The sequence below is a fragment of the Cetorhinus maximus genome, chromosome 10 (assembly GCF_964194155.1).
Source record: "Cetorhinus maximus chromosome 10, sCetMax3.hap1.1, whole genome shotgun sequence".
NCBI classification, from domain to species: domain Eukaryota; kingdom Metazoa; phylum Chordata; class Chondrichthyes; order Lamniformes; family Cetorhinidae; genus Cetorhinus; species Cetorhinus maximus.
In genome coordinates, this window is record NC_135888.1 from 66,803,520 (window position 1) to 66,947,698 (window position 144,179).

General features: G+C 44.0%; 3 protein-coding genes across 3 annotated transcripts in view; 2 read left to right on the forward strand and 1 right to left on the reverse strand.

The window, feature by feature from the left end:
• The first annotated feature begins 30,864 nt into the window (after positions 1 to 30,864).
• Positions 30,865 to 42,760, forward strand: LOC144685742 (grpE protein homolog 2, mitochondrial-like). Its single transcript, XM_078550571.1, has 4 exons — positions 30,865 to 30,984; positions 37,208 to 37,403; positions 40,371 to 40,452; positions 41,048 to 42,760. The coding sequence occupies exons 1-4, from the start codon at positions 30,908 to 30,910 to the stop codon at positions 41,413 to 41,415; spliced, it is 723 nt and encodes a 240-aa protein (XP_078406697.1). The 5' UTR covers positions 30,865 to 30,907; the 3' UTR covers positions 41,416 to 42,760.
• Positions 42,761 to 66,049: 23,289 nt separating this feature from the next.
• On the forward strand, positions 66,050 to 113,438 carry pcyox1l (prenylcysteine oxidase 1 like). The gene is made up of 6 exons (XM_078550585.1): positions 66,050 to 66,302; positions 73,064 to 73,270; positions 81,030 to 81,204; positions 82,469 to 82,680; positions 99,435 to 99,575; positions 112,650 to 113,438. Exons 1-6 carry the CDS (start codon positions 66,212 to 66,214, stop codon positions 113,306 to 113,308), a joined length of 1,485 nt encoding a protein of 494 aa, XP_078406711.1. The 5' UTR covers positions 66,050 to 66,211; the 3' UTR covers positions 113,309 to 113,438.
• Positions 113,439 to 136,611: 23,173 nt separating this feature from the next.
• The window catches only part of LOC144686094 (interleukin-17B-like), an 11,362-nt gene continuing 3,794 nt past the window's right edge, over positions 136,612 to 144,179 (reverse strand). Inside the window, 4 exon segments of the mRNA XM_078551246.1 lie at positions 136,612 to 136,642; positions 136,644 to 136,824; positions 138,777 to 138,802; positions 139,110 to 139,223. Of these exon segments, the coding sequence (XP_078407372.1) occupies positions 136,612 to 136,642; positions 136,644 to 136,824; positions 138,777 to 138,802; positions 139,110 to 139,223 (352 nt within the window).

Consider the following 144,179-nt stretch of genomic DNA (forward strand, 5'->3'; position numbering starts at 1 on the left):
AGTCTGGGGACAACCTGCAGGAGATGCAGCTGGGCGCATACTCAGGACTCCAACACATGTCCTATACACAGTGATGAGATTGTGGAAGGGGAGCCTCAAGGTGTCGTGGCTGAGAGCCATCTGCTGCCCTCGACGCCGCACGTAGTTGCGCCTCCTTGCGATGGGAGCTAAGACCCTGTGTTTCCTAAAGTGATGGACGCAGAATGTGTCCAATGTGGCTGTTGGGGGGGGGTTGGGTGCAGGCGTACTATCTTTGTGTGAGTGATCAGCAGAAGCGGGGAGAGGAGGCACTGGAGGCCTGATATGGGCCACTGTGGTTGGGGTGCGGTGTGCGCGTGCAGAGTCCATGTGCGATTAGCCACAATGAATGGTTCTCTGTTTTTCAGGAGAAGAATGCTCATAATGTGTCTGAGCATTTGCGGACTGGAGGCGGCCAGGCTCACCTGATGATTTTAAGCCACTTAGAACAGAAGGCCCTGGAGCTTGAGAGGCGCCACACGCCCAGGTCAACTACTGTCGGTGAGGCTGGGGTGGTACGGCCAGGTATTTGAGGTCAACAGTGATTTCCGCTATGTCCTCCCAACATCCATAGCACAGATGATTGTTTGATTAGTTATTGTTACAACATTGCTCGGTCAAAGAGTGTTAGAGTCAGAGGTGTGGATCATAGAAAAAGGCCCTTCAGCCCTTCGAGGATACGCACATCAAACACTTTCCTAAGTCTCCTAATCCCATTTCCCAGCACTATGCCCATGGCCTTGTATGTCATGGCATCGCAATTGCACATCCAAATACTTATTGCAGGGATTCTGCGTCCACCACCCTTTCAGGCAGTATGTTCCACATTCCCAACACACTGTGTGCAAAAGTTGCTCATCACATCCCCTGTCAACCTCATGCCCCTTACCTTAAATCTATGCCATCTGGTTACTCATCCCTCCGCCAAAGGGAGTAGTTCCTTTCTGTTGACCCTATCTATGCCCCTCATAATTTTAAAAACCTCAATCATGTCACCCCTCAATCTCCTCTGCTCCAGGGGAAATATCCCCAGTCTATGATATGTCTCCTCATAAGTCAAACCCTCCAGCCCAGCCAGCATCCTAATCAATGACCTCTGCACTCTCTCCACTCCAGTCACACCCCTCCCGTGAAGCGCATTTCACAACTACACGCAGGACTATAGCTGTGGCCTAGGCAGTGTTTTCTGCACTTGGAACATGACCTCCTTGCTCCTATATTCTGTTCCTCAGCTAATAAAGGCAAGTATGGCATTGACCTTCTTAAACACCTTATTTACCTATCCTGCTACCTTAATGGTCCTGTCGGCATGCACAGCAAGGTCCCTTTGATCCTTCTTACTTTCCACGATCCTACCATTCATCGTGTATTCCCGTGCCTAGTTTGTCCTGCCCAAGTGCATCACCTCACACTGATCCACAATCCATTCCATTTGGCTTTCATTAGCCCATCTGACCAGCCCGTCTATATCTGCCTGTAATGTAAGGCTTTCCTCCTCACTATTTGCCACCCCACCAACGTTCGTGTCCATAGATCCTGGAAGGTTGAGCACATAATGAGCCAGGGGGAAAGGGATGAAGTGTGTCACTGTACACACTAACTGACCCACTGTCCTTGTTGTTCACTTCAGCATCATCAGAGCCTGTCGACCAGGAGGAACTGCAGATGCCCCCTCTCGCATCTGAGGGCCTTCAAGTGTCACCTGTGTCACACCATTTCTGCGAGGCAGGTACCAGCGCAGATACTAACACTTCGGTGGGAATTGGAACATCGGCTAGTGTCCCGGGGCACAGCGGTGAGGGCACTTCACAATCGCTGGAGGAGCTGACTGCAGGGGGCCAGGCACATGTTCAGTCAGTACACAATGATGTGCCTCTAGAGTTGTCCGCGACACAGCAGCTGCAGGAAATGCGGCCGGGTGTGCGGGAGCATCTGGGAGTGATACATGAGACTGTGCTTCGCTTGGTGTCTGTGGTGGAGGAGTCCACGTGGAGCATCACTGATGCAATGAGCCTCATGGCAGAGCGTCATACTTCCTCCGTGGAGAGAGTGGTGACTCTCATGGAGAGGCGCATCCAGGAGAACAATCCTGGGGTTACGTTCAGACCTGCAAGCCCTCACAGCGCTAGTGGCCACAGCTGGTCAGTGCCAATGTAGGAGATGGTGTGAACTTCAAGCTTCCCAGCTCGTTGCCCATCCATCAACTGTGAGCAGGGAGGTCCGGGGCACAGCAGCTGCCTGTCGTATCTGCGGGCTCCTCTCACGGCGCTCCAGATGAGGGCACCAGCTGTTCCGCCCCTCTCCCAGTGACCACTTCATCCGGTGAGGCTGTGATGGCTGGGGAGATGCCAGCTGTGGAATTGGCAGATCCCTCCCAGGTGGGGCCCGCACAGGCTCCACGGGCCAGAGGACGACCACCAAGGTCATCGAGGCCAACAGGACAGCAGAGTCAGCAGGCTGGCTCAGATGCCACTCCGAGCGATGGGGCAGCACCAAGACGTAGCACCAGGAAACGTAAGCACCACGGGTTTCTCACTGGTGCTTTTGTGTTGGCCCGAGATAAGGTACTTATAATTTTTTTCTGCTTGATTAACGTTTTGTTTTGGATTTGTGAGATCTTCTGATGGTTAAATTAAAACCAGATTTGTTACCATGGCTGAGGGTGGCTCCTTTGTTCTGCATTTGTATGTTTAAGATACATGTCATGAGTGCTTGTTTCAACATTCAAGTTTATGTCCAAAGCCCTTAGTTGCAGCTGATGACCTGGCAGATGTAGCACTTAAGTGCTGAGAATGGAAGCGCCAGGCAAGGCTGGTCCTCCTGATCCATTTGTGGAGCTAGCTGAAGGTTCGTTGGATTAAAGTCTCCCGGGTGTCCCTGCCTTCTTGGTGTAGTCCCGGGCCAGCGTTTAGCCCCTCAGCATTCCTCTGTGTTTCCTCATCCTCAGAATCAGTGCTGGACTCATCGTGTGCAGCCGCATCCACTGCGTCAACATCTTCATCGTCCACTGTGTCCCCCCTTTCCAGCGCAAGATTATGGAGAGCGCAGCATGCAACCACTATCACTGACACACGATCTGGGGGGTACTGGAGTGCGCCCCCTGAGCGGTCCAGGCATCGGAAGCGCATCTTGAGAAGACCGATGGCTCTCTCCACCACAGCCCTTGTGGTGCCGTGGCTCCTATTGTATCACTGTTCAGCATCTGTTCTTGGATGGCGGAGAGGCGTCATGAGCCACCTTCTGAGGGGATAGCCCTTGTCACCCACCAGCCAACCATCCAGCCAAGCCAGAGCACTGAAGAGCCCCAGCAACTGGGAGTGTCTGAGGATGTAGGCATCATGGGAGCTGCCTGAGTACCTTGCACAAACTTGTAGAATCAGCATCCTGTGATCACACACTATCCGCATATTCATGGAGTGGAAGCCCTTCCTGTTGATGAAGGCACCGGGCTCACCTGCTGGCGCCTTGATGGCCACATGTGTGCAGTCTATTGCACCCTGGACGCTGGGGAAGCCAGCAATGGCCGCGAAGCATCTGGCTCGCAGTGCCTGACTTGCCTGGTCCCAGCGGAAGTGGATGAAGGTCAATGCCCGTCTGAACAGAGCGTCTGTGACCTGCTTGACACAAGTGTGGACAGCTGATTGGGAGACACCGCAATGATCACCCACCGAGCCCTGGAAGGAGCCAGAGGCATAGAGGTTGAGGGCAACTCTGACCTCCAGAGTCGCTGGCATGGGGTGTCCACCCACACAGTTAGGAGAGATCTCAGGGCCAATCATCTGACAGATGTAGTTGACTGTCTCCCTTAAGAGTCAGAGCCTCCTTTGGCACTGCACCTCAGTCATATTGAGGTAGCTGCTTCGCCGCCTGTATACCCTGGCAGCAGGATAGTGGCGTCTTCTGCGGCCCCTTCCAGCTTGGACTACCTCTTGGCCCTGCGTCCCTTGCGCCTGTGCCTGTACTCCCAAAGGTGGCTCCCCTGGAGGCTGAATGTGCACTCCTGGCCTCCTTCTCATTCTAGCCCTCCCTTCCTCCTCAGAGGAGCTGCCTCCAGTGGACATGTCAGAACCCATACCCAGGCTAAAGGGTGGCCTCCGAAAAGCTGCAGGCCCGTTAAAGATTACTGACTGCAGAGTGCTGACATGAAGGTTCAAAGTACAGAGAAAGCTGCTGGAATTCATTCTGAACTGCTTCAGATCACACAGGCAAGTTTAAAAAACTTTCTGCAATAAATACTTCACAGACCAAATTCACCACCCAACTGAGCCCTCTTATCCCGCCTGTGGATGAGTTTCATTAAAAAGTCTGTTACCCGCCCGCCCGTTGCACCCGTGCGCTGACCCAAACATCATGTGGGCGCCTGAAAATCACCATCCATTGACGAATTAAGGGCCTTAACTAGCCCATTAATTAATGGCTGGCGTGTGTCGAACTTCATCGCCCGCCCGGCGCAATATCGCAATGGTGCGTGGTGACTTCGGGACGCTGGCCCAACGTCACAGTGCATTGTTTTAAGCGCTGACGTGTGGGGCCTGCTGCCTGCACGTCAAGCAGAAAATTCTGCCCTAAGGATTCTTGGAAGATTACTGCCAGTGCATCCGCTATCTCTGTAGCTACTTGCTTTAATATCCTAGGAAGCAACCTATCAAGTCCAGGCGCACTCATTGGCCTGTAGCCCCATTAGTTTCCCTAGAACTTTTTCTCTTGTGATAGTTATTGTATTTATTTCCTCCCCTTCTTGTGCCCCTTGATTATTTAGTAATGGAATGCTATTACTGTCTTCTACCGTGAAGACTGAAGAAAAGTATTTATTCAACTCAAAAACAGAACTACCTGGAAAAACTCAGCAGGTCTGGCAGCATCGGCGAAGAAGAACAAAGTTTCGAGTCCTCATGACCCTTCAACAGAACTGAGTAATATTAGGAGAGGGGTGAAATATAAGCTGGTTTAAGGTGGGGGGAGAGATGTGGGGGGTGGGGTGGTGTGGTTGTACGGACAAGCAAGCAGTGATAGGAGCAGATAATCAAAAGATGTCACAGACAAAAGGACAAAGAGGTGTTGAAGGTGGTGATATTTTCTAAGAGAATGTGCTAATTAAGAATGGATGGCAGGACACACAGGGTACAGCTCTAGTGGGGGTGGGGTGAAATAAGACTAACAAGGCATAAAAGGTATAGATTTAAAAATAATGGAAATAGGTGGGAAAAGAAAAATCTATATAAATTATTGGAAAAAACAAAAGGGAGGGGGAAGAAACGGAAAGGGGGTGGGGATGGAGGAGGGAGTTCAAGATCTAAAGTTGTTGAATTCAATATTCAGTCCGGAAGGCTGTAAAGTGCCTAGTCGGAAGATGAGGTGCTGTTCCTCCAGTTTGCGTTGGGCTTCACTGGAACAATGCAGCAAGCCAAGGACAGACATGTGGGCAAGAGAGCAGGGTGGATTGTTAAAATGGCAAGCGACAGGGAGGTTTGGGTCATTCTTGCGGACAGACCGCAGGTGTTCTGCAAAGCGGTTGCCCAGTTTGCGTTTGGTCTCTCCAATGTAGAGGAGACCGCATTGGGAGCAACGAATGCAGTAGACTAAGTTGGGGGAAATTCAAGTGAAATGCTGCTTCACTTGAAAGGAGTGTTTGGGCCATTGGATGGTGAGGAGAGAGGAAGTGAAGAGGCAGGTGTTGCATCTTTTGCGTATGCATGGGGAGGTGCCGTAGGTGGGGGTTGAGGAGTAGGGGGTGATGGAGGAGTGGACCAGGGTGTCCCGAAGGGAACAATCCCTACCGAATGCCGCCAGGGGGGGTGAAGGGAAGATGTGTTTGGCGGTGGCATCATGCTGGAGTTGGCGGAAATGTCGGAGGATGATCCTTTGAATGCGGAGGCTGGTGGGGTGATAAGTGAGGACAAGGGGGACCCTATCATGTTTCTGGGAGGGAGGAGAAGGCGTGAGGGCGGATGCGCAGGAGATGGGCCGGACATGGTTGAGGGCCCTGTCAACGACCGTGGGTGGAAAACCTCGGTTAAGGAAGAAGGAGGACATGTCAGAGGAACCATTTTTGAAGGTAGCATCATCAGAACAGATGCGACGGAGGCAAAAGAACTGAGAGAATGGGATAGAGTCCTTACAGGAAGCGGGGTGTGAGGAGCTGTAGTCGAGGTAGCTGTGAGAGTCGGTAGGCTTGTAATGGATATTGGTGGACAGTCTATCACCAGAAATTGAGACAGAGAGGTCAAGGAAGGGAAGGGAAGTGTCAGAGATGGACCATGTGAAAATGATGGAGGGGTGGAGATTGGAAGCAAAATTAATAAATTTTTCCAGGTCCCGACGAGAGCATGAAGCAGCACCGAAGTAATCATCGATGTACCGGAGAAAGAGTTGTGGGAGGGGGCCGGAGTAGGACTGGAACAAGGAATGTTCCACATACCCCATAAAGAGACAGGCATAGCTGGGGCCCATGCGGGTACCCATAGCCACACCTTTTATTTGGAGGAAGTGAGAGGAGTTAAAGGAGAAATTGTTCAGTGTGAGAACAAGTTCAGCCAGACTGAGATTAGTGGTGGATGGGGATTGTTCAGGCCTCTGTTCGAGGAAGAAGCTAAGGACCCTCAGACCATCCTGGTGGGGGATGGAGGTGTAGAGGGATTGGACGTCCATGGTGAAGAGGAGGCGGTTGGGGCCAGGGAACTGGAAATTGTCTCCTCTGGAGATCTTCCTCCCACAGCTTCCTACCTGATAGTCGCCCAACCTCAGACGGCCCGCTTCTACCTCCTACCCAAAATCCACAAACAGGACTGTCCCAGCAGACCGATCGTGTCAGCCTGTTCCTGCCCCACGGAACTCATTTCTCGTTATCTTGACTCCATTATCTCTCCCCTTGTCCAGTCCCTTCCCACCTACATCCGTGATTCCTCTGCCACCTTACATCACATCAACAATTTCCAGTTCCCTGGCCCCAACCTTATTTCACCCCACCCCCACTAGAGCTGTACCTTGTGTGTCCTGCCATCCATTCTTAATTAGCACATTCTCTTAGAAAATATCACCACCTTCAACACCTCTTTGTTCTTTTGTCTGTGACATCTTTTGATTATCTGCTCCTATCACTGCTTGCTTGTCCCTACAACCACACCACCCCTCCACTTCTCTCCCCACCCCCCCCCCCCACCCCCCACCCCCGACCCACCCCACCTTAAACCAGCTTATATTTCACCCCTCTCCTAATTTTACTCAGTTCTGTTGAAGGGTCATGAGGACTCGAAACGTCAACTTTGTTCTTCTCCGCCGATGCTGCCAGACCTGCTGAGCTTTTCCAGGTAATTCTGTTTTTGTTTTGGATTTCCAGCATCCGCAGTTTTCTGTTTTTATATTTATTCAACTCCTCTGCCATTTCCTGGTTCCCCATTATTATTTCCCATTATATTATTATTAATTATTTTGAGCCTAATGGCTTGGTCCACACCCACCTGAATAACAATCTGTCTGAATGCCTGTGAATGGTTCAGATGGACCATTTAAATTGTCTCTGGTAGGCTCCTTCCAGACAGCCCGGCTCCTTTCTGACGGCTTTGTAATTTGCAAGGTGAAGTTATGTGAATGTTCGGCCATCTTAAGAGCTGCTTATTAGGTCACTTGGAGAACGCTATTGCTGATCTTTTTAAACTTATCCTGATGGTTTCAGCCCACTCAATAAAAAAAGTAATTTTTGATATAAAGCATGGTTTTAAAACAGTTCAAACAGTGTCCTTGAATACTGTAGGACTGCCATTCTCACCTAGGAGCCACCTTGAGACTTGTTTTCGTGGGTCAAACATTAGAAAAGTGGTGAATTCAAATAAAGGCATTATGACAGCAGCTTGAACAAAAAGCATTAACCTGTACAATCTAATAATTATACTTGCAAATAAGATGAACATTCAGAGAGTGAAATCATCATAGCTTTGTGCAATAAAGTGTGTCCTGTCAATGTCTGAACCTTCAAGAATCCTGCATCTGTAAAATTACACATCTGTCTGGTGACCGTAAGGAAGTAGATGAAGTTTCTTGCTCAAAGAGATAGAACATTGGTCATTTGTTTTGTACACCTGCATACAAGCCATTGGCTTGTGTTTTATGTCCACAGTGTTTACCCTGGAGCTGCAGCATAAAAGGTAATGGCATTATTGATCTTGACACAACCACTGTCAATGCCATGGTCATAGATGGGTTTTGGCTGCATGTCAGCTTAGAGCATGCAGTACAATACTGACCTGTTCTCCATTGTAGATCAAACTCGGCAGGCAATGACCTTCAGTGGGATTGGCTTTATCTAGGATTGCTAAATAAAAAGGAACGCTACAGGGATGAGTGTCCTCTCCTGTAAAGCTTATGCATTAGGAGTGTAACTGTGCATGGTCTGAATGTTAACAAGTGGAAGTTCCACAGGGATTTTTCAGTGAGAGATTGGAAGAACCCAAGAGAAATGTTTTAAAGGGCAAAAAGCAGCTGTCTGCCATTTTGCTCAAGATTCTACACAACAGCCACTTGGTGGAGCCTGGATGCCTTAAATTTTATTCTAAAATCAGTCATTCGTATCTGGACACTTGGCTGTCTGAAAGTATGGAAATAGCTTGAGATGGAATTAAACTCAGTTATAAAACATAAACACAGGCAAAATAATAAGTCGCCTATTCATCAGCAAAGCTTATCAACTGAGCCTTCAATTAAGCTTAGCAACCTGTAACTTTGAAATTCACAGATGATACAAAATTGGAAGAGGAAACTTGGAAATTATAGAATGAGCAGTGCAAGACATGGAAACAAGCATTACTGTTTTCAGTGCTTACTTCCTAAGAACTAGGTTGCATTGACCATTATTGCCTGACTTGTTGCCTCTGTTAGTCCAAGACTGGAACCCAGTGTGAAAACAAGTCAGTTTTTTAACCATTTCACTTTTGGAAGAACAGAAGATCTGAAGTCTGACTACTTGAAGCACTGCAAACCAACCATGAAGTGGGACTAGCCATGACAATAGAAAAGGGTTAAGACTCAAACCATTGAGTTTCCTTGTATAGAGGATTCATATAGTCTGCAGAAGAGCTTAAAACATCTCTTAACTTTAAGTTTTTATTTGAACTTTTTGGACCAGGTAGCTATGCCTGCTGATGTTCCATTTATTCTCTTTGGGTGTTACAAATAAAGATGTTGCCTCAGGGAAAGCTGAACGCATTCCGTCACCTATAATCTAAAACCAGCATTGTTCACTTCAGCACTGTGGCCCAGCATGATAATTTGCAAGCCTGAACTGATATTTGATCAGCTACAGCTGTTCTCACACCTATGATGACAGGATTTCATGCATGGCATCTACATCGCTCATTTGTCACGGAGCAGTGAAGCTCTGACATATATATTCTCTTCAACTTAAATTAAGAAAAAATCACTCTGAAGAAAAAGAACTTCTGAGAAAAATGGCTTCATAAGGACTATTTAAAATGGTTAAAATATCTTCTGTCCTGAGAGGTGTTCCTCATTGTTCAAGCCCAAAAGCAGACTGATGGAGTCAAGCATTTCAGTTCAGGTAGCTAGAATAAAAACAGTTTGTGTGGGGACATCAGACCATGATGATGAGAACATCTACACAACATGCGCTATGACCCCTTTAACCTAGAAAAACACCAAGGTTCTTCAGACAGCCATAATCAAAAAACAGCCACAGATCTAGAACGGGATGTAAAAAGGCATGAAAGAGGTAGACTTTAAAGAGCATCTTAGAAATAGGAGAGGGAGGTGGAGAAGCAGAAAAGGCCAAAGGTACCACTCCCAATGGTGAGGATTCACAAAAAAGCTGGAATCAGAAAAATAGTGAGGAGTATGACCATGAAGTGATTTTAACACAAGGATGAGAATTTGAATTCTGGGACACCAAGAGACCAGGAGCTAATGTGGGTCAGCAAGGATGAAAGAGATGGACGAGCTGAAATTTATGGATAATGGAAGATAGAAGGTCTGCTAAAGAGGTGACAAAGGCAAATGGGAAGAGGTGGAAATAAGCAGTATTTGTAATTCAGAGAAAATGGGGCAGAAAGAATAGAACCCTGAGATTAGGAACAAACTGGATCAGTTCAAACTGGTTGGGGAGGGGATGGAATGGATGACCACAAACTCCATATCCTTTTTAATGTCAATACCTTTGATGTTGCCTAATTGAACTAAATTGAACCTCATCCAATACTACTTATTAGACAGTTTGACAACACAGAGGCAAAAGAAACATTAAGGCAGGTAATGGAGAGGTAGAGTTGCGTGTTTGCAGCTTAACTATGGAAGCTGATTCCTACAGCTATACATAATGTCAGCAAAGAACAGGGTTTAGGCGGGGAGGAGGAGGGAGCCAAGTTTTACACTGAGGACTCCAGAGACAGGGATTATAAAATTAAGCAATTGCTTCAAAATCCTTGAGTCATTTCCAAGCCTCGAGTGTTTTCCAGCAGTTTTCTGTTTTTATCTTAAAAGTATAGATTTTAAATAGAATCAGTGCTCATCTTCCAATTATATTTATTTTGAATACAACTTTTAATTGAATATACAATTTTTTTGCATAACCTATAACATTTGCACACAAAAGATTTTATAGCAATGACGAATGGAATATTTACAATTTTGAAATAAAACCATGCCCCTCCCTTTAAATGGGGGAAAAAAAGTGGACTGATCGAGTCACGTACCTCACGTAGTTTATGCTGTATCTCTAATCATTTATCAACATACCTTCAAAATATCCCATCAACGTGCCAAATTCTTTGGCTTCCAGCTTGGAACAGTGAAGCAATAGGAACGGCGATAGCAGAAACATATGCTAAACGAATCTTCTGTTTGTGTTTCCTCTACTGTTATCACCTCTCAGCACAGGCTTATTTGTTTATAGCTACGATTGCCATTAACTCATGCTTTTAAGCTTTATATTTATTAGCACTTTTATTAACGTCCATTCTAATCCATTCAGTTTATAAATCTGCCATAAATCACAGCTAACGCCTCTGCGCTGGTGAATTAGTAATGAGAAAATAACGTGTCAAGTACGAAGAAATTAAATAAAGCTCACCCCTCACTGAATATACCGAAAAAAAGGATTCTCCGTAGCAGTGATAATGGATTGATTTGGTAAGGGTAATGGATCCAACCAGGTAAATAGGAAGCAGTTTATTTTTTTCGTGAATTCTTCCAACTGGGCTTTGGTTAGCCCTGTAGGTCATGCTGCAATATGTAACAAAAACAAAAATTGCTGGAAAAACTCAGCAGGTCTGACAGCATCTGTGGAGAGGAAGACAGAGCCCTTATGACTCTTCATCAGAAATGCCGCAATATGTTACTATGGAATCTTGAGTTGAGTTCTGTTGAAGAGTCATACGGACTCGAAACGTTAACTGTGTTCCTCTCCGCAGATGCTGCCAGACCTGCTGAGTTTTTCCAGGTATTTTTATTTTTATTTTTGTTTAGGATTTCCAGCATCCGCAGTTTTTTGCTTTTATCTTATGTATATGGCAGATGTCTTTCAATGTTACTGAACAAAATGGCCCAGATCGTCTGGTCTCCAGATAGTCGCCAAACCCCGCAACCCAACCTCACCTACCCTAACCCTTACCCACTCTAACCACTTATCCACCTTACCTCCTTACCCACATTATCCCCTTACCCACCCTATGCCCTTATCCACTTATGTTTTCCCTGTAGCTTTTCAAAGAAGCTTTGGGACATTTAAACTCTTTACTAAAACTAATGCCATAAAAGGGGGACATGGCTTCTCTGTGGATTCCCTTCAGAAGTTTGGAAGGATTGTCTATCAGAAAATTGCCCAAAAAAATTGGAGGAAGGCAAGTGTGAATTTTTTCATCTGATCAGCATCGGAAATAGGGGTTTCTCTCTAAGGCCTTGGTTCAGCCACATCTATAATACTCTGCCCACTTTTGACCCTTCACACAGCAAAAGATGTGAAGACTAGAAACAGATCACTTGATTAATACCAGGTTTAAAAGTTCTCAGTTATCAGGATAGGCATAGGGAACTGAAGCCTTTTAGTCTGATAAAGGCTTCAAGGGAATATGATTTATCCTTAAAATACAGATGGGATTATATTTGATCTAGAGCCAATTGATTACTTGAGTAAGATAGGCAAGGTAGGCTGAAGGATATCAGTACAAATGATAAATGCATAGATTTAGATTAGGTTTAGGAAGTACTTTCTCAGACTCCAATATAGGCTGCCAGAACGTGTGTGTGTGGATTCTCTGCAGGCATTTAAAAGGGAGTTGGATGTGTTCCTGCAAGTAGAAGAAAGCTTAAGTTAAAGAAGGAAGGTGGAATAATTGGGGCTAGAGATAACAGTCACTATAGTCTCCTAGGGGAGAATTTTCCCCCTGTTGGGGGGGTGGGGTTGTGCGGGAGCAGGCGCAAACCTGATTGGCACCCCCGATCTCCGTGCCGCCATTTTACGTGGGCAGGCCAATCAAGGCCTGCCCAGTGTGACGTGCGCCCAGAAGCGCTGTGCACTCCCTGTGTGGGCAGGCGGGGGCAGTGGGGGGGGTCCCTGAGTCAGGGCCTGCGCTCCTTCATGCATGTGCGCGGAGCTGCCTCAGGGAGATTAATTTAAGGTTTAAAAATATTTAATAAAGAAAATAAAATATTTTAAGACATGTCCCCTCATGTGACAGTGTCACATGAGCTGGGATATGTCAAGGAACATTAATGGAAAAATTTATTTAATTTATAAACCCTTCATGAAACCTCATCCCTCCTGTGGATGAGGTTGCATGAAAAATGCAAAGGCCGCCTGGGCTCTTCACCTGCCGGCCAACCTTAAGGTTGGACGGGCAGCTCAATTAATTACTTTAATTGATATTTAAATGGCCTTACTAGGCCTTTGACAGTTTAGTGGGTGCACAGCTGACTTAGCTGCGAGCCCGCCGAACTGAAAATCTAAATGACGCGCGGTGACATCGGGACACACGCCCGACGTCACCCCACGTCACTTTACAACTTGGCGAGCGGGCCCCCACTCGCGAAGTCGAAAGTTCTGACCCTAGAGGTTGTTTGTTCTCCTTTCAAGGTTGAAGAGAAGTTTCCCAGAGGTTTTCCTAAATTGGCCCTAGGTTGATTTTAAGTGTTTTTGTCTCTCCCCGAAGGTCGAATGTCTGGTGGGTTCATGATGATCTGATTGAAACTTATAGAATACTGAAAGGCCTGGATAGAGTGGACGTGGGGAAGATGTTTCCATTAGTAGGAGAGACTAGGACCCAATGGCACAGCCTCAGAGTAAAGGGAAGACCTTTTAGAACAGAGATAAGGAGAAACTTCTTTAGCCAGAGAGTGGTGAATCTATGGAATTCATTGCCACAGAATGCTGTGGAGGCCAGGTTATTGAGTGTATTTAAGACCGAGATGGATAGATTCTTGATTGGTAAGGGGATCAAAGGTTACGGGGAGAAGGTGAGAGAATGGGGTTGAGAAACTTATCAGCCATGATTGAATGGCAGCGCAGACTCGATGGGCCGAATGGCCTAATTTCTGCTCCTATGTCTTATGGTGCATATAGGTTTTATCGTGTCAGGATGAGACAGGTTTGTTGAATCAGTTGAGCCCCCATTTTAACTCTGGGCTGAAATTTGGTGATTGGCGGGTCTGCAGCAACATCTTATCCAGAGTATGACAGCATAAGGCTTGGGCGATCTTAATGCCATTTTTCCAGTCAGTTACCAACGCACAACCAGTGGAAAGTGGCAGGTGGCCAGCGGGCAGGAGCACAAGGTTTGTTGGCAGGTGGCCATCACCGGGAACCAAAGGAACAGTCCTCAGCACTCTGGTAAATCATAGGGATGGAGTTCTGAAGGGCTTTGCAAGAGGGAAAGGAGCCTGGGACAGGGAAGGCCAAAACATTCCATATGGGGCCTCAAGGAGCTCAACTGCTCCTCCCAGTCCCATTTAAAAAAAAGAAAAAAAGAGCGATAAACCTCTGGACCTCTTGTGGACTCAACTCATCGTCCGATGAGGTTAGCCTAGTGGGAACACCACAGCCATTTCCCACTAAAGCCCACAGTTAAAATGGCAGTCAAATCCTGATGGTGCTGTTGGTATAAATGTGTGCATTTAACAGGCCCAACCAATTTCCCGGTGTCCTTCTCCCCATGCTTAGAAGAACCAGTTAAGATGATAGCCTGCAGGGTCAGTACAGCATCTTGGCAGTTGAGTCCCATGAATGGATCTAACTGCCAGTTTGCCTGGTTTCTGCCTTTTCCTGTCTTTTGCCAGATGTTTGCATGTAAACATGCTGTCACGATGCAAATTAAAAATTTGGCATTGCTATGATGGAATGGTCACTGAAGAAGTCTTGCAATACCGGAAATTCCAAATTACTGAAGCAAACTGCTGGTCTGTCTACACAGCTGAGAAGTGCGCCCACACATGCTCTGATCTAAAATGTTGACCAACTTAAAATGCGACAAAGATAAATAGCTGTCACTGGCATCTCCTTTCAATCAGGATTTAGGCACCAGGTTATTTATTATACAGATTTGATCTGATTAGCCCCATCTAGAAGGAAAACATTGGAATGCAGATAGTGCCTAAAACAATGCTGAGTGCGCAAACTACTTTACATACCATTCTTTTTAAAACTGAATTTAACTGTTGTAGAAACTGCCTCCTAGGAGACCCCTGGGCAGCCTCAACTTTAGGAATTATAAATACCGCAAAATATTTTCAGGAAGCAACTCTGAAATGTAAATAAGTATTATTTTTTCTTTCCCTGCCCATTTTGCTCAGTCGTCATTACATCATCCAAACAATACTAGTTTTGGTGACTTTGTTTTTGTGAATTCATTAGTTGACCACATCATCCTCCTCCAATGCCTCTCCTCCATCACCCAGTGGTACTGGTTCCGTTCTTATCTATCCAGTCATAGCCAGAGAATTACCAGCAGTGGCATCTGTTCCTGCTTCTGTACCACTACCTCTGAAACTCCACAAGGATCTACCCTTGACCGTTCCACATATACACTGAGGATACCCGGCTCTATCACATCTCCAGCTCTCCCAACCCTTCCACTGATTTGTCACAATAGTTCTCTGACATCTTATGCTGGATGAGCAGAAATTCCCTCCAGCTAAACAATCGGAAGGCTGAAGTCATTGCCTTCAGTCCCTATCACAAACTTCATTTCCTAGCCACTGACTCCATCGCTCTTCATGGTAACTGGTTGAATCAGACCATTTGCAACTTTGATCTCATATTTGACACCGGGGTGAACTTTCAATCACATCACTAAGACCACATATTCCCACCTCCATAACATTACCCAACTGGAGCCCTGCCTCAATCTACTCCCAAAAGCCTCATCCATGCCTTTCTTGCCTGTGAAGTGCCTTGGGATGTTTGACTACATTAAAGGCACTATATAAATGCAAATAGTTTTTGTTGTGTTTCAAGAGCTTGTCCATGTCAATCTATATCGGTACTTTTCTTTTTCTTTTGTCAGTTTCTCTCCCTTACCTTCCTCATCTGATGACGCTACTAGTTGACTACACATCCTTGAACAAGCAGAGCAACCCAACTTTTGTCTTTTACTGAACCAATAATTTGCAATTTATGAAATATAGGCCAGGATTTTCCGGTGGTCGGGCGGGTTCAGCGGGCAGGCCCGGGAGCGGTCAGGAAGCTGACTGCTGCCTACAATCGGGCTCTGACCGCAATTTCACATACAGTGCTCAGCGCCGCTGGAGTGGGAGGAGCACGAGCACTGGAGTTCGCGCATGCGCGCAAGTACGCGCAGTAAAATCTCTGAAGCACAGAACTGCTCAGGGAGCTGGAGATTTTTGAAAATAAAAAATAAAGAATATAAAAATGTTAATAACATATCCCCTCATGTGACTCTGTCACATGAGCAGGGGCATGTTAGAAATTAGTTTGAAAATGTTTTTTTTTTTAACCACTAAAGGAAACCTCATCTCACCCGTGGTTGAGGTTTCGCAAAAAATCCAAAGGCCGTTTGGCCTTTTTGCCTGCCCGCCAACCCTAGGGTTGGACAGGCAGCAAAACATTTCACTTAATTAGAACTTTAATGGCCTTAATAGGCCTGTTAGGGTGCGCTGCCAACTCCCGCGGGTGCCCGCCGGCCAAAATATCGCGCAAGTGCACGATGACATCGGGACGCCCGCCCAACGAGCACAATATTCTGCCCATATAGTACAAGTGTTAAGTTAGCCAATTTTGAGTGCTAGTTCACAATGTTAGTGATTTTACTCAAACGTCACCTAAAGCCATATTTTTGTTTTAAGTGGAGCACTACTTTGGCTTGCAAGATAGAAATGATAGCAGAAAGTACATAGATAACAGTGTGTACCACCTACAAGACGCACTGCAGTGACTCACCAAGGTTCCTTCGACATGGCCTCTACCGTGAAGCAAGACAAGGGCAGCAGCTGCATGGGAACACCACAACCTGCATCTCCCCCTCCAAGTCACTCACCATCCTAACTTGGAACTGTATCGCTGTTACTTCACTGTCACTGAGTCAAAATCCTGGAACTCCCTAACAGCACTGTGGGTGTACCTACACCACATGGACTGTAGCAGTTCAAGAAGGCGGTTCACCATCACCTTCTCAAGGGCAATTAGAGATGGGAAATAAATGCTCGCCTAGCCAGTGACACACACATCCCGTGAAAAAATATATATTTTTAAAATGTGTAATGATGATGGAGTGGGAATAACTACAAGGAAATTCCCTGCTGTCAGATAAAAGGACAATACACTGTTGAACAAAAATAAAGTTGAAAAGAATAGATCATATAAATCAAGAAGTAGTGGTTAGGTAATGGGTTTTAAAAGACAGTAGCTTATAGATTCTATCTTCTCATCCAGATGTATCACTTAGCCTTATACCTTCTTACCAGCATTTCGATTAATTGGGCTGTTGGATTGGCAGCATGTCCCAGATTGATCTTCCAACCCTTTTTTGAGAAGCAGGATTGGGTGGGGTGAGGGTTCTCAAAACCTAATACTATTTTTCTAACTCATTTATTCAAAGGAACTCACCACTACAGTTTACCCAGCCACTCCCTGAATCAACGAATTTACCTGCGATCAGTAAGTTACAATAACTGCTCCAAGAAGTAAAATGTTTGATGCAGGGGTCTAATTAAATGTATTGCTTGAGTCTTAATGTCATTATTATTTTGACCAATCATTCAACTTGGAAATTAGCCACAATTGATGACAGCAGTAATATCAAAGTCCAAACTGATGTCAGACACGAAAAACATCCTCACAACTTTCTTTGCAAAGTGTAGGCGAGGAAAACTAGCATTTCCGAAGGTGTATCAGTGACACACTTTATAAATCTTTTAGGCGTACATATGTGGAAAGCTACTGGAACCAGTGACTCTTCAGATGTTCATGACACATATATTGGCACATGTGTGGCAAGCTCTGGAGCACAAGTCTTCAGTACTATTGCCGGAATATTGTCAGGGCCCATAGCCTTTGCAGTATCCAGTACCTTCAGCCATTTCTTGATATCACGTGGAGTGAATCGAATTGGCTGAAGACTGGCATCTGTGATGCTGGGGATCTCTGGAGGAGGCCGAGATGGATCATCCACTCGGCACTCCTGGCTGAAGATTGTTGCAAATGCTTCAGCCTTATATTTTGCACTGATGTGCTGGGCTCCTCCATCATTGAGGATAGGGATATTTGTAGAGCCTCCTCCTCCAGTCAGTTGTTTAATTGTCCACCACCATTCATGACTGGATGTGACAGGACTGCAAAGCTTGGATCCAATCCGTTGGTTGTGGGACTGCTTAACTCGGTTTATCACTTCCTGTTTATGCTGTTAGGCACGCAAATAGTCCTGTGTCATAACTTCACCAGGTTGACACCTCATTTTTAGGTATGCCTGGTGCTGCTCCTGGCATGCCCTCTTGCACTCTTCACTGAACCAGGGTTGATCCCCCTGGCTTGATGGTAATGGTAGAGTGGGGGATATGCCAGGCCATGGGGTTACAGATTGTGGTTGCGTACAATTCTGCTGCTGCTGATGGCCCACAGCACCTTATGGATGCCCAGCCTGGAGTTACTAGACCTGTTTGAAATCTATCCCATTTAGCTCAGTGGTAGTGCCACACAACACGATGGAGGGTATCCTCAATGTGAAGGTGGGACTTCATCCCCATAACAACTGTGCGGTGGTCACTCCTACCGATACTGTCATGCACAGATGCATCTACAGCAGGCAGGTTGGTGAGGACAAAGTCAAGTATATTTCTCCCCCTTCATTCCCTCACCACCTGCCACAGATCCAGTCTAGCAGCTATGTCATTTAGGACCTGGCCAGCTCGTTCAGTAGTGGTGCTACCGAGCCACTCTTGGTGATGGCAGTGAAGTCCCCCACCCAGAGTACATTCTGCATGCTTGCCACCCTCAGTGCTTCCTCCAAGTGGTGTTCAACATGGGGGAGCACTGATTCATCAGCTGAGGGAGGGCGGTACATGATAATCAGCAGGAGGTTTCCTTGCCCTTGTTTAACCTAATGCCATGAGAATTCACGGGGTCCGGAATTGATGTTGGGGACTCCCAGGGCAACTCCCTCCTGACTGTATATCACTGTGCCGCCATCTTTGTTGGGTCTGTCCTGCCGGTGGGACAGGACATACCCAGGGATGGTGGTGGTGGTGCCTGGGACATGATCTGTAAGATATGTTTCTGTGAGGATGACTATGTCAGGCTCTTGCTTGACTAGTCTGTGAGACAGCTTTCCCAGTTTTGGCACTAGATCCCAGATGTTTGTAAGGTGGACTTTGCAGGGTCGACAGGGCTGCGATTGCCATTGTCATTTCCGGTGCCTAGGTCGATGCCGGGTGGTCCGTCCAGTTTCATTCCTTTTTTGTGACTTTGTAGAGGTTTGATACAGCTGAGTGGCTTGCTAGGCCACTTCAGAAGGCATTTAAGAGTCAACCACATTGCTGTGGGTCTGGAGTCACATGGAGGCCAGACCAGGTAAGGACGACAGATTTCCTTCCCTAAAGGGCATTAGTGAACCAGATGGGTTTTTACAACAATCGACAATGGTTTCATGGTCATCATTAGACTTTTAAATCCAGGTTTTAATTGAATTCAAATTCCACCATCTGCCATGGCGGGATAAGAACCTGGGTCACCAGAGCATTACCCTGGGTCTCTTACTTGTCCAGGCCAAGGAGGGTGCACCTTTCCCACAACAGGAGACCCAAAGAAGACCAGGGGCCTCCAGGTCTTAGCCCTCCAGAGGACGCCCGCCAAAGTCATCATAGACAACAAGGCGTAGCAGTCAGCAGGCTACCTCCACCTCTGCTGCAGATGTCAGGGATGCACTTAGATGTAAGTTAGGGTTAGAAAAATTAAGAAACTTTGATATCACTTCTGGGTCACAGGTGTTCAATCACTGTTAATACTTTGCACCTTTGTAAATACATTTGCTGTTCATGAGAATGGTCTCATCATTTGAAAGCGTCACGCATGTGCATCTATGTGCGCTCTTATTGCGAGGGTGATCCATGCTCCCACTCAGTGATCGCCTTCCTTTGTGAGACTCACATTCATGTGATGTGTAACTGAGTCATGATAGCTACTCAACCCTTGTGCTATGACAGGGAGATGTGTCAAGCACTTTACTGGAAGTGTCTGCAAAATGCATTAGTAACCATACTCCTTACAAAGCAATATGGGGTTGCATCTTCCGGTCGGCGAGCGGAGGGGGTGGGGAGGGGGAGGGGGGAGGGGGAGGGGGGGGGCCCGCTTGCCGATGTGAAAAATCACGCGGGATGATGTCAGGCGTGCGTCCCGACATCACCCCTCGTCATTTAGATTTTCAGTTCGGCGGGTGCGCAACCAAATCAGCTATATGCCCGCCGACCTGTCAACGGCCTATTAAGGCCATTAAAAAAGTAATTAAAATGATTGACGGACCTGCCCATCCAATCTTAAGATTGGCAGGCAGGCAAAGAGCCCTGGCGGCCTTCAGAAAAAACATGAAACCTCATTCATGGGCAGGATGAGGTTTCATGAGGGTATTAAAAATTTTATAAAATGTTTAAATAAAAGAAATTGATATATCCCAGCTCATGTGACAGTGTCACATGAGGGGACATCAGGAAAGTTTTTTCCACCCTTCAAAAAATGTTCATAACTTCCACCGATCTCCCTGAGGCAGCATTTTGCCGCAGGGAGATGAGTGAACTCTTTTGCGCGCATGTGTGAAAGAGCGCACTCCCAGCTCAGAGAATCACTCCCCACCCGCACAGGGAGCGCTCAGCGCTTCCAAGCAGACGTCACATTGGATGGGCTTTAATTGGCCCACCCCGTAAAAAGACGGCGCGCCCCCGATTGGGAACCCGCCCGCCCGCGCCCACTCCCGCACATTTCCCTCGACGGGGGGAAAATGCTGCCCATGGAGTTAGGAATGCTCACTAGACTTGGAGTGGTGGCTGTAATTCTTTCTCCAAATGGGAAGGCTGCCTTCATTGGTACTGCCAAAGCATAAGACCTACAGCCATGATGGTCTCTCCAGCCAAGCGAACATCTCAGTGTCCGCTAAAAGTTTCTGATTAAGATGGTGACGACTGCATCAAGTCTTTTGATGCAGCGTTTGCACTGTTGTGATGGCTTTCACTTCCCAGAGCACACCAATACAGTGTTCACTGCTGACCTTTCTAACGATTGGGGCCTGGTGAATCATGAGGGTTGAAGGTGAAAGTCTGACTGCCGAACTTGCTCTCGTGTTACTGGTTATAAAGGTCTTTCAGTGCACTGGCATGGCACTAAGGGACAGAAGGAATGTCCCATTGCCTACACCTTACTCCACCTGGAATCTTGTGGCATGGGCACACCTTCTACGTCGTGCTTCTTCTATGGCGTTCTCACGTGGAGACCCTTATCTCAGGTTCCTGTCCTTCCTGCTCTTAATCGTCCAAGGAGCTCTCAGCCTCCTCCATATCTCCCCCTGGCAAGGGCTTCCCAACTTTGAAGTGCCGGTTTGTGTAGAGTACAGCAGACCACAATTATGTGGGACACCCTCTGTGGAGAGTACTGTAGAGCCCTACCTAAGTGGTCCAAACATTGGAAGTGCATCTTCAGGATGCCAATGGTTTGCTCAATGATGAATCGTGTCGACCTATGCGCTGCCTTGTATCCCTGCTCCAAGGCACTCTGAGGATAGCTCACGAGTGTCATGAGCCATCATTTAAGCTGGTATCCCTTATTCCCAAGCAGCCAGCCCTGCCATTGCTGAGGCCCTTTCAATAAATGAGGCACCTGGGAGTGACTTAGGATGCATGAGACATGAGAACTCCCAGGGTACCTGGCACAAACATGCATGATGTGCTTCTGATGATCGCACAGGACTGGAACCCTTTCCTGTTAATCAACACCAGGGGCTGCTGCAATGGAGCTCTCAATGCCATGTGTGCAATCAATTGCACCCTGTACTCTAGGGAAGCCTGAGATAGCTGTAAACCCCAGAAATCTAGCAGCCTGGCTAGCTTTATCGAGTGTGAACTTCACATAATGATGAGACTTACTGTAGAGGACATCTGTCACCTCCTTGAAACATCTATGTGCTGAGGACTGTGAGATGCCGCATAGGTCCCCTATGGGTCCCTGGAATGATCCGCAGGCAATAAAATTGAGCTTGGCAGTGACCTTCAGGGGCGTTAGATCCTCCCGCAGAATGTGACAGATATGATCCACCACATCTCTTGATAAGTGCAGATGTACACAGCATTGTCTGTCACTCATCTCCAGATAGAAAAGTCTTCTTCAGCAGACCCTTGGTCATGTAAGTCGCCTCCATGGGATGGGTTTAACCTCATCCTCTGGGTGTTGTTGGCTCTCCCCCGGACAATGGACAAGATGCTGGACCTACACTTGAAGCTGGGCTGGGCATCGTCGGGCCTTTCTCCTCATCAATCAGATCACTGCCATCAAGAAGGCAGCATTGATCACATGCTCCATTATTTAATCCTTCTTCTCCCTGTGGACTGATAAATGCAACAGGTTAATGAACACTTGACAAATATAGTAGACCTCCTACTCGCAAACAGAAAGCCAATGTCATGCCCTGGAACTGTGTCTGTGCTACTAGCTTTTTGCTGATACAGCCTTGCAGCTGAGGGCCACACTCACAGATGTAGGTGACCAAGGTACCAACCCTGATACTTAACATCTCAACCCCACAGGGCTTGGGAGAGGTTTGGACACATTCATGAAATGTGCCACCTTACCAAAGGCACTCCTGCAATCTCTGATCTGGGATACCGATTAAGCTCAGCTTTCACTTCAACAATGACTGGATGCCCTTTGGCCTGTTATCCATGCCAATTGGAGAAAGCATGTTAGAGGCTTTCTTTGATGACCTGGCAGATATGCAGCAGCTGTGCTTCCTTAACCGTTGTCTGCATTTTCCATTCTCACAGACCTCTCTGTTAATACCCAAATGGAGCAACTGTATTGTGAAGCCAATTACTCCTGCAATCTCTCATTAAAGCAATGGCCCCAATTGCACCTTCTCAAGGAAGTCTTCCTCTTTTCTCTCAGCTCTGACTCTATTTCAGTGTTGTGTCTCTAAGCAGTTTGAGGGTGCCCTCTGAAAGGGCCTCTTAGTCCAGCCATGGGCCCCTCCCACATTGCCTCAGACCTCTCCCATGCAGATTCTTTACCAGTTTCGATTTCAAATTGTGCCATAGCTTCGGGGTTTCAAGACGGTGGTGCTGCATTTTTATTTTGAAATCAGCTTTGACCCTCCTTCTGTCAGTATTCAGGACCCTCCAATCTTCCTGGAACCTCACAATGTGTAGGTAAAGCTCCTTCCAGTTAACTGCAACCTCCCCCAGTAACATTGGATCCCAATGTAATTATGGTGGACATTCCAGCCCTCCCCCGAACCCATTACTGTTGATGTCCCCCTGCCCAATGTGTACCTCATCCTTCCCCAACTTGAGGCGTGCATGATCACAGACAGAGGTGAACCCGCCCCGACAGGAGAGCTTCGATTAGTCCCCCTGTATTACCGATTCCTCCTTTACAGGCTGCAGATGCTTCCTCTGACTATGACCATCTCATCTACAGCCCAGTATAGAGCCAGACAAGCCCATAGCCACCGACTGTAAGACTCTGACCATGCTCTGCACACCAAGCTGTGCCTTATCCCAATTGAGCATCCAGGCCTCACCTCTCCTTTGGGACTATGACATGCGTGCTATGCATATCCCTGTAGCATAGCCTGCAGGGCCCCAGGACTGCCTTTAATTTCTCACTCTGACCTCTTGGTTCCAGACCAGGGATTGTGCCTTTCACTAAGCTCTCCCATTCCTTCTTTACTGATGATAACACAGTGTCCCTCCCCAGCACCCAAGAGTCTCTGCGCAATCTGTCCCTCATCTGCAAGCCTTGACCCTCCCCCACCTCTGAGTCCCTGTGCAACCCATCCCTCCTGTGCCACACCAACACAAGCCCCTCCCCTTCTATTCCAGGGTTTGCACCCCCTCCCATTCATACAGTTCAATTCCCATCCACCACCTTCTGTGTCTGTGTTCTAGTCTTTCATGTTGGGCTCCAGCTTCCCCACCTGCAGTCTCCCCTCTACCTGCCATTGTTCCCCCACCCCCACAAACTCCACCAGAGCCCATTGTCCTGTGTCTATATCCTCCTTCCCCCCACCTCTCTCCACCCCCACCATAACATATTGCCTCCCTGTGTCTCTGTCCTCCTTCACCCCCACCCACACCCCGATCGCAATGCTGATCTCTGTTTCAGAGTGCAGCCCTGTCTGAGAGCTGCAGAACACACCTCCTGAAGTATGGAGGAAGCCAGCGAGCAGAGCAACCCTACACCCCCACCAGTGAGGCGTCTCACTGGCATTGGTGAGAACCCAGAGCAGCGCTGCTGCAGGTGGGCTTTGAGTGTTGCACTCACCTCAAATTCACGAGCGGAGGGCGGACAGCTTCATGTCACTCATTTCCAAATGTGATTTAGACCAGTCTAACTTCCTGCTGCCGCGGCACAAGGTTGGGGTGGGGGGAACGTGACTCCGGTGAGCAGTGTTTTTAATGAACATTTATGACATGGTAATGTATGCAAATGCTGTTCCCGAAATGGATCAGCGGGAAACCCAACCCCGCCATGGAAGCGGTGAGGGGAAAGTTACGAACTGATTTCCCGCTGGCGGGAATACGATTTTTGGCCTCACTCAGAATTTTCCGCTCCAGCCTGCCAGCAGGACAGGAAAATTCCGCCCTAAGAATCTGAATTAAACTGCACAAATATTTATTGTTTCTCTGGAGTTTCCACCAATTGTCAGTGGAAATTTTGCCTCCTAGTGTAACAGCAAGAAGATGTGTAATCCAAACAAAGGTGTATGTGCAATTCAACTGGTTTCAAGACCTACACTTATGAACCCCATTTGGGAGAGGCATCTGATGTTGATGGCATTCTCTCCAGTTAAGAATTATTTTAATGTTGTAAACTTTTATGTATTGGGTCTATAAGTTCACCAGTCCAGTAAACTCAAATTGCACGCCTTCATATTCACTTGTTAGTTGATGCTCGCTATCAATAATGGAGAGAGACCCACATAAGAACAAACTGCGATTGTTTATTGCAACAGAAGGCAGAGCGCTAAATCTTTGCACGCTCCCACAACCACCTCCAGCTCTAGATTTACAGTTAACCAGTAGCTTGTGCTGTACATTGATTGGTCAGTACTGTCACATGGTTAGTCCACTTGCATTCTCTTAAAGGTACATGGTACTCCACTTTACCACATAAACTCGGTGAGATAGTAGTGGAAAGGGATTAAAATTTAATGTTCATAAGCAGAGGTTAAAAATGTTTATTTATTAAATGAAAGAATAGATAGAAAACTTAAAACTGGACCACAACTGAGCAGCAAACAACACCAACTTGCATTTATGTAGTGCCTTTAATGTAGCAAAAAACCTTAAGACATCTAACAAAAGCACTATCGATCAAAAACAATATTGACACCAAACACAGAAGACACATCATGACAGACGACCAAAAGCTTGGTCAAAGTAGTAGGTTTTAAAGAACATCTTAAAATAGGAAAGAGGGAATTCAGAACTTAGGACCAAGGTAGCTGAAAGCACAGGTGCTATTGTGGAGTGATTAAACTCAGGGATGCACAAGAGGGCAGATTGGGGGAGTGCAGAGATCTTTAAGTCTTGTAGGGCTGGAGGAGATTAGAGGTAGGAAGGGATAAGGCCAGGAAGGATTTGAAAACAAAGATGAGGATTTTAGAATTGAGCGATTTGGACCTGTAACAAGCACAAGGATAATGGGTAAACAAGACTTAGTACAAGGTAGAATACTGGCAGCTGAGTTTTGCATGGGCACTAGCCTGTGCAGGGTGGAAGATGTAAGACTGGTCTGAAGAGCATTGGAAGTCATATCTAAAGGTAACAAGGCATGGATGAGGGTTTCAGCAGAGATGGGACAAGGCAGGTTTGAAGTGGGGCAATGTTACAGAGGTGAAACTTGGCAGTCTTGGTGATGGAGTGGATATACAAAGGCTCCTTTGTGTTAACATATAAGCTGTGCCTCAAAGGTAAAAATTGAGTCCATTAGCCAATTCACACACTGTAGCCTAGCCATGCTTTGTCTCACTAAATACTTTGGCAACATACATCAAGGTTCATGGAAAAGACTTCAGTGGATTAAAATTTTGTAACATTATAGTGCACCATTCTGCATCTGGCCAGCCTGTTAGAAACAGCACTACATGTCAGCCCTGGACAAATTGGTGCTGTACATATAAAGGTAGCAGGTTCTGGATCCAAACAGTTCACTGATCCAGAAAGTAATTTTGGTGCTGTTTCCTATTACCCTGGGTCCATGGGACCATCTCTTAGATTGGTGGCAGGAATTTTTCCTTTTCTCATTGCAGTTTGAATGTGTGGGGGCCAAAATATATCTGACAATCTCACCCACTTCCTGCATATAATTTTGCGATTGGGTTTACCAACCACTCATGCACATTCTGAAATGTATGTCCTGCAAGCAAATGAAGACTGGAGTAGGTTCAAGAGTTCTTGGTCTTCAGGTGAAACTTCTACCCCGTCATCAGGGTCTTAAAAGGTGAAATGTATATGGAAGGAGGTTCTGAAGAGGACTCAAGCTTTTTGTTAGCTTTATTCTTGTTTGCTTTATTATTTGTATTTTTCTTTATATTTTGTGGGGGGGAAAGGGTTCTGTATTAGTTTTCTTTTTGGCCAGAAGAGTTGGTATTTTCCTATCGTTTTTCATATGTTCATGTTTAAGATCTGATCTAGTTTCAAATATGACGAATTACCACCTGCATGATGCACTGGAAAACTACTGAGCCCTGTTTGACCATGCACCAATTTTACATTTGTATCTTAGATAGGAATTAAGCACACAAACAATTTTGTAACGTATTCTGATTTTTATTTTGTTGTTGTTGGGTTATTGAGGCAGTGAATTTTGCTTTCAGTCTGTTAAATTGAATCAGGTAAGTTTCCAATCATCATTTCAGCCTTTACAACAACTGTTTAATATGCTATTGGCATTTGCATGATTTATAGCAGCAGGAGAAATAAATTCACAAGTACCATTGCCATTAACTTCCACAGGAATTTTCTTGATCATCTCCTATAACATTAGTCAGCAGAATATCAACAGAAACTCTGGAGAGATGGTGTAAATAACATTTATTCTCTTGCCCTGGGGTTTCCTGGGATCTTCTGCCAAAATTACAGTAAAAAATTGGAAGAACCCCTGTTGAAATTCAACCTTATTTTTGTTAGCAGAGAAAAAAATCAATACAACCCTACAAATGGGAGGAATGGAAAAAATACAGTACCAAATTAAACTGAATTGACATCTTTCAAATATCTTGTACAGTACAAGTTGATCGTGGACTGGTGAGTTACTGGGCTTGTGATGGGCAATTTGGCAACTTTTACAAAATTGTCTTGTACGAATGAAGAAAGAAACTGGAAATGCAAAATAAAAACAGAAAATGCTACATTTATACTGCTACTGAAAAGAGAAAGGACAGGTTAGTCTTTTTAGTGTAGGCTTGACTTCCTTGTTCCTACTTATCATCCTGTTGTTCTGTACTTGCTTGCATGTTGTGCAATGGCAGTTCGCAGCTTTCAGAAGCATGTCAATTTTCGACAATTATAGCCGCATCATGCACAATGCTGACACCAATTGGCATCAAAGTTCTAATGTTACAGCAGACCTGTGTTCTGCCAGTATTTTCAGGACAGAATGCTTCTTTGTGCATTTTAGAACAATCCAGTATTGTTCCCTGGCAATGAAATTATAAAAATATACAATAGCAAGGTCAGATTTTTTTTAAGTTACAAATATTAAATTGAACTTAGTGACACCAATAACAAACAGAAAAACATCTTGCATTTACATAGCTCCTCACTTCTCTCAGAAATATTCAAAACACTTCATATACCAGAACAGGTTAAGAACAGTCACTGCTATTTAAATGTACTTGTACAACATTGCACGTGGTTATATAGTAAATGCTAATTAGCTGATGCAAAATTAAATCAACTCTCATAAACCCTTTCAGCTCATGCTCATGAATACAGTAACTCATATTGAGGCACTGTTCCACAGGTATTCTTGTATCTCTTGCGGAATCGCCAGTTTTCATATCTTGAGATGAAACAATAAGCATTAGCAGGCTGTTCAACTATGGGAGTATCAAAATCAAGCCCATCCTGTCTTCACCAGCCATTACCTTCCATATCCATAAGTACATGAGGCCACCAGTGAAGACTGGTAATGGATTTGGCTCTATCTAGGCAGAGATGAGCCCACCTAATTTTGTTGAAACAAATCCTGAAGTTCTGGTGCAAATTTCTGTTTTTTAGAATCTGTCTTGCCTCAAAGACCACTTTTGCAACAGTTTATCCCTTCAGACTCTTAAATATTTGTTGCTTTTGAACATTTTATTATAAGGATTTGACTTTCTCAATAAGGACCGGTGTATGTCCTGCATTGATGGCTCCCATTTGTCTCAAAAGGCATTGATGAAGGTATAACAACTGTTCAGAACAATGTAACTTTCACATGACAACTAACTATTTGTCCTTCTCAAATGGACAGTACACCAGCAATTCAGCTTTTACAAACACTAATAGGTTGCTGAGGGTGTGGGGGGAATCCTTTCAAAAGGTGAAATTCGGTGACAAACTGCATGAATTGTTAACACAAAAGAGGTTTTTTTCCATTGACTTGTTTTACAAGGAATCACAGATAAAACTGCAAAATCTTTTTACGTACAATCTAACATTTCCTAGCTCATACCAAGTCATATTCATCCATCATTCCACTGACCTGCATTAGCTCCCATTAAGTAAGGCCTCAATTTTTAAAATTCTTGAATAAAAACAATTGCTGGAAATACTAAACAGGTCTGACAGCTCTTATATGTTTGTTCTGAAGAAGAGTCATTCAGCTGGAAATGTTAACTCTGTTTCTCTTTCCACAGATGCTGCCAGACAGACCTGCTGAATAATGCCAGCACTTTCTGTTTTTATTTCAGATTTCCAACATATGCAGTAATTTGCTTGTATTTAAATTTCTCATACTTGTTTTCAAATCCCTCTATGGCCTTGCCCCTCCCTCTCTCTGTAATGTCCTTCAGCCCCTAAACCCCTCAAATGTCTGCACAGATCCAATTCTGGCCTTTTGTGCATCCTCAATTATAATCATTCCATCGTTGGCAGCAATGCCTTCAGCTTGAGCCACCTTGCTCCTGAGCTGAGCTGGTTTCATTATACAGAATAATAACAGATTGGTAGAATTGGGAAGATACTGAACTGCGGGTCTATGAGTTGTTTGCTAATGTTAATAAACCAGGTTTTGTTTTGTAAATGCCCGGAACTGTACATGAAATCTCAAACAAAAACAGCAACAATATGAAAATGGTTAGTGGACAATGCGACAACCTGGACATCTATGATTGTTTTGTTACTGCTTTACTTTGCAATCACCTATCCAACCCACCCGTGCTAAGTCCCTTTTTAAATCATAGAAATTAGCTTTTCCCCAGCTAGCACCTTTGATATTTGCTTACATCACTCTCATGTCATGAACAGCTCAGTGAAAGTGTGTCGTTAGCCTACCCTCTGTCAGCTCCCTGTACTTTCAGCCTGCTCCAGCGTAACATCACTGAACCATCTTCCCTAGTTCAGAGTGGGTATACTTACTATTCAGTTGTGGGCTAGTTGAGCAAAAGCAAAGTACTGCAGATGTTGGAACTAAGTAATGAAAAGAGAAAATACTGGAAAGACACAGCAGATCAGGCAGCATTCATGGAGAGAAAAATAATTATGGTCTTGATTTTTAATTTGAGGTCGAGAACCTGATGCCTGGATAATTTCTGGGTCCCAATCTTGAGCCAATCTTCAAATGTAAATGCCCTAATTGGGTTGGAGGTGAGCTTGACATCCAATTAGTGACACCAGCCGTTACCAGAAGATGGGAGCTGCCTGAAGAGTGCGAACAGCAAAAGCAGATGCCAGCCATGATGGGCCACTTCCTTGCAGATGAGAGGAGGCAGCATTTCAGAAGCTAACAGTGTCAACACACACAAAAGTGTAAAACAGCCAAATGAAAGGTACTGTGCACAATTCAGCACAAGATACCCACCTCATGAAATTTTTCAACATAAAAATACCTTTCACTTCGGCTCGAATTGAACTCGACGCTAATGTGCATCAGATTGTTGGATTTGACAATTTTCAAATTGGAGATGAGCAGATTCCCCATTTCACCCCCCTGCCCTCCCTTTGAAAATTATGGTGTGTTCCAGAGACAGTGGGTTTCAGTGACGCTCTCTAGATGATTTTCAAATCAAGCCCGCAGCAATTCCTGCCCCCACTGGTGATTGAAAATCCAGCCTACTGTTTCAAAACTGGAAGAAGTTAGAAGTTTAAGCTTTTAAGCATGCAAGGAAAAAGTAGGGGGTAATGAAGTGAGGAAGAAAAAACAGAAGGCCCGTGATATGTTGGAAGGCAGAAGTGATTAAATAACAAAAGGGATGAGGGAGCAACGCAAAAAAGTGGGTTATAAGTGGACAATCAAGAAGCAAAATAGGGATCCACAGAAGGTGTGAATGGTAACGAGCAACCGCTGTCTGAGAAAAAGGGAATGCTGGTTATCATCATAAGTTGTTAAACTCAATGTTCAATCCAGAGTGCAGTCTCCAACTGAAAGATGAAGTGCTGTTTGTTGAGCTCTTGTATTGTGCTTTATTGGAACAGTGCATGAGGTTGAAGACAGGGAGGTCAGAGCCGGATTGAACAGAAGTGCTCAGCAAAATGATGATCAAATCTGTGTTTGTTCTCTCGAGTACAGTACTATATACTTGATTGAAAGGAGTACAACTGAGTTGCTGTTGTTTCACCTGGAAGGAATGTTTGGGCCTCTGGACCCTGGAAACGAGTATGTGAAAAGGCTAAATTGCTGGGAAAATTCAGCATCTTTTTAAGAGAGAATAAAGACTAGTTCCGGAGGGAGGAGTGTGGTAGGGAGTCTGGGGGTGCTTGTTACCAGGGGAGGGGCCTGTTGCCGAGAGGGGGAGGACTCTTACCGAGAGCGGGGCCTGTTGCTGGGGGCGGGGCTTGTTGCCGGGGGCGGAGCTTGTTGCCGGGGCGGGGCCTGTTTTCCGAGGGCGGGGCCCGTTGCCGGAGCGGGGGGGCCTGTTGCCGGGGGCGGGGCCTGTATCCGGGGGCGGAGTCTGTTGCCGGGGGCGGGGCACGTATCCGGGGGCGGGGCCTGTTGCGGTTTTAAAGTGAGGAGCCGGCGGTTGGGTTGAAAGTAAAGATGGCGGCCATGTGTTTGTGTGTAGTGAGGCGGAGCTGTAAAGAAATGGTGATCTGGGCATCACGGAGGAGCGGGAGGTGAGTTTCCGTGGATCAGTCAGCTGGGCTGAGGGTGGTTAGACCGGATCCCGGCCCTGGCAAAGGGTGGAAGCTGGAGCTGGACCACGGAGTGAACCGCTGCCTCCCTGGGCCGGCTCAGGGCGAACGGCTTCGGGGAAGGAATCAGTTATAGAAAGGCCGTGTGTGTGAGCTTGGAGAGCCTGGGGGTTTGGGGAGGCTTGGGGGAAATGGTTGGAGAGTCCGGGGTTGGGAGGGGGGTGGTCGGTTGGGGGTTGAGGGATGGTGTGAGGGAGGGTGGTCGGGGAGCCGTGGTGGTGTTTGGAGAGTCTGGGTTGGGAGCGGGGTGGTGTGTTTGGAGAGTCTGGGTTGGGAGCGGGGTGGTGTGTTTGGAGAGTCTGGGTTGGGAGCGGGGTGGTGTGTTTGGAGAGTCTGGGTTGGGAGCGGGGTGGTGTGTTTGGAGAGTCTGGGTTGGGAGCGGGGTGGTGTGTTTGGAGAGTCTGGGTTGGGAGCGGGGTGGTGTGTTTGGAGAGTCTGGGTTGGGAGCGGGGTGGTGTGTTTGGAGAGTCTGGGTTGGGAGCGGGGTGGTGTGTTTGGAGAGTCCGGGTTGGGAGCGGGGTGGTGTGTTTGGAGAGTCTGGGTTGGGAGCGGGGTGGTGTGTTTGGAGAGTCTGGGTTGGGAGCGGGGTGGTGTGTTTGGAGAGTCTGGGTTGGGAGCGGGGTGGTGTGTTTGGAGAGTCTGGGTTGGGAGCGGGGTGGTGTGTTTGGAGAGTCTGGGTTGGGAGCGGGGTGGTGTGTTTGGAGAGTCTGGGTTGGGAGCGGGGTGGTGTGTTTGGAGAGTCTGGGTTGGGAGCGGGGTGGTGTGTTTGGAGAGTCTGGGTTGGGAGCGGGGTGGTCGGAGGTGTTTGTGGGGGGGGGGGCGCGCTCTGCGGGGGGCGTGGGTCTGGGTTGGGGGGTGGTGGTCGGAGAGCCCGGGGATTTGTGGTGGGGGGTGTTTCTGTTAGAGGGATGCAGGCTGTGTAGCGGCTGCTTGAGGGTGAGTGTGGGCTCTGAGTCTGGATGGTATTGACAGGCGCCGGGAAGGGGCTGGGTGTTAGTTTCTGAGAATTGAACCTTTGCAAATCCAGTTAAAGTGAGAGTGATATGTTGCCCCGTGTAACGTGGCCACGCTGACTCCACAGCCGCTTCAGTGGGCTTTTGGCAATGATCCTGGAGCAGCTGCTTTTGCTGTCGTGCTGCTCCTCACGTAGGCGCTTCAGGCTCCTCTGAGCCGGAAACACACTTTGAAACCAATAAGTCAAAGTAGAAACCATATTTCCACGAAACCTAACCCTAATTTATTTATTTTTATTGCTGGATCATGGTGTATTTTACAGTTTATTCTCCGGTAACTTTACGAAATGTGCTTCGAAAGTTTGACTAAATTCAAGTTTCCTTTAGCGTTCGAACATTGTGAATGCCATTTACCGAGAAGGAACTAAATGCGTGTTCGTCACGTTAAGGAATCTATTTATGTGGAATATATGGGGCGAGAGACGAAAAAGCTAAGTCAAACCCACAACAGCTCGAAATTCCCTTTGAGTAAGCAGGCGGATGCTTGCGACTTGAAACTCGAATGGGAATTCCCGCAGCTACTTCTGGGGCAAGTGTCACAAACAGGCGAGGGCGCTGGATGGAGGTTGATGTGTTTTTCGTGCGTTGTTGGGCCTTTTTCTGGATTTTAGTTTCCAATAATTTTAAACAGCACCTTGTCGGGTTCTGTGAATACCCCGAAACATTTCAAATTGATGTCTAGTTTTGTTCTGTCGGCAGCTACAGAATGTCATCTCCCAAAGACCTTGATTAATCATTTTGCTTGTTGTCCGGGAACCGTTATTTCAATTTTTGTGACCTTGCAAACAATCTTATGTATAGTGCAAGTTTTCTTTTGTTTGAAAGCTAGGCTGTTCTAGATTAGGGTGATAATTTATCCTCTGCAAATATGGGGGGGAAAAGTATGCTTAAACCTCAAAACCATACTTGAATGGCATCAGAAGTTTGAGGCAGTACAAAGGAGATCCCCATATCTAGATGTTCTGTGATATATGTTTGGGCATCAAGGGAATTGAGAGATAGTAGGAGAAAGTGTAGGTGAGGTGGATAAATCAGCCATAATCTTATTGAATGGCAGAGCAGGCTTGATGAGCCAGCCATGTGACATACTTCAGCTCCTGTTTCTTGGGCTGCATCAATATGATTCTTCATTTACCTGGGTGTTTTGAAGTTTTTAACTTTTTGTGTATGCTTGTGTATCCCCTCCTGAAGGGAATTTGTTCACTTGCAATACTCTGCTGTCATCTTGTTCAAGTGGTTGTTCTGCGTATGTAGCCATGGATAATGACCATGACTGGAGCTGCTTGATCTTTGAGAGCCATTGCAGCCAAGCCTGAGCTAATCCCAATAAAATACATAGACTTCTTTGCACAGAGGTTGGAAGCAGGCAAGTTGGGGGTGTAAGGTGTTCGTTCTCCCACCCCAGGCATCTTGGACACTTGTAGCTAATGCAACTAAGATTGCCAAGTTGAGATGAATTTATTTGATGACAATTCGTATAATGCCTTTAGCATGATTAAAAATCTCCTAAAGTACTTGACAGGTGTTGTAAAGCAAAATTTGACAGAGCAAGGTTAAGGAGAATTGGACGACATGACCAAAAGTTTGATTCTTAAGTTTTTACTTAAACTTGGGAAGAAGAAAAATTTGACTAGGGAATTCCAGAATTTGAGCCTAGGCGGCAGAAGGCATGGCCATCAATGGTGGAGTAATTAAAATCGGGATGCTCAAAGCCATAATTAGAGGAGGGGTGATATGAGGGTTGTGGGGCTGGAGGGATTATAGGGATGAGGAGGGGTCATATCAATGATATCCTGCAAACAGGTGCTGCTATGGGATCTCTTGCATCTATCTAGAAAGGTGAATGGGCATCATTCTGTGCTCTGGTTTGTCTAGGTTATGCACTCAAATCTGAGATGGCTGAGATGGGGGTGGGCGGGGGGGGTGGGGGGGTGGGGGGGTGGGGGGGGTTGGTGGGGAGGTTAAAATCAAGACAAGGGCACTACCAAGCTGTTGTGCACACATGTAGTCGGGTGGAGATTACCCCCCACCTCACCACCATGCTAATTGCATAGAATGTTCCTAGCCTGTAACTTAATTATTCACCCGGATAAACTTGTGAAAGCTTATCAGTGTTGTACTTTTAAGTAAATTTTATCTGATAGTAAGACTGCCAGAATGTGAATTTGGCACTGATTTATCAGTACATTAAAAGCTGAGTGCTATTTGAGCCGAGTCACAACTCAAAATCTAGCCTTTTTAATACTTTATAAGGTATCTGGTGGTATAAAATTACAGGGAGGCAGACATGATGTGTGTACTCTTTTGCACGTAATGTTAATGGCTTTAAAATTCACAGCTGGCAGATGACTCTTAAACTGTTGAAGTTGTCGACATTAAGTTTAAATGCAGGACATCCCAGACAAATTCAGTTCTAACTGATTTTTAGGTATGAACATTAATTGTCTCTTTGTTCTGCTATTCAGATTTTCCTGTACCACCTTGTTTTGAGTATCCACTGCAGCTTTTTAGAACAGCAGCAACGTTTTTCTGAATTGGATCTTTACAGCAATGTCTACCATTTAGGGTGTTCTGCCTGTCTGACTCTTGCTCTCCCCTCTCCCAAAAGCATTCACCCTAATGCCAGCAGGAAGTTGAAATGAACCCTACAAGAACAGAAGTTTCTAATTGGCTTATGGTGAGAAGTCAGAACCTATGCAGAAATTGCTAGAACTCATTGCAATGAGGTGTTGAGCAAGAGTGTAAAGAAGTTCAGGATGTTGAGTTATATCTGGAGATCAATAGCTTCTTCAAATGAAAATTAATTCCCCCCTCCTCACCTTCCAAGGTTCCAAACGCTCCTTTCAAGTGACGCAGCACTTCACTTGCACTTCCCTCAATTTCCTCTACTGCATTCGCTGTTCCCAATGCGGCGCCTCCTCTACATTGGAGAGACCAAACGCAGACTGGGTGACCGCTTTGCGGAACACCTTTGGTCAGTTCGCAAGCATGACCCAGACCTCCCTGTCGCTTGCCATTTCAACGCACCACCCTGCCCTCATGTCCGTCCTTGGCCTGCTGCAATGTTCCAGTGAAGCTCAACGCAAACTGGAGGAACAGCACCTCATCTTCCAATTATGCACTTTACAGCCTTCCGGACTTAACATTGAGTTCAACAACTTCAGATCATGAACTCTCGCCTCCATCCCCACCCCCTTTCCGATCCCCCCTTTTTCTAATATTTATTATAAATTTTTTTATTTTCCCACCTATTTCTGTTTTTAAATTTATTTCCATCCATTCTTTTATTTCCACCTTTTAGCCTATTTTGATCCCTTACCCCCACCCCACCCCCACTAGGGCCACCTGTCACTTGCTCATTCTACCCTTAATGTCACCATTAGCACATCCTTTAGCTAATGTCAACACCCCTTTGTCCTTTTGTCTGACATATTTGGCAATCTCTCCTTTGCCTCCACCCATCACTGGCCCTCTATCCAGCTCCACCTGTCCCACCCCCTCAAACAGCTTATTTCACCTCATTTCTATTTCTCTTCAGTTCTGATGGAGTCATATGGACTCAAAACATTAACTCTGTCTTCCACTCCACAGATGCTGCCAGACCTGCTGAGTTTTCCAGCTATTCTTGTTTTTGTGTGTGAAAATTAATACAGGGTTGCTCTTAACAATTTTTCATTTATCAGCAACTGTTTGTATCTTCATTAAGTAAAGATGAGATGATGCACAAAATCAGTGAAGATGCAGCTGTCTTAAGGCATTTGGCAATCCTAGAAATTAGTGCTATGCCAAGGCTGGGGTTGTTTTCATTAGCATTTACTATTCAAACTGAGCAGCGGACAATACTGGCTGTATTCTGGTGACCCTGAAGGATAGAGGCTGCTTTCAATGTTAATGAGCTTTTGAGGGAACAGATGGGTTGCTGGAAAATATGGCAGTGTTTTTAAAATGACCTCTCCCTTCCTTAACTGCCTGGTATTGTAGGAATGGTGGGTGATTAAAGGATATTAGCTCCCTGTGGTATGTTTCCTTAAGTTTTCCAGAAAGGTAATTCAGTACTTCAGACTTTGAAAGTACCCTGGCTCTTTTTTACTTAAAAGCAGAGGAGGTAAACAGTTTTTCAACTGTTATAATGCATGTTCCCTTTCCTGGAGTGATACTGAATTTTTTAAAGTAAAAATCCTCGGCAAGATGAGCCACCACACTCTTTTAAGTGTGATGTCAAGGTTTTTAAAAATTGCGTCTGATAGCAAAAGCGTGGAATTCCATTGAGCAACTTCTTCAGGCTCCACTTTTGTGAAGCTCAATGCAAGGAGGTAAAAATGCCCTTGTTCTATGTTTTTCCTATATTCTCAGGCTTGAGCACAAATTAGACTTTGACCTTGCAGTACTGAGGAGGCTGGGCTTACTGTCTTGAGGATCAGGTGTTAACTATTGCCTCATCTTCCTGTTCATGGTGCTATCTGAAGAAAAGCAATGTGGTGTTAGTGTCCTTGCCAGCATTCCCCAAAAATGGATTGTCTGATTCCTCTAGCAGAAAGGGAGAACCAATGGGGCTTAATGGTATTGGTTGTACAAAGTCATCTCGATGGGATAAGTTTGGCTGTTTTGTTTCACTGTGGCCTATGGTGAGGATATAAAAGGGGCTGTGTATGTTTTGTTATTCTTTCTGATGGGTGGGGAAGTTATTCACCTAATCTCCATCCACAGGCATTTGTCAGAAATTGGATATTGGCCAATTTTCTCCTTTCTGACTGGGTGTTTTTGTGAGCTAACTAGCACCTCTATAACTTCTGCAGCTAACTTGCAGCTGGTATGAAATCAGAGTCTGTCTGGGTTTGTATAGTCCAGCTACTGACTCTGTTCACAAATTAGTGCTTCAATATATACTACATACATTTTGTGATATTGAAGTTAAGTGTTAAACCATTTTAATTCTGTTTTTTTAACATTAAACTTGATTGTTCTTCGTTTAGACACTCTTAATATGCAATATACAGCAAGCCAGAGTTGGGCAGTAAACTGATAGACTGGTCAAACGGTGCAAGCATCTGTAAAATTTAAGGATGTGAAAGGCATAATAGGTGCACATTATTTCAAAGTCAGTTAAGTGGAATGATATGTTTGAATTCTAGGGGCTTCTTGACTCTCTGTGGTAATCCTATCCAACACAAGACTGAAGACAATCAAGATTCAATGGGTTCTGCCAAGACTCGCAAGTGTACTGCTGAAAATGCAATGCAACACAAGATGCCTTCTAGTTCATGTGCTAGTCAAAAAGTGCTGCAACTCCAAATGAATGAGTTAGTTAAAGAACATCAGACCCTGCAGGCAAGTATCACTTAGATAGTGATTGTGACCAAAATAGAATCTGCAGCCAAGCCTCTATTTGCTACCATGTTTGTCACCTTTGTCCAACAGCATACCCTTTTTAATAGTGCTTAGAAATTGCTTACCTGGTGGAAAATGCAGGGCTCAACAGTAACCTTTATTTATTACAGTTGTGAAACTGATAGTCTGGTGTCAACATGTGTGCAGTTAAACACACATCCTGAAGTTGATTCCCTGCTCCAATAAAGGGTACGCTGTTGGAAAAATCTTCTATCTTCAAAATCACTTGATTTGGCATGAATTTAATTTTTATGCTCTTTCAAGGGCTTTTACAATAAAACTAAAGTTTGATACTTTAGATTCTGCCTTAATCCCATATGTATGTACCAATCTCTTATTTCACTCTAAAATTATCAGGAGTGAAGGATTAATAATTGCTTTTTTTTTAACTACTTTTGAGAATTCTTCAATGTGACTTGGATTCTTAGCCTCTGCGATGCAATCACTGTTGCTGAATGCCAGATATCCCTTTTGTTAACAAGTTAAATTAGCATCAAGAAAGGTGAAACCCATGCCAAAGAGATTGCTAGATCTTTGTAAGCAGCTTCTTTATCACTTGACCACTAACTGCAAAATCCTGGTCAGTATCAAAGGGTGACTGAGCATTGCCTGTATAAGCATCCACTATTTTGTCCACTTAAGTGCAATTTTTAAGTTAATAAAATCAGTGCTAGAAAATTGAACTTTTTCCCCCTTCCACTCAGTGTCAGGGCTGAGCCCTCCAGGATAGATGTTCTGGTCAGAAATGCGAACAAAGAACCCTATGCTCTTCTAAAACGATAGCCGCAGAATGATCCATTTGGGTTTTTCAGTGTGGAATTTTAGCAATTATGGCTATTATAAATGATTGTCAGTTTATTGTCAAATTGTGGTCTGTTTTGCAGTATGGACTTGTAACCCAGCAGTTGCAGATGGACACATCTGGGAAGAGATGATTCCACTAGGTCGCTAGGCACTAAACCGATAATGGTACTGAGACTGTATGGACAAATAATGCAATAATTATAAAATCTGTGCTTTAGAAATACATTAAGGGGGAACAGTTTCTTCCAACAAGCCTAGAAAATGATGAAATTGTTGCTATAGTCATTGCCATTCTCCAAGCAGATTCTGAGAAATAGCTTGTTATAAGCAAGCACTTCTATCAGAGCACTGGTGAAGCTGAAATAAGCAATGCATTGGAAAGCTGGTCAAATATGCGGCACAATTTATTGTCTTATACTTCTCTCTGAGCCTGGAATTTGCAACATTAGTGGTGGCTAGGATGGAACTGGTCAACATTACCACAGAAATTGAATTCCTAGACTGTCTTTGGATGGTAATGTTTGATTTGATCAGATACACATACAAGCAGCCAAGGAGATTGACTGATAGTAGCATTCAGTAAATTTAGCTGCAAATAAAAAATGAAAATGCTGGAAAAACTCAGCAGGTCTGGCAGCATCTGTAGAGAGACAAAAAAAATCAAAGCTTCAAATCCATATGACTGCTTCAGAGCTCAAGAGTCATAAGGACTCTTAACTGTTTCTACCTCCACAGGTGCTGTCAGCATTTTCTGTTTTCATTTCAGATTTCCAGCATCTGCAGTATTTTGCTTTTATCTCAGTTAGCCACAAAGCTGGTTTTAAATCTAACAAATTTTCCTTTGTTTTTGGCCAAAAAGAAAGTGGTCCAGACTTAGCCAAAGTGCACAAAACCTTGCCCTTTTATTGCTATAGTTTTTGATGCATCTTTATTGGCATTCAGTTGCCATGTGATGAATTTTGATATACAGGTCTGAATTTATATTGAGGAACTGAAATGTAAAATTAATTTGGAAATGTGTGTAACCTGTTAACTATTGGCTCCCAAATATAGAAAATGTAGGTGCTTTTTAACACTAGTGTGAGCAAATGTTATTAAAGTGATTTAAGTGTGCTGGATTATAACCTTGCATTCTAATAATTGTATTCCTGAAGCCAAATTTCAGGCCTGTATGGAACATCGGAAGTTTGGATTCTGCACTGGACCATCCGAATGCTCATTGCAGGTGACTTGCAGCATCAAGGTGGATGAGCGAGCAGGGGCTCTGATTCTTGAAGTTGAAGGTGTGTTGTCAGGAGTTTGTTGAGAACAAGCTCTTGATTCTAAACAAAGCAAGCCAACTTCATGTGAAAAATGGTGGCAAACTGGGAATTGGTTGCAATCTTTTACTGAATAATTAAGTTCACCTTTGAATGAGTAGCTTGTATACTACAGCATAAATTTGTCAAAATGCTCATGATAATCAAGTGATAGAATCATTTTGTATATTTTTCCCTGATCTTTCTCTTACGTGCATTTTTAGGTGCTGCTCAGCATCAGCATCTCTTCCATATGGCCACTTGTCATACCTGCACCTAGAATTTAACCATTGGCATTTTGTTTAACTGGTGGAAGCAATGATCCAGTACTGTACTTGCATAACATTCAGCAGGAAGCTGCTGGATCTGGAGCCGGCACCCTGGCTAACCTTTTACCTCTTTAACCCAGGATGCAAAGACTTTATTTGTCCCTACCCTAGCTGTGATCAGCACAGGCGAAGGACTCATACTTCAGATCTTTTTGGTTCTATATTCAGCTACTCACTGGTCACTTGATGGTTCAATAAATTTATCTATTTGGGCTTTTTTAGCAGCAAAGTGATTTTACATTTGGATTATTTGGAGAATATATTGTGCACATTTCCAATTTATTGATTAACATAATAGCAGGATTTTAAAAGATACTCGATAAACAATTCTGTAATGTTTATTATGGGCTTAACACAGATCCTGAATAAAAGTATAATTGTTCTGGAATCCAAATAATTATGCAGTTCTAGTTGTACAAAGATCCTTCTGATTTATTTTCAAAAGTGTCTATTTCACCTCGTGTTTGATTTTACAGGAGAACTATCAGAAAGTTGTAGCCCGGGTTGAAGATGGCAATAGAAGAATGAGAAAGTGTGTTGAAGATGCCAGGCTATATGGTGAGCAGATTTTCTAGTGTAATTGGGGTACAGAGATGAGAATGCAAATAAGGACTACATCATGCAAAAAAAGCTCTAACCTGGATAACTTTTTCAATAGAAAAATTCAATTTCAAACAATCTGAAGAATTTCATTGTATCATACTTGGCAACAAGCAAATTTTTCAACAACATTGCATTTCTTTATCACTTAACCATTTAGTGCAGTACTACCTTGAAGGTTTGATTCTTAGTCTATGTTGGGTGATCTCAGCTGCAGTTGAGTTAAATTATCCACCAGCACCCTTAGTACACAAATTGTATTAGTGTACTCTTGAGCTTCTAAAGCTCAAGGTTGTTTTTCAGCTACTACTTTAACCTTTCATAAATACCCTAATTAAAGGATTTGTGCTCCTGCAGTTGGATTTAATGCATGATTTTTGGGTTGAGTGAGAAATTACTTGTTGGAAATCTGAGCTTGTCACAATTAGGAATTTAATGAATACAAGTCAAAGCATCTTGAGGAAATTTAAATACGGAATGGAACTTCTATTGAATTAACATTTCATGTTTTTCAAATGCATGTTAATAAGCCTTTTTTCTCTCTCTCATCTAGGTATTCATAGTTTTTGCAAAGATGTCTTAGCAGTGGCAGATATCTTAGAGAAGACATCCCAGTGTGTAACAGAGGACGACCTTGCTAATTCCAATCCAACTTTGAAGAACCTCTATGAAGGCCTATGCTTGATTGATGAGAAACTGTGCAAAATATTTTCCAAGCATGGGTTGGAGAAGATGAATTCCATTGGCCTCAAGTACAACTCAGCTGAACATGAAATTGTTTTGCGTGTTCCTTCTGTGGATGCATTACCTGGTACTGTGGTAAAAATAGTGCAAGAGGGGTATAAACTACATGGCAGGATTCTAAGAACAGCACAAGTTGGGCTGGCCATTGAGGCCCAACCACATTTTAAGGAAAGATAGAACTGGATCTTGACATGACAGTCAATGTGCTTTATAATCTTACAAAGCATTCATAAATTATGAATTCTATGTTTAGATATCTTACACCTCCTTTTCATTATGATTTAGATATAATATTTCCAAGCATTAAATGGCTGCTAAGATTTGAATTTGCTGAAAGGGGGAAGAACTGTGGAAATGTGTGAAGTACATTTTCACACATGAGGAAAGCTATTGTAGGTGATATACCTGTTGTACTGAACTCAAAAGGAGACAGATCTGTCTGGCCTAACACTGCCAAAGAACTGCTAGCTGTCCTCATCTGAGTATGAAGAGTGATGAAATAAAATTGAGATGAGTGATCCTCCTATGGCTCCGTCAGTATTTGTGCCATAAAGATTTCTGGCCTGTGCTGAGATACCCAAGTGTTAATAGGGTTGTTACAATTTGCCACAATGCCCCTTTTCTTAAAGTGAAAAATGGCTTGAATGCCCATACCTGACGATTTATCCAGCAACCTCTACTGGAAGTGCCCTTGTGGGGATAGGATTGGACTCCACCAACAGCCAGTTCCACCATGTGGGCATTATATTCAAGGCTCAAACAAGTATTCAATTGAGAATCGTGCTGGAGGTTCTCTATGGAGCTGTAGCTGTTGAGACTGGGGAAAAATACTTAACTTCTCAGTGCCCTTCTGCTTTTTGACATGGATTTCATGGAATCATTTAGTGATCTTCCAGAACTGTTTAAGACAGGGTTGCTGCTTGGAAATTTTGCATGAAATGTGACAGAAACTTTTTTGCTTCTCCAAACAGATTTTTTTTTTTTATTGGGGGCAATGGGCCTATTGTCAAATAAATTCTGCTCTACCATGTAACTCTTTCCTCCATAACCTGTTGGCTTCCTGTGCTGTTGGTCTAATTGAAAGCAGCTTGATCAAAAACTGGGGAAATGTGCCCTGTATATAGCTTCCTGTCACCTTTTGAGAAAATGTTAGACTGAGCTGATTAGTTTGGCAAATACTTCAGTTTGTTTTTTAAATTATTTTGTATGGGCCTATATTGTTTCAGTGGACAAAATAGTATGTTTATTACAGTGTCAAACTGTAAATCTATTTATAACATACCATGACATGCAAGATTTTATTTTTTGTAATGCAGGTATACTAGTGAAAATTGTAATATATTTGCTCCTGTATTCTTTTTTGTTACTCTTGTCCAGACTAAAAATCTAAGTGCCAAAAACCAGTTTTATATCATCAGTGCATTATTGTAAATGAATGGAAGAGCTGGTAAACGGTTTTTGTAAAAGATTGTTGACCAGAAAACATTACTTGGAATAAACACAAGATTCTTTAAAAGTCTAATTCTTAATGTTATTTCTGCAAGCTGCATTTATAGCTTCCTGTCTTTCCTTTTGGACTTTCTGTTTTGAAGACTTGTGCTACCTTTTTGAATATATTGAGTAAGAAAAAAATAGGTACTTTTTTTTACTGTTTCTAGCTAATCTCTTAACACAACCAATCAAGCTGGCATTCATTGCACCAAGAGATGTTTTTTTCCACAACTTAAGAGCAGAATTTGATGCAAGGTGATCTTTTATTGAAAATGCTACTATATTGATTTAATTTTAATCCATTCCATTTGGCTATACCTTAGATTTATCTTCTGATCAGAAAGGTTTTTTAAGATTTAAATTGTCATGTGTTCCTTTGATCAATTATTTATAACTTGGGACTCATGCCCTGAGCACATGTCATTTTGCCAATTGTAACTTGACTTGGGTTTTTGTCCTGCCCAATCCATTATTTGGATTGTGCAAGACTTGCTTGTACAACTGAAAGGATGAGTCATGTTGCTAGATTGGGTACTTGTCCAAAAATAATCATTAGTTTTTAATGAGCATAATATTCCTGATACTCCACTTTGTTGATCATTATTGATAATCATTGTTAGAGCTTCAGGGAGGGGGAGGCAGGGGATGTGGGGGAGACGGCGAGATGATGGCATAGTGATATTGTCACTGCACCGGTAATTTGGAAACCCAGGGGCAATGCTCTGGGGGCCTCTCGGTTCTAATCCCACCACGGCAGATGGTGGAATTTGAATCCAATTTTTTTTTTTTAAATTTGGAACTAAAGTATAGTGATGACTATGAAACCATTGTCGATTGTCATTAAAACTCATCTGGTTCACTAATGTCCATTAGGGAAGGAAATCTGTCATCCTTACCTGGTCTGGCCTACATGTGAGCCCAGACCCACAGCAATGTGGTTGACTCTTTAATTGCCCTTAAGGGCAATTAGAGATGGGCAATAAATACTGGCTGAGCCAGCAACACCCACATCCCATGAATGAATTTAATTTTTTTTAAAAATTATTTCTTTCCCCTGCTGTTCCCAGGGTGGGGTGGAAAACAATGATAATCACTCAACGCAGCACTTAAACTAGCTGTATCAGAATTCTTATTGGCCAGGATTTTCTGTGCCCACCAGCTTTGGGTGTGTTTGATGGCGAGATTGGTTTCACACCATCATGAAACCAATTTGCAATTGTCTGCCCTGGCCATCAATGACAGACTGTGTTTCTTGCCATCGGATGTTGGGATCCTCATTGTAATACACATCTGTGTATCATTATTCGTCCGCCCACATTGGTGGGAAAAACATGCCTGTATAGAACACATTTTGACAAGTGTGATGTGTAAAAGTCAGTCAACTTAGCTGCCAGGGCCTTGCTCACATTGTGGACATCTGTGGTATGCTGGGTGCATTCTGATGGCTATTGCTCTGCTGGGAAGCAGTGCATAGATGTTGGAAAGTCATGATTGATGCTCTCAAAAGATGATGGTCAAGGGGTGGGAGAGACAGGTCTAGGATTAGCTGGGAGATGAGGGGTTGGGGAAGTGAGTGAGGTTGGGAGGAGAGCAGTGTGATGAGGGTGTCCGAGAGTAGGGGAAAGGGTGTTCCTTGGGGGTGGTGGCATCTGATGTAGAAGGGGAGGGATGCGTGGCAGGAGGGGTGTCTGGGGTTGTGGGGAGGAGCAGGAGGGGTGAGGGGGTCAGGGGCATAGTGGGGACGGGTGCCTGGGGGGGGAGGGTGTGAGGAGCTGGGGGTAGGGTGTCCAGGGAAGGGGAGTTGGGAGGGTGTCCATGGGGAGGGAAGCATGCAGGGACTGGGAGGGGAAGTGTGGTGTAGGGTGTCCGGGGGGCGAGAGAGACATCGCGCAGGGAGGAGGGGATGATTGCTGGGAGGGGAAAGTGTCCAGGTTGAGCGGAGAAGTGTGGTGAGAGGTGGGGTGATGGGTGTCCGGGGGGAGGGGAGGAGTGCAGTCGGGGGGGGGGGCGGGGGGAGGGTGTCCAAGGTGAGGGGAGGAATGTGGGGAGGGTGTCTGGGGTGAAGGGGGGGGAATAAAAAGGGATAAAAGCACTGGTAAATGAATAAAAATAAGTGGACAAAAAATAAAAATGAATGTAGAAAAAAGGGGGTGAGGATGGAGGAGAGAATTCATGGCCTGAAGTCATTGAACTCAATGTTAAATTTGGAGGGCTGTAAAGTGCCTAATCAGAAGATGAGGTGCTGTTCCTCCAGTTTACATTGGGCTTCACTGGAACATTGCAGCATGCCAAGGACTGACGTGGGCATGAGAACAGGATGGGGTGTTGAAGTGGCAAGTGACAGGAAAGTCTGGGTCATGCTTGCAGGCAGACTGGAGGAATTCTGCAAAGTGGCCACCCAGACTGCGTTTGGTCACACCGATGTAGAAGAGATCACATTGGGAGCAGCGGATACAGTAGACTAAATTGAAGGAGATGCAAGTGAAGAGCTGCTTCACTTGAAAGGAGTGTTTGGGCCCTTGGACGGTGAGGAGGGAGGTGGTAAAGAGGCAGGTGTTGCACCTTCTGCGATTCCATGGGAAGGTGCCGTGGGAAGAGGATGAGGTGTTGGGGGCGAGGGAGGAGTGGACCAGGGTGTCCCAGAGAGAACGATCCTCGCGGAATGCTGACGCCGGTGGGGGTTGTGTGTGTGAAGGGAAGATGTGTTTGGAAGCAAACGGGCGTATTAGTGAGAGGCAGCATGGTTTTGTGAAGGGGAGGTCGTGTCTCACTAACTTGATCGAGTTTTTCGAGGAAGTGACAAAGATGATCGACGATGGAAGGGTAGTGGATGTTATATACATGGATTTCAGTAAGGCCTTTGACAAGGTCCCTCATGGCAGACTGGTACAGAAGGTAAAGTTGCATGGGATCAGAGGTGAGCTGGCAAGATGGATACAGAATTGGTTTGGTCATAGAAGACAGGGTAGCAGTAGAAGGGTGCTTTTCTGAATGGAGAACTGTGACTAGTGGAGTTCCGCAGGGATCAGTGCTGGGACCTTTGCTGTTTGTAGTATACATAAATGATTTGGAGGAAAATGTAACTGGGCTAATTAGTAAGTTTGCAGACGACATTAAGGTTGGGAGAGTTGCAGATAGTGAAGAGGATTGTCAAAGGATACAATGGGATATAGATCGGTTGGAGACTTGGGCGGAGAAATGGCAGATGGAGTTTAATCCGGACAAATGCGAGGTAATGCATTTTGGAAGGTCTAATACAGGCAGGAATTATACAGTAAATGGCAGAACACTTAAGTGCATTGACGGGCAGGGGGATCTGGGTGTACAGGTCCACAGGTCACTGAAAGTGGCAACGCAGGTGGATAAGGTAGTCAGGAAGGCATATGGCATGCTTGCCTTCATTGGCAGGGGTATTGAGTATAAAAGCTGGGAAGTCATGCTGCAGCTGTATAGAACCTTGGTTAGGCCACACTTGGAATATTGCGTGCAATTCTGGTCACCACATTACCAGAAGGATATGGAGGTGTTGGAGAGAGTGCAGAGGAGATTTACCAGGATGCTGCCTGGTCTGGAGGTTATTAGCTATGAGGAGAGGTTGGAGAAACTCGGATTGTTCTCACTAGAGCGACAGAGATTGAGGGGCGACTTGATAGAAGTTTACAAAATTATGAGTGGCATGGACAGAGTAGATAGTCAGAAGCTTTTTCCCAGGGTGGAAAAGTCAATTACTAGGGGACATAGATTTAAGGTGAGAGGAGATGCGCGGGGCAAGTTTTTTACGCAGAGGGTAGTGAGTGTCTGGAATTCGCTGCCAGAGGAGGTGGTGGAAGCAGGTACGATAGTGGTGTTTAAGAGGCAGCTTGACAAATACATGAATAGGATGGGAATAGAGGGATATGGACCCCGGAAGTGCAAAATGTTTTAGTTGACGGGCAATATGATCGGCGCAGGCTTGGAGGGCCGAAGGGCCTGTTCCTGTGCTGTACTTTTCTTTGTTCTTGTTCTTTGTTGTTTGGTGGTGGCATCATGCTGCAGTTGGTAGAAATGGTGGAGGATGATCCATTGACTGCAGAGGCTGGTGGGGTGATAAGTCAGGATAAGGGGGACCCTATCATGGCCCTGGGAGGGAGGGGAAGGTGTGAGGGCAGAGGTGCAGGAGATGGGTCGAACACAGTTGAGGGCCCTGTCAACCATAGTCGGGGGGGTGGGGAAACCTCGGTTAAGGAAGAAGGAAGACATGTCAGAAGTATCATTTTGGAAAGATGCGACGGAGGCGAAGGAACTGAGAGAATGGGATGGAGTCCTTACAGGAGGCAAGGTGTGAGGAGCTGTAGTTGAGGTAGCTGTGGAAGTCGCTGGGCTTATAATGAATATTGGTGCACAGTTTATCACCAGAAATGGAGACAGGTCAAGGAAGGGAAGGGAAGTGTCGGAGATGGACCATGTGAAGGTGATAGAAGGATGGAGGGTGTCCAGGGGGAAGGAGGGGAAGGGTTTCCAGCGGGGAGGGGACAGGTGCGGGAGGGGGAAGGGTCTGGGAGCAGGGGAGGGGGAGGGTGTTTGGAGGAGTGCAGGATGAGGGAGGATGTCCGGGGGAGCGGAGGAGTACAGGGGGAGGGGGTGGGTGTCCGGGGGAGGGGACGAGTGCAGGAAGGGGAGGAGTGTGGGGAGAGGGTGGTTGTCCAGGGGGAGTGAAGAAGTGAGGGGAGGGGAGGAGTGCAGGGTGGGGGAGGGTGTCCATAGAGAGTGAAGGAGTGAGGGGAGGGGAGGCGTGTGGGGTGGGGGAGGTTGTCCACAGTGAGTGAAGGAGTGCAGGGAGGGGAGGGGGAGAGTGTCCTGGGGGAGGGAAGGAATGAGGGGAGGAGTGCAGGGTGGGAGAGGGTCTCCATAGGGAGTGAAGGATTGAGGGGAGGCATGTGGGATGGGGGAGGTTGACCGGAGTGAGTGAAGGAGTGCAGGGAGGGGAGGAATGCAGGGAGGGTGTCCAGGGGGAGAGGAGTGCAGGGAGGCGGAGGGCGTCCTGAGGAAGGGAAGGACTGTAGGGCGGAGGAGGGAAGGAATGCGGGGAGGGTGTGGGTGTTTGTGGGGATGTGCAGGTGAATGTGCATCAGAGGGACCATACAGGTCCATGTCTGCCTCCTGAGGAGCGAACTGAGGGCGGGCGTGGCATGGTGGAAGGGTGAGAAAGACTAAGGGCAGAGCGAGGCGGTAGAGTGGGAGGGTGAGGTTTTGACGATAATGATAGTAGGGACGGTGAGTGTGGTTGGTGAGGACCTGGAGACAGACACGGACCCCGGGGGTGGGAAAGAGAAGGTTACGGAGGTGAATGTGGACGGCAGTGGGATTTTTAGGAAGGAAGGGGCCGTGCATGTTCACCTAGACATCTCCGAAGGAAAAGGGTTGTAGCTGGCAGGTCACGAAGGGGAGGTGGAAGGTGGTGCCAGGAGGGGTCAACTGTGATGGGGGAAAGGAAATGTGTGAGTGGGGGAGAGGAAAGATAGGGGAGCTGACCTCAGGGGCCCCGGCCTGACTCCTGGAGGGAAAGGAGCACCTGGAGGGACGTCAAGGTTGTCTGTTTCCCTCTCATATTGCGAATGTAGGAACTTATTTTTACTCATTCATGGGATGTGGGTTTCACTGGCTGGGCCAGCGTTTATTGCCCATTCCTAGTTACCCTTGAGAAGGTGGTGGTGAGCTGCCTTCTTGAACCGCTGCAGTCCATGTGATGTAGGTACTGTCACGACTTACTGGGGATAGTGAGCTGTAATATCAAGCCCTACTATTCTATGACAGATGTGAAAAAGTTTGATCAAACCACCAGATTGCCCCAATTCTACCCAACTGTTTAATTTAGGTTAACAGAATACGAGCACCAGGTTTGTAAATGTATTAAGTAAATAACTGTTTATTGAACAAACTATCATTAACCAGTGGCAAAAGAAAGAAATATGAACTGCTAATTTCTGACTCTATAACCAAAACTCTACCACTTCTTAAATCCCTATACCCACACATACGAGGCACATAAGACACACAAAAAATGGATTTTAAGGGTGGGATAAAACAGTTCAATAGCACCAATTCCAGAGTACAGGGTTCGGTGGGTTGATTTTGACTGATGTCTTCCAAATTCCTTTAAGTTCTTGTTGATGACACAAGGTGGTTTTCCAGCACTTTCAGTATTTAGTTCACTGGCTGAGCACTTGCTTTTCAATGTCTCTAGCAGTGATTTTCCCTTTTGCTTCTTGACAGGGGTTTTCAGAGAAAGAGCAGGTTATAGAGATGTGAGAAGAAAAAGCTATTATTGTGGAATTACTGGAATCTTCCACACACAGGAGAGAGAGGTTTTAGGTCTTGTTCCTTTCAGGCTAGGAACTATTCAGCTCTACTGCCCTCACATAAAACCCTGGTCACCTCGTCAGGAGCTAATTAAAATGCTGTTGTCAGGCAGCTCCCTTGGGCCAGGGCTCCTTTCTGGCACCATCCTGTCTTTCATGGCACACTCTATTCCAGGACTGCAACATTGTATATGTCTCTCATCCTGTTCCAGTGGACATGTCTTTCAACCTGCAGCCATTGTAATTATATCCACAATCCAACAGAAAATTAAAAGTTATGTTCTTTACAACAGTCCAACAGAAATAAAAATATATGTTCCTTACAGTACACCCACAATGCTGATAGGAAGGGAGTCCCAGGATTTTGACCCAGTGACAATGAAGGAACGGCAATATATTTCCAAGTCAAGATGGTGAGTGGCTTGGAGGGGAACTCCAGGTGGTGGTGTTCCCATCTATCTGCTGCCCTAGTCCTTCTAGATGGTAGTAGTCATGGGTTTGGAAGGTGCTGCCTAAGGAGCCTTGGTGAATTCCTGCAGTGCAGGAGATTGGTAGATTGGTACCATCTTTTAGATGGTACACTCTGTGTCAGTGGTGGAAGGAGTGAATGTTTGTGGATGTGGTGCCAATCAAGCGGTTTGCTTTGTCCTGGACGGTATCAGGCTTCTTTGGTATTGTGGGAGCTGCATTCATTCAGGCAAGTGGAGAGTATTCCATTGCACTCCGGACTTGTGCCTTATAGATGGTGGACAGGCTTTGGGGAGTCAGGAGGTGAATTACTCATCGCAGGATTCCTAATCTCTGACCTGTTCTTATAGTATTTGTATGGCTAGTCCAGTTCAGTTTCTGGTCAATGGTAATCCCCAGGATGTTGATAGTGGGGGATTCAGTGATGGTAATGCCACTGAATGTCAAGGGGCGATGGTTAGATTCTCTCTTATTGGAGATGGTCATTGCCTGACATTTGTGTGGCACAAATGTCACTTGCTACTTGTCAGCCCAAGCCTGCATATTGTCCAGGTCTTGTTGCATTTGGACATGGACTGCTTCAGTATCTGAGGAGTTGCGAATGGTGCTGAACTTTGTGCAACCATCATCTGTGATGCTGGAGATGTCCGGAGGAGGCCGAGGTGGATCATCCGCTTGGTACTTCTGGCTAAAGATTGTAGTAAATTCACCCATGGCTCCATGATGGAGTGCAGGTCTGCACGCATCTCTGCATTCTGCTAGACCAGGCTCTCTATGATGTCCGCCATCCTCACCATGGAGACCTCCATGCGTGTATATGTGGGCACCATTGCATCAGAGAACAGGCAGATGTACTGCTCCAACTCGCATGCCACTCTATTGAGGGCTTTCAACAGCTCTGCATGATGTTCCCTCGCCTTCTGCTGACTCTCCACGATGAGTTGGAAGGCCAAATCCAGAGGGTTCATCTTCTGGTTCGGACCTCACAGATGCCTCCTCCCCAGCAGTCCTCCAAGTGCCGGGGAGTTCAGCTAAACCTGCCTCCTCCTGCTGCAGAAACATGTTCGTGCGGTGACCACCAGATTGTGAACCCAAGCCTGCTCTAGATCTAGGTCCCACCGAGGTGTGAGTCTCTGTGCTGGTGGAGGGTGTGGGTAAGCACTGTGACGGGTCTTCCAGGCTGCTTATTTTCAGCTCTTCAATGGAGGGGGTTTCCTCTTGGCTGGAGGTGAGCACGTGGATGGAGCTGAGGGAATGGCTGGCTGAGGGTGTCGGTCCCTTGACAGAGTTCCCTATGAACCAACGTGGAGATCATTAGTGCATGGCAGCAGTCAAAAGCAGGTGAGAGTGCACTTACAGTTGCGTTGAGGGAGGGATGATGTGGTGCCAGATCCTCAGGTGGGTGTCCGCCACTGACCTCACTGTCACCGCTGGCAGGGTCCACATCCTCACCAGTCAGTGCAATGGCATGGTCCTCAAAGTGAGTGAAGGGTCTTTGAAAAGCAGGCTTTGATGGGCCTCCCACGTACAATTCTAGTTGTAGTGCCAGTTAAACACAAATGGACTTTATTACTACCATACTTAATTTTAAGAGTTCAAGAATACAATTACATGGTGGGTTTTCATCTAAAGGTTCACTATCAATACTTGCTGTGAGGCCAAACACTTACTAGATGGCCACAATAATTCTGCCAAACTTATTACTACCAAACCTCAAAACTGGAACTCACTAAACTTAACATAAGCAAAACAGTATTTGAGGAAAAAATAATGGCATTAAGAGTGACAGATCCTGAGGACACCAGGGTTTGACGTGAAGTAGGAGAGGGGAAATTCCAGATTCTTTAGCCACAATCTTTCAAAATGCACATCTGTGGTGAGGAAGTTTATGGAATGCCAAATCTTCCACTGGGCTTGGGAAAACACTATTTGTGCACTTTTGTGGTTTGCAATCTGCACACCTTTCCATGTGTGACTTCACATGCCATTTTTGCCTTTTCACACTGGGGTTGGGTTCAAAGTGTAGTTTGCTGGAGTGTGTGAGGAGTGTGGGTATGGGAGCTGACTGGTTAGAAGGCCTTGGTTCTCCATAGTATCCGAGCTCCGATTGGATTTAAAGGCTGTCTAAACCTCATGGCCCCCACAGATCACCCATGCCACTTTTATGCCTCCCCATATATTGTCCATGCTCCCTCAGGTCACCCATATAACCTCTATTCCCCCGTGTATCCTCGCTAGCCACTTACCAAATAAGTACTATGTACAATTCTCTGATTCCTTGTAATATCAATGGAAAATATTTTGCATTCCTTGGGCGAGGAGGTGGGGGGCTGCTGGTTGGGGGAAAGAAGAACCTCTTTGCCATCTAATAAAAGACTCCATATCCATTGCATTCTGTTATGACTTGGTAAATGACGTGTGCCAGGCAGACCAAACGCACAAGGGAAACTTGGTCGTGCTGTCACAACAGTTTTGCAATTTGTATTTTTTACAAAACATGTGCACCGAATTCAGAAGTAATAAGTCCACAAGACCTTTAGAGATTTAAAAAAATGAGATTAACATTTATTAACAAAATAAAACATTTCAAGCAAATATATAAGGAAATAATTACTTAATACTATAACAACTCCTAAAATTCGTTTGTGCTCCACATGGCAAGTAAATGCCAGTGAATGGCTTGAGACTTATTTATGAGGATGTAAAGCTCAGAAAGAATATAATGGGTGGATACCTCTTTGTATCGAGCAGGTTTGTTGTTGGCAGTAGGCAGAGCTTCCTTCCACAGGCGTCGTGATGGAGCGAGAACAATGCTACTTGCACAGAACTCAGCTGAAGTGTGCCTGGATGAGAGAATCATGAGCTTCTCAGGCATGCAGGACTTTGGCTTCAGGCACCAACAGCACTTCAGGATGTTCCTATGCCTTCCCCCACTCCTCCTCTTTCTCAGAGGATGCCAGGCACTCTCCACCTTCCTCTCTGAAATGCCAAATTGTGCATGGCACAGCACACCACTAATATCCACAATGCTGCTGCCAGGCCATATTGAAGGCCACTCCCCAGATCAGTCAAGGCAATGGAATCCCATACTGAACAAGCCAATGGCTTGCATTATTGTGACCCTGGTGGAAAGGTTTCCACGGTTGTACCTCTGTTGTGTCTCTGTGGTGGGCTACCTAGTCGGTGTCAGCTTTCAGGCCTTGAGCAGATAACCCTGGTTCCCCAGGAGCCATTCACTGAGGCTGTCTGGTGGACAGAAGAGCTGTGGAACCTGAGACTGCTGAAGGATGAGTGTGTCATGACAGCTCCCTAGGTACTCAGCTCCCATAAGACCATAAGACATAGGAGCAGAAATTAGGCCATTTGGCCCATCGAGTCTGCGCCGCCATTCAATCATGGCTGATAAGTTTCTCAATCCCATTCTCCCGCCTTCTCCCTGTAACCTTTGATCCCCTTACCAATCAAGAACCTATCTATCTCGGTCTTAAATACACTCAATGACCTGGCCTCCACAGCCTTCTGTGGCAATGAATTCCATAGATTCACCACTCTCTGGCTAAAGAAGTTTCTCCTCATCTCTGTTCTAAAAGGTCTTCCCTTTACTCTGTGGCTGTGCCCTCGGGTCCTAGTCTCTCCTACTAATGGAAACATCTTCCCCACGTCCACTCTATCCAGGCATTTCAGTATTCTGTAAGTTTCAATCAGATCCCCCCTCATCCTTCTAAACTCCATCGAGTATAGACCCAGAGTCCTCAAACGTTCCTCATATGTTAAGCCTTTCAGTCCTGGGATCATTCTCGTGAACCTCCTCTGGACCCTCTCCAGGGCCAGAACATCCTTCCTGAGATACGGGGCCCAAAATTGCTCACAATATTCTAAATGTGGTCTAACCAGAGCCTTATAAAGCCTCAGCAGCACATCCCTGCTTTTATATTCTAGTCCTCTCGAAATAAATGCCAACATTGCATTTGCCTTCCTAACTACCGACTCAACCTGCAAATTAACCTTAAGAGAATCCTAGACTAGGACTCCCAAGTTCCTTTGCACTCTAGATTTCTGAATTCTCTCCCCATTTAGAAAATAGTCAATGCCTCTATTCTTCCTTCCAAAGTGCATGACCTCACACTTCCCCACGTTGTATTCCATCTGCCACTTCTTTGCCCATTCTCCTAACCTGTCCAAATCCTTCTGCAGCCTCCCCACCTCCTCAATACTACCTGTCCCTCCACCTATCTTTGTATCATCTGCAAACTTAGCCAGCATGCCCTCAGTTCCTTCATCTAGATCATTAATGTATAAATTGAAAAGTTGTGGTCCCAACACTGACCCCTGCGGAACTCCACTAGTCACTGGCCGCCATCCTGAGAAGGACCCCCTTATCCTCATTCTCTGCCTCCTGCCAGACAGCCAATCTTCTATCCATGCTAGTACCTTGCCTCTAAAACCATGGGCTCTTATCTTACTGAGCAGACTCCTGTGCGGCACCTTGTCAAAGGCTCCCGCTTGCTGTATCCTCTTCAACACCAGTTGTGCATTGAAGGAGTAGAATCCCTTCTGATTGAAAACATGCACGGCTATTTTGATGGCACCTTAACTGCCACATGGGTAAAGTCTACAATGCTCAGGATCCTTGGAAATCCAGCAACGGAGGCAAAGCTGACAGCTTTTTGGTCTTGACTGGCCCCATCCGTTTCAAAGTTAATGTAACTGGAAGGTCATGCAAGCAACACATCCATAACCTGACTGACGAAGCTGTGTGCTGCAGATCGTGATTCCCTACATATGTCTGTAGCTAATCCCTGGAATGAACCGAATGCAAAGAGACTGAGGGCTGTCGTCAACATGACCACAACAGCTTCAGAAACACTACTGCTCAGAGAGGTTGGGAACACTGATCCTGGGCCTACAGAGCCTGTGTTGAGGGTATTATCACCTTCTAGATGCTGCCCTGTGACTATCCTGTCTCATCCATCCAGTTGCATGTGACTGTGGAGAAGACAGAAGCTGCTGCCCCTCTCACTGTGGCTGCTGAGCTGGAGGATTCTGCACCTCCTCCTCAGTGGTCCAGCCAACTCCTGAATCTCTAGGCCCCATGGCACTCTACAATATCACAGCTGATAAGGTGATTTGCCCTTTGGAAGTGTCCAAGACACTTGAAATAATTGGCACTAAGTTGCTGACCTCACACAAAATCACTGAGTTTAGGATGAAGGAACTGCTCCTGTCAGAATAAGCCTCCATCTGTGACTGATCTCAGGCTTGCTGGTGTAATGTTAAGGGTTAATGTGTATATGCAAATGAGGCAGCTCACATCATCTCGGGGAAGTGATGTATCATGACTATCATGATCGGGTCCTCTCACAGCCTCATGACAAGGATAAAAATCTCATTCTAGATGTAGTTATTCTTTGTTATGTTTCAATAAAGTTGATGTTAAACCCTACCTCAGAAGACTCCAGTAATAGTTATGAACAACATCTTGAACACAAGAATATTGAATGGTGGCAGCAGGTAAATGGACAGCGGGAAAATGAACAGCCAGTGACCAAATAGCACATGGACAAGCAGCAGATTAAAAAAGGAGAATGGAACAGAGAAGTTATTGCCATTACCAGAGTGCTTCGGGCAAGTTGCAGGTCCAAACCAAGCTGAAGCGTGGCTGAACTGCTGCTGAAGGTTTGTAAGATTTGTAAGGACTCGCTACAAAGCTGAGCAAGGAGCAGGTTAGTACACTTCTGTACACAATGGGTGGTTGTGCAGACAATATCCTAATCAGACAAGGGATTGACAAGGAAACTGCTTCATATGACAAAGCAATGAATGCATTCGATACCTACTTCAGTCTCAGGAAAATTACCATTGTTGAACGGACGAAGTTTAATAATCACACCCAGCAACCGGGGGCATGTGTCAATTCCTTTATTAATGATCTATACAGGCTGACAGAAAATTGTGACCTCTTGCAGTTGAGGGATGCCTTAACACTAACCAAGGCCTTCAGTTGACCAGTCAAGCTGAAGTTAGGAAACAGAATCGTTCAGTACTTCAAGGTGATAAGAGACTCATTTGCAAAAAAGCACTGACTTGATGAGTTTGTTAAGTTTCAGAATAGAAACAGCGTGGTACAGAAACAGAGGAAGCACGGAGAGAGCTCAGCAACTGCCACAACCAACTGTTAACGGTGTGATGGGAAAAGGCAGCATTAACGCGGAGATTGTCCTGCCAAAGCTGCGGGGTGCCATTTTTGTAAGAAGATGGGTTAGTTTAAAGCAGTGTGTCAGAGGAAGGAGTTTATATTTCATAAACAAAAAGAAAAACCCCCAAAGGTTAGCAAAATCCAACAAATTGAAGATGTTAATGATCTAGAGGTGCCATTCCTGGGCAAGATTAAAGAGTCAACGGGAAGTTGTTGGAGTGCTGAAATTTTAGTCAATGTACATAAAACATGTTTTAAACTGGACACTGGAGCTGGAGTTTTGATTCTTTCTGACACTGAACTATCTTTGGACCAAGATCTTTTTCAGCCATCCAGCGGACAACTCCATGGACCAGAAGGCAAACAACTTAAAGTCATGGCACAGATGACTGCAACACTTCAATATAATGAGAGGAGCGTCATCAAAATCTTATACATAATCCAGAACCAGGATTGTTCACTTTTAAATAGAAAAGCTTGTACAGATTTACAATTGATCTACAAAGTGGAGGAATTGGAAAACCAAGAGCAGCCTAAAGACTTTAGAGCTGAGCTACCACAATTTTTCAAAGGGCCTGGGAAGCTGAAAACAGCTTTATCACATCGTCTAATGGCCCAAAGCAAAGCCTGGTATGTTTGTTTACACCGAGGAAAGTTCCTCACCCACTTCTGCAGCAGATGAAACAGGAAGTTGACTCAACGTTACTAGAAGGAGTAATCTCACCTGTAACAAAACCTACAAGTTGGTGTTCAAGTATGGTTCCAGTACTGAAATCAAATGTATCACTAAGAATCTGTGTAGATCTCACATAGATGAATAAAGCCATTGAAAGGGAAATGCATCCAATTTCATCTGGCTAAACTGGGAAAAGAGTTAGATTTTCATTAAGCTAGATGTGAATCGTGGCTTCTGGCAATTACCCTTAGATGAGGAATCCAAATTGTATAAACCTTTATTACACCATTTGGGAGATATTGCTTTAACAGATTACCTTTTGGTGTCACATCTACATCTGAGATTTTTCACTGAATGATGACATGTATTCTGGAAGGATTGGAGGGAGTAATTTGCCACATGAATGTATGAAGCCCTAATCCATGGTTCCACCACAAAGTGCTACAACATCTACAAGGAGCAGGACTTAACCTTAATAACAAATGCAAGTTCTTGCAACCATCTATTAAATTCCTAGGGCATATTGTATATGAGTCAGGGGTCAGTGCAGACCCTCAAAAAACTAAAACAATCAAAGAATTTCCACCTCCTTGAAATGTCTTAGAGCTCCAGTGGTTTATGGGAATGGTTAATCAAGTGGGGAAGTTCTTACCCAGCTTAGCAAACGTGAATGAACCAATATGTCAGCTGCTAAGACAGGGCCAGGTTGGTGTTGGGAAGAAGCCCAGATGTTTGAAAGGGTCGAGGAAATGTTAATATCACCGGACATATTGGCTCATTATAATCCAGAACTGCCTACGATTTGTTGTCGCAGATGCATCTTCGACGGGGTTGGGGGTTGCATTTTCCAAGACTCAGAGGGATGGCAAATGTAGATCGGTGTACCACCTGGCTCGTCCTTTGATCGAAACAGGACAAAGGTATGTAGTTATTGAAAAAAAAGCCTTAGTTGCTATTTGGGCATGTGAGAAGTTTGCAGACTATGTCATCAGTCTTCCGTTCTCTCTTCAATTCATTCTTTCTCTCTCCTGAGCTCCCCTCTCTCTCTTTCTCTGTCCTTAAATTCCAACTGCAATTTAAGCTTTTCCAGCTCAAAATTGGCTAGGGGAGGGGATTCGGAGTTATGATTGAGCTCTTCACCTTGGCCAGGATTAGTTGGGGTCCCTTTTGTCCTTTGCAGACATATCGTCTCCATTGACTGGAGCTCTGCCTTAGAAATGTAAAGGGGGTTGGTGCATTTCTTTTCAATTTGATTGTCAGCAGTTACAGAGGGCATTAGCACCTCTTTGAAGATAACAAGGTCCCTGCTAATTTCTGTAGGTTAGAAATTCCTCTGGTATGAGTTATGCCTAGTCAGGGTAAAGCACTGACGGGCAATCTAGGCGAGTGAGTAGGCCGCATGAGTGGATCTCCGTCATCCCAGTGGGCCGCAAGATTGAAATCGGACATATGCCCCAACCATGACCCCCATGAATAAGATTAAATACATTTAATGTATATTTCATAATGAGTTGTAGAAAATGCTTAACCATTCATATAACTGTCAGCAACTTCAAATGGTAAAAACAAAAGAAATGTTTACGCTTACATTACATCGTGCTCAGTGTGACTTCTAGCTGGATCTGTCATCCACAAGCTTTCTTAGATTAGGACTCAGGATGTGAAATTCAACACTGAGATTTCCATCTGTTAGTCTGTTCTGCTTCTTGCATTTGATGTGTCCCATAGCAGAAAAAGTTGCTTGCATGCAGCACTTTGATTGGACGCATAGGGAGCGCACGGCTCTCACAGTCAATGTTGTGTGCAATCAGCACGCACCTCGTTTCATGTGCCCTTGCTTTAAGTGTGTATCACTTTAGTAATACCAGTAGGAAAAAAACTACGCAGACGGAAACCAGTGGAATCTGGCAACCCTGCGCATGGGCAACGGTCAACAAAATGTTTCACAGGTCGCACTCAGAACCCTGATGGCAGGTTGCCCATTACTGGGGTAAAGTCTTGTTCATTTTTGAAATAAAAATAATAATTTCATGGAGTAGCCAGGTTTACATAGGGGAGAATTTTCTCCCTGTCAGATGGGCCAGTCGGGAGCGGGCGCAGAGCCAATCGCCACTTGCAATAGGCTGCAAGCTGCCATTTTACGTGAGTGGGCCAATTGAGGCCCGCCCAGCGTGACGTGCACCCAGTAGCGCTCAAAGCTACCTGTGCTGGTGAAGGGAGGACGGAGAGTTGGGACCTGTGCTCTTTCATGCATTCATGCGAAAGAGCACAGAAATTTAAGTTCAAAATGAATCTTCAATATAAAGAAAGTGAAAAATCATTTACACATGTCTCCTCATGTAACAGTGTCACATGAGCTGGGACATGTTTATGAAATGTTCAAAAAATATTTATTAATTTAATAAACCCTTCATGAAACCTCATTGGATGAGGTTTCATGAAAAATTCGAAGGTTGCTTGGGCTCTTCGTCTGCCCGCCAACCTTAAGGTTGGATGGGCAGCCCTGTCAATTTGTTTAATTGGTTTGTAAATGGCCTTAACAGGCCTTTGACAGTTCGGCGGGTGCGCAGCCGACTCCAGTGCACGCCCGCCGAACGAAAGGTCAGAATGACGTGTGGTGACATTGGGATGCACGCCCAGTGTCACCACGCGGCATTTTACACGCCGAACAGAACATGCCGGCCATTGATATATATATTTTCCTTCCTGTCTTCTGGACAGGACAAGATGATATCCAATTGCAGTGCTACCCATCAGCAGGAGCAGGTAATGGCATCCTCATTTCCGTCCAGACCGTGGGAACATCCTAGGATGGATCATTTTGAGCTCAGAGAGAAAACTTTTTTGATTGTGGTTGACTACTATTCAAGGTGGATAGAGGTAAAATGTTGATTTGGTCATACACCGAAGCTGTCATTGCATCGTTGAGGCTGAAAGGGGAGTGTGGACAGTCCTGGTTTTATTGAAAGAAGAACATTAACTGCTAAGTTATCATTCTACTCTGCTCCAGAATGGTCTGGCTCCATGCACACTTTTAATGTGGTGGAAGCTGAGGACTCAACTTCCACACACACTTATGCCATGTCTCACAGTAGAAAATTTGCACAAGGTGAGGAAGGAAAAGAATGAGCACCATTCCAGTCAAAGGCGGAACTATAATAATTGCTACAGAGTCCACAAGTGCCAGACCTCTGGCCTGGAGATTCAGTGTGGATTCGTGATCAAGCTCATCAAGGCCAAGTTCTTGACAAAACACCACATCCGCCATCCTATCTTGTAGGGACTGAAAACAGTATATTGCGAAGGAACAGGAGTGCACTAGTTTCTGCAAGGAGTTGACCTTCTACAGAGTTGACCAGTTCTTCAGGAGACCTGCAAGATGGCCTGAGTGGTGAACTGGTATCCTCTGACAAATCTCATTCTGGCCAATAGATTGTGAGAGAATTCATGGAGAGCTTGAATTCTTAATCTCCTCCTAGAAAGCTGAGAACACAGTCGGGTAGAACTGGTGAAACCGCCACAATAGTTGTCTCTGTGAATCAGAGATGAAGCCATATACCTGGGGGAAGATTTAGTGTAAAAGTTTAATGTGAGTACGTAAATGTGACAGTTTACATCATCTTGGGGAAGTGGCGTAAAATCACATGACTATCATGATCGGGTTCTCTCCTGCAGCCTTGTGGCAAGGATGAAGTCTCATTCGAGATGTATTTATTTTTTGTTATGTTTTGAATAAAGTTGATGTTAAACCCTACCTCAGAAGAGTCCAACAGCAGTCATTAACAACACCTTGAACACAAGAATTTTAGAGCTGGTTTTACCCTTTGTAGTGTTGACATCAGGTCAGTTGCATTGACTTCCTGTTGTGCTCTTGTCATCGCCAAGCTGTGGAGTTGCAGACACACTGTACAACCCACATGCTGTTAGGAAACAGAGTCAATGCTTAAAATGGCTTTTAATTGACTTTTTAAGTTGCTCAATCAGTTTCTTGCCACAGCCCCTCAAAAAGCCCAAAGGATGTTGCCTGGGATGAAACATTTAAGTTACAAAGAGAGGTTGGATAGACTTGGGTTGTTTTCGTTGGAGCAGAGAAGGCTGAGGGGTGACCTGATCAGCCTTGTACAAGATTACGAGGGGCATGGAGAGGGTGGATAGGGAGCAGCTGTTCCCCTTAGTTGAAGGGTCAGTCACAAGGGGACATAAGTTCAAGGTGAGGGGCAGGAACTTTAGGGGGGATGTGAGGAAAAACTTTTTTACCCAGAGGGTGGTGACAGTCTGGAATGCGCTGCCTGGGAGGGTGGTGGAGGCAGGTTGCCTCACATCCTTTAAAAAGTACCTAGATGAGCACTTGGCATGTCATAACATTCAAGGCTATGGGCCAAGTGCTGGTAAATGGGATTAGGTAGGTAGGTCAGGTGTTTCTCACGTGTCTGTGCAGACTTGATGGGCCGAAGGGCCTCTTCTGCACTCTGTGATTCTTCTGATTCTGAGGCATGATCACATTGAAATTGACCCGGCGAAATTTTCTGGAATTTTCCATCTTGGCTGTCCCCAATCCTACCTCCAATGGCCTGGAAAAGTTTCTCCAAAAATAGTGTTTCATGTCTCTGTCATTTTCTTATTCCCCATAATAATTTATTCTCTCTCTGTTTCAAAAGGACCCAAATTTACTTCTACTAATCTCTTTTCTTGTTACATACCTAAAACCTAGGTTTGCCAACTGTGATTAAATGTGTTCCTGGAGGTTTCATCACATGACTTGCCCACACGTTCTAGCCATTAGTCGGTCAGCACATCCATCCTTGTGATGTACTACCTTCCTACGCCAATTGGAAAGCAAAAACACCCATTACCCAATTGGATAATGTTTGACTGTCAGCCAAACAGTTTTTTTTTCCCCATTTTCAATACGTTTATATCTGGTAAAGAGAAATGCTCGAAAAAAATGACAAAAAAGCCAACCTTTTTTAAGGTCCCGATGATGTTGCCCACAGCAGTGCCCTGGAGATTGATCTTCAACTCCTGGAGACGCCAGGCCAATCCTGGAAGGTTGGCATAGCTACAAAATCACTTTTACAATCTTGCGTGCTAGTTTACTTTCACTCCATTTTCTCTTTATCAATTTCTTGGTCATTCTTTGCTGAATTCTAAAATGTTCCCAATCCTCAAGCTTATTACTCTTTTTGACGACATTATAAGCCTCTTCCTAATCAAATACTATCTTGAACTTCAACAATAAAAACAAAAATAGCTGGAAAAACTCAGCAAGTCTGACAGCATCTGCGGTGAGGAATACAGTTAACGTTTCGAGTGCATATGACTCTTCATCAGATCTAAGGAAATATAGAAATGAGGTGAAATATAAGCTGGTTGAGGGGGGTGGGACAGGTAGAGCTGGATAGAGGGCCAGTGATAAGTGGAGGCAAAGAAGAGATTGCCAAAGATGTCATAGACAAAAGGACAAAGGGGTGTTGAAGGTGGTGATATTAGCTATAGAATGTGCTAATGGTGACATTAAGGGTAGAAAGCAGGACGAGCAAGTGACAAATGGCCCTAGTGGGGGTGGGGGGAAGGGATCGAAATAGGCTAAAAGGGGGAGATAAAACAATGGATGGAAATAAATTTAAAAATAATGGAAATAGGTGGGAAAAGAAAAATATATTTTAAAAATGTGGGCATGAGAGCAGGGTGGTGTGTTGAAATGGCAAGCGACAAGGAGATCTGGTTCATGCTTGCGGACAGACCGAAGGTGTTCCGCAAAGCGGTCACCCAGTCTGTGTTTGGTCTCTCCAATGTGGAGGAGACCGCATTGGGAGCAACGAATGCAGTAGACTAAATTGAAGTGCTGCTTCACTTGAAAGGAGTGTTTGGGCCCTTGGACGGTGAGGAGGGGGGAAGTAAAGGGGCAGGTGTTGCACCTTCTGCAGTTGCATGGGAAGGTGCCGTGGGAGGGGGTTGAGGTGTAGGGGGTGATGGACGAGTGGACCAGGGTGTCCCGGAGGGAACAAACCCTGCGGAATGCCGCCAGGGGGATGAAGGGAAGATGTGTTTGGTGGTGGCATCATGCTGGGGTTGGCGGAAATGGCAGAGGCTGATCCTTTGAATGCGGAGGCTGGTGGGGTGTTAAGTGAGGACAAGGGGGGCCCTATCATGGTTTTGGGAGGGAGAGGAAGGTGTGAGGGCGGATGCACGGGAGATGGGCCGGACACGGTTGAGGGCTCTGTCAACGACCGTGGGTGGAAAACCTTGGTTAAGGAAGAAGGAAGACATGTCAGAGGGACTATTTTGGAAAGTGGCATCATCAGAACAGATGCGATGGAGGCGAAGGAACTGAGAGAATGGGATGGAGTCCTTACAGGAAGCGGGGTGTTAGGAGCTGTAGTCGAGGTAGCTGTGGGAGTTGGTAGGCTTGTAATGAATATTGGTGGACAGTCTATCACCAGAAATTGAGACAGAGAGGTCAAGGAAGAGAAGGGAAGTGTCAGTGATGGACCATGTGAAAATGATGGAGGGGTGGAGATTGGAAGCAAAATTAATAAATTTATGAAGCAGCCATCGATGTACCGGAGAAAGAGTTGTGGGAGGGGACCTGAGTGGGACTAGAACAAGGAATGTTCCACATACCCCATAAAGAGAGAGGCATAACTGGGGCTCATGCGGGTACCCATAGCCACACCTTTTAGTTGGCGGAAGTGAGACGATTTAAGGAGAAATTGTTCAGTGAGAGAACAAGTTCAGCCAGACGGAGGAGAGTAGTGGTGGATGGGGATTGTTCGGGCCTCTGTTCGAGGAAGAAGCAGAGAGCCCTCAGATCATCCCGGTGAGGGATGGAGGTGTAGAGGGATTGGACGTCCATGGTGAAGAGGAGATAGTTGGGGCCAGGGAACTGGAAATTGTTGATATGATGTAGGATGTCAGAGGAATCGCAGATGTAGGTGGGAAGAGACTGGACAAGGGGGTCGAGAATGGAGTCAAGATAGCAAGAAATGAGTTCCGTGGGGCAGGAACAGTCTGACATGATCAGTCTGCTGGGACAATCCTGTTTGTAGATTTTGGGTAGGAGGTAGAAGCGGGCCATCCGAGGTTGGGAGACTATGAGGTTGGAAGCTGTGGGAGGAAGATCTCCAGAGGAGATGAGGTCAGTGACAGTCCTGGAAACAATGGCTTGATGTTCAGTGGTGGGGTCATGGTCCGGGGGAGGTAGGAGGAAGTGTCTGCGAGTTGACGCTCAGCCTCTGCGAGATAGAGGTCAGTGCGCCAGACAACAACAGCACCACCCTTGTCAGCAGGTTTGATGACAAAGTCAGGGTTGGACCTGAGAGAACAGAGTGTGGCAAGTTCAGAAAGAGACAGATTAGAATGAGTGAGAGGAGTAGAGAAATTGAGACGACTGATGTCACGCTGACAATTCTCAATGAAAAGATCAAGAGCAGGTAAGAATCCAGAGGGAAGGGTCCAGGTGGTGGGAGAATACTGGAGGTGGGTAAAAGGATCCGTTGAACGGGGAGAGGACTCCTGCCCAAAGAAGTGAGCATGGAGACGAAGGTGGCAGAAGAAGAGTTCAGCATCGTGCTGAGCCCAAAATTCATAGAGGTGAGTGCGTAAGGGTATGAAACGGAGTCCTTTGCTGAGCACTGAACGTTCAACATTAGAGAGGGGAAGGTCAGGGGGTATGGTGAATACATGGCTGGGGCTGGGATTGGAAGACGGGATGGGGTCAGAGGGACGGGCAGGGGTGGAGGGTCCTGGATGGGCGTTGGTGTCAATGAGTTGTTGGAGCTTGCGTTCCTTTGCACCTGAAAGAAAGAGACAAAGTTTCTTGTTGAGGGGTCGGATGAGATGAAGAATAAAATGAAACTGGGGGCAAGGACAGCTTAGAGATAGGGTGAGTCGGTGCTGCTGGAGGGAGAGGTCGAGTATGTTCATATGGCGGCGCATGGCACTGAGTGTGGATCTCAGAATGCGACGAGAACAGCAGGGCGAGGAGCGCTGTAGGTCCAGGAGATACCTGTAATCCTGGGTGGGTTCGAAACATAAGGGTTGGAACTTCACTTGGAATCCATGTGGGGTAAGTCGGAGATGGAGACAGTCACTAAGGAAGGAAAGACGTCATTGACAAAAGGACAAAGGGGTGTTGACAGTTGTGATATTAGCTATAGAATGTGCTAATGGTGACATTAAGGGTAGAAAGCAGGACGAGCACGTGACAGAGACCTGCTCTGCTTTCTACCCTTAATGTCACCATAAGCACATTCTATAGCTAATATCATCACCATCAACACCTCTTTGTCCCTTTGTCTATGACATCTTTGGCAATCTCTTCTTTGCCTCCACCTATCACTGGCCCTCTATCCAGCTTTACCTGTCCCACTCCCCTCAACCAGCTTATGTTTCATCTCATTTCTATTTTTCCTTAGTTCTGATGAGTTATACGGACTTGAAACGTTAACTCTGTTCCTCTCCGCAGATGCTGTCAGACCTGCTGAGTTTTTCCAGCTAATTTTGTTTTTGTTTCAGGTTTCCAGCATACGCAGTATTTTGCTTTTATCTTAGTGTTTAATTGACTGCCACCTCTCTTCCAGGAATGCCTACCTTGGAGAAGTACTGCTCTTCTCTCTGACAGGATTTCCGCTTGTCTCTTTTGCCCTGTTCACCTTCATTGCTTTCCATTTCTCTCCTGGTGTTTGACAAGGTGTTTACTAAAAGTCGCTTTCACAGCCACATTTCCTTCCTCAGTTAAAAGCAACTTCTCCCGTTAGCCACGGTTAGGTTACTTTTTCCGTGTTTTTTTAATCCCTTAAACGAATGTGTATTTGATGAAAATTATGAATTCTTTAAATATTTGAATTGCCTATTCTGTCATATTTTTAAAGCTCGTTTCCCAATTGTCTTCATAGTTACGTTTTTCAGATTTAAACTCTTGTTTCAGTCTTAAATTTGCACATGCGAACAAGAGCCCTGTTTGAGGTCTGTTGTGCAAATTTGTTTGGCCTGAAGTCTTTGCTTTTTTCCTCTTTCTTCATTGAGAGAGCAAACTCCTTCAAAGATGTTATGAAGGAAGTTCTATGACTTCTTGATCTGCAATTTAAGGGATTTTAAGGGACAGTTGTGCAGGATCATTGTTTTTGGTCTTGCTGTATGAATATGTAAATACATGAGCAACGTTATGATTCTCTTCTGTAAAGCCCGTGCCCATTAAAATCTTTTCCCCGTTTGTTTGTCGCAGATCCCCAAAACTGAAAGGGGGAGGTGGTCGATCTGAAAGCTGTTGGGTCATGTAACCACTTGGCGCCTTGGACATTAATCGGAAATGAATGACTCAGTAAGATCAGCGCTGTAATTCCTGCCCGGAGAAGGCCTTTCTCAGTCAGTCCCATGCCTTTGTCAATGGTGCGGGATTCTGCAAAGCCCGGCAAAGGGGGTGATGAACTGGACCGAGCACGCCTGAGATAAAGGAACACCGACAATTCTGGCATTAGGCGAGATGAATCCCTTTGCCATTTTTCCCCTTTGTCTTTTGAACAAAGTGAATAAGTGACGGACGGGAGCCCAAGCCTGTAAGAGGCGGATCGCTGATGTTGGGTTTGTGATCCGGTTCCAGGGTTTTTGATCCGGTTCCAGGGTTTTTGAGGTACTGCCTGCACCATGGCGGAGCAGCGCTGAGACGCTCTATCAATGTCAGTCCTGCATCGTCGCTAACCTCCTCATTGCTGCGCCTCCTGACTGTCACCGAGTTTTGGACACTCCGTCCTGTCTCTCACTTCGTGCTGGCACCGGAGTCAGTGAGTTTGCACTTTGTACAACATGGCTGGTAGTGCTGGCCTAACCCTTACGTTAATAATCGGCATTGCAGTCACCCGTTGCCAGCAGGAAGAGGCGCCCCCGAAAAAAATAGGTAAGGTTTGTGTTTGGGAAGCGATTTTACTGCTGAAGCTGTGACATATTGCTTAATGCTGCATCCAATTCCGGCTTGTATTGATAATATTCTGCGTTATTTTAATGTTCATTTATACCAGGAGCTATAACTTCCTAAACCTGATATTTGTCGGTATCCACGTAACGTCCGTCTGGCAAAAAAACAAAGCGCATTTTGCTTTAAAAATATGCATTTTCACGAATCCTAGAAAAAATGAAAACTGGTCCTATCATTTCCAAATCAATGTATTAGAGATGTAGAAAATGGGCAACGTGCATCACGGCACTTAGATTAGATTGGCTTGGCATAATGTATAAGATCATATTTTTAAGAATAAAGGATGGCGAATATGTTACATGGAATTGATCAAAGTTTCTGATTTAATGATATTTTGAAAGCTGCTCTTTGATGTAATTTGAATGAGTTTACGAATCCCAAGACCTGACTGGCAACTGTGACACTTGTTCTTCGATTCCTGCTGCAGTCAGATGATTATGTAATAAAAGTGCATTATCATCTTTGCCTCATATATAAAAACAATCGAAGGCTGGCAGAGAAATTTCCAAGTGAGATTTTGGGCGGAATCATCCCAGATTTGCACAAAGTGCAGTAGCGGGCAGGAAAAAGGATGTTCTACCCACTGGCTACAATGGCGGGTTTTCGCGCTGTATCATCCCAGTCCCACCTCGTTAATAATGCGTTCCCGGGAAGCACGCCGGATCGGTGGCAGGACAGCCCGCCTCACTGTCACCTCAGGCCATCAGTAATCCAGGTGCCATATTTAAATGGCGTTCCTGCACAGAGCTAGCTAAGGGATCTCTAAGGGATCAGAAGCTGCTGCAAAGTTATGGCTGCCAAAGGGAGGAAACAAGCTGCCCCCAAATTTAGTGATGCCTCCCTCAGGCACTTACTGGACACAATGGAGGCCCGCCGTGAAGTTCTCTATCCCCGGTCTGGGCAAAGACCAGCAAGTGAGGTGACATATCCAGCATGGGAGGCAGTGGCAGCGGTGGTCAGCGCCAGTGCCCTGCAAAAGCGGACAGCCGCCCAGTGCCGAAAGAGGATAAATGATCTCCTCCGTTCCGCCAGGGTAAGTCACTCTTCTCATCACCCTCAACTCACACACTCACAAACCCATCACACATCCACAGGGATCTTCTCACTCACTGCCAGTTCAAGGGACATCACCATTCACTCTCTGATGCACGTCTTCATCTGCCCGGTGGATCATGTCCTCATCCCATCCATGGCACCGCTCACCACCCACACATGCCAGGCACACTTCTCACCTGGCCTGGCAGGCATCTTGCTTACACTCTCTCCATCTGCCTTCATGGAGGGCAAGCTGGCGCACAACAAGAGGGCGAATCGCAGACTGGTGGAGGAATGCCTGACATCAAGGTCCTCACAGACTTTGAAAATAGAATCATCCAGCAGGCCGACAACGCTTTGGACCATTCACGTGGCTGATGGTGAGGTCGGCAGCACTTTACCAAGCGAGGATTCAGCAGCGCAACATCCATCAGACAACTATGCTGAGAGTCAGTTCCCCTGTTCTGCAGTCCCCTGCCATGCACTAATTATCTCTCCTCCTGGGAAGCACATCTGGGAAGTAGCTGGTTCATGAGCTGACTCAAGCTCCAAAGACACCTTGGAAGAAGAATCTGATGACCCCCTCATTGAACACCCATCACTGCACTGGTGGGGGTTGTGGGTGAGCGCTGAGACACTCACCTCGGGGGGGCCTAGTTCTAGAGTAGCCTCGAGGTCACAATCTGGTGAACACATCGCACTATCTGATCCACAGCAGGTGGTGGCAGGGACCTCCCAGGTTTCTAGCGCTTGGAGCATTGTTGGAGGCCAAAAAATCTGAATCCGAGTCCCCTGGACTTGGTCTTACCTCAGTTGCTGGGGCTGAGGCAAAGACAAGCTCAGGAACATCAGGAAGGGATGTCTGCTGCACTCCTCAGATTGCAAGGCACGATGGAGGAGTCCTTCTGCCTTTAGTCTGAGGTGATAGCACTGGCATGTCAAAGCACCGAAGTCAACACTGGTAGGATGGCTGCCGCCATGGAGACCTTGGTCTAGGAACTGGTCCTGCACTGCTGTGCGGGCTGAACTCCATCACTGCCGCCATAGTTGGCCTCCAACAGTGTCAACGTGAGAGGGATGCGGGATAGCTCGATCTCACTCCAGCTTCCCTTTCTCCTCAAGGAGTCAGCCAGGGGCCCACGGGCAACCTAGGGAGGGGGAGGATCAGCAGGTGCACACCCCGGACCCATCCACCCAGGTGACTCCAGAAGTGTCCGGTCAAGGAGGGTAACACTGCCAAACAGCAGGACCCCGAAAACAGGCCGGGGCCCTCCAGAGGATGCCTGCCAACGTCATCACAGACAGGGCGTCACAGTCAGCAGGCTGCCTCCACCTCTGCTGTGGATGTCCCAGGAGCACCAAGATATAGCGGCATGGTTAGGAAGGTTAAGAAGATGTGACTCTTTCGAGTACATTCACAGTTCTTGACTTTTTTTTTCTGGGAGTGGGACATGAACCCACAACCTTCTGACTCAAAGGTGAGGGTGCTATGAACTGAGCCACAGCTGACACCTGCACAGCCTGGGCATGGGTGTTAATCACTTGTGCATAATGTTCACTATTGTAAATAATCTCCCAACATTGTCTCACTGCCTATGGCCCCTTGTTATGGTGAACAGTGTTCGTGTCATTCAGATGTGAAACCTTGGCTCCTGAACTGGATAAAGACAGGTGTCTCAGTCCAGGGCCTCTTCCCTGTGCAGTGTGTAACCTTCAGAGCAAAGTGATGGTCCAACTTCATACTCACTGGACACATTACTGATGCCTGCACCTTGACGGTGCTTGTCATTGCTCCCAGAATGTAGTGGGCAGGCATCACAGAGTTCTCACATTCTCTCTGTGTGCTTTCAGCACCTTTTTGAGGTGGGGCTGGCCCCCATCTCTTTAGTATCTGTGACTGGTGACGCTGTGTTCATGAAGGGGACGGGTGCGTTTAAAGTTTTATGGCTGCATCTCCATGATATGACCCTGATCAGAGTGCAAGCGAGCTGCCCTCAGCCAGAGAGGAGCCAGACATTCACAGAATGAATGTGAAGATCTATGGAGTGTCCTCACTGCATGTCGTCATCATCCTCCTGGAATCTAGTGACTATTGGGGCCTCCGCTGCGTCTCCATGACATGACCCTGAGCACTGAGGGTATGTGCACTGCCATCAACCACACAGGAGTGAAACATTCACAGATACAAGGTGAGGATGTCAGGACTGTCCTCACTGCATATCATCATCATCCTCCACAAATCTAGCAGCTATGAAGGTCTCCTGAGCGTGTCTGCCTCATCTGGCTGGCATCCTCGCCTTCGAGGACCTCATCATTGTCATCCCCTTCGATGTCATCCTCATCAGAGGATACGTGCAGCTCCTCCATCCCCTCCTCAGCCAGGTCCTCCCCATGTTGCAGCACTCGGTCGTGTAGCATGCTGCATGCTATGATGATGTGCGATGACCCTCTGGGGACAGTACTGCAGCGCTCCACCGGATCTGTCAAGGCACCAGAACCTCATTTTAAGATGCCTATCATTTGCTTCGCCAAAGTACGGGTCGTGGCATCAGCCTCGTTATACAGTGACTCTGCTGCAGCCTGAGGCCGCTGCACAGGCGTCATCAGCCATGTCCTCTGTGGGTAGCCCTTGTCCCCGAGGTGCCAACCCTGCAGCCTCTGTGGACCCTGGAAGGTATCAGGGATCTGAGACCTGCTAAGGATGTAGGAGTCGAGGGCGCTCCCTGGGAATCATGCGCAGACCTGTTGGATGTGTTTGTGGTGGTTGCTGACCGGCCGAACATTCAGTGAGTGGAAGCCCTTACAGTTGACATAGTTGACTGCTTGTTGCCATGGAGATCTAAGCGCCATGTGAGTGCAGTCAATGGCACCCTGCATCTGTGGAAAAATCTGAGATCTGTGCAGATCCCAGCGCTCCTGCTTCCTGGCTTTCCTGATCCCTTGTGAAATGCACAAAGTTCTGTGCCTTCACGAAGATGGCATCCGTAACTTCCTGGATACACTTGTGCTTGGAGTCTTGTGAGATCCTGCACAGGTCACCTGTGGGTGCTCGAAGGAGCCACTGGCGTAAAAATTGAGTGCCACAGTCACTTTCACAGCCAATGGCAGTGGATGCCCTCCATATCCTAGTGGTGCCAAATCCCGCAGCAGGTGGCATATGTGACCTACCAGTTCCCTAGACATGTGCAGTCTTCGGCGACACTGGTTCTCAGTCATCTGCAGAAATGACTGACAGCGTATATGGACCCTAGGTCTAGCAAGGCGTCTTCGAGCGACGGCTCACTGTGTATCTTCAGCTGGTTCTGTAGCGGGCACTGCCGCCCCTTCAACTTGAGGGAGGTGCTCCTCCCTTTGCCGAGCCACACTCCTTCCCCTCACTCTCCTCTGGTCTCTGTCAGCCATGAGGCATACCGTTAAATCACCAGGCTCCATGATCCTGATGTTCTCCTCCTTGTTTTTTTTTATTTATTCGTTCATGAAATATGGGTGTCACTGGCTAGGCCAGAATTTATTGCCCTAATTGTCCTTGTTCAGAGGGCATTTAGGAGTCATGTAGGCCAGACCAGGTAAGGACGGCAGATTTTCTTCCCCAGTGGACACCGAATTAGTGAACCAGATGGGTGTTTACAACAATCTGGCAATGCTTCCATAGTCATCATCAGACTTTTGGTTCCAGATTTTTATTCAATTGCAATTTCACCATCTGGGTGGGATTCGAACCGGGGTCCCCAGAGCATGACCCTAGACCAGTGACAATGATACTATGCCACCGCCGCCTCCTGCAGGATCAAAGAGAGAGACGCGTGGGTTAGCATAGGTGTACTAAGAACCTATCTTGGTTAAGTCTGAAGGCCCTTTCACACATGCAGGAGAGGGCTGGCCGTCACTTGGATGGCCAGTGTGTAGTGCGCTCATTGGCTGTCCAAAGCCCCACCCACCTCCACCCCACTCCACGACCAATTGGCAGCAGCTTCAGCCACTGGACTGCATGCTGTGCTCTCAGCTCAGTTGCAGGCATTCTCCTAACCCTAGCTGTAAGGCTGCGTTGTTAACTTGAGCCATATGGATACTGGCCCAAACCTTAATAAAGACATTGCAAGCGGCTGTGAGCGCCTCCACCAGTGACTGCACCATGGCCACCTTTCACAAGGGGATTGTACAACTTGCCCAGTTGGCCAATTGCTCTGCTGTCCCCTAAAACGCTCATTAATTTGCAGTCTGCGCCCCAGGGTGAAAAGTTCTGGAGCATTTGGTGGCACTTACATGCTTTGGCGTTACTTGAGAGGGCAGAAAAGCTTCAGAGACCCAACTCCAAGTATGTCAATGGGGCTACAGCTGAACGGTCTCAGCTGCAGAAGAATGCTCACTTTTGACAAGCTTTTCCAAATACGTGGCTGCTTCCCTCACACCCGCCCCACCCACTCCCCCGGCATGTGCTTGAGTATTTCCTTCAGCCAGTCTGTGTTGCCTTGCCCCTCAGCTCTACCCCCTCCTCCAACCCTGGCCTGACCCGCACTAGAGCCCTTGCCCTGGTACAGCACTGACAGCCAGCCGTGAAAAAGCGATTTGCCTGTGCCCCCCCCCCCCCCCGGTGAATGCGCAGGCGCCTCTTCCTTCATGTCCTACAAGTGATGCTCGTGAGCGCTGCGCAAGGTTGTGTGCATTCCCCCTCAAGTTCCCCTCAAAGTTCAGGTCACCAGGTGCACGTGTTTTTAAGGCATTCGTGAAGCTCGCTGTTCTGAGGTCACGCCGACGCGGGCGGTAAATTTGACATGGAGGGTTGATTCTGGCGAGCGGGGCTTATAACAAATGCAAATGTATTAAAATGATAATCTCGACGTATGGCGGTGGGAAATGTGGCCTGCCATTGACGGGTGGAGTTGAAGATTGCAAACTGGTTTCACAACGGCGTAAAAACGATTTTTGGCCTCCTTGCCATATTGTCCGCACCCCATCCCCCTGCCCACCATGACGCCTGGCACCAGTGGCCTTTGAGGCTACACAAAAATTTTGAAAAGATATCAAAAATGATATGTTGCCTTGGAGACCAGCTTAGTTGTATTTGGGTGATGTTGGTATGGCAACTGTATAAATGTTGGATGAATTCCTGGTTGGAGATTTTGATTTATTTTGACTCATCCAAGTCCAAAGTGAAGCCAGTTCTGTTTGCAACCTTAAGGTCATTGGTAAGTGTGTAAAGTTGGTGAACTGCCAAACTTTTTTTTCTCTCTATCCTCAGTTTGGGTTTTTTTGCAGTGTGCTCTGATGATCAACTACAATTGTTAAAGGTTGACAAAATACTTGAGTAGTAATGCTAAAATGTCAAATGAAATCTAGGTAATCTTATGAGTACATTAACAGAAAACCCAGAGTGAGGATAGGCCATATAGTCTGTCAAGCCCACTCGTTGCAGAGTTTGTGATGTGCCGCTCTGGTAAAATTTATGATCAAAGTTTTCTATGAGGATGGTCATTATTCCGATACTTGTTGACAGTTGTCTGAGACAGATCTTCCTTTCTGGCCTGATGTGTTAATGAGTAAAGTGATTTTGTTTCGATACACATTTAAAAGTACTACTGTAACCAAAATAAGTAGCTAGTTACAGTACACTGAAATTTCTTTAATTGACTTTTTTTTGTCTTCCACAGCTATAGTAGGTGCTGGAATTGGAGGATCTTCAGCTGCCTATTTCCTTAGACGGGAGTTTGGTCACAATGTTAAAATTGATGTCTATGAGAAGGGCACTATTGGAGGCCGACTAGCTACGGTTACTGTAAATGGTCAGCAGTATGAGATTGGTGGCTCAGTCATTCACCCACTCAATCTTCACATGCAAGACTTCGTCAAACATTTAGGTAATGTTATGTTTAATAATTTAATTGCCTAAGGTTTAAAGTTTTTTTAATAATAAGTAGCAAAGCTGAGAACTGCATTAACCTGAATTCAATATGAAATAGTTTTCTTTCTGAGGTAACATGAAATTAATGCTGGGCATGAAATACATAATCACTTGCCTCACTGTGCTGTCAATACTTGCAGGTCACGTTTAGTTAGATTATGTTCCAAAGACTTGTTCCAGGAATGCTCTTTTGCCAACCACAGGGGAGTATTCACTACTTATGTGCAGTAGGCTGGCATGAGCTGCTTCATTATTAAAAGGAACAATGAATGGGGTTGAATTGTATGAAATCATCAGTAGATAGTCTCACTGCCAAGTTTATGATGAAACAGCTGAAAGAGGGTAGGTTGGGGCATGCTGCCTTAAAGGTTCTTGTTGCGATGTCTTGACAATGTAACATGTTGCTGACCATGAGAATTTTCCTGGATGTCAGGTATGACCTTCAGTGACTTAATTATTGCTAGGCTCCTTGTTGCCATACTCTCTCAAGTGCTGCCATGATGTTGAGGCGTGTTGATGTGTAATTCTCACCTTTCTCCTGGAGTGACCTTCCCATAAGAACATAAGAAAGAGGAACAGGAGTAGTCTAATTGGCCTCTCAAGCCTTCTCTGCTATTCAATAAGGTCATGGCTGATCTGATTGTTGCCTCACCTCCACTTTTCCTGCCTTGCTCCCATAACACCTGACACCCGTGCAGATCAAAAACTTGTCTAACTGTTTCAATAAGATCACCTCTTTTCTAAACTCCAATGAGTACAGACTCAATCTTTCATCATAAGATAGCCCCTTCATCCCAGAAATCAACCTGGTGAAACTTCTCTGAACTGCCTCCAATGCAAGTATTTCCCTCCTTAAATAAGGAAACCAAAACGGTACCCAGTGCTCTAGGTCTCGCCACTGCCCTGAACGGTTGTAAGCAAGACTTCCCTACTTTTATACTCCATTCCCCTTGCAATAAAGACCAACATTCCATTTGTGCTCCTAGTTCCTTGCTGTATCTGCATGTTAAATTTTTGTTATTCATGTACAAGGATACCCAGATCCTTCTGAAAAGCAGCGTTCTGCAGTGTGTCTCTCGATTTAAATGTTAATCTGCTTTTCTGTTCTTCCTGCCAAAGTGGACAGCCTCACATTTTCCCACACTATGCTCCATCTGCCAAATTTTTGCCCACTCACTTAAGGAGTCTACAAAGGGATACAGCTTGCTTTCCTACCTACCTTATCATTTCCAGCAAACTTAGCTACAATACACTTGGTCCCTTCATCCAAGTCATGAATATAGATTGCAACTAGTTGAGGCCCCAGCATTGATCCCTGCAGCACTCCAGTTGTTATGGTTTGCCACATTGAAAATGATCTATTTGCCCCCAGTCTTCACTTCCTGTTAGCATGCATAGTGGTTTGACTGACTCATATATCACTCACAACAGAATGAGCCCTTATCTTGTGTAGTAACCTTTTTTGTGGCACCTTATCGAATGCCTTGGAAATCAAATGCACGACATCTACTGGCTCCCCTTTATCCACATTGTTTGTTGCATTGTCAAGTAACATAAATAATTTGTCAAACACGATTTCCCTTTCACAAATCCATGTTGACTTTGCCAGATTTTATTATGATTCACTAAATGCCCCTCAACTACCTCCTCAATAAAACATTCTAGCAATTTCCCAATGACAGATGTTAGGCTAACTGGCCGACACTTTCCAACTTTTTGATTCCTCCCTTTCTTGAATTGAAATGTTACATTTGTGGTTTTCCAATCCATTGGGACCTTTCCAGAATCTAGGAAATTCTGGAAGACAACCAATGCATCCATTATCTCTGCAATCACTTCTTTTAAGACCCTAGGATGCAGGCCATTATGTCCAGAAGATTTGTCAGCCTTTAATTCCATTAGTTTCCAGGTACTTTTTCCCTGGTGGTAGTGATTATTTTGCCCTTTTGCCCCTTGATTTTCTACTATTCTTGGGATGCTTTTTGTGTCTCCTGTGAAGTATTGTTAGTCCCTGCCATTTCCTTTATTCCCATTATTAATTCCCAAGTTTTGCTCTCTTAGGGACCAGTGTATACTTTAGCTGCTCTTTTTCTTTTTATATACTTGTAGAAGCTCTTACTGTGTGTTTTTATATTTTTTTCTAGCTTACTCTCAGATTTTAATTTCTCCCTCTATTGATTTTTTTGAAGCCCTCCTTTACTGGTTGGGAAAGTTTTCCCAATCTTCCGGCCTACCACTAACCTTTGCAGCATTGTATGATTTTCTTTCCATTTCATACTGTCCTTAACTCCTTAGTTAGCCTCAGATGGTGTACCTTTCTTTCTCAATGGAATATATCTTTTTTGAGATTTATTAAATTCCCCTTAAATGTCTGCCATTGCTTACCTACCATCTTACCTTTTAATGTGTTTTCCCAGACCATTGTAGCCAACTCTGTCTCCATATGTTTGTAATTGCTTTCATTTATGTTTAAGACATTAGTTTCAGACCCAAGTTTTTCACCTTTAAAATGAACATGAAATTCTACCATGTTATGATCCCCAAATCATTTCTTTTCAAACTTATACAGCCATCAAAGAGAGAAGACTCTCTCCCAACAGCACTAGACTGGATGCAAACACAAATTCTATTGATAAAAGGGCAGTGTTTTAACTCACTATGTCAACCAGAGTGCCTACAGGGCTGAATCCATTAGTTAGTCTTGGAATTCAGCCAGTCATTCACAGCATAGCCATCTGGCAACTGTATCAACAGAAGCAGTTTGAACAGATGGCCAGTCATCTATTTTTTCAGATGGCCTCATTATGAATACATGGCTGAGCTCCTAGAATGGCTAATGGACTCAGCTCAGATTGTGAGTGCTAACTTTGTTAGTTTTGAGGTTGCAAGAATGTTATTCTTTCTTTGTGGTTTTTCAATGCCTATTTGTTGATTTTAGAGGATTAAAAGGTTTTAAAAGGATTAAAATTTTATTCATTGTTGCTATGAATGGCTGTGGTTGATTGACACTTTAAGAGGTTGTAAGATGAGCAGCTTTTTCAAATGAAATTTTCAAAGCTTCTTTGCTTATAGTGTCAATTTCAGAAGCATTTCAAAGACTTGCCAATGGCTCATTGGTTCTGCACATGATGGATACTAGGAGAGTTGGTATTGGGAATGCATGGGTGTAATGGAAGGGGCATGTGGATATGGAGGGGATATCAGGGACATAGAAGCATGAGAGGGGTCATGGGGGTTGGGCAGGTGAGGGCTAGAGGACCCAACAACCATGGAGAGGACAGGGCCAATGTCCCAGAAAACCAAGGCAAACCTTGTAACCAGCCTGCCTCACCACCCACACACCTCTGTCACTGCCTCAGGCCTGCCAACCATGGCAGTAGACCTGAAGCTTGCCTGCCCACGTCTCACGGAGATGAAAGTGCTGTGTGAGTGGGAGGATATGACAGGGTTGTGATTGCAAAGTTGGAAATGACCAGACTCATGGTTCCCAATGCTGAGGGGGGGATCTGGCACCTTGTATTACAAAAGAAAGAAGGGCACTGGAGGAATACCTGCAGTTCATTACCAGGACATTCTTGTGTATCTGATTTTCTCATCCATATCATAGCTGCTTTCCCCCTTTCAGCAGACCCTTTCCATCTTTTTTCTTTAGTTTGCCCAGCTGCTGACTTCCCTGCTGGTGGTCCTCTATCTTTGCTCCATTATATCAGTTCTCTTCTCTTTAATTTATGGACAAAGTAGCACATTGGATTTGTGCATTCCTGCAATCCCGCACCACTTCATTTGCTGATCTCAGCTGTGTTGCTGTAAAAAGGACAAGTGGAATCCAGATGTTTGCTGGGAGAAGGGCGATGGAAAACAGCAGATGTTTGTTGCCTAGTTGACATGTGGCCTTGGAAAAGCAGTTAACTGGGGAGAAAATTGAGGACTTTCTTTCTGAGAGAGTAAACGGGTATGGTAGAGGAAAAAAAAAGTAGCCAGCAGGTTAGCTGGTGTCTGTGAAGAGAGAAACAGAATTGTATTTCAGATTGATGATCTTTTGCTGGAACTGGAAAACCTTCCTGATGTACCAGTTTTTAAGCAAGTGCAGAGGGAGGGAAAGGGGGCAGAGCTTCCAGTTGTTTGACATTTTCATTTTTCTTTGCACTGACACTCTGATCTCTCTGTACTTAGCCTCATACACTGATTCAGTGAAGTCTGATGAACAGCACCTCATCTTTTGATCAGGAACTTTACAACCTGTGAGACTTGAGTTCAATAATTTTAGATAAGCACCACTCCCATTTTTTTCATATAGCAGCTGTTGGCCATGGTTCTGCTGTTGCCATTCACAGTTCCTCTTGACCTGTCCTTTTGCTTCTTTACAGGTCCTGTTACCACTCCCTTTCACCATCATCCCTTTTGTCGTTTAATCTCTCCTGCCTTCTACCCTCTTTCCTGCCTTCCAGCATATCACAAACCTTCCCTTTTGTTCTTTCATGTTCTCTCCACTTTCCCTGCCTCTGCACTTGCTTAAAAACTAGAATACCTTTAATATTTTCCAATTCAAACAAAAGGATCATGACCTGAAGCTTTAACAGTCTCTACAGATTCTTCTGACCTGCTGAGTAATTCTTGCATTTTTCTCTCTTTATCTTAGATTTCTAGCTTCTGTGATATTTTGCTTTTGTTAGTGAGAGTTGACTTGCAAAGTCCTACATGGATTTGTATGGTAGCAAGACCTAGAAGAGTAGCATGTTACAATTATGAGGCTTATAAGATTATGATGTTTTGGGCCTATATCGTTAAATTTAGGGTAAAATGAATGGGGTCATGTGACCTGTCCTGCAGTCTACCTGATGCTAAGCCTCGGTGGTTTGATTGTCAGAGATTGAAGGAAGGCTCAGATTGTTTTACAGGGAAGAAGGTGCAAGGTATTTACACTTGGAGACAATGGCAGCGGTCTGTGTGTTAACAGTGGAGATTAAAGTCCTGGACAAGTATTGAGAATGTTGGGTTGTAAACAGCTGTGCTTTAACCTGTTCATTTAGTTCTAAGATTAAAGAGAATTGGGTTGTCAAGGATAGCTAATTGGCACTTCTACCTAGATACAAGACCCATGTGATTAACGTTGCCATGGGGAAAGATGCAGAGGAAGCCATTGTAGAGATCAAGTTACTAGAATATCACTGAATATCGCAAACAGTGTTTTTAGCCTGCTTGGATCAGGGAGGGAGCAGCTAGAGGCCAAAAAAGTCTCTATTGTTCCCCGTGCAGGAATGCAGGTGAAAGCTCAAGCTTGGGTTAAAAAGATCATATTCATAGGGAGTTAAAATGAGGCTGGAAGAGTCACCTAGTTTGGGCTAGAGGAAGAGGTTCTGGAAAAATAAAACCTCACTGTGAAAGACAGTTCCAAGATTGCAAGTTACCTGGCTGAGAAAAGAAAAGAACAGGAATAAACCCTCGGGAACTAAGAATCACTTTGGATTGATTCTGGGAAAATTGAATGCGAAAAGGGCATTGTAAAGTATGCCTATAAATGTGTTTTTTCAATTGGGATAAAAATAAGTTGGGGTATTCCATTCTGCAGTTGAAAGTATAAGTTATCACTGGCCCTCTATCCACTTCTACCTGTCCCACCCCCCCTTAACCCAGCTTATATTTCACCTCTTCTGTTTTTCCTTAGTTCTGTTGAAGAGTCATACGGACTCGAAACGTTAACTGTATTCCTCTCCGCAGATGCTGTAAGACCTGCTGAGTTTTTCCAGGTATTTTTATTTTTGTTTTTGTTCTACAAAGATGGTATTTAGTTAGTAGTGTTTTTAGTCATTTGTCATGGTAATCATCTTAAAAGTGAAATCTTTCAGCTATTGGAAGTTCAAATTTCTTTTTGAAAGTTATCAGTCTCTAAGGGGATCGTAACAAACAATAGGGTTATCATTTGAACTGGATATCTGTATCTTTGACAGGTGTAAATTTTGAATCTGTTTTATTCCACAGAGTGGTGAAATGTACAGAGCAATAAGTACAGTCAGAACTGCTTAGTTTAATTAATGTCATTTATATTCATGTAATTCCACAAAAGAAATGTGTGCTACTGAACTACAAGTGGGTTGTTTTATTTAAATTTAGTCTCTGGGAGAAACAACTTTGATTAGCATATGAACCCCTTTTCCTTTGGATGCCTTTTTTAACTTGTGTGACTACACATTGTTTTTAAATACCCAGCATTAAAAGTAACTTTTTTTCTCCTCCTTTGAGGAAAAATTGATTTAAAATGTCCACAAACATGACATGCAGCAATTGGCTTTAATGGGGACACAGCCAAATAAACACTGTCCTTAAAATATGGAAATATTAAAAACAATTTTAAACCTCACCTTTCCCATTTTAATTGCTGCCATGAGTGAAGAAATAGGAGGGATGTTGCTGTGCCCACCATCGTTCCCAACTTGATAGCGACTTGGAATTGTCCCCATTTATTACTCCATGGTTAGCATGGCTTAGGGTGAAAGAGCTTAATGTGGTCTCTCCAAATGTCTATTAAACACTGCTATTGGTAAAGCTCATATAAAATGACTTCCTAACATTTTAATTTATCGCTGGTAAAAGCAGAAATACTGAACCTGCTGTGAATCTTGTATTCCAAATCTATATTGAAGTCACGATAACGATGGTTTTATTTGGATATTTGATGGGACTACATGAATTTGCACTAATTTATATTTGCAGATTTAAAGCATCAGCTAGAATTTACCAACTGTACAAGAATGTGGCACTTTATCTGAACAAAAGTTTTGTCTATGTGGTGATTCGTGTGAATATATAAAGGACAATATACCAGGCGAGCAATTTGCATTTGCATAGGAAGTGGGGTTTTTATTAGCAACAATGGTACAAAGAAACTCATTTGAAATTTAAATTTTAGTTCTGTATGGTGCTGTTTTATATTCACTGAATAGCAAAGTCTCTCAATTGTAAGTGTTTTTAATATAAAGCTGCAATATTAGGTTTCGTATGAACTGTTCTTTTTCATATTCAAATCACTTTACACTTATTAGATTCTTACAGAAAATACTTTGTTGAAATCAAGTGATAACCCTGGTGGATATGTTTACTAAGGAGTTTTAGTGATGGAGGCAGTACTTTATAAATTACTTTTCCTTGACTAACCAATAAAGGTTGTCAGCAAAGATTGTAAAATATAATAATACACTCCATCCCCCAGAAATGCTTTGTTTTTCCCCCATTAATTTCTCACCCATCTCCACTTCCTCTCCTGGAAGACTTGACTCCTTGCCCATGTTTGATTTTTACAGGTGCCAGGTCCCCTTAGGCTCCTGTCAATTTATTATGTGTTGGCCTAGACAGTGAATCTTTCACCAGGCTTTATTGGATTTCCCGCACATGATTTCCAACAGGGTACTGAATAGAAATAAGAACCAGATATCCTGGTTGGTCTACCCCCCACTCCCAACCCTAATCCATGATGCTGAAGCCAATTGTAAAACCTCTGCTGCCATGCTTGCTGAGATTAAACTAGGGATCTTCTTTAGCCTGTATGGTTCACAGCTACTCACTGCCTGAATCATCTGATCCATAAGGAATTCTTCTTATCGTAAGATGTACTTTGCTGGAGGTCCAAAAAGAGTTTGTATGGTTCAACAAGATTGATTTTAAAAACTAGAATGATTTGTTGTCTATTAGTCACTCACCTCTTTCTATCTCTGTCCCAGGTTTGAAGCACAGAAAAGGTGTTCCAGAGAAAGTGGCACTGTTCAATGGGGAGCAGTTTGTGTTTGAAGAGTCTGACTGGTACCTTCAAGATCTGTTTAAAATGTGGTGGCGGTATGGCTTTAGTTTGCTGCGTCTGCAGATGTGGGTGGAGGAGATAGTGGAGAAGTTTATGAGGTACTGCACATTGTGCAATTCATATGTTGTTGCTTCAATGTACCATTACTCAGAAAGCTACAAATCGTCAGTTAAGGGACACTCTGAAACCTGATCCGTCCCTTCCGTTGTTACTGCAAATTTATAAATATATTTATGTATGTTGCTTCTTTCTTGACCTCAGGACATCCCGAAGTACTTTTGAAATGTAGAGATTATTGTAATGTGGGAAACTCAGCAGCCAATTGGTGTACAGCAATATCCCATAAACTGTAGTGAATTAAATGCCCCTATCATCTGTTTCAGATGTTGATTGAGAGATAAATGTTGACAAGCACACCACTGCCCTGCTTTTCTATTAGTGCTTTGGGATCTTTCACATTGACCTGAGAGGACATAGTGGGGCTCAGTTCAACATCCTATCTGATGGCAGCTTGGGTAGTGAAGCACTCTATCAGTACAGCACTCCATGTCTCTGGAGTGGAGCTTGAACTCAAAACCTTTTGAGTCTGGTGAAAGTTCTACCACAGCCAAGGCTGGTACCTATTACAATGACAACCAAAGTATCCTTAGTGCAGGAATGTGATCAAACTATGTTTACAGCAGAATGTTGCTCTGGATCAGTGTAGAATCTGTTGTAAAATGTTTCTGTTTTGGAATATGACTTTATTCTGCTTCCTTGTACATCTGCAAAAGTTTGTGCCAGCAGCCTTGGAGTCTATAGCAAATGGGAACATGATTCACACATTTGACCACCAATAGGCAGAAACTCAGGCAGCGAGTACAACCCTTGGTTCATTTTGTTTGTCTGTTGCTGCTCAAGGATTCCAAAATTAATTATGTAATACTCTCACTGCTGCTGTCACTAAAACTAGCTAAACTTCTTGGTATGATACCTTAGCAGCATATTGAGCAGTCCATTAACCATCAGGGAACTGAGATTTTTGTATTTTTCACATGAATACAATTAACTTTCATTCTGTACTGCTAATTCTTGGCTTTGCAGTTGTCAAGATATATTGATCCAGGGCAGGGTATTTGTAAGCCAAACATGTTGGAGGAAAGCAAGTCAATAGCATCTACTGAAATACTTATTGTCAGTCCATTTTTAAAATGCTGGGCATCTCTTGCCAGCGACGAATGAAAATTATAGTGATTTATTTTAAATGCTTTTACATGAGTTCCTTTAATGCCTGCCAATCAGTAAGTTGCAATTTTCTCAAGATGTGAAAAAGGAGTGGTGCTTGAAAGAAATGTTTAACCCTTTGTTGTCATTGTGGGGCAGGATCTACAAGTACCAGTCCCATGGCTATGCGTTCAGTACAGTGGAGGAAATGTTACAGTCATTGGGCGGGGAGCGTTTCATTAACATGACGCGGCGACCTGTGGCAGAGACCTTGCAGGAATTGGGAATCTCACAACGTTTCATTGATGAAATAGTCGCTGCTATTACAAGAGTGAACTATGGTCAGTCAGCAACCATCCCTGCATTTGTTGGTATGTACCTCTTTAATCTTTGCACCTGATTAATCCACATATAATCATTTAGTTAGAATGAATACATATAAAATATGCACATTTACAGGGAAATAAACACTGGATATTGTTGTCATTTAAAGAATTGCCACTAGCTGGATTAATTTTAAAAATCTGGTTGCATGATAAATCATTAGCTACTGTATATTAGATTTCTTATGAAGAAAGACCTGCATCCATTTCACAGTTAGGCTTCCATAAAAGGAGAGGTGTTTACTCTGGTACAATCGTATGACAGGATCTACTGCACTGTGAAATACAGTACAGCCTGTAATACCAGAGAAGATATTGATAAAATGAAATTTATTTATTGCATAGCACTGGCAACATTCTTGTACCTTGCCTGTCCTATAATACATTTATTTGCATTTAGGGTTTGGATTTAGGCACGTAACAATCAGCTGCAACATTTTCCTGCCTTGAAGAATAAGTTTCTTCTTTATAATCTGAGTTTGACACAGCTAGATGCAATTCATGCTTGTCCTCTTTGAGATAAGCATCTGTTTTCTTTAATGTTCACAGCAGAACCTTCTGCCAGGAAGATAATATTAGCAGGTCTTTCTGCGTTCAGCATAATTTAAGTTTATAGAGCCATTCTCCAAGTTGTGTCCATGCAGTTGAAGTTTCTCCTTTCTACTAGTTAAATTGAAAGAAGAAAAGGATGAAATGTAGTGCGCCCCTCCACCCAAAATAAAATAAACACACATTACAGTGTTCCATCAAGATCTTTGAGTCTATCTCATGACTGAATTCAGCTTTACATCATGTGCCTATTAACATTGCTTCTTTTTTTGCATATACATAGGAAATAGATTATTCTTGATAAGCAAAAAGAAAAAGCTACACATTTGTGTGGGTGTGAAATGTTGCAGTTCAAGAAAATTTTAAGACTGTTGCCATCTGTGTTTATGTATCGCAGGCACAGACATGCCAAACAAGATTATATTGTAAAATTACTTCGAATTTTAGAATTGCCCGCAGGAAACTAAGGTTACAACAGCTATCACTATTGCATCTTTGTACACATGAACTGCAATTTGTTACAGTGCTAGTAGTAGCTCCTGTGGCATAGAGCTCGTTATTGTGCTGTTGGTTCAGCTTACTTGAGGCAATTGAAACATGTATGGTATTTTTTAAGAAGGAATACTTTTAAACTAAAATGTACCCTTTTCTGTTGAGAAAGGCTCACAAGCAAGCTATTTCCAGCTTCTGCCAGCAATGCTAAGCAAATGGCTTCTATTGATTGGCCAGAGCATCAATTCAGCCTCCCTTCCTTTTCCTGCTTCTCATGGCTGACCCCATTCCCACTTTGCTTCCCTGCATGGTATAACTAAGATTGGAAACTCAAGGAAAGATTCTTCTTTTCACCACTTCATGCTGCTCCATGGACTGCAAATTTGCCAGTTTTAGATTTTGTTTGATCTTTTATCTTTGCCTAATTTTAATATGGATTCAATAATTTGGAGTAAACTATGACCAACTACTTGCGGAATATTGAACAGGCATATTTATTTAGCAAACTAATGGTCCCATACTTACTTCTGACTTGGTTTGCTTTAGGAGTAGTACACAAGCAGATGTCTGAAAGTGTTTAAGCATATATGGGCAAACTTGTTGAGCAACTGCAGGGACCAGAGGAGGTGGGGTGGCTATATGTACTCTCATGTTTTTATTTTGTGAACTGCATGTTTTTCCTATTGTATAATTTTAAACAGGGAAGGAACTCAGCAGTGTATTTTTATCTCAGGATGTGCCATCCCTTCTAGTTTTTCAGTCCTTTTCATTGTTTTTGCCCCTTCGCTAGAACTGAGGGGAAACCTAACAGATTTTTGGTTCTGCCACCGGCACAAGATCAGATGCAAAATGCGAAGGGTCAGGGCTGGCTGATCTTGTCTAGCCAGCCTTTGTTTTCCCAGTAATATATCTGTCAGTAAACTAGGAAACTCAGAAGAGATGCTTCATGACCTGCCTGTCTGGCCCTCCAGGGTCACATGTGGGTCACACTGACCTGTCAATCAAGCTTATCTAGTACTTCAAATGGTACTAACTAATCAGAGTTGAATGAATGTGATTTAGTTCCCTTTAGCATTCTTGGGAAGCAGGATTTTTTATAACAAAAATTTACAACCAGTGATCCCCCTCTTCCCACCCCTCTGATGTACCCAGGCTATGAGTGTATGTCCTGTGGTTAACAGAGCAGACGGCTAGCCTGCCCCCCAAACTCCTACCAGTGTGGTGGAGAACCAGCTGCCAAAAGGTGCATAACAGCAGCGCCGCGCAACTATTGTTCAGCTCTTTTTCCTTTTGGTCCCCCGTGGTGCCTCAGTAAAAAGGCCTACTGTGTGATTTATGGGGTTGAATCTTCCCATAATCCATAGTACCACATCAGGAGAAAGTGACTGCTGGGCTTTACTGCAACAGGAAAGTGTAGTCAGGAAAGGAATGAGCTGATTAAACATATCCATTTTATGGTGATGCATTCTGTTGAGATACTAACACGCTAAAATGTAATGCATTTTTCTTTGTTTATCCCCCCTCCCCCCTCGAAGAAGTAGGAAGGTCTGTTCAGGGAGAGGAAAATCATATGAACCTGTCAAATCCAAATTTGTTTGAAAGGCTGGTTTTAGATCATTGCAGGATGTGTTTGTTGTCTTCCACTGTATTTCCAAGAAAAACATTTCCAGGTACTTTGCATTCCTCTTCAGAAAATATTCAAGCACACTGCAACTGCAAAGGCCTTTGATTACTAACAATTTTACAAAGTATGAATACAAATACGTTTTGAGTGGATAACTACTCTACAGATTACAGGTAGCCTGAAAACAGCAAAGCATTTGATTGCTACAGGTCTTTATTTTCTCTTAGATTATGAGAATAATACAATTATTTATAAATATAATGACAGGCTGAGTCAAGACAATTTTTCTGGAGAGTTAAAAGCTGCTTTCAAGTGGAACAGAAAATGTTGGAAATGTGCAACTGTTCCGTCAGCCTCTGTGCAGAAATGATAGCGTAATTGTACAGATGTGAACCATTCTGACAAAGGATTTACACTTAAGAGTTAAGCTATTCTTTTTAAACAGTAGGTTTTTTAACATTGTAATTATTTCAGATTTGCAACAATAGCTTACATTTATCTGACACAGGCTTGTCCAGCCTTCTCAAGCCTTTTTTCTCACTCAAGGGGCTGATGAGCAAATTTCAAAACGATAAGGTTTGGCGTAACATTAAACGCGAATTTCAATAAAATGTTGAGGTATGAAGAAAAAAAACAACTTACTAAGCAAAAATAAAGTAATGTCAAAGCAATAAATTGATAATTTAAAATGATGAGTCATTAACAAAGGTAACCATTAGAGTGTGAAAGGGTCAAATTGTGTTTTTCCGGCTCACTCTGTCTCAGGGTACTTATTCACTCAGTCTCATCCACACCCACTGTGTGAATGTGTGGGTGCGTGGGGGGTGAGGATGAGTGCGAACTCTGAAACTGGGAGTGCGCCAGACCCTCACACACACGCTCTCGCTAACACACGCACGCTCTCGCTAACACACGCACGCGCACATGAGCTCACACACACGCGCATGAGCTCACACACACGCGCGCATGAGCTCACACACACGCGCGCATGAGCTCACACACGCGCGCATGAGCTCACACACACGCGCGCATGAGCTCACACACGCGCGCATGAGCTCACACACACGCGCGCATGAGCTCACACACACGCGCGCATGAGCTCTCACACACACGCGTGCATGAGCTCACACACACACGCGCGCATGAGCTCACACACACGCGCGCATGAGCTCACACACGCGCGCATGAGCTCACACACACACGCGCGCATGAGCTCACACACACGCGCGCATGAGCTCACACACACGCGCGCATGAGCTCACACACGCGCACATGAGCTCACACACACGCGCACATGAGCGCTCACACACACGCGCACATGAGCTCACACACACACGCGCACATGAGCTCACGCGCACATGAGCTCACACACACACGCGCACATGAGCTCACACACGCGCACATGAGCTCTCACACACGCGCACATGAGCTCACACACACGCGCACATGAGCTCACACACACACGCGCACATGAGCTCACACACACACGCACACATGAGCTCACACACACACGCGCGCACATGAGCTCACACACACACGCGCGCACATGAGCTCACACACACACGCGCGCACATGAGCTCACACACACGCGCGCACATGAGTTCACACACGCGCGCACATGAGCTCACACACACGCGCGCACATGAGCTCACACACACGCGCGCACATGAGCTCACACACACGCGCGCACATGAGCTCACACACACACGCGCACATGAGCTCACACACACACGCGCACATGAGCTCACACACACACGCGCACATGAGCTCACACACACACGCGCACATGAGCTCACACACACGCACACTCTCTCGCTCACAAACATGCGCACATGAGCTCACACACACACATGCTGACACACACACACACACACACACACACTCTCTCCCTTTGCTCTGCCTCCCCCGGCAGCCAGTTTCTACTTTCCACTCTCACAAACAGCCGGTCTGTTCCCTCTGCCCAGTAGTCACACTCGCTCTTGCTCTCTCTCTTCCCCCACCACCCTCAATTCCGCCCCCCCCCCCCCCCCCCAGCCTGCCTAACTGCCAGGTAGGCACTCTGACTCCACTTGGCAACCACTTTGACCTTTCCCCCTTCCTTTTAAACCTCCCTCCCTCCCTAGCAGATTCACCGCTGCAGTTATGCCATATTTCAGGCCTGAGGCTGAAGAAAGCTGCTCCTCAAATCAGAGACTGATTCTCTCCCACATTTGATGCTGATTGGCTCACTGGTGATCCTAGCAATAGTACATGTGGGAGAGAAACGGCCTGTAATTGGTGGAGCAGTTCTTTGAAGAATTTTCAAATTCACTAGCCCACATTTTAAACAAGGGATTCTCGGGCCGGATAGAGAGGCCTGGCGGGCTGGGTAGTGGTCCGTGGGCCGCATGTTGGACAAACCTGATCTAGAACCTTTAAAATACTAAAAGTCACATGATACTTTTTGGAAGTACGATCAAAGAAAAATTGAAGCAGAGCTACATTCTGTCAGCTGTCCCTCAGTTTGAGGATGATATCGACTCATGGTCATGAGTTTTTGCCATGTGTCTGAACAGGCTGATTCTTGACCCACAGATCTTCGGGCTCATGGGGCAGGATGTCCCGTGACTTAGTGGGATCCAGAGTGCATGATTTGTTTCCTTTTCTTTCCTCCTTTGCAGCACTCTGCCTAATCGTTAAGACGTTGTGACTCAAAGCGTGATGTAGCTTGATGGACAAGTTGTTGCCATTTTGAACAATTGGTAGTAAGCTCCTCCCTGTCATTAATGTCAATGCTGTTGCGCTTCAAGGAGGGCTTCAGTGTGTCTTTGATGCATTGTCTTTGTCTGCCCCTGGAACATTGATCATTTGAGAGCTGAGAAAATGGCCTGGCGGAGGAGACGCTTTTCGGCCTTCCAGACTCCGTGTACAGTCCATGAAAGTCGATTTTGCAGTTTAGCCTGAATGCTTGTGGAACTAGCTTCAAGAAGGACACTAACATTTGTTCAATAGCCCTCCCATTGAATCCAGAGGATGTGGCAGAGGCATCGCTGATGGAATTTCTCTAGCGTTCACTGATACATAGTCCAGGTCTCACTGCAGTACAGAAATGTGATAACAACTGCTCTGTACACTTGGACTCTTGTTGATTTGTGGAGATCTTTAGTGTAAAGCACTTGCTGCTGTAGTTTGTATGTAGATGGCCGGGATGGAGCAGCTGATCCGGCATTGGATCTCCTTGAAACTGATGGATTTCTTTGAGAGGGGTGGCTGCCAAGCTATGGGAAGTGCTCAATTTGCTCCAGAGTCTCTCCTTCAACATATACGGGAGGTGGAATATTTAGCCGGACAGGTGTGTGTTGATACATGGTTTTTGTTTCGGCCAAGTTTCTCGTATGCAGAATTGAAGAGCTAAGGAACAAAAAAGGTGCAATTACAACTATTGGGAAAGATGTAGAGGAATAAATTTGCAAGGACATTATAGAGAGGTGCAAGAATTATAGATTAGTTATAAAGGGGACTTTAATTAACTGAATAAAGACTGTGGTAGCAGTATTGTAAAGGGCAGAGAGGATAAAACACTGGTTTGGTCTCAGCTATAGTATTGCGTCCAGTTATGGGCACCGCACTTTTGGAAAGGTGTTAGAGAGGGTGCAGAAAATATTCACAAGCATGGTTCCAGGGATGAAGAGCTTCAGATATGTAGATAGATTGGAGAAGTTGGGACTGTTTTCCTTTGTGAAGTGAAGGTTGAGAGGAAATTTGATAGAGGTATTTAAAATCACGAGGGCTCTGAGTGGAGTCGATAGGGAGAATTTCTTCCCATTGGTGGAAGGATTGAGGACCAGAGGAGATAGATTATTGGTTATTGGCAAAAGAAGCAATGGTGACATGAGAAAAATATTTTTCATGCAGTGAGTTATTAGGACATGGACTGCGCTGCCTGAGAGTATGGTGGAGGCAGGTTCATTTGTGGATTTCAAGAGGGAATTGGATTATTATCTGAAAAGGAAGAATGTGCAGGGCTATGGGGAGAAGACAGGGAAGTGGCACTAGGTGAATTGCTTCTTCAGAGAGCCAGCACAGACAAGATAGGCTGAATGGTTTCCTGTGCTATTGCCATTCCAAAAAAGATCAAATGGCTTGTAAACCCCATATAGAGTGGGTAACAATACTGCAGTCATTCACAAACTGTAGATCATGTATATCTACGGTGGTCAGGAGTTTTGACATGGAGGCGACTGAGGTTAAAGAGTTTTCCATCTAGAGGGTATTCAGTACTGACACTAGAGGGTAGTTGAACTTTGAGATGAGTAGCCACTGTCAGATAGATTGAAATCACAGAGCCTTGCTTGACCCTGGCTGGTCCAGATTTTGAAGGCACCTATTTCAGATCTCCACTCAAGCCAGTTGCAGTCATGTCATCATGAAGCAGTTGCAGGATTGTGATGAAGTTTCTAGGACATCCAAATCTTCGGAGCACAATCCACAGAGCCTCGTGATTTACTGAGTCAAATGCTTTGTTCCGGTCAATAAATGCAATGAAGAGTTCCTGGTATTATTCTTGGCATTTTTCTTGGTCTTTGTTGCCAGAAATCAAATCTATGTCGGAGATTCCTCTACACAAACATACAAATCAGGAGCAGGAATATGCCATTTGGCCCCTTGAGCTTGCTCCACCATTAGATCAGATCATGTCTGACCTGATTGTGGCCTCAAATCTACTTTCCCGGTCTACCCCCTTCACCCTTTGACTCAGTTGTTGATCAAAAATATACCTAAATCAGCCTTGAATATATTCAATGACCCTGCCTCCACTGGGGAAGAGAATTCTGGAAGGCCTAAAGCCATACTGTTTCTCTCGGAGAATTTCCTCAGCCACAGGAAGCAGGAGATTCAGGAGAGCCTTTGTCAGGATTTTCCTGGCTATAGACAAGAGGGAAACACCTTGATAGTTTTCCCAGCATGATTTATCTCCCTTCTTGATATTTACAGTTGTCACATTCCTGAAGGCAGGGGTGAATTCCTTTTCCTCCCAAATCTGTAGGATGAGTGGATGGAGTCTAGATGTGAGCAAAAGCCCACCAGCTTTGAATACCTCTGCCGGAATACCATTAGAACCACAGGCTTTGTTGTTTCTCATCCATTTAATTGCTTGTTGCAGCTCTTTCATTGAGGATGGTTTACTCATGGATTCCACCACATGGTACTGTGGGATAGCCTAGAGACTATCGTTGCCACTGTGGATTCATGGTTGAGTTGTTGAAAATTTTCTTTCCAGTATTGAAGGATGGCATCGTCACACTTAAGAAGAGGAACACCATCCTGTTAACAAAAGGGGGTTTTGTCCATTTGACCTTGGTCTATAGATGGCCCTTATAAGGAAAAGCTACATAAGGACACATGACCAAATGTTCGGTGAAAGAGACAGATGTTAAGGAACTGTTTTTGGTTGTAAATTATTCTTCAAGTAAATTGAGTTCAAATGCGTTTATTGGTTCTCACAGGAATTAAACATACAATGACCACTATTAATAGTTACACTTATACTGAGGGTCACATTTTATGATATAAGACTGGAGAGCTCACCGTGTTACACAGCCTTTAAGCTTGAAAGTTTAACAGCTGGCTAAGCCTTGTTGAATTCTGAAGTATTTATAAACACTCCTCTTTTTAAAGATTTTTTTTTCACTCTAGCTATGTGAGAATCTGCATGTTTCAAAATATTACCTCACCGAATTAACTGAACTTCCTTTAACAAGAATAACTTGACACACCTCCTGAGTTTGCACATTTATGGTAGATACTTTTTCAAGGCTAAAACTAACAAAATTTCTCTTGCTCAATCTCTTATCAGCAAAGTCTGTCCCTAGTTGTTCTGTCTATACAGTAACTTATCAGCTAAAGTTCTCTGACTGAAATTTCTTTAAAACTGCCCTAACAGAAACTTACTTAACTGGCAAAAGCTTAAAAAAAAGGATTAGGAATTAACAGTTTCCTTACAGGCTAATGCCTCTTGTTAACTGAGACTTTCTTTGTACGTGTATGTAGTGTAGTGACAAGTTCCCCATTTCAAGCAAGCATTTTACTACTGAATTAAAACTATTATGATCTGGGCTCATTCTGAACAGTCCCAATCTCTCTGTGCTGACAGGTCATAGCTCAGGTTAAATTACAAATTGCTTTTGATGCAAAAAATAAATGAACTGAATGTTCACAATTAATCAGAAGTATTCTAGGTCACATTGGCTCCTGCAGTGACAAAGTAGAGGGAAAAAAGGAACTCTCAAATATGAACAACATCATCAGGCAGTGAGCCTTGCCAGCAGATTAGATTCAGAATGTGAACAGTTTATATTCCCCCTTTTATGACTCTGCATTAATAACATTTACTAAGAGAAGCCCTGTCACAAGTGACAGAACCTCAGTGTCGCCATCTGGATATCCAGGTGTTATTCATTCAGTACCTGAAGCTCCGTTCCAATAGACAGTGCTGTATACAAAACAATCAGAGCATAATTCCCGCCAATCACACTGCAGGTCACAGGTAAGGTTGACCCTTAGAAAATTTGAACTTGACTGGCTGACCAAGCCGAACTGGGGTTCTTAACATTACTGTGTGCTTGCTGCTAGTGCTTTACGTGATGATCAGCTGAGAGTAGGATGAACTGTATCCTGACCAGCATCTTACAGTCAATAGCAGTTATTTGCAAATTTATGGCTGGTTCCCAACTGGGAGATTTGGCAGGGTTTGGTTTGGCTTGTGGAAGAGATTTCAGTACATTGAAGCACTAAGTCTGAAGGTTTCTCCTGGCAGCCTAATTCCACAGCCTCTGAATAAACTTTTGTACGGATACCATCTGAATTTTTAGACATAATTGGTTTCAGTGGGTGAATTGGTTCCATTTGACTCCCCAGTGTCTTGCAAGCTAATAATTTCTATATGAAGATAAATTGCAGTAATATATTATGATCAGATGGAGGAAGAAGCCTTGCATTCAATCACCTTGTAACTCACTCCTTTATATTTATTAATCTGTATGTTGTAAATTAGTTATTTTTGTATGTTTTTTCTTTGGCCTGAATTTTTCGTTCGTTGGGCACGTGCGAGCGGTGGGCCCGGGAGTAGACGGAAACAGGCCCCTGACCACGGTTTCATGCTGGCCGGCCAGTTAATGGCCAGCCAGAGTGAAAGGTCTACTGAGAAAGGCTCAGCACTGCCGATGGGGGCAGGAAGAGGGTGGGGGCCGACGTCACCGTGGGTGCTGGTCAGCGCTTCCACTGAGCTCCCTGAAGGCAGACAGCTGCCTCAAGGAGCTGCAGATCTCCAGAAAATAAATGAAACAACAAAAATGCTGCAAAATGTGTCCATACAGCACAATCAAGCACCTGAAAGCATACCTCATTAAAATACAGCCCCCAGATATCGCTTTTTATTTTATTTCCCCACAGAGATTCCATCCCACCCTGGATTGAAGTTTGAGCAAAAATGTAAAGGCCGCCTGGCCGATTGGCTCTCCTGCCAACTGTAAAAGTAGACGGGCCATGAAAAATCGATTTCAGTTGCCTCCTTAATGGGCTTAATTGTTGGCGGGTGTGCTTCTGACTGTCACGCATGGACGCGAGTGTGTGATGACGTTGGGACGGTCGCCCGACATCACCCCATGCTATTTCGCAGCCGGATTGGTCAGGCGCATGCCTGTCTGTGGGATGTAAAATTCTGGCCCACATCAGTGAAATAGACATTGCAACATGAGTTGTTAAGAGAACAAAGTTAGCAGAAGGGAATTACAATTTTGTTACATATTCTGGCTGCAGAGATAACATTGCATTCAAAGGTCAACACAACAACAATTTGTATTTATATAGTGTTGTTAATGTAGTGAAACACCCCAAGGTACAGGGTTCAGCCAACGCTTTTTCTGGAACCTCTGTGGAGCTTTCTCTATCATCCTAGAAAAAGTGCTGCAGCTTTAGTTACTAGATTAAAGTTCAAGTGGGGAATGAAAAGGAACTGGGAGTTTTGTAAACTTCGACTTTTGATCACCACTGAACACTGAAGCCTAAATTTACAATGACAATGGTAGCTGTCAGGGGAAATAAAATAGAGTCACTGGGGCATGAAATTAGTATGGGGGATTGAGCAAACAAGTTAGAATTGTGAGGTGTACAGTGTCTAAGAAAAAATGAGTGCTTTCCATTTTTCACGAATTTTATGTAGAATCTTGCCACTAGTTTAAAGTTGTTGAGTACTGGAGAGGCAGAGTTATATAAACACCTTCCACTATCTTCTCTAAGGTGCTGTTCTTCCTGTACAGAGCAAGCTCAACCCTATTCTTGTGCCCTTTTCACACATTGCATTTTCGAGTAAGGCTCATTGGATAATGACACGGAGCTGCAATCCTGATTGATATTTATTTTCCCCACTCCCCTTTAGATCCGCTCCCTAGACCAAGTAGCAGGGCCCATTTGTAGCTCTGAGATCACCTGACCCCACAGAGACCGGAGCTAGACCAGGGCCCTTCCTCAGTCATTTTGCCTTTGTTCCTCAGAAGGTTATTGGGGAAGCGATTCCATTTTGCAATATTAGTCTCTAGGCAGAATTTTCTACCTTCCGGGCGGGCGGGGAGCAGATCCCCGTCAGAGAAGCGGGCCCCGCCGCCATTTTATGTGGGCGGGCCAATTAAGGCTCACCCAGCGTGACGTCCGCCGGGAAGCGCTGTGCGCTTCCTGTGCGGACGGGGGGATTCCCTAAAAGCGAGAGTATGCTCTTTCGCGTATGCGCATGAAAGAGTGCACATCTCCCTGAGGATAAGTGCTGCCTCAGGGAGATCGCTGACAGTTCTAAAAACATTAAAAGTAGAAGGGAAAAAAATCCTTAACTGTACCCCTCATGTGACAATGTCACATGAGATGGGACATGTTCATAATTTACACTAAAACTTTACTAAACTTTTTAAAACCCAACATGAAACTTCACCCCGCCGGTGGATGAGGTTTCATGTTTTTTCTATTCCCCACTGGGGCTCCTGGTCTGCCCGCCAACCTTAAGGTTGGACAGGCAGGTCCTTTAATTGTTTTAATGATCCTGTCAATGGTCTCAATTGGCCATTGACAGGTAGGCGGGCGCACAGCTGATTTTGCTGCGCCCCCGCCTTCCTGAAAATTTAAATGGGGCGGGATGACGTCAGGGGTTCCCTCCGACAACATCCTGCGTCATTTTACGCGTCGACGGCAAAATTCAGCCCTCTATCTCATGACCCCGAGTTCTCCTAAAATGTTTCTTCAGAACTAAGTTCTCAGACTTGAAGTGGTTCAGAAATAAACGAGGGTATACAATATGTATCATATAAATGAGATACGTCTCTATTATCTCCCATGATTCTCCATGTGGACTGTTCTACCTTCAAGATGCTGCTCAAGATCATGTAGTTCCCTGAGGCGAAGGTTAGGAAAATGTAGAAATTACCTTAGCATTTTCTTTTGTGCACTTCTTAACAGATGGCTTGAATTTGAACTAACCTACCTTGCATCCTCCTTTGGGTACATTTAAAATACAAGTTTTACATAATTGAAAAGAGGTTTCCTGCAGTAGAACTATGGATTTGAAGCTATGTTTTCCTGGGTTTGCACTGAAGCATACTGGATCGTTAAGCCACAGTGAATATTGTAATACTAAAACCAATCAGAGTGCGTGGCTGTAAAGAAACCCAACTTATTTTCAATTGGCCCTCATACTGTATCTAACTCTGGAGTTCATTAAGTGATGTGAGGTTCCTGGTGGAGGCATTGCAAGATGCTTTTCCACTGCCATCAATTTAGTTCAGATTCTGAGAGCTGGCTCCCAAGTTTACACTAAATCCACTTACACTCACTTGTCAAAGTGACCAAGTCATACACCCACAAAAACCTTTGCTCAGGACTTTATACCCACAGAGATACGAGAGCTGTATTTAGTCCAGCCTTCCAGTCCTCCCAAGAACTTCTCCATCCTGCAACTCTGAATCCTCATGAAACCCCATTTCCTTCTGTGCTTTCAGCCATCTAGAGCCTAAGCTCTAAAATCTCCTCCCTCTCCTCCTTTAAGACTTGCTTTTTAAATCTACCTCTCATGAAGTACTTGATCACCTGATTTAATATCACCCTATTGGCTCTTTGTCAGTTTTTGTCTGACTTATGCATCTATGACATGCCTTGGGATGTTTCACTATGTTAAAGGCACTCTATAAATGCAAGTTGTTGTTGAGGCTCAGCATGGCTGCTCACAGAATCCAGAATGAAACAACATTAACATAAAAGTAACTTTGCAATCCCAGTTCTGACAAAAGGGACTTCTGTGAATTGTTAACTTTTTTCGCCATCTAAATAATGGTGGATCCACTATGTGTTTGAAGCATTTTCTGTTTTTGTTTCAGATTCCCAGCATTGAATATAAATCCAGTGTGGTAGCAACACTTTAAAATCTACCAGAAGTGGAGATGTTTAAAGTGTAAAGACTTTTAAATATCTAAATTTTAGCTTCAGACCTGATCTCTGCACATAGGTGTTAGTGCTTGTATCAGTACTTGTTTTGTGCGCAGGAAATCACAATGTGGATCAGGCAGCACTGCCTGTGAAACTGATACTGTCTTGTACTTCAGTAAGAATGCACCATTAATAGAAACAGTGGTGAAAGGAGGGATAAAAGCAAAAAACTGCGGATGCTGGAAATCCAAAACAAAAATAAAAATACCTGGAAAAACTCAGCAGGTCTGGCAGCATCTGCGGAGAGGAACACAGTTAACGTTTCAAGTCTGTATGACTCTTCAACAGAAATAAGTAAAAATAGAAGAGGTGAAATATAAGCTGGTTTGGGGGGTGTGGTGGGACAAGTAAAAGGTGGGGCTCTGCTTACAGCACTGTCTCCATCATGAGATCTTGATGTCATCCTTTCATTTAAAAAGCTGTTTGATAGGGTGTTTCCTACACTATACAACTGTTACAACATGGAAAATGCATTTCCCTGAAGGAATGTGCTAGGTTGGAATAGTAATCTTTTAATCTCTGATTTGAGTAGCAGCACACTCTGCAGGGGAAGTAAATGTTTCTTTTTTTCATGTAAAATGGTGGCTCCACATTAACTTCCTCTTCTTTCACATTGTTCAGTCAAAACAAAGTCCTGTCAAAATAGGAGCTATCTGGAGGGCCTTCAGGTAGATCAGGCAGCCACCAAACAAGTAGATCACCTGTCCATCTTATTTCTTGTAGTTAATAAAAAGCATACAACTTCATTTCACCTCACTTTTCTGAATCCTTATTTTATATTTTCCACAGTTAGGGCTGGATTTTACATTGGGGGAAGGAGGGGGTGGGGGGTGGGCGGGGTTGTGGATTGCCCCCACGGAAAAGAAGCCTGCCCCAGAGTCATAACGCACTGCGAGTGGGCTGAGCTGGCTGAGAGCGGGACTTCTACCACTCCACGGGAAGAAGTCCGATCTGATTGGCTGGCAGCTCCAGCAGTCCCAGCAGCGCAAAAACTGAGTAGTGGGTGCTGCTGGGACTGCAAGTAGGCCCACGAAGAAGGCAGCCATGTTTTCTGGACCCAGGTAAGTTGGTGGCTTTTGGATAGGGTGGAATTGGACAGCCCAGGGAGAGGGTTCAAGGGGTGGTGGGAGGGCATGTTTTGGAGGTCAGGCAGGGAGGAACAAAGTGGGTTGGAACATCTTGATGGGAGGCACGCTCTGGGGAGGGATGCCCCTGATGCACAAAGGGCACTCCTCGAATGATGTGCCACCCCATCCTTCCTTCCCACCTTTACAAAATCCTTTTTTAAAAAACAGCTTTCCCAATCCTGCCCACCTGCCCATGCCAATGATATTATGGCATGGGCAGCATATTATACAGGTCAGTTGACTTGTAAACAAGCTCAATTGGCCCTTAATTATTACCGTGTTACTGCGGACAGCTTGATGGTGGGGGGTGGAATGGTGGTGGGCTTGCCACCCCTCGTGTTTCACATGCCCCGATCCCCACAAAAACAGGCCCGGCTGGAGCGCTGTAAAATCCAACCCTTGGTACCTATGGGATATTTCATATTTTGAAATAACCAGACGGACAGAACACTGACAGAAATGGATGGGAATCTGATTTTACAACTCGCCCTAGTTACTCTCCATAAAGCAGAGTAAGATATAAAAAAAAAAGCTTCAGAACTACACGGTTATATAATTTATTTCACATTAAGTTCTCGTCCAAAAGAAAGAACACTAACTTTTAATTCTATTTTTATTTGCGGAGATATTATGTAAGTGTTGAAAATTATCTTTAGAATTAAGTGTGCCTGAGAGGGATAAACTGAACAAGAGGAGTGAGCCTTGAGTACAGTAAAGCCTTTTCCATTTGAGACTGTTAATCTTCAATATGTGATTGGGGTTTTCACTATAGGCAGGTGCTCCTTAACAATGGTCACACTTTGCAGGCAGAATTTAACAATACCACCACCCCCCCCACCCCAAACCCAGGAGGTGAGCTCTGAGGCGGAGCACCATTTGATCGGGCAGGAGGGTGCAAAGTGGGCGCCCTGCCGTCTCCCTGCCTCCCCCGATTAAGTCTGGTACAGAAAGGCTTCCAGGCAGCCTTCCTGCCTGGATGCCACTTGAAACCTCTAAATGTGAAATTAATGCTCACTTAAGTGCCTCATCCCTTGGCTGCTTGTATTCAGCAGTGGATGGGTGACTCGCCATGCAGGGGGACTGACAAAGTGAGAGGCGGGGTGGGGAGTCCCCTCGTTCAAAGCCATTCAGTGCCTGATCAAGGGAGCCAGACATTGGAAAGGAGGGTCCACAGAGAGCCACTCCCCTGCCCTTTTCTCCAACCCCCCCACCCCACCCCAAACCTTGCCAGCCGTCACCTCCCCACGGCCCCCATCCAGCCCTCACTTACCCTTCTCCAGAGATCTAACAAGGATCCCTGGTGAAGGCATAACTCTATTACCAGCAGCAGCCGCCGCTATTGATGGCACTGCCGGTAATTGAGCACTGCTAGCTTCTGATTGGCCAGCTCTTGGGGACAGGATTTCCGCCCCATGGGGAAGTGCAGCAATTAAATGCCCAATGTGGACCGGGGACTCAAGTTTTGGTGGTGGACATCGAGCCCCCTTTACCCGCCCCGCTCCGCGGGCTTGCAGCCCTCATTAAATTCCTCCCGATGGCAGGTTTTATTAAAGTAATTTAAGGTACATTTAAATTCGATCTCCTAAATAGGAGAAATACTTTCGAATGACCTAATTGTCCTACATCCTGCTGAGTTTTAAAAGAAGAATTTGCTTCAGCTGTCCAGCATTAGAAAATGTCAGACAGGCAAAGACCAGCTGGTCTCTTTAGCCTGAAGCCATAGAGTCTCAAATAAATAGAATGAAACTGAATGAGAAAAATACACAGAATTTAAGGAAATAACATTCCTTCATTTGCAATTTCTTGTTAGAATTTAGTCTATAGTGTTATACATGCTTATCCTGCTGGAAACAGCTGGTGGATTTTTCATGACGTAATAGAACAAGCATGATTAAAATCTTTAAAAATTAGGCAACCCCTTGCAAAAATATGCACTAACCTAGAAGAATAGATTTAACTAGAGCAGGGAGTTATTCACGTTACATAGAGTTCTCTGTATTGCAGATTAAGCCATGCCTGTTCATCCCAAGGCCGATGCTGTTTATATCTTCCAAAATGTTACCCCGTGACTACTGTTGAAAGGGTGTGTTTGTGGTTGTTGGCTGCGGGTTGGATTAAGTTTGACTCACTATTCACATTCACTCAAACAACAACCACTTGGATGTGAGGAAGCCTAGCATGAATCACCTTCATCAGACAGGGAGGTTGGACTCAAGTAGATGACTTCATATATCTAGCAGAAAGCATCTTATTCTGCAAATATTTGGGGCATTCGTAGGTTAGTTGAGAATCTTGTAAAAGTGGCATTCTGATTCTCTTCACTATGAGTGAAAGCTTGCAGCAATTTTCCTTCATTGACCGTCTGGTAAAATTGCTTTGTCCATTTTCGGAAAGGTAAACTGTATTTGAACGGGATATTCTAATGACTTTTTCCCCTCTGTGTGCAGGAGCAGTATCGATAGCTGGGGTCCAGGCTGGCCTTTGGGCTGTGGAAGGAGGAAATAAACTGGTTTGTTCCCAGTTACTTGATTCAGCAAAAGCCCATGTTATCCACGCCACAGTGACTTCAATTTCTCTGCACCCATCAGGTAAGAAAGGAAGACCATGTACTTCATGCAGCCATTTTGGTTGCTTAGAAATTGGGTGAAAATAATCATTCAAATATCCAATAGCTGCTCAATCATCAGTGAAGACCCAACTGCAAGAGAACAGACAGCTATACCTTTTTTATATTGGCAACACGAGATCAGCTGTTACAGTATTAACTGGGGTTTTAGCAAGCTAATCAGTATCATGTATCACAAACTACTACATGTGTCCTCCATTTACTGACTAGAATGAGGTGGATTTAACCTGAAGACTTGAGGTAACAGTTTGAAATGTTGGTACTTTCTTCACCCTCGTGTTTTTTAGATGGGGAGTACCAGGATTTTAACAAACATTGTGCCTTATGACACTGGTGCAGAGGTAAGGGAAAATGTACACAAAATTGATGCCTTACAGAAATTAGACATTTAAACAAAATCCCTATGGAAGCTATGCTCCATGTAGAGTTAGAAATGGTAATTTCAGACAGCTTGTTTTAACTTATTTGACAGAATATATCTTAAAATCTTTAAAAAACATCAAGCCAACATGTGAGTAGGTTAACTCCACTGATAAGAACAACATGTAGGGCGGAATTTTCCCGTTGGCGTGCAGGGAGCGGGCCTCGCACGTCCGTGCGTAAAATCACACGCGGTGACATTTGGTGAGCGTCCCGACGCCACCGTGCGCCATCGCAATGGGTGGGCGCACAATGATCTCCGCTGCGCGCCCATCATTAATTAACGGGCCACTTAAGGCCCTTGACTCACCAATCGACACTGATTTTTTGGCGCCCGTGCAATCTTCGGGTCAGTGCAACGGGCAGGTGGGTAGGACACATTTGTATAAACCTCATCCATGGGCGATTTTAGAGGGCTCAGTGGGGTCGGGAGCGTGCTCTCTCAAGTATTGATGTTTCAAAGTTACTGAAACTTGCCTGTGTGATCTGCAATACTTCAAAAATGCATATCAGCTGCTTTGTCTGGACTCTTAACCCTCAGGGTCAGCACTCTGCAGTGAAGAATCATTTTTGGGCCTGCAGGTTTCTGGAAGCCTTCCCATAGCCTGGGAATGGGAGCTGAACTCTCCACTGGAGGCACTTCCTCCGAGGAGGAAGGGAGGGCTAGAAGGGGAAGGAGGCCAGGAGTGCACATTCAGCCTCCAGGGGAGCCACCTTTGGGAGGGCAGGCGCAGGTCCAAGAGGTAGACCAAGGTGGCAGGGACCGCAGAAGATGCCACTATCCTGCTGCTAGGGTATACAGGCAGCGAAGCAGCTACCTCAATATGACTGAGATGCAGTGCCAAAGGAGGCTCCGTCTCTTAAGGGAGACAGTCAACTATATCTGTCAGACGATTGGGCCTGAGATCTCCGTTAACTGTGTGGGTGGACACCCAATGCCAGTGGCTCTAAAGGTCACAGCTGCCCTCAACTTCTATGCCTCTGGCTCTTTCCAGGGCTCAGTGGGTGATCTTTGCAGTGTCTCCCAGTCAGCTGTCCACACTTGTGTCAAGCAGGTCACAGACGCTATGTTCAGCCATGCATTGACCTTCATCTACTTCCGTTGGGACCAGATACAGTGAGCCAGAGGCTTCGCGGCGATTGCTGGCTTCCCCCGCGTCGAGGCAATAGACTGCACACATGTGGTCATCAAGGCGCCAGCAGGTGAGCCCGGGACCTTCATCAACAGGAAGGGCTTCCATTCCATGAACGTGCAGATAGTGTGTGATCACAGGATGCTGATTCTACAAGTCTGTGCAAGGTACCCAGGCAGCTCCCACAACGCCTACATCCTCAGACACTCCCAGGTGCCGGGGCACTTCAGTGCTCCGGCCCGGCTGGATGGTTGGCTGCTGGGTGACAAGGGCTATCCCCTCAGAAGGTGGCTCATGTCGCCTTTCTGCCATCCAATATCAGAAGCTGAGCAGTGATACAATAGGAGCCACGCCTCCACAAGGGTTGTTGTGGAGAGAACCATCGGTCTTCTCAAGATGCGCTTCCGATGCTTGGACTGCTCAGGGGGCGCACTCCAGTACCCCCCCAGATCGTGTCTCAGTGATAGTGGTTGCATGCTGTGCTCTCCACAATCTTGCGCTAGAAAGGCGGGACGCAATGGACAATGAAGATGTCGACACAATGGCTGTGGCTGCACACGATGAGTCCAGCAGTGAGTCCGAGGATGAGCATGCACAGGGAAATGCTGAGGGGGGAGATGCTGACCCAGGAATACTGCAGGGAGGCAGGGACACCTGGGAGGCTTTAATCCAACTAACCTTTATGTAGCACACCACAGATGGACCTCCAGGACAAGCCTCGGCTGTAAGCTACATACTCGATACCTATGTGCCAAATCTTCCAGGTTAGGAACAGTAACTAAGGGCCTTGCTAATAAAGCTGAATGTCCCACAAAGCGCGCACATTTTTGGAAACAATACATATGCAGAAGAAAAGAGGCCCATGCTGTCAATGATTCAATGCAGCCATTACACTCAGACTTGCCTGGGGGGGTGGGTGGGGCAGTAGTGGGGAAAGCTGACCTGCTGGGTTAAGTGACCAATGCCAACATTGTCCTCACCCTTCCAAAGCGTAACAAGCCGTTGAAGCGCTTGCGACACTGGATTCAAGTGCGCCGCACCACGTCATGGGAGCTCACCACCTCCTCACAGGCACATTTCGTCATGTGGTGGGTTTGGGGGGTGTGTGGGGGCCTTCTCCTCCCGTCCTGGGGAACCAGCATCTCCCACCATGCTGCCACCACCTCGAGGAGGGCAACATGGCAATCATTGGAAAAACGAGGGGCACACTGGCCCCCCCGCCCTACCCTCCGGCCTGGCCTGCCCCGATGGCCCACCCTCCGGCCTGGCCTGCCCCGATGGCCCACCCTCCGGCCTGGCCTGCCCCGATGGCCCACCCTCCGGCCTGGCCTGCCCCGATGGCCCACCCTCCGGCCTGGCCTGCCCCGATGGCCCACCCTCCGGCCTGGCCTGCCCCGATGGCCCACCCTCCGGCCTGGCCTGCCCCGATGGCCCACCCTCCGGCCTGGCCTGCCCCGATGGCCCACCCTCCGGCCTGGCCTGCCCCGATGGCCCACCCTCCGGACTTGCATAGCCTCCATTGCCCCTCTGCTGAGCCCTTCGCCCAGCCATTGTGAGTAGCCTTTCCAAGGCTGCCAGGGCCTTCACTTATGCAGGTCGCCGGGTCGCCATTGGACCCGGCGGGCTGAGCTCGTTTGCCACTGCCCGCCTACTCCCGCAATGCATTGGAGTAGTGAAGTACGCTGGGCAGGCCTTAATTGGCCTGCCCGCGTAAAATGGCGGTGCGGACCCGATCATGAGCGTCGACCGGGCCCGCTCCTTGCACCCCGCCACCCCCCGCCATCCAGAAAATTCTGCCCATAGGATCCAAAGGCTAAAAATGAAGTTTGTTTGCCAGATTCCATTGCCTAGAAATTTGACAGTGTAAAATGAGAGCTTGTTATGGCTGAAGTTCTCAACCACACTCCCAGCCCCAAAATGGTAAATGCAGAAAAAGAAGTTCAAGGGTCCATGCTTGAACCAGCTCCTACTCTTTTTCACATGTTCACACCTGCGTGAGATCATTGCTAGCCCCCAATTGGTCCTCTCCATCTTGATTTCTTGATTCAGTCGTACCTTTCCCGATCCCTCTTCCTAGATCCACCTGAGGGCAACACATTGACCCAAAATTTTACAGCTCCTCACCTGAGTCAGTGGATAGGTGTGTGCAGTTCACTTGACTTTTGTAAATGGGGCACAAGGTCCATTATTGGGTGAGCCTTTGACCCACCCATTACCTGCACAGAAGGATGGCACCAAGACATTCTAGGTCAGTAAGTTTAAAGCTTTATTTCAGCACTGGTTTCCAATAGTGTGGGTCAATCTTAGATCAATTTTTTCATCCAGGGCTGGTGATGATCAATAGAGTCTTGGAAAGGAAAGGGTTTATTTGAGGAATCTAATGTTGAAATAGTTCCTTTTGGTTTTATTCTAATAATGAAAAGTGAAGACTGGTGCTCAGTGGTTGCTCTGCCATATTGCCAGAGTGCATCGTAAATAACTATATGACAGAACAAATGCCCAGGCCTCCTGCTGCCAGCTAATTGTTACTGCATCACTGTTTCTTTTTTAAAACAATTGGCACAATTTCAGTGATAAATCTTTGGAGTTATTTCCAGCTAGGCTCACTCATGACCTATTTGGCCAGTTGATCTGCAAATGACTGTGTCAAAATAAGACAAGGTGTCAGTCAAAGGGAGAAAGAATCGTAGCTGCATTGAATATTCACCTTCCTTTCTTCTATGATTCACAACGATGAGCTTCAAGTCATTTGATGGTGGACCATAAGGGACAAATCTTATTGATATCCAGAATAGGTTCTTAAGCAATGCTATATACAGAAAATAACTTCTGGTTTCTTGTTCTATCTTTCAAGTCCTAGATTTTTTTCCTACTTCAAAGCGCATGTCATAGATAAGACCCTCATGAAGTACCTGTTCCTGAAACGTAGGAAAATAGTCTATTCTCATGAACAGCTGTGTTACTGTTTACTTGAAGCTACTTCTCTCAAACACATCTTCCTGACCCAACTGTTTTTGAATCCTTTGAGAGTACTCCTATTGACCACTGCCTTTCTATACAATAGTTAATGGATTTGTCTGCCCATTTTATTACACCAGCTGCTAAAATCCTGTGAACCCACCACCCTTGTGCTCACTGACCTATATTGGCTCTTGGTTCTGCAATGCCTTGATTTTTAAAATTCTCAGCCTTTTATTCAGACCCTTCCATGGCCTCACCCCTCCCTATCTCTGTAATCTCCCCCAGCCCAACAAATCATTTGATATATCTGCGCTCCTCCAACAGCAGCCTTTTGCACATCCTCTATTTTAATTGCCCCTCCATTGACCATGCCTTCAGCTGCTGAGGCCCTAATTCCTGGGATTACCTCACTCGACTCTCTTTCTTCCTTTAAGATATTGCTTAAGAAATACCTCTTTGACCAAGCTTTTGGTCATCTGTTTTAGTATCTCTTCATGTGGCTCAGTATCAAATGTTGTTTGATAATGCTCCTATGAAGCACCTTGGGATTTTTTACTTCTTAAAGGCAATTTATAAATGGAAGTTGCTATAATTAACCATTCATACTTGATATCTTCCCACCCACTTGTTCCCTTGCACACACATTTCTCTTGGATAATACCCTGATACTTGGAGCAGAACATAAACCCGGATTTCTTTTTGCAACACATCAAAGCCATCCAGTTTATGTTGGAAGGTCTGTTGCTCCAAGATGTAAAGAAGTTTGACTGACTATTCGCCTTTATTTCTCCAGGATGTCCAACATCTATGTTGTAGAAGCCAAGCCCGAATTGATATTGATGACCTCCAGAGTTGGATTAAATTTTTTAATCCTACAGATGGAGGGAGTTCACTTGAGGACAGAGAGTGGGGGGCGGGGGGGATGAAGGAAATAAAGACATTCTTTAAGTTACAAACAAAAAATCAGACTTTCCAAGTAAAGTTTGAGCAACACATCTGGTTAGTTAACTACAGGTGTAAATAATGTATTTTTTTATTTTTAGGCATGAACATCTTGTTCAGGGAGTGACTTGTTAACAAGTGTAAGGAGAGCATGGAATTTAAACTTAATTTTAGCCCATGGCCACTTTTCTTTTCTTCGTCCCTTTACAGTTTTATCCTTTTACTGGGAAACAAGTTAACTTTTTGGGGTTTTAAAACCTGGGTCAAAATCCTGGAACTCCCTTCCCAGCAGCACTGTGGGTGTTCCTACACCACATGGACTGCAGCGGTTCAAGAAGGCAGCTCACCACCACCTTCTCAAGGGCAACTAGGGATGGGCAATAAATGCTGGCCCACATCCCATGAATGAATTTTTAAAAATGCCTGCCGCCAGACACTTTCTGGCACCTCACCCAAGTGCCTCTCCTTCGTAGAGGAGTCTTGATATTGCTGTGACAGCTACTTGACTCCAAAAAGCATCATAACTGACACCTCTCTTGGTTTCATGCTGTGCACCACACAAATTCATTGGATGTAGAGAACAAAGTGGGAATCCAGATATAACTGGCCTCAGTACAAATCCCCTACCAGCAGCATAGATATAACCCATCAACTCATCACAGACAAGCAATCAAATCTGAGACTGATTTCCTTGGTCCATCTGGGTCATTCATTCACTGGAGGAGCTCAGTGGAGTCTTCAGGGGAGCTAATGAATGATTGAGTGGTATCCTTCCAGCTGCAGCCTCAGAACTTTGCCGAGGTCAGATCATCTGCTGCACTTCTTTTGATGGCTCAACAAACCAACTCTGGAAAGAATTGGCGAATGAACAGCCCTAAAGGAAGTTGTGGTTCACAGTACAGGCACCCTGATAGCCTCAGTGCACAGTATGACTGGAAGGATCTGAACCCACACTTGGGGCAGGATTTTACACGCCGCTCGCCGACGCGTAAAATGCCAATTGAGACCATTGACAGAGTCAATTATGTAATTAAAGGACCTGCCCGTCCAACCTTAAGGTTGGCGAGCAGGCCAGGAGCCCTGGCGCGAACTAGAAAAAGCATGAAACCTCATCCACGGGTGGGATGAGGTTTCATGTAGCTTTTAAAAAATTTTAATAAAGTTTTTGTGAAAATTATGGACATGTCCCAACTCAAGTGACATTGTCACATGAGGGGACATGTTAAGGAAATTTTACTCTTCTATTCTTAGGTTTTTCACATTTTGAGCCGATCTCCCTGAGGCTGAACTTAGCCTCAGGGAGATGAGTGCGCTCTTTCATGTGCATGCGTGAAAGAGCGCTCTCTCGATTTTGGGATTCCTCACCCCACCCCCAACCGCATGGGAAGTGCATAGCACTTCTGTGCAGACGTTACACTGGGTGGCCCTTAATTGGCCTGCCCACGTAAAATGGCGCCAGGGCGCCGATCGGAAGCACGCCTGTGCGGTCCCGCCCTTCAACTTCTCCCCCCGACAGGGGGAAAATTCAGCCCTCGCAATTCTTAGAAGTTCCTTATCTCAGCCATGCTGTTAGAGGAAGTGCAGTGGTGTCTGTTCTTCTCCATTGAGGGGAACGGGTAGTGCAATGAAAGGACGAAAGAATTGCTAAAACTTAACCAGTCAAGACTAACATTGGCAAACAGTGCCCACCTTCCCCCTCAGTTACGGTTTGTGTGTGACATAGTGACAACGGACCAAAGAGAGTGAAGGGAAGGAAACTGTGTAATAACAATGATCTGAAAGTAGGTTGAGTGGCTAAGCCTTTCAGTAGATTCATGGACTCCAGAGATCGAGATAAATAACTAAAAGGAAAGAGCAGATGCTTTACCTGCTTGGACATGGTCATTTTTGCTGGCTGCACACTGCAACCTCTCCAGTATGGACCCAAGTGTGGACTCAGATCCTTCCAGTCATACTGTGCACTGAGGCTATCAGGGTGCCTGTACTGTGAACCACAACTTCCTTTAGGGCTATTCGCCAATTCTTTCCAGAGTTGATTTGTTGAGCCATCAAAAGAAGTGCAGCAGATGATCTGACCTCAGCACATTCTAGACTAGAGAGGTTAAAGTTTATTTTAAAGACCAACTATTTTAATTTAATATTGTATTTAACACACCTGAGTGGTTTTCAAAGACTGATACTGTTTCTAAGACTTCTCCCCTCCACACTGTGTTTACATAAATGCCCTATCAGTTAAAACACTTTTGGTTCAATTCATTTTCTTGCTTAATAGAGTGGGGAGATAAAACAGTCGTTTGTACAAAGGTATCTCCATAATGGGTGGAAGAATGTCAGCTTACCTTCGGTATTTCCACACAACAAATTCCCCATGTTCACCTCATTATCAAGAAGAGGCGTTAGCTGAAGTCCTATCTTTCACAATAATGAGGTCATCTAGGGACATTCTCATGTACCTTTTAAGCAACTGGCTGAAAACCAATGGTATTCTTGTCAGAACCCCATCATTTTGGCCAGGAAATGTGAAGTGTACCCCAAAATGGAGGACAGAGAGAGCTTTCCTTTTTTTAAAAAAAAACTGAACCATAGAGAACAGAAGGTTAACGTAAAAGCAAAAAACTGCGTATGCTGGAAATCCAAAACACATAAAAATAAAAATACCTGGAAAAACTCAGCAGGTCTGGCAGCATCTGCGGAGAGGAATACAGTTAACGTTTCGAGTCCATATGACTCTCAGTTCTGTTGAAGAGTCATACGGACTCGAAACATTAACTGTATTCCTCTCCGCAGATGCTGCCAGACCTGCTGAGTTTTTCCAGATATTTTTACTTTTGTTTTAGAAGGTTAACGTATATTTCTGGCCTTGTTAGTGGCACTAGAATTGACTCCAATATCTCAATGTTAATGGATTGAAGGTGGAATTGGAAGTGATCCAGAAACATTTATCAATAGTGCAGCAGGAAAACTTAACAATTCAGCCAAGCTGACGTATAATGTTCTCGTTTCTTGAGTCAGAGTTATGATTCAACGCATGGTCACAAGTCTTGAACAAATTAAACAAGACTGGCATTTCTAAAACAGTACTGAGTATTGCATTGTTGATATGGCATCTTTGGACAAAATATTAAATCACAGAATCACACAGTGCAGAAGAGGCCCTTCGGCCCATTGAGTCTGCACCGACACGTGAGAAACACCTGACCTACCTACCTAATCCCATTTACCAGCACTTTGCCCATAGCCTTGAATGTTATGACGTGCCAAGTGCTCACCCAGGTACTTTTTTGAAGGATGTGAGGCAACTCGCCTCCACCACCCTCCCAGGCAGTGCATTCCAGACCATCACCACCCTCTGGGTAAAATGGTTTTTCCTCACATCCCCCCTAAACCTCCTGCCCCTCACCTTGAACTTATGTCCCCTTGTGACTGACCCTTCAACTAAGGGGAGCAGCTGCTCCTTATCCACCCTGTCCATGCCCCTCATAATCTTGTACACCTCGATCAGATTGCCCCTCAGTCTTCTCTGCTCCAACGAAAACAACCCAAGTTTATCCAACCTCTCTTCATAACTTAAATGTTTCACCCCAGGCAACATCCTGGTGAATGTCCTCTGCACCCCCTCCAGTGCAATCACATCTCTCCTATAATGTGGTGACCAGAACTACACACAGTACTCCAGCTGTGGCCTCACCAAGGTTCTATACAACTCCAACATGACCTCCCTACTTTTGTAATCTATGCCTCGATTGATAAAGGCAAGTGTCCCATAAGCCTTTTTCACCACCCCACAAACATGTCCCTCCACCTTCAGAGATCTATGGACACACACGCCAAGGTCCCTTTGTTCCTCAGAACTTCCTAGTGTCATGCCGTTCATTAAATACTTGTCAAATTACTCCTTCCAAAGTGTATCACCTCACACTTTTCAGAGTTAAATTCCATCTGCCACTTATCTGCCCATTTGACCATCCCGTCTATATCTTCCTGTAGCCCAAGACACTCAACCTCACTGTTAATCAACCGGCCAAACTTTGTGTCATCCGCAAACTTACTAATCCTACCCCCCCACATAGTCATCGATGTCGTTTATATAAATGACGAATAATAGGGGACCCGGCACAGATCCTTGTGGTACGCCACAGGACACTGGCTTCCAGTCACTAAAGCATCCTTCTGTCATCACCCTCTATCTCCTACAACTAAGCCAATTTTGAATCCACCTTATCAAATTATCCTGTATCCCATGTGCATTTGCCTTCTTTACAAGTCTCCCATGTAGGACCTTGTCAAAGGCTTTGCTGAAATCCATATAAACGACATCAACTGCACTACCCTCATCTACACTCCTGGTCACGTCCTCAAAAAATTCAGTCAAATTTGATAGGCATGACCTCCCTCTGACAAAGCCATGCTGACTATCCCTGATCAAATCTTGCTTCTGCAAGTGGAGATAGATTGTCTCCTTCAGAATTTTCTCCAATAGTTTCCCTACCGCTGACGTGAGACTCACTGGCCTGTAGTTCCCTGGCTTATCTCTACAACCCTTCTTAAATAGCGGAACCACATTAGCTGTTCTCCAGTCCTCTGGCACCTCCCCCGTGGCCAGAGAGGAATTAAAAATTTGGGTCAGAGCCCCTGTGATCTCCTCCCTTGCCTCCCTCAGCAGCCTGGGACACAAGTCATTCGGACCTGGAGATTTGTCCACTTTTAAGCCTGCCAACACCTCCAATACCTTGTCACTCCCTATATCAATTTGCTTAAGAAACTCGCAGTCTCTCTCCCCGAGTTCGATACCTTTATCCTCATTCTCTTGGGTGAAGACGGATGTGAAGTATTCATTTAACATTCTAGTGATGTCCTCTGGCTCCACCCACAGATTGCCCCCTTGGTCCCTTATGGGCCCTACTCTTTCCCTGGTTATCCTCTTCCCATTGATATACTTATAGAATATCTTGGGATTTTCCCTACTTTTACCAGCTAGAGCTTTCTCATATCCCCTCTTTGCTCTCCTAATTGCTTTCTTAAGCTCCACCCTGCACTTTCTGTGCTCCATTAATGCCTCCGCAGATTTGCTTCCCTTGTACCTGCTAAAAGCCTCTCTTTTCCTTCTCATCATATCCTGAATATCTATGGTCATCCATGGTTCTCTGGGCTTTTAACTCCTTCCTATCGCCCTAAAGGGAACATGTTGAGCCTGTACCCTCCCCATTTCCTTTTTGAACGCCCCCCACTGCTCCTCTGTAGATTTCCCCACAAGTAGTTGTTCCCAGTCTACCTTGGCCAGACCCTGCCTTATTTTACTTAAAGCCGCTCTCCCCCAATCCAAAACAATTTTTTGCAACTTGTCGATTTCTTTGTCCATAACAAACTTAAACTGTACCATGTTGTGGTCGCTATCACTAAAATGCTCCCCCACCACCACCTCAGCCACCTGTCTAGCTTCATTCCCCAGAATTAGGTCCAGCACTGCACCGTCCCTTGTTGGCACCTCTACATATTGACCTAAGAAGTTCTCCGATGCACATTTCAAGAAATCCACTCCATCCAAGCCCTTAACACTATGTCTATCCCCATTAATGTTGGGAAAGTTGAAATCACCTAATATAATTACCCTATTGTTGATTTTACACACCTCCACAAATTGTGCACATATTTGCTCCTCAATTTCCTGCTGACTATTTGGGGGTCTATAATAAACACCTAACAATGTGGCTGCCCCTTTTTTTATTCCTTAGCTCTACCCACAAAGCTTCATTCGATGCCCCCTCCAAGATATCATCTCTCCTTACTGCAGTAACTGACTCCTTAACTAATAATGCAATGCCTTCTCCTCTTTTACCCCCTACCCTATCTCGCCTGAAGATTCTATATCCCGGAATGTTGAGCTGCCAATCCTGCCCCTCCCTCAACCACATCTCAGTAATGGCTACTATATCACAATTCCACGTGTCAATCTTCATCCTTCACTCATCCATTTTACCTGTAATACTCCTGGCATTAAAGTAGAGACCATCCAGCCTTGCCTTACTCCCTTGAAACTTTCCCAACATTAAATTAAGATCTTGACTACCTTTTCTGGTAAATGTTAAAGTTTCCATGTCACTATTCAAAGAGCAGCAGTGAGCTCTATCATTATTCTGACCAGCTTTCCGACTTTGGTTCCCACCAAAAGAAACCTGGCCGTGCTGTTTATGGAATCCTGCTGCATGCGAAGTGGTCACCGTGTTTCCCCACGTAATTTTCAAAGTGACTGTAGATGAAGTGCTTCAGAATGTTTCAGAGGAATATGAGAAGATGCAATATAAATGCAAGTTTTCTTCCTTCGGGAGAAAAATTCTTGACTAAGCTATGATTTACCTAAATGAGAGGAAGGGAATACTGGATTGAAATCATAATGTTCCCTAAAAGGATGAAAGTAAAATCAGCAGAGCAAACAATATTTTGGAGACAATCTCAGAACATCAACCCAGTAATCATGCACTTGGCATATTAGAGGTACTGATATTGTCTTTCTAACTATATATACCCTGAGTCACAAAGCCAGGATAGATATGTGCAACAATTATAAACAAGCTATGTCCTTGTGCAATTAAATCTTGATGCATATCAACCTTCAAAATGGTGTAGAAAAATGGGTGGTGAAAGGAAAAGAATCCTTTCCAAAAAAGAAGTAGCTTTAAAAAACAATCATTAATAGCTGTTGCTGAAATAATCCAGTTAATATGAAACTTGATTAGATTTTCTATCAATGCTTTTCCATTTTTGAGGACATTTAACAATAGTTGAAAGAATTGATTCTAACCTTGTATAGATTACTAATGAGACTACATATGCCAGTTTGGGCATTCACTTCAAAATCCAGTTTTGGAGAAGGTTCAGAGGAGAGCGACACAGCTAATTCTGGGATTTGGGGCTCTTCCATTGCGAGGAGAGATTTGCTGAACTCATTTTCTTTGGAAGAAGGATGATTAATGGCATTTTGTAAAATCTTAGTCATGTCCCTGAGAAGCAAACATTATGTAGAAGTATGCAGGTTATTTGAATTGGACTGAGAATGTAGAGTTAGAGGACACAGGGTTAAATATAGCAAACTTCAGCAAAAACTAGAAGGTGGAAGGAACCAATTTGTCCCTTCCAAAGTGGAGCAGGATCCAAAGAAAAGTTGCTTTGGGGTCTTAGGAAAGTGACCTAAGTGTGCCAGTCTCCAGGTTGCAACAATTGTGAGGTTTATGACATTATTATATTTTGGGACTGCAGCTTTATATTTAGGGTAAATGAAGGGTGTCAAAATAATGATTCCATGTAATTTGCATTTGGCTGTCTCTAGCTGTGCAAGAGCTGTGTGTTGACGGACAGCGGCACAAGATGGTAATAGGGCAGCAGAAGCAGCAAGCAGGATTGGTGGGTTGAGTGACCTTTGCTCGCTCCATTCTTGGTATTCATATTGATATTTACCAGTGGTACCTTTTATGCTTTAACAAAAAACGAAAGCAGGCTTGGCCTTTACGAGACTGGTTAAGGAAAAATTTGTTTGCAAAATTCAACCTATTTCCATAAATAATTTTTACATTTTCTTTCTATAGGAGATAATTCCCTCTACCAAGTGAAGTATGAAAATGAAGATGAAGGCGGTTATGACTTCTATGACATCGTAGTCATTGCAACTCCTTTACATCAGGAAACTACAAACATCACCTTCAGTGATTTGACACCACCAGTCACAGATTTTCCTGGTCACTACCAACATATGATTGTTTCTATAGTGCACGGTTACCTCAATTCCTCATATTTTGGGTTCCCGGATCCCAAACTCTTTCCAATTGCAGCAATTGTAACAACAGACAGCCCAAAGCTTTTTATGTTTAGCACATCCAGTATTTGTCCAGTGAATATCACCAGTAATTATAGAAGAAAGCCAACACAAGAGGCTGCTGTATGGAAGGTCTTCTCCCCATCCCCCCTCACCAAAGAACAACTGAAGACACTCTTTCGTTCATACTACTCTGTCCAAGTCACTGATTGGCTGGCATATCCTCTATACACCTCAGTGAAAGAAATCCCTCCCATAATTCTACATGACAACCTGTACTATTTGAATGGTATTGAATGGACAGCGAGTAGCATGGAAATGAGTGCCATTGCTGCCAAAAATATAGCTCTGTTAGGGTATAATCGGTGGCACCAAAAACTGGATAAGATTGATCAGAAAGATTTGGTACATAAAATCAAAACTGAACTGTGAGCGAGCAAGGGCACAAACAACCTAATGTTGAATAAACAGACAGATTGTGTACTGTACTTGAATTTAAACTTTGAATGCACCTGTTGCAGCTTCTATCATTTTAATTTGATTAAAGAAATATTGAATTAAACAGACCATGTTGCTGATTGCAAACCTTTTAAAATTAGTTATTTTAAAGTTGTGAAATATTCTAGTTTTTTTTTAACTAAGTTGCTGTCTCAAATGCTGTTTTGTGATTCCAAAAGGAAGTCAGAATGCAAAATGTATTGTTTTGGGGAGGATGGAAGCACATTTAGATGAACGATCCGAGGTAAAAGCAGAAAATGCTGGAAAAACTCATGTCAGACAGCAGCTGTGGGGACAGATATGTTAACTCTGTTCCTTTTTTTTAATACTCTTTCCTGAGATGTTTAATGGCAAGGCCAACATTTGTTGCCCATCCCTCACTGCCCTGGAGACGGTGGTGGTGAGGAGTTAGAGAGAGTTCCAGGATTTTGATCCAGCGACAGTGAAGGAACGGCAATTTAGTTCCAAGTCAGGATGGTGTGTAGCTTAGAAGGGAACTTGCAGCTGGTGGTGTTCCCGTGCATCTGCTGCCCTTGTCCTTCTTGGTGGTAGAGGTCCCAGTTTGGAAGTTGCTGTTGAAAGGACCTTTGGTGAGTTGCTGCTGTGCATCTTGTAGATGGTGCACACTGTTATCACTGTGTATGCACAGCGATGGAGGGAGTAAATGTTTAAAATGCTGGATGGGGCGCTAATCAAGAGGGTTGCTTTGTCCTGGATGGTGTTGAGCTTCTCGAGTGTTATCGGAACCATGCTCATCTGGGCAAGTGGAGTATTCCATCACACTCCTGGTTTGTGCCTTGTATGTGGTGAACAGGCTTTGGGGACTCAGGAATTGAGTTACTAACCTCAGAATTCCCAGCCTCTGCACCGGTCTCTCTCCATGGATGCTGCCTGATCCGCTGAGTATGCCCAGCATTTTCTGTTTTTGTTTTCATGCATCTGCAGTTTTTTTGCTTCTTTAACATGCATAGAGGGATTACCTACCTCAGGAAAAAAATCAAATTTCTTGACTATCATCTTGAGCCTACTTTCTTGCCATTATTAGTCAATGTGGAGGTGATTATAGAAACTTTTCATTTAACCTATAAACAAACAACCAGTGAACACCAATTTAAGGTGATTGACAAAAGAAGCAATGACAACAAGAGGAAAAGCTTTTATGTGCAGCGAGTGATTAGGACCTGGAAGGCACTGCCTGAGAATGTGGTGGAGACAGGTTCATTCGAGGCTTTCAAAAGAGAATTGGCTAGCTAACGGAAGAGAAAAAATAAGACTACAGGGAACAGGTGAGGAGTGAAAATAGGCGAATTGCTCTTGCAGAGAGCTGTCAGGGACATGATGGGTTGAATAACCTTTTTCTGTACTGTAACTATGCTTTGTTACCCACTGCACTATGTAGAATGTCAGGACAAATGTTCTATCCCAGGGATTTTCCCTCCCCAATATACTGCTACCACTCCCCACTGAGATTTGATCCCTAGGATTCCCCCAAACACACTAATTTTATGTACAATTTTACATAAAATAATGAGTCATGCCAATGGAGGTAAAGTACATCCCTGAAAGAAGGATAGCCTATTTTACCTGATCTTTTGTGGCATTGGAGGAGAAAGGAAAGGTCACCTGAAGGAGAAGCGTAGATTATGAAGGGACCATAAATGGGGAGAAAAGTCATTAACAAAAAACAAGTATTGTTTGAAGCACTTGTCTTATGTCACAGTTATAAGGCATATGAGGAGATGGTGCAGTCATTTCTGTTTGGACAGTTTATCAATTTTGTGAAGATGCATCTTTAAGGTGCTGACCAATGCTTTTTATTTTAAAGTTCTGTCAGTCTGCTCTTTCCATCAGTTTACTCAGTTAAAATTATAACTTAATTGCATTGTTTGGCTCTCCTGAGATTGTAAAATCATACCTCCTATGTGTTAATACTTGCAGTGTTTCTTTATTTTTAGATTTCAGATAGTAATTGCAACATCACTGTTTAAAATGAGAGCAAATGTTGTAGAATGTGAAAGAAGCAAAATTTACAATTCTACAACAATAGTAGCTTTTTCTTCGTTGCTTAATCCTGCAAATAAGATTGCTTTATCAGATCTGATTTGTCAATATATTTCTGTAAGATGTAAATGAACTTAGCTTTGAACCATGTTTGTGGGAATGGGAGATGCTTTATTTAAAATCTGAACAGCAGGTGAGTGAGGATATTAAACATTGCCAGCAGGTTTGTTTCTGAAAGATTCTGCACCATAATATGTGGCCTTGAGCCATACAGAGCAAGACAGTCCCAGAATGGGGATCCCTTGCTGTCCCGAACTGGGATGGTGTGACATTTGGTGTGCTGGAAGGCCTTTTATTTCTGGATAATCTAGGATAGAGCAGATGTCCTTCCTAATTTTTGCCTATCTTGGGATCTTAGTGGGGTTGGCAGTGGAGATGGTATAGTTGGCCTGATTTTGTATCTGGGTGATAAAGGAGGAAGAATCATCGTTTTCCATTGACTCCTATTGGAATGATATGTATAGATATGGAGCCACTGCAGCATCTGCCTTGGCTGATGTGTCAATGGCCAATTAGCTTCCATTATGATACTCATGCATAAAGAAGGCAATAGAGGACTTGTACTTTGTGTGGAATAATATCTCAACTATTGTAAAAGGAGGAAAGGAAAATAAAAGCCTTAAGAAAGATTAATTAGCAAATACAAAGGGCTTTTCAAGGGTAGGGTAAGGAGAGAAATTGTCCACATGTCACTATGCCTTCCCAGGATGTCTGAATCACAAAATAATCAATATTTTACGGACAGCGGCTACTGTAACTGCAGAAATTGGTCAACCTCTACAATGGGCAATAAAAAGGCTTTTTGATGAGTAAAAATGACTAATGCATTAAAAAGGCACAAGGGTAAGCTCTCATCTTGAAAGCACTTTTCAATAAAAAACTTGCATGGTCAAACATTAGTTTTACATTGGTGCACAAGTACATTTACACAGATAACTCTGGGAATTTTGATAGTACAACCTGCTATTATATTTTTCTAATTTTGCACAAATGAAGATTGAAAAGATATAATTTGCCATTCTGGTGTTGACATGTTTATAAAGCACTTGAACCCTGACACACCGTTCACAACGGTGCTACTATTGTTAAGTAAAGTAAAACCAATACTGAAATAGTGTAAAAACAAAAAACTACTGCGAATGCTGGAAATCCAAAACAAAAACACAATTACCTGGAAAAACTCAGCAGGTCTGGCAGCATCGGTGGAGAAGAAAAGAGTCGACGTTTCGGGTCCACATGACCCATCAACAGAACAGTTCTGTTGAAGGGTCATGTGGACCCGAAACGTCGACTCTTTTCTTCTCCACTGATGCTGCCAGACCTGCTGAGTTTTTCCAAGTAATACTGAAATAATGTATCTGTGGCAAATGGAAGGATTGCTAATGTTGGAAGAAGACACTTCACCACACAATGCAATTTGTGTTTTAGTAAACATTTCTTCAGAGTGACAATTTTTTTACTATTATTATGTGTTAATGAATTGGAGAGATAATTCTGCATTAAATCCCATTGTTATTTCTAAGAAAGAGCCAGAAATATTTTAATCAATTTTCTGAACATCGAAGTAGATAATTGGTTACTCGAGAAGAAAAACAGGGATTGATGCCAGGATTCTGTTTTATGTACTACAGTGTATTGTTGAATAAGCCAACATAGCTAAGAACAACATCTCAAAAGTATATTTTTAATCTCCTGCAAACTCTATTCAGAACTGCAAAATATTTCTTCCTGCCTCCAAATGTGCTCTGTTCTTTTCACCATTGTATAACAGTCTGAATGTTCAAAGACTGGCTTTACTAAGCGGAATAGGGATTTGACTTTAAAGATTTTACTTCTTGTATTCAAAGACTGTGATTCAAATAAAGCTCACCGATTGTGGAGAATGTTGCTACCAAAGTAATTAATTAATTTCAGCAAGTATAATAATTCATTACCAATGAATTATTATCGCACTTACTACAAAAGAGCAATCTGAACTGAGTATCATTTGATATTTTTACTGAATAGTGGTGTTTATATTTTACATTTTGGTACACATATCTTTTTTAATATAAATACATTGCTTAGATATAAATATGTGGAAGGTGTGCACCTGTATTTTTATGCACAGATAATGCATTGTTAAAATGTATTCATTTGATCAATCCTATTTCAGTAGTTTATGAAGGACACTGAAAAAGATATTATTCAGAATTGGGGGTGACAGTCTGTGAATCAAATATACTTTTATTGTTGAGTGATCCTTTACCTCCTATGCCATTTGCTTTTCAAGCAGGTCAGAATGTTATACTTTTAAGTTATTTTGGACCATTGGGACCCTAATATTCTCCCAATGACTTTGCGATTAAAGTGAAATGTACCTTTGACTAAGGATGCCTCTGTAGAAAATGATAGGGGATATTCCATCAATGGGTTTAATTTTTTTTTCAAAGAAATATACTTTATCATAAAATTTGTAAAAATATATTACACAACAGTTCAAATTTAACATTACATAAAATGCAAAACAGATCAATTTCTTTCAATACAATACATAAAGTGTCTCATTACACCTACAGGTCATATTTACAAGATACATTTAAAATTCATATCAAACATTTTCTGGTACAAAAAGACCAAGGGATTTTACATAGGCTCCAGCCCCTTGGTGTACAATAGTGGGAGGGCCTTAGACAGTAGCCATTGCAAGTTGCAAAATGCAATGGTTTCAGTTTTAATACTACCAAACTAAATTAATGCCTGCATAACTGAATCGGATCCTGTCCTCGTTTGATGACTGTGCACACATTATTTTCCCACAAGGATTGCAGGACAGTGATCAGTAATAGAAACCTAGCTAAGTTTTTTTACATTTCCTTTAGACCAAAGATGCTAAAGTCAATTGGAAAAACCTATTGCTGCCCTGGCTGAGTTTAGCTAACCTGAAATTGAAGGAGTTAAGCTGGCATTTATTTTTGAGGACATCAGATGCCAAGCCTCTACAACTCTTGAAGGGACAACAGTATTTTATGTTTTCAACTCAATTCTGATGTTTATTAATGTTTTGGACTGATAATTATCTGAACAAATTTGAAGGTTATCTATTTCTGGCTTAACCAAACATAAGTCTTAACATTTAATTTGAATATTTCATGATACATTAAACCATTGTGCTTTGTGTGAATAAAAGTGCTTGTTCTTTAGAACAAATAGCTTTTTAAATCAGCCTTGAAAGACTTCAGTAGGGTTAGGTCACAAAACACTTCACATACACATGCATCTACCAGCTGCATGTTCTATTTAAACATCAAAAATATGTTTAGATACTCAGTTTTCTCACTTCTTTAGATCTTACATTGCAGATCAGGAGAAGATTTCTGTTGGGAGACCATTTGCAATGTGGTTGAGCAAGTTCCTCTGCACACATTGGCTTCTATGGGTTTGACTCGATAAGCCTTTTTTGATTGCTCCTATGTTCAGTGCCCGCTCACTGGCCAGGATTTTCTGGTCATCGGGTAGGCTCCGCAGGGGTGATTGGAAACAGCTGCAAAATGGACTGCCACCCGCGATCGGGCCCTGACCGTGATTTCACACTGGCTGGCCAATTAACAGCCCGGAGCTGCCTCAGGGAGCTGAAGATTTTTAAAATAAAAAAATAAAGAATTTTTAAATGTTAAAAACATGTCGCCTCATGTGACTTTGTCACATGATCAGGGACATGTTAGAAATTAGGTTGAAAATTTTGAATTTTTAAAAAAATCACTAATGGAAACCTCATCCTGCCCGTGGATGAGGGTTTGCAAAATATCCAAAGGCCGCTTGGCCCATTTGCCTGCCCGCCAACTGTAAGGTTGTCTAGGCAGCGAAAAATTACTTTTAGTTTTGACTTTAATGGCCTTAGTAGGCCTCTTAGTTGTCGGTGGGCGTGCTGCCGACTCCCGCGTGTGCCCATAGACCGAAATATCGTGCAAGCACATGATGACATCAGGATGCTCGCCCGACGTCATCACACGTCATTTTACACTCATTCAGGTTGGGCCCAGGCCTGTCCGATGAGAAAAATATTCTGCCCACAGTGTTTAACTGTTAAATAGAGGGAGTTAGAATTTTTGAAACTTAATTGAAAGTGGGAAAATCAGTGAGTTGGCCTGGTGTTGCTTGGGCTGAGATAGTGCAGCCTTTCTTTCAATTTATTCTTTCCCCCTATGCAGAGCCACCTTGAGTCAGTTGAAAGCTGGCCACATGGTTGAAATGAGACTGGTTTTCTTTCCCTCATTAATCTTGTGGTTGAGTTGGTATTAGGGATGGGGCACCACCAATGGAGGATACAGAAGGTGAGCGGAAAGAAAGGGCCTTGACAGTTTCTGGGCCTCTAGCAAGGCTGTAACCCATGTTGAGGTTTGGTATTGAGATAAGATGAAATGGGGCCTTTGAGACCAATTTTAGCATCACTACTGCCCCCATTAGGGCCTTATCTAGAGTACTGTGTCCAGTTCTGGAACCATACTTGGTGGAAGGATGTGAAGGCATTGAAGAGAGTACAGGGGAGATTTACGAGAATGATTCCCAGGATGAAGAACTGTAGCTATGAGCATAGATTGGAGAGGTTGGGACTGCTTTCCTTGAAGAAAACAAGGTTGACCGTAGACTTAATAGAGGTATTGAAGATCCCGAGGGGTATGGACAGGGTAAATAGTGAGAAACTGTTCCCACTGAAGAGAACATTAAGAACTAGAGGACACATATTCAAAATAATTGGCAAAAGGAATAAATGTGATGTGGGGAAAAATGTTTTCACCCAAAGGGTTGTTGGAGTCTGGAACAAATTTCCTGAAAGGGTGGTGGAGGCAGGTTCAATCGAGGTATTCAAAGGGGAATTGGATTGCTACCTGAAAAGAGAGAATATGCAAGGTTACGGGGATAAGGCAGGGGAATGGAACTAGGTGGAATGCTCTTTCAGAGAGCTAGTGCCGACTTGATGGACCGAATGGTGGCCTCCTGCACTGTAAAGATACTGTGTGATACTAGCTCAGATCTGGCAACTCAACATGGCCAGGAATCGAATCCAGGCGCTTTCATGATCTGGTTTAGAACCACATTGGAAGGTGTATCTACCAATGGAAAGAGCGGGGGAAGGGGATAGAAAGATAGAAACTTAACAGTCTCTGCAGCAAGCCTGTAATAATTGGGATCCAGTGTGATTCTCTCCTTCAATGTCTTCAAAATGAGTTAATAAAATTGCTGAATTGTTATCACTGTTTTCCTCATACCTCAACTTGGAGCTTTATATTCATGGCCACGTGTATCTCTGATGGATAGATGGGTCTAGCCTGGGAACTCACATCCTTTAAGTCGATACTGCCAGTTATTTGTGAAGGGGTGGGGCATGGGGGGAGGGAGGGTTTGCTGCTGCATTACCACCAAGGGCCAAATAAGATATTTTTCTCGAGTTACGAGCAGCAGTGCTCAGGAGAGCAACCCTCAATTCTGGGAGATACCTGGACAATTCAGGAGGGTTACCAATTCTAGGTGAAGCTGAAAGAAACGTAGGACTCTTTGTAGACTTTATGCTAAACAAGCCCAATCAGCACAGAGTAGAAATCAACAAATGTTGAATTCCAGACAAAACAATAGTATACAAAGTCAGAGGAGATAGTGATCAAGCTCTACAATGCTCTAACCAGACTGTACGTTGAATCTTGCATTCAGTTCTGGTTGCCAAGAAACATGAGAAACGTTTAAGAGCAGTGGTTGGAGTGCTGGTCCAGTCGCAGGGGTGCGAGTTATGAAGAAAATCTCGGCAAGGTTTTGCAAACTGGTGAGAAAGTGTATAAGCTTGTTCTGTGGGAATGGAAAACGTAAACCCAGAATATTACTTCAAAATGCAGGTGTAGAAGAGGATGATGCAGTTTCAACTAGCAAAAGGCCATTTTACAACTGAGACAGAGAGTTCTTTACACAAAGAGTGATTAGTGTATGCAGTAAACTCCCAGATAGAATAGTGAAGGAAAAACCTAGAATCATTTAAAAACAATGGTTGCTACAGTAGGAGAACATTGGGGCATTTCTGCATGGGTGAATTAAGATGCACCAAATGGGCACCTTCCTCATCTTTAATTAATTCTTGTGACAGTGGTCAGCAGACTGGAACTCAGATGTTCTGCCTCTTCCAAAGGGGAGCTGACAATTCGCAGCAACTTAAATTAAATTACTAACTTGCTATGTGGTGATGGCTTAACATATGAAGCACCAAAACACAAAGCACTGAACAGTCCTCCCACACAATCTATTAAATATTTTTCTTCCTCCTAATTATTCACCCTGCCCTATTGAAAGCAATGGGTCATAATTCGATGGGTGCCTGCAGCTCTCGAGCAATTCACCCAAATCCCTACCCTCCTGGGTAAGTTTGGGTAGTGAGTGAAGGCCATCACAGTTCAGCCTGATCCTGCCCTTACCCAAGTTTCGTGCTTGCGCTTTCCCCGCAGGAGCCATTAGATAGCAATCAGCAATAAACCTGCCAGATTTCCCCAGGGTTATTGATTGCCCATCCGGCATTGTGTGGCCCAAATCAAACCCCCTATTCATATGAAGCACATTTCATATTTCTTCATAATTTGGTCTTAGAGAATCTCACAAATTGTGGTTGCGTTTTGTGTGATACACATCTAATGGTAGGTGTCCCAAATGATTTAAGAGAGCCTGTGTAAAACAGGAACACGTATAATAGTAATCTTTGTTAGGTACCTGATAAATAGACTGCCTTGCTGTCACTACTGTTACCAAAGGTAATAGGGACTTCCAAGGTGTAACTGTTCAACCATATTTTTTGCTCAATCCTAGCTTGTAGCAACTGGAAGAAAAGAATCAGTTTTATTAACTTAAGTGTGGTTGAGCAGCGTTCTGTCTTAATCAACTATTTGATGGATTTTTTCTGAGAAAAGTGGTAGCTGGCAAAGTGGCTGAAGAATACATAGAAACATTAAATATATATCCTTGGGAATCCACTGGAGGCTGTTAGAATACCACATTTCCATTCAGATGCCAGGCCAGAGCAGAAGTCAATTAAGCCCCTTGCTTCCTCCTCTTGTGGTATCAAATGATGGATGGCTGCATATCCTCTTCCAGTATCCTGTCACTCCCTGACACTGTGCGCAGTCTTTACCTGCAGGAAGAATGCATTGTGATAATTGGCTGCTATAGTCTCCAGATCCTGTTTTCGAAATTAATCAGGATCCATAGAATATATAGTACAAGAGGAAGGCTATATGTCAGGAGACAAGTATATTAGGTTGTGAGATTTCACTGCACTAGCATGTTAAATGTCTCATATTGTATAACGTATAAGTGCTGCCAAGTGGCTTTGCATCAATAAGACACCTTCCATAGTACCAATTTTAGTTATATTAACATTGCTTGGTGTCTCCTAGCTAGGTGCAAGATTTCACTCCCCTTCTTGAATGCTCTATTCAACAAAATGCAAATATACCTCAACCTCTGTTTACATCTCAAAACTACTATACATCAAAGCACCCAGACTAGTTGGCTTTAATCCAGCTAAGACACACTCACAGACTAAACCTCTATTTAAAAAAAATAATTTCCAAAAATATTATATACATTAATAGCTTCATGACAACCCTCTTCCTATCAAAAAATGAACCGTCATAATTCTAAAAGACAGCTTCATTTTCATAACCCGTCTCCCAATAACTCCTATACTTATTATCCTATTACATTACCAGATGCGTGCATTATATAAAAATAAATATACATAAGTCCTTGGTATCAAAAGAAATCACTCGAGTTCAGTGACCAGGTTTCTTAAAATGTCCAACTTTCCTTTAAGCTTCAAACTCTTGATAACACATCTGCTAACAGATTTTCTCTTGCAGCAATATGTATAATCTGTAGATTAAATGGTTGTAATAATAAACTCCACCTGAAAAGTCTTGTACTTTTGTCTCAAAATTTGTCCAAAAACTTCAAAGGATTATGGTTTGTGTAAACAATTGTTTCTGGTGAATTGTTTGCAACATAAATTTCAAAATGCTGCAATGTTAACACCAAACACAAAGTCTCTTTTTCAATCGTTGAATATCTTCTCTGTTGTACATTCAGCTTCCGTGAAAAATACTCTGTTGGTTTTTCAATTCCAGCATCATCATTTTGTAACAGTACAGCCCCAATGCCTATATCGCTTGTGTCAACGGCCAGCTTAAACAGCTTGGCATAATTGGGTACTGCCAACACTGGCTTCATAGTTAATACAGTTTTCAAACTATTAAATGACTTCTGACACTCCAGTGAGCGTTGAAACTTCTTGTTCCTTTTTAATAGTTCAGTCAGTGGAGCAACCATTCGGCTAAAATTTGGTATAAATTCCCAGTAAAACCCACTAATGCCCAGAAATCTCAAAACTTCTGATTTCATTGTAGGGATTGGCAAATCCATGATAGCCTTGACTTTCGCATCTCTCGGAGCCACATTCATCCCCAATAGTATGGCCTAGATTCGTAACTTGCGCTTTTGCAAATTCACTTTTAGCCAAGTTCATCACCAAATTAGCTTCTTGTAGTCAAGTAAATAATTCTTCCAGATGCTGCAAATGCTTCTCCCACATCAGACTGAAAACCATTAGATCATTAATATAAACAACACAATTGCTTAGACCCGCAATTATTTTGTTTGTCAGTTTTTGAAATGTTGCAGGTGTATTCTTCATACCAAATGGCATGACTTTAAACTGATATAGTCCATTTGGCGTTACAAAAGCTGATATCTCCTTTGCTTTCTCTGACAATGGTACCTGCCACTATCCTTTTAGCAAGTCAATCTTTGTGATAAATTTTGATTGTCCCACTTTCTCAATGTAATCTCCCAATCGTGGTATAGGATATGAATCTGCTTTTGTCACTGCATTCACTTTTCGATAGTCCACACACTGGTTGGGATTTTCCGCACCTGCCCGCCGCCGGGATCTTCTGGTCCCGTCACAAGTCAATAGACTTCTGGCTGGGGCGCTACCTCACCCACAGCGGGTCCAGCCCGTGACAGGGCCGGAAAATACCGGCCACAGTCTTTCTGTTCCATCCAGTACAATAGACAAACTCCAGTTACTGCAACTAGACTCAAAGATACCATATTGAAGCATGAAATCAATTTTTTTTGTACTTTGATAACTTTGCCAGATTTAATCTATAAGGATGTTGCCTTCTTGAAGATAAAACTTGTACCGAGACATCATATATAGCTAAATGTGTCTTTTTCAACTTATTTCCACAAATACGTTTGTGTGACTGCAATAGCTTTTCCAAATCACATTGACACTTGCTTGGAAGGTAACTCAATATTTTATTTAATTTTTCAAGCATTATCCAATTTGATTAGAGGAAAATCAATTTCAGAGTCCTGCACTTCTACCTCTTTCTCATCATCCACTATCACTAATACCTCTTTTTGTTCCTCTTCCCTGTCAAATCACTTTTAAAGCATATTTACATGAATCACCTAGTACTGGTAACAAAACTAGTACTTTCTCTCCAGAAGCAAAGCTACGAGTTTTAACTTTCTTACCTGCCTTCACTTTCATCATTTGCTGAGACATCTTTAAATGTTCCCTAGCCAACTCACATGTTCTCTTCAATCTTTCCCTGAAATTTGATACATAATCCAGGAGAATAGTTTCTAAATTCTGACCCACAAATTTCTCATGGATCAATTTCAATGGTCCACTTACCTCATGACCATAAACTAGTTCAAAAGGGCTAAAATCAGCTGGTGCATTAGGAGTATCTCTAATAGCAAACAACAAAAATAGAATTCCTGTATCCCAATCCTGTGGATAATCCTGACAGTATACTCTCATCATAGTTTTTAAAGTTTGATGCCATCTTTCCAAAGCTCCTTGTGACTCCGGATGATAAGCTGTTGACTTAAACTGTTTTTTCCCCAAACTTACTTCCTTAAACAGCTGTGACATGAAATTTGACCCCTGATCTGATTGTATTTCTTTAGGTGAATCATATCTTGTAAAATATTTTATTAACTCCTCCATAATCTTCTTAGTTGTAATATTTCTTAAAGGTATCGCTTCAGGAAACCTGGTAGGCACACCCATTATTGTCAGTAAAAACTGATTTCCATTTTTAGTCTTAGGAAGGGGTCCTACACAATCAATCATGACCTTGGTAAAAGGTTCTTCAAATGCTGGTATTGGGATTAAAGACACCGGCTTAATCACTGCTTGTGGTTTTCCTGTTATTTGACATGTATGACAGGTTCTACAGAATTTGATTACATCCCCATGCTGGCCAAAAAAGACCGTCTGTATCTTTTCTTGTGTTTTCCTAATTTCTAAATGTTCCCTCATTGGAATATCATGAGCAATCCTCAGAATCTCATTTCTATACCTAATGGGATAACAATCTGATGCACCTCCCTCCATCTTTCATTTGCTGAGACATGATCTGACCTCCACTTTCTCATTAAAATATCTCCCCAAAGGTAATAACATATTGGAATACATTTTGTTTCTGTTTCTGAATAAGCTTTCTGATATAACTGTTTTAATTGCAAATCATTTTTCTGTAACTCCACTAACCTCCTTGAGTTAAACACTTCAGCTGAATTGTCCTGTATTCTTTCCTCCTGAACAATGCTATCAAATACAGTGCCAGATAATTAGATTTTGACACCTTCTTCTTGCCTTTAAACTGCCTGCCCTTCTTGTTTATTTTGTTCTTCCCTATGTGCCTTCGATCTCGTTACAACACAACCAGGAAACAATCCAGGATGTTCCTCTGTTGAAAACACTTCTACAGGCTGCTCAACTTCCATAGGCATCACATGCATTTGCGATCCAGCTATATCACTACCCAGAATAAATTGAACCTCTGCAATGGGCAATTTTTCCACCACTCCAACTATAACTTCACCTGCCTTCCATTTGCTCTTTAAATTTACCTTCCACAATTGAATAGATTTAGCATCTCCATGAACCCCACTTATTATTACCTGCACCTGCAATGCTCCCTTTGAACAACAAATATCACTATCCCGCAGCATTAAGGATTGACTAGCCCCGTGTCTCTTAAAATGTTAACATCTTTTCCTGCTCCATCCTGTACACATGGAAAGACATTCTCTTCACACACAAAATCTTTAAACGTTTCTGCAACCTGCTCCTCAGAACTCTCTTGAGTAAACTGTGAACACATTCCAACTTCTTTACCTTTCACTGATTCTCCCTGTTTCACCTGTACACAAACCAGTGGTTTCTCCTTTGCCTGATCCTCAGAACCCACAATACTTTTACTTCCAGAGCTTTCCTGTACCCCAATAATCCCTACAGATTTTTTCTGCATTTTCCAACACTTTGTGTGCCCCACTTTATTACAATGAAAACACCTAAATTTTTGAATGTCACTTATACCTTCAGCGCCTTCCTTTTTATTCTGAGAAAAAACTCCCTGGGAACTTCCAGCTACTCCTTCTCTTCCTTGACTACATACCTTCTTCTCGCCTTCCCACTTTTTGTCCTTTTCCAATTTGAAATGGTGACAGAAAAAAGGTTTAGCTCCATGAACTAACTCATAATCATCAGCTATCTCTGCTGTTTGTCATACAGAATCAATCCTCTGTTCCTTCACATGAGTTCTCACTACCGAATGTATTGAATCTTTAAATTCTTCCAAAAGAATGACTTCTCAAAGAGCTGCATAGGTTGTCTCTATTTTTAACACCTGTATCCACTGGTCAAAATTACTTTGTTTTACTCTTTCAAACTCTATATAAATTTGCCCAGGCTGTTTTCTCATATTCCTAAATTTCTGCCTGTATGCTCCAGGAACCAACTCGTACGCACTCAAAATAGCCTTTCTCACCACATCAGAATTCACAGACATTTCTTCTGATAGCGAAGTGTATACCTCATGTGCCCTACCCACCAACTTAGACTGTAATAATAATGTCCAGTTTTCCTGTGGCCATTTCATCTGTTTAGCTAGCTTCTCAAATTAAATAAAGAATGCTTCAATATCATTTTCCTCAAACTTGGGAAGAGCTTGTACAAATTTAAACATCTCCCCATTGGGTTCTACTCTGGAGATAGGTCCTTCCTCACCTACTGACATCTCTTTTATTAACTGCCAACATTTTCAGTTGGAATTCTCTCTTTTTTTCTCTTTTCTCCTTCTCTATCTTCACAATTTCTAATTCCCTTTCCTGTTTTTTTTTCTCTCTCCTGCCTTTCTACCTGTTCCCTTTTAAAAGCCATTTCTCTGCACTTTGCTTTTAATTCAAGCTTTTTCAGTTCCTTTGCTTGTTCAAATTCAAGCGTCTTCTTTTGTAACTGAAGTCTCACAACCTCCATCTGTGACTCACTAGTGTCAGGTTTCACTTCCAACTGTAGATGCTGTGTATAATTTAATTAGATCTGATTTTCTAGCACCCTCAGGTAACCCCAATTTTAACTTATCTGCCAACTCTGTTAACTTACTCTTGGTTATTTTCCCCAACCCAATCAGAGTTATATCTTCTACTCCCAGACAAGTCTTAGCAATTACCAAAGCCATCTTGCAGTCTCACCACTTCTAAAATACCTCACCAGCCCCTGAATTACCTAAAGATTCACCAATTCCAAACCAAACAAGGAATTATAAATTTTAAACCAGCAAGACCCCCCAATTGTCGTGACACAGCAGTTTTTGAAGGCTAAGTTATTTAAAATCCCAGAGGGAAACTTTAAACAACTGTCATAACTTATATTTTCAATTAGTATATTTTGAGTTGCAGCTCTAAATTCAGGAATAAGACCACCAGTTCTCGAGAGGTTTTAAATCAAACTACAAGACATTTATTAATTTACAACAAATTAAACATATACACATGGCCACAAATTACTATTATCATAACTTTTTAACAAATTCCCAAATTAATCTCCACTAAGGCAACAATAACCAATAGACTTAACCATGCACCAGGCAAAGCATTTTTCACCTTATAAAATCAAAATGAGGTTCCTTTCAATTTGGTTCCTTTGCAGACAGTTGCAGGCTTACAGGCTTTGATCTTACATGCCTCTGCCTTTCACACACAATCTCCTCCCAGGTTATACCCAGCCTGCCCTTTGAATGTAAATTCTCATTGTATCACCAGGCCCTTTGAACTCCACCCTTTCTAACAATAAAACACCTTTCATAGTACCAATTTTATTAGTAATATAAACATTGCTTGGTGTCTCCTAGCTAGGTGCAAGATTTCACTCCCCTTCCTGAATGCTGTATTCAACAAAATGCAAATGTACCTCTACCTCTGTTTACATCTCAAAACTACATCAAACAGCCAGACTGGCTGGCTTTAAACCAATTAAGACACACACAGACACACCCACAGACTAAACCTCTATTTACAAAAATAATTTCCAATAACATTGGCCTGAATTTTCCCGTTGGCGATTTGGGAGCGGGGCCCACTCGCCGACAGGAAAATGATGCGGGATGATGTTGGGAGGAACCCTCAATGTCATCCCAGTCCATTTAAATCTTAGGAAGGTGGGCGGACAGCGAGATCAGCTGTCCGCCAGCCAACTTGTCAATGGCCAATTGAGGCCATTGACAGGATAATTAAGATAATTAAAGACACTACCCATCCAACCTTAAGGCTGGCGGGCAGGCCAGGAGCCCCAGCGGGAAGGAGAAAAAACATGAAACCTCATCCACTGGCAGGGTGAGGTTTCATGACTTTTTAAAAAATCTTTAATAAAGTTTATGTAATATTTATTACCATATCCCATCTTGTGTGACATTGTCACATGACGGGGACTTGTTAATAATTTTTTTATTTTTCTATTTTTAAAGTTTTTAGACTGTCAGTAATCTCCCTGAGAAAGCACTTAGTCTCAGGGAGCAGTGCGCTCTTTCGTGCGCATGTGCGAAAGAGCGCACTTTGACAGTTGGGGAATCCCTCCCCCCCGCACCGAAAGCGCATAGCGCTTCCCGTCATGCAGCCCGCTAGGCAGGCCTTAATTGGCCCACCCACTCAAAATGGCGGTGGGCCTCGTTTTGGCGGCAGGGGTTGGCTGCCCGCCCGCTGTCGAGCCATTGGGGCCCACCCGCCAACCTAGGGCAAAATTCTGCCCATTATATACATTAATAGCTTCATGACATGTATGTTGATCATTTTGATCATGAGTGGAAACTCCTTTGTTAACATGATGGTTTTCTACCATGTATCAATGGCCAATTGCCACATGACTGAAACACTTTGATTTTTGAAAGTTCTTTGGTACAAAACCCTGCTGGCATTGGGGCGGTCTGGAGAAGGAACATCTGAAGGAACAAAAAAGCTACTTGCCTCTTTCCCTCAACTAAAGGGAACCCTGCCTGCTTATATCATACTGTGGACAGCAGACAATTCTAAAGAAAACTTCAAATTCATGTGACACAGTCACATGAGGGGACATGTTTAAATACATTTTTACACCTTTTATTTAATCACTTTATTATCAATTCAATCTTCCTGAGGCAGCTCCATGCCACAGGGAGATTGAAGCGCTCTTTCTCATGCATGCGCAAAAGAGCACTGGCCCCGACCCTCCCTCCTCCCCATCTCCCCTCGCCTGCACAGCGCTACCGGCTGTGTATTACAATTGGCCCGCCCACGTAAAATGGTGATGCGGAGCTGATTGCAGGCGATAATCGGCTCCGCGCCCTTCCCCGCATGCTCCTGCTGAGCCCGCCTGCCATATGAAAAATCCTGCCCTATGTTTCAACAAGGTCACCTCTCATTCTTCTAAACCGCAATGAGTACAGGCCAACCCTACTCAACCTCTCCCCATAAGAAAATCCCTCCATACCCGGAATCAACCTAGTGAACCTTCTCTGGGCTGCCTCCAATGCCAGTATATCTTTCCTTAGATAAGGGGACCAAAGCCATTCACAGTATTCCAGGTGTGGTCTAACTAGTGCCTTGTATAGTTTTAGCAAGGCTTCTCTATTTTTATACTCCATTCCCTTTGAAATAAAGGCCAATATTCCATTTGCCTTCCCTATCACCTGTTGTACCTGTATGTTAGCTTTTTGGGATTCATGTACAAGGGCTCCCAAATCCCTCTGTGCCGCAGGCTTTCTCCATATAAATAATGTTCAGCTTCTCTTTTCTTCCTGCCAAAGTGCATAACCTCACATTTTCCCACATTATATTCCATCTGCCAAGTTTTTGCCCACTAACTTAACCTGTCTACATCCCTTTTTAGAGTATTTGTGTCATCTTCACCACTTACCTTCCCACCTATTTTTGTATAATCTGCAAATTTGGCCATAGTACATTCACTTCCCTCATTTAAGTCATTAATATATATATTGTAAATAATTGGGGCCCCAGCACTAATCCCTGTGGCACTCCACTAGTTACAGGTTGCCATTCTGAAAATGCCCCCCCTTATCCCAACTCTCTGTCTTTTATTAGTTAGCCAATCCTCTATCCATGCTAATATACTACTCCTAATACCATGGGCTCTTATCTTATTAAGTAGCCTTATGTGCAGTACCTTATCGATCGCCTTTTAGAAATCCAAATATACTATATCTACTGGTTCCCCTTTATCTATCCTGCTTGTTACCTCAAAGAATTCTAATAAAGTTGTCAGGCATGATTTCCCTTTCATGAAGCCATGCTGACTCTGCTTGATTATATTATGCATTTCTAAATGCTCTGCTATGACATCCTTTATAATAGACTCTAAAATTTTAATCCTTGATTCCACTAGTTTATATGTACAGAAGATGAGAGTCTCTAGGTCCATAATTTTTCGATGAGGTTCTCTGTGATCATCATTCTTTATCAGGAATGCCCAATGAGGGAATCTGCCCTAAGTTCAGGAAAGTAATGATTATTTGCAAGAGAATGATTCTAGGATTCAAAAAGAGGGAGTAAAATAGGAGCTTGCAACCTCACTTCTTTGTCAAATGTAACTTCATTTTCAAATTAAGATCGTATCAGCAACTCCACTTGGTCTCCTTAAGAATAAAATAACTTTGGATTAAAATTGTTCAAGAATATTTCTGAAATGTTTTGAATGCTGCCAAAATCTTGTCCTTAAACTTTAACCCAGTAGAACAGTTGCCTCTCTTTTACACAAAAAGTGATCAATACCACAGATTGTTTCTCTTATATTTTGGCTTATCTTAATTCTATGACATTGTGTCTAGCTGATTATTATGTCTTGTTTTTCCCAGTGCGTGTCCACATTAGCAAACTGCATTATGCAACTTCAACAGGAGTTTGTCTTCAGATTGTTTATTCAGCAGGTTTTCGCAGTGGAGCAACTTCAAAGAAACAACTTGCTGTAGTCTGTTATTTTCTTACACATAATAATTTACTAAATCATCAGTGACAATCAGTTTTTTTCCAAATGAGGTAATTGGTTTTAAGTCCAGTCGTGACTAATGTTTTTAAAGGCTCTTATTCTTGGGCTAATTGTAGTTCATATCACAAGTTGCAACATGTTATTTAAAAAAAAACTTAAAGCAAAAGTCCAGATGTAAAATCTCTTATCCTTGAGCTGGACCTATCAAGAATGTTCCAGCATTAATCCCCGGGCTGTGCTGAGTTAGCTAATCTCAGTGCAGTTTTGGGTGCTACAATTGGCCTCAGTACAGTAGAGTTCTTGCTTCTGATTGCTATGTGGTGATTCGAAGTGTATATACGTGGAGAAAAAATTAGGATTGAACTCAACTGTGATGTCCCTGCAATCAAATAGACTGTCAAATAACGGCTGATTCAGTGTGGTACCAAAAGGTGATGGCCACCCATAGAACCAGTTCCTTGGGAGGGAGACACTGCCTTCAGGAGAACAATATGGGAAATAGGAGCAGGAGCAGGTCATTTGCCTCTTCAAACCTGCTCCACCATTAAACAAACAAGATCATGGCTGATTTTCTATTTCAATTCCATCTTCCCACACTACGTCCATATCCCTTAATTCCGTTAGCACCAAAAAAATCTATCTAACTCAATAAGCACCCACAGTTCTTTGGGGGCAGAGATTTACAAAGATTCACAACACTTTGAGTGAAGAAATTTCTCCACCTCTCAGTTTGAAATGACTGATCTCTTATTCTGAGACTGTGACCCCATATTCTAGATTCCCCAGCCAGGGGCAACATTTTCCCAATATCTAACCTGTAAAGCCCCTTAAGATTTTATCATCTTTTAATCTTCTAAACTCTAGTCTATTCAATCTCTCCTCGTAGGACGATCCCCTCATCGCAGGAACCAGTCCAGTGAGCCTTTGTTGCACTCCCTCTAAGGCAAGTACATCTTTCCTCAGGTAAGGAGACCAAAACTGCAGTACTCCAAGTGTGGCCTCACCAATGCCCTTTTTTAATTGGGAGTAAGACTTTTTTTTACCTTATACCTGATCTCTTTGTAACAAAAGCTAACACACCATTTGCCCAAGTCTGTTCTGGTCTACATGGCTCAGCCACTGGGGAGCTATTGGAATGATTGTTTACAAATAGAAATTTAAAGGCTAGTTCAAATTCAGACTTACAAACGTTAATTTTTTTTCCTCACATGTATTTATTAAATTTTGCCAGGCAACAGAAACAAAGTTAATTGTTTTATTTGGAAAGAAGCAGATTTCGAGCCAAATACCATGACCGGCTTGGTTACTAAATTTGAACATTCCCAAAGATTATTTAAAATGCAAATTGCTAACAAGCTACCAAGTTTGTTAATAAATGTACCATTCAAATTGGAGATCAATGATACAGAAAAAAGCATTTCCTTTTTACAGCTAACTTGAGAAGTCGTGTTGAGCATCTACTTTCACCCATGCAAAAACATGCCTAACATTGGGGAAAAAAACATTTTTACAAGTATTATAATGATCAAAATGCAAGTCTTAGTGTAATCTGATTCATAGAGTTAAAAAAAAAACACTTATGACAAGTGCAGCTTCACCTTTTTACTTGTATTTTGTTTCTTTTCTCCAAACACCTAATGGACGAAATGTAATCACCTATTGTAAATATTTTATCCGTATTTTGTTCTGAGATAATTGGACTTTAGAACTTTATCTTTGAAACGTTTTTTAAATCATGTGTTTATTCAGGAAGATCCACTTGTAGCTGCATTACTGTAGACTGAAATAAAACAAGAGTATCAGTTGGGTAATATTTTTAACCAGAAGCATGATAAAATTATTAAAAAAATCATCTCGCCAAAACAGAATCTGGAAAGATGATACAATTTACTATCTTATTTATAGCCACCAGGGGGAGGTAGCAAATGACAATCCTGCAGGTAACAATGCAGCAACTTCATGACCTAGGTCTTTAATGTTAAATACCTGTTTGTAAATCAGTTGATAGAAGTATTTCAAATAATAAAAAAAAAGAAAGATAACTGAACTGATTCATCATTCTGGGTCACATTAATCTTTGCATTCAAGTATTAAAAACAATATACTATTTTAATTGCAATAACCCAGAATTTGCTGTAAGAATATCAGGGTAAATATCAGTATTTACCACTATTAGCAGTAAATTGGGCAGCAATTTCAAACTCCACGTTAAGTGCAATAAAGCACAGAAACTAAGTATCACGGAGGTGCAGCTCAACTGAGTGCTGCAAGACAGAGTGTTTAACTACAGGAAATTGGCAAGTGAGGGAATTCGGTGCTGTGGGGGAGGAGGTGCTGTTCTGGTCTTTTATAAAAAGGAGTGGTCTGAGAGAGGAAGCCAGAGACAGTGACATCTGAGAGCTGAAGCCTGGAGGCATTAATTAGATGAGCAGATAGGTGATTGGTTGGTGAGCAATATTTTTTTATCTCTCTAAATTGGGGCAGTAGTGTAAACTGGTATTGGGGCGATAAAAGTATTTTATTAAATTTATAGCATAAACTCCGTAACATAACTATGCATAATCATTGAGTTATATATCTAAACTTGATTCGTAGCCTAACTCTTATGGGGTCATGGGGTCATAGCTTGGGTCTTGACTCCAGTGGTAGTAAATTAATCATACATTCTCAAACAGAATATTCATAGATAATTTCTGGTTTAAAAAATATGTTTTTTTCACATAAATCATTCCATAGATAATTCAAAGTCTAAGGGGAGAATTTTCTCCCTCTTGGAGGGGTTGGGTGGGATTGCTGCCCACAATAGGCTGTGCGCTGCCATTTTATGTGCGCAGGCTAATTAAGGCCCGTCCAGCGTGATGCGTGCCCGGAAGCGCTGAGCGCTCCCTGTATGGGCAGTGGGGGGGCGGAGTAGGCTGAGTTGGGGCCTGCCTCAGGGAGATTAATTTGATTTACAAAAATTTTAATAATGTAAAAAAAAAATTTTTTAAGACATATCCCCTCATGTGATAGTGTCACATGAGCTGGGACATGTCAATGAACATTAAGGTTGGATGGGCAACTCAGTTAATTACTTTAATTGTAATTTAAATGGCCTTAGTAAGTCTTTGACAGTTCGGCAGGCGTGCAGCAGACTCCAGTGCGTGCCCGCCAAACTGAAGATCTGAATGACGCGCGGTGATGTTGGGACGCACGCCCGACGTCACTGTGCGTCATTTTATGCGTCGGCGAGTGGCCTGAAGACTCTAGCTAAAGTAATTTTGTATTAATAATAAGAGGAACATAAACATTCAACAATTCTGCTTTTAAACTGCCGACATTTGGAAACACATATCAAGATTCAAAAGAATGTATGAATGTCAGGTACATCTTTTTAACATAAGCTGGAATCATAGAATTATAGAATGGTTAAAGAAAAGGAGAACTTTCGGCCTGTTGAGCCCATACTGGCTTTCTGCTGAGTTGCATTCCCCAGACCGTTCTTGTAGCCCTGATTTTTATTCCCTTCAGGTATTTATCCAATTCCCTTTTGAAAGCCACAAATGAATCTCCCTCCACCACTCTCTCAGGTAGTGCATTCCGGATTGTAACCACCCACTGCATAAAAAGTTCTTCCTTATGTCAGCCTCAAGGCCTACCATGGCCGTCCTTGCCAATCTGCCTGTCAAACATGACCAGGAATAGCCCCAGCTCTCAGTTAAGTTGGGAAATTCAACAGGAGAAACTATTTTGCAGCACAAATACATTGGCAAGGAAACAGTTGCTCTGAAGAGCACAACGATGCCAGTTGTACTCGGGGGACAAGGAATTGGCAGGTGGTCAGCACAGGCTACCTTGAATTATGTGGTAGAGGAGGGACTCAAGCTCTGCATCAGCTGGTAGTTTATAAAGAAAATTATGAATAATTATCAATATTTAATGTTTTCTTTTCTTCTGAACTTGATTTATTTTAAATTTACAAGAGAAAAGGAACAACTTTTCAATGAAGAATAGGATTAACATTTTATGAACCATAAGGTAAAGAGAATATCTATATACACATTGGTAAACACATCCACATGTGTTTTGACATTAAGTGGTACTAACGCATGTACACCAGCCTATACTATTGTCAGTCTAAATTTCAATACGCTTTTATTGCAATCACTAATACAATAAAAATTGCACTCCTCTAGAGCTCAGTGAATTTACCCAGTGAAAAGTAGAATCAGGTTTTGATATCTGGTATGAGTTGAGACAGTTGATCTCAGCTGTGCTGCTGCAATTAGTCCCAGTGCTCCAGGTTAGGGGTGCAAAATCAATTCGGATCCCCCCTCCTGATCACAGTGATAGCTGGAAGTGTGCATGTGTGACTACAGCCTAAGAACAAGATCAGGTTTCTGTGATGCAGGTTGAATATCCAACCCCTCAAACATCCATACATCAGCAAAAGTCACCAGAAAGCAATCAGGGTTGAGGGCATTGCCGTATTTCCCTTCCCTAGCCTAGCAGCATTGCTCCCTACTGTACAGCAATCCCTGCTGCCCGCATGAGATCAGCAAAGACCTGGGACAAATAAGGCATTGGGAGCCATGCCCTCCTTCCCATCTCCAGAGTAATGACAAAGTTCAAAACCTGGCTTTTTGTCATTGTCACTGAAAAATTGAATTCTGATTGTGAACTTGGATCGGTCTGAATTCCAGATTTGGTCCTCATTCCTAACACTGATCCATACCGCAAATCTTTTCGGTCTATACTAATATTATTTTTTCCCTCAGCACACCCCTCACAGATTCAGTAACCTGTAGAAACATGCATGTTTTAACAATACAGCTTTTCAAATAGTGGCCTAAAAGATACAGGTGCTTCCAACAGCAATATTCTATCATTGTTTTATATTGCAGGATACATTTCTTCTTTTTTCTTCTATACTTTTTATTGGCTTTTGAACTTTCACACACCAGTCTTTCCACTGGGAATTTGCTGTAGATGAGAATACTAGACATTGTTGTGCCTTCTCGCATCATAAAAGAATTGACACACCCTGTTGGGTTCCTGCGACCTGAAAAGAAACCCAGCACTGTGTATTCAAATATTTCTCCTTACTGCTTTTTTTATTTAAACAGGACTTTTTCTGCTGAAAAAGAAAATTAAGATGGCTGCTACAAGTCACCTGATCACAGGGAATTTGATAGCCTGGGAGCTATCCCAGCAGTTTCAAGAACAAAATAATTCTTTTTTTCAGCTTCTGGAATTTCATACTTTATTGTACAAACCCCTTGTAATCAATGAAAGCAGAGGAAATGCAGATGAACTGACTCTCCCATCCTGAAGTATCACAAAAAAGATCAAAACTTGTTATGCTGGAAGAGATACTCAAAACCAATTTCTCTCTCTCCTAAGGAGGAACAATGGAATTCTGGCTAGGAGCACAGAAACTGATTGTTAAGCTGCAGTTAACCATTAATAGGCCACACCACATGACTCAAGCCTCTGGCCTTTTGGACAGTTTTAATATTGCAGCTTTGAGCCTCACAGCCATACTGCTGTTTTAACATCAACTGGACAGAATTCCAGTAGCCAGGCTGGGTAAGCAGTCTCAACTCCACAAAGCCTGCTTGATTTTAAAGTCTCTGATCAACACCTGACAAGTGGTCTAAACACAGAAAGCCCCTCGTGCAGCAGCCTTGTTCATTTCAAGGATTTTCATATCCTTTAACCAACCAGAAGCTCTAAGGAACTGAACCCCACCACTCAGGAAACACCCTCTGGACTCTGACTTTGGACTCTGGAACTCAGATGAACTAATGTTCATTTTTTTTGTGGTCTTCATACTGTAAAACTCCATTCCTCTATCTGCACCCCACCCTTTTACTGTGTTTATGTGTGTGTGTGTGTGTGTGTGGGGCTCAGTGATAGTGCGTGTGATTGGCTCAATGAGTCTTCTCTGAAAGTAGCTAAATTATCAGGGCAACTTCAATAAAAGTGCTAATTGTATTCAAGTTACATTTCAGACATTGTAAAATTACACAAATATTCAATTTCTTTAGCAATATTACCATACCATATCAAAATTTAGGAAACTTTTTCATGAGATTTATATTTGGGGATTTTTTTGTTCCATTCCTCCCCTCCAAGTGTTCTTCTCCCATCCCCACACCTTCCTGTCAATACTGATTTTTTTTTGCTGGATTACAGTCCAGAAACTAATCAAGTGGCATTTGTGAGATCTACTAGAAAATGAGAAAATAATTCGAAGCAGCCAACCTGGATTTCAGACAGGATGATTGAGTAATCTGATGGAGCTCTTTGAGGTGGCAAATATGGTGGATGTGTTGGGAAAAAAAAAGAAAGTACAGCAGTGATAAGGTCAGTCTTCAAAGTGGTTGGAAGTAGGGTGTAGTGTTCATGGTGGTCTCTGCTAGGATTAATTATGTTCAATTTGTACATCAATTTGGATATAGGCTTAGATTGACAGGCTACATAGAAACAGACTGGTGCTAGACATTGAGGAGTTTGGAAGAAGAGGACACAAATATAAGTTTAAATGCAAAATATTTAGGGCAGAAAGCAGGAAGTTTTTTTATTCATACAGTTGAGAGGCTGTTAAATTCACTAAGACTAAAGCAGAGATCATATCAACATTTAAAATTAGGTTGGGAAGATGGTTGAATAAATGTGGGATATAAGGGATATGGGAGCAAAGGATTAGGATTACAGCTTGTGTGGACTATAAACACCAACATGGACTGATTGAACCAAACGACTTGTTTCTGCGCTGTAATATCTATTGAATTCTGTGACAGTGAATATCAGGCATTTGTTCAGCCCCCTATAGCATGTTCCACACTTTCAAGTAGGCATTGTAGTATAAGGGTCTGGCACATATAGGGTTAATGTACAGTATCATCCACACAGTGATGTAAGAGAGCACATGACCCAAACCCAGGGTCCGTCTAGTGTTGGACACAATTGTGTGTACCAGCAAGCTTAGAGACAGCTCCTAGATTGTACCTTTTACTGTATCTTTGGAAATAGTTCTAAGAGTCAATAAAGACTTACAGTTAACCTACGTATGCAAATGAAGATTTCTTCAGACTTACCGAACTGTAATCAATAACCTACAATCCACAGCAGAAACCCTGGCTAATTTTTTTTTCCTTTTCCTGAAATGTATTCTAGCAACACAACCACTGCTTTTGCTCTGATCAGTTATCTCACCATAGACTGGCTTCATCCTGGGACCTGTTCTGCATTTTTCATCTACTCACTGGATAAATCTTTAGAGTCATCAGAAGAATGCGCTTTTGTCATTTAAAAAAAATGCAGCCAAACATTTGATTCTACCTGTAGGCCCATGGAAATAGACTTCTTGTATTAGACATCCAGAATTGCAGATTTACTTCACAGTTAGTGCCTGTCAGTGCTGAGTTGTCCTTTAACTGATTAACAATCTCTTTCCTTTTTTATTCGTAGTGCACTTGCAGCATAAATTCTCAATCTGCAAGTGAATTTACTATGTTCACGGGGTCTAGGGAAATCTTATGGTTGCTTCTGCTGAAAGCATCCCCATTAGGATCCTGAGATCTTGTACAAACTTGGCCATTCCCCTTTCCTTTAAATGCTTTGGTTTTGTTTTTTGAACCTGTTACCATTACTGATACAAGAAGGATGGATATTGTTGACACAATGAGCTGAAAAGAAATCCAAGAAACACCATTTTTGAGTAGGTGTGACAGAGCAATTTGAAGAAATGTTAATTTCAATGTGCATTGTTAATTTATGTTTGACAATGACAGCTTGGCTGCAAATAGTCTCTGACCAACACCTTTCAGTTTATAACTGCCACTCAAGTGGACAACTGGCTATGAGCAATCCAGAGCAGCCATCAAGAACTTAGGATCAATGACTGCTCTATCTGTTATTAATGGATTGAGATCCAGAGTTTACGTTATCTGGTGTATTACCACAATTGCTATTCCCCAATCATATTTTGGACCGTCCTCTTCTCCTGAAACATTTTATTTCACCACTACCCAGTTCATAAGCACACCCAGGGGCTGGTGGCTAAATTTGGCTTTTTTGAGTGATCAAGATAATTTTTGAAAAATAAGCCACATTTCATAGCCAAATGAACAAACTTTCCAACACTGGTGTCAATTATATGGCTTACTGAGAAGTGTTAAAGAGTCATTATTGTAGATGCATTGTAACTTATTAATACGTATTCCCACTGTTGAAATCCCCTGACCAGAAAAGTCAATGTACTCATCCAGCTTTTTCAGCAGGTTGAAGATAACAATGAAAATTACATCCTTGGATGACCTTGTTTACAGCATTCAGACAATAAGAATAGGGCACAATTCATTTCTGAAAACTCCTGATGCTTCCATGAGTTAAGCTGGCTGTCTTAGAGTGGCACTTTATATATAGTTTAAAGTGCTGCAAGTGTTCAGCGGATCCTAGAGAATAGAATGGCTGTAGCTTTATTATTTTTCTAGATTAATTCTATCTTCAGGCTGATAGTTCTAAATTACTGGTGCATATCAGCCCATATGTAAGGTGACCAAATGAAAAGCGATTTATTGCAGCAATTGATTTGTAATTGCTCAGATAATACCAATTTCAATACCCCCAGCAATTTATATTCAAAATTGCAGTACTGACCAGCAAGTTGCCCTAAATGCGGCGGAATTTATGGGATCTGTCATGCTGCAGCAACTAATAAAGTTCAAACAGGCAGCCAGCTTTGTACTCAAAATCATTACTTTTTATTTGGATTTAACCATGCTGTAGTGATACTTTCATGCAAGCTTTCTAAAAGTTTAGGCTAAATGTTAACAGGAAAAGTAAATTGCAAACAACAAGGAAAGATGTGAAATCAGTTTGAGACTGTGATGACCAATTCTTCGGTTTGTGCCCAGTTACTGTTCAGATAATAGAGCTTCTTCCAACCAATCAGTTCAAATTTTTAAATATGTGTTTGCGTATAAATGCATAGCGAGATTATGCTGTTTGGAAATTTGTTTTATAGGACAATATATGCTGGTCAAAGCAGTCACAGCTTCGAATATTCGAACTTCGAATTCATTCCCTTTGTTTCAAATCAGGGTATGTTTTAGGCAGTATCACATAACAATTCTGGTGCAAATAGCAGCATGTATTGAAAGCAGGAGGTAGGTGGAGATGCACTTGAAACTGTTCAGATGGTGAGGTGGACAAATTTGCACCAGGACAGATTAATTAATCTAGCATCAGAATCAGAATTTTATTTCTTGCTGGCAGCAAAATAAATTTTCACCATTAGGATTGTGTGTTTTGATTACATGCAAAACAAACAGTTTTAAGGTATCATTTGCCGCTCTTCCTAAGATAAGGTGAATTACAGCTTTAGCATACGTTAAACATTAATTTCACAGTGCAGGTGTGCAGTCATAGTTAGATCTTTAACATGCCAACTCTGCTTTAAAATGTGATACTATTGCCATACTTTAGACAAACATTCTGAATCTGGTAAAGTAACTGTAAGCATTTTATCACTTTTGAAACATGGTAATCGATGCTTTGGATGGTGTGTTGCACATGGCACAGAAAAGATTTGATTTCTATCATAGTTCCCTAAGCGTAGACAAATTAAAATCTTTACTGAGATATGGGCCTGAATTTTAGCCTTGGTGGGTGCGCGCCTTCGGCGGGCTCAGGACTGGTCGGGAAACAGACCCCCCCACCGCAATCGGGCCATGACCGCAGTTTCACACGGGCTGGCCAATTAAGGCCCACCCAGCGTGAAACGCATCTTCCCAATGGTCGGGAAGGGCGGGGTGGGGGCAGGGGGCCTGTTGGGCACCAGGTATAATGACGACCCGGCAGACGGTTTAAAAACGACATTGGCAGCTCATTGAAGGCTGCCAGAGAAGAACCTATCTTCTGCATTCTGGAGAGTGAAGCTGTGGCCTCAACAGTGGCTGGAGATGCCAAGTGGGAGGACAGGTCAGGTGGGCACTCGGGCCCCCCGGTTTTCGGATGAGGGCCTCGCGGTGCTCTTGGAGGTGGTGGCTGCCAGGAGGGGCACCCTCGTCCCCAGAGGTGGAAGGAGGAGGCCACCGCACCTGACAAAAAAAGCTTTGGAGGAGGTGGCAGCGCAGGTCAGCAGCCACAATGTTGTGCGGCGCACATGGATGCAGTGTCGCAAAAGGTTCAATGACCTGCTGCACTCGGGAAGGGTGAGTACCATGTTGGCATGGATCATTGTGGAGAAGTGTTAAGGTCTGGCTGTTCCCCCCACACCCCCCATGTAGATCAGGGGTGTTAGAGTCTGAGTGCCAACTGTCAATGACGCTAAAGTTGGCCAAGGGGGTGAGCCCTGGCTGCTTGGACTGAGTGCCTTGCAGTTTGAGGGCTGCGACTCGGATGTGCCCTGCAAGGTGCTCCTCAGGTGGGGTTGGCCAGGCTGTAATGGCGCTGCATGTAGAGAGTGGGCTAATCCATATTCCTCTGTCCTTCCAGGAGAAGACAGCCCTTAACAATATTGAGAGGTCATGGACAGGTGGAGGGCCCCAAACGTCCTAATATTGACTAGGTTTGAGCAGGATGCCTTGGAGCTGGAGAGGCGCCATGTACCTCATTCAGCCAATCGTGGAGAAGCTGGGGTGCCAGACGAAGGTAAGAGTGCAGTGCACAGAGGTGAGAGTTTCAGTTTGTGCAAACATTCTTGTGTAGTCTCTTCATTGATCGGAGCCTCAAAACTGGAGTACCCATTGATCATTGAAAGACGATGGCACCATGATGCAGATCTCCATTGTCTCACCAGGGTGCCCGGCTTGCACAGTGACAGTGTGATGACTTAAACTAATGACATGTTGTTGTTCTCCCTTAGATTCGCCAGCATGCACTCAATTGCAGGACCCCAAAGAGCCACCCTGACGCCAGAGGATCGCCAGGCTTCACATGCACCTGCGTCACACCTGCTCTCTGAACCAGGCACCAGATACCAGCACCCTGGTGGGCATTAGATCTTCGGCAAGAATGTTGGTGCACAGCAGTGAGGGAACTTTACACTTGCTTGAGGTTCAGGTGGAGGCAGAGAGTGCCCAGGGCGCCGGCAGTCAGAGGACTGCTGGAGACCAGGACGATGCTGAGTCGAAGACAGATGATGAGCCTCTGGAGTCATCCATTAGGCAGCAGATGCTGGATGTCCAGCCGGATGTGCAGGAGGATCTGGCGGAGATCCATGAGGATATGCATGCCATGGTTTCTGTTGCAGAGGAGTCCCTGCGGAGCATCAGCACTACGTTGACCGTCATGGCCGAGCGCACTGCCTCCTCCATTGAGAGTGGCGACTCTCATGGAGAGGCAGCTCCAGGGACAGAATCAGGGGCTCCTAGGGTTGCGATTGAACCTACAAGCCCTCACACAGGCACTGACCTGAGGTGGTCAGTGCCAGTGTGGGAATTGGATGAGGCACCCAGTATCTTAGCTAGGTGCCAATCCAACAATGGTGAGCAGGGAGGTCCAGAGCGACTTCACTTTGGTGCACGAGCTGCCTGTCGTCTCTGCAGCTCCTCTCAGGGCACTCTGGATGATGGCAGCAGCGCCTCCACTCCTCTGCCAGTGACTGTGGCATCTGATGAGGCTGCAATGACTAGAGAGATGCCAGCCATGGCACTGGCTGCTCCCTCCCAGGCGGGGCCAGCACAGGCTCCACTGGTAGAGGATGACCGCCTAGGCCATCAAAGCTGACAAGACACCAGAGTCAGCAGGCTGTCTCCAATGCTGCTGCCAGCGAGGGTGGTGTGGGGGTGTGTGGGGTGGGGTGGGGGGGGGGGGGGGGTGGGGAGAGGGGTGCACTAATGCACTAAGACGTAGCACTTGTAAATGTAACTAAATGAGCACAAGAGGGACTCATCATGGGTGATCTTCTGTTCTGTAATGTTTTGTTTATATGTTTACTGGTCTGGAAATGAACGCCAGAGATGTTAATGTTAATTTGTTTTGATTGTGAAAATTACATAAATCTTGTTTTTGTCATAATGGCCTGAGTAAGCTTCATCTTTTTATTTTTTGGTGCAGGGTATGCCAGTATGTAATGCTGGACGTGAGTGGCTCAACTTTATTGCACAAACTCTGAGTGGACTTTGGGTTCAAATGAAAGGGTCATTTCAGACATCCTGGATGGAGGTGGCAGCCCTGGCATGAGGCGGAAGCAGATCTAGCTGAAGGATCATTGGATCAAGGCGTCCCTGGAGGATGCAGAGGTCTGCCTCCATGCCCTCATGTTCTCCTCACTGTGCTCCTCTTCTGACTCACTACTGGATTCATCCTCTGTGGACTGTGGAGCTGCCGGAAGATCCTCTTCCTCCAGTGGGTCCCCCCTTGCCAGTGCCAGATTGTGGAGAGCGCAGCATAAAACCACTATCA

Excerpts from the sequence above, each read along its gene's own strand:
- LOC144685742 (XM_078550571.1), top strand. The coding sequence starts at position 30,908 with ATGGCGGCCATGTGTTTGTGTGTAGTGAGGCGGAGCTGTAAAGAAATG. Across the intron at positions 30,985-37,207 it reads GCATCACGGAGGAGCGGGAG|GGGCTTCTTGACTCTCTGTG; the intron begins GTGAGTTTCCGT and ends TTTGAATTCTAG. Across the intron at positions 40,453-41,047 it reads TGAAGATGCCAGGCTATATG|GTATTCATAGTTTTTGCAAA; the intron begins GTGAGCAGATTT and ends TCTCTCATCTAG.
- pcyox1l (XM_078550585.1), top strand. The coding sequence starts at position 66,212 with ATGGCTGGTAGTGCTGGCCTAACCCTTACGTTAATAATCGGCATTGCA. Across the intron at positions 66,303-73,063 it reads GGCGCCCCCGAAAAAAATAG|CTATAGTAGGTGCTGGAATT; the intron begins GTAAGGTTTGTG and ends TGTCTTCCACAG. Across the intron at positions 81,205-82,468 it reads ATAGTGGAGAAGTTTATGAG|GATCTACAAGTACCAGTCCC; the intron begins GTACTGCACATT and ends ATTGTGGGGCAG.